The 114409-nt window shown below is 40.5% G+C and overlaps 10 protein-coding genes and 1 long non-coding RNA gene across 19 annotated transcripts; 2 read left to right on the forward strand and 9 right to left on the reverse strand.

Moving 5' to 3' along the window:
- Positions 1 to 6925: 6925 nt before the first annotated feature.
- LOC148347304 (uncharacterized) lies at positions 6926 to 10020 on the reverse strand. Of its 2 annotated transcripts, XM_088323352.1 has the most exons (3): positions 9247 to 10020; positions 7621 to 8657; positions 6926 to 7536 (listed from the first exon to the last, which is right to left on the reverse strand). In XM_088323352.1, the coding sequence occupies exons 1-2, from the start codon at positions 9341 to 9343 to the stop codon at positions 7627 to 7629; spliced, it is 1128 nt and encodes a 375-aa protein (XP_088179478.1). In that variant the 5' UTR covers positions 9344 to 10020; the 3' UTR covers positions 6926 to 7536; positions 7621 to 7626. The 2 variants fall into 2 exon arrangements, with proteins under 2 accessions (XP_088179478.1, XP_088179477.1); XM_088323351.1 differs by having other exon boundaries at positions 6926 to 8657.
- A 4227-nt stretch (positions 10021 to 14247) lies between these two features.
- On the reverse strand, positions 14248 to 23350 carry LOC148347305 (uncharacterized). Of its 6 annotated transcripts, none has more exons than XM_088323335.1 (3): positions 23069 to 23350; positions 19015 to 19440; positions 14248 to 15564 (listed from the first exon to the last, which is right to left on the reverse strand). In XM_088323335.1, the coding sequence occupies exons 1-3, from the start codon at positions 23187 to 23189 to the stop codon at positions 15146 to 15148; spliced, it is 966 nt and encodes a 321-aa protein (XP_088179461.1). In that variant the 5' UTR covers positions 23190 to 23350; the 3' UTR covers positions 14248 to 15145. The 6 variants fall into 6 exon arrangements, with proteins under 6 accessions (XP_088179461.1, XP_088179460.1, XP_088179459.1 ...); XM_088323334.1 differs by having other exon boundaries at positions 18574 to 19440; XM_088323333.1 differs by having other exon boundaries at positions 18490 to 19440.
- Positions 23351 to 24106: 756 nt separating this feature from the next.
- LOC148347306 (uncharacterized) lies at positions 24107 to 27769 on the reverse strand. Its single transcript, XM_088323347.1, has 2 exons — positions 27371 to 27769; positions 24107 to 25602 (listed from the first exon to the last, which is right to left on the reverse strand). The coding sequence occupies exons 1-2, from the start codon at positions 27468 to 27470 to the stop codon at positions 24476 to 24478; spliced, it is 1227 nt and encodes a 408-aa protein (XP_088179473.1). The 5' UTR covers positions 27471 to 27769; the 3' UTR covers positions 24107 to 24475.
- Positions 27770 to 30044: 2275 nt separating this feature from the next.
- LOC148347307 (uncharacterized) lies at positions 30045 to 33573 on the reverse strand. The gene is made up of 2 exons (XM_088323345.1): positions 33148 to 33573; positions 30045 to 31916 (listed from the first exon to the last, which is right to left on the reverse strand). Exons 1-2 carry the CDS (start codon positions 33176 to 33178, stop codon positions 30628 to 30630), a joined length of 1320 nt encoding a protein of 439 aa, XP_088179471.1. The 5' UTR covers positions 33179 to 33573; the 3' UTR covers positions 30045 to 30627.
- Positions 33574 to 35962: 2389 nt separating this feature from the next.
- LOC148347308 (uncharacterized) lies at positions 35963 to 40462 on the reverse strand. Of its 2 annotated transcripts, none has more exons than XM_088323336.1 (2): positions 39799 to 40462; positions 35963 to 37531 (listed from the first exon to the last, which is right to left on the reverse strand). In XM_088323336.1, the coding sequence occupies exons 1-2, from the start codon at positions 39923 to 39925 to the stop codon at positions 36177 to 36179; spliced, it is 1482 nt and encodes a 493-aa protein (XP_088179462.1). In that variant the 5' UTR covers positions 39926 to 40462; the 3' UTR covers positions 35963 to 36176. The 2 variants fall into 2 exon arrangements, with proteins under 2 accessions (XP_088179462.1, XP_088179463.1); XM_088323337.1 differs by having other exon boundaries at positions 39750 to 39939.
- Positions 40463 to 41354: 892 nt separating this feature from the next.
- Positions 41355 to 45776, reverse strand: LOC148347309 (uncharacterized). Of its 2 annotated transcripts, XM_088323350.1 has the most exons (3): positions 45213 to 45776; positions 44793 to 45008; positions 41355 to 42290 (listed from the first exon to the last, which is right to left on the reverse strand). In XM_088323350.1, exons 1-3 carry the CDS (start codon positions 45337 to 45339, stop codon positions 42238 to 42240), a joined length of 396 nt encoding a protein of 131 aa, XP_088179476.1. In that variant the 5' UTR covers positions 45340 to 45776; the 3' UTR covers positions 41355 to 42237. The 2 variants fall into 2 exon arrangements, with proteins under 2 accessions (XP_088179476.1, XP_088179475.1); XM_088323349.1 differs by lacking the exon at positions 41355 to 42290 and having other exon boundaries at positions 43817 to 45008; positions 45213 to 45773.
- A 1666-nt stretch (positions 45777 to 47442) lies between these two features.
- On the reverse strand, positions 47443 to 51162 carry LOC148347310 (uncharacterized). The gene is made up of 2 exons (XM_088323348.1): positions 50716 to 51162; positions 47443 to 49051 (listed from the first exon to the last, which is right to left on the reverse strand). Exons 1-2 carry the CDS (start codon positions 50840 to 50842, stop codon positions 48003 to 48005), a joined length of 1176 nt encoding a protein of 391 aa, XP_088179474.1. The 5' UTR covers positions 50843 to 51162; the 3' UTR covers positions 47443 to 48002.
- Positions 51163 to 52753: 1591 nt separating this feature from the next.
- LOC148347311 (uncharacterized) lies at positions 52754 to 57060 on the forward strand. The gene is made up of 2 exons (XM_088323353.1): positions 52754 to 52996; positions 55543 to 57060. The coding sequence occupies exons 1-2, from the start codon at positions 52882 to 52884 to the stop codon at positions 56340 to 56342; spliced, it is 915 nt and encodes a 304-aa protein (XP_088179479.1). The 5' UTR covers positions 52754 to 52881; the 3' UTR covers positions 56343 to 57060.
- A 767-nt stretch (positions 57061 to 57827) lies between these two features.
- plekhm1 (pleckstrin homology and RUN domain containing M1) lies at positions 57828 to 70215 on the reverse strand. The gene is made up of 12 exons (XM_088323321.1): positions 70168 to 70215; positions 67755 to 67844; positions 66283 to 66524; positions 63295 to 63912; positions 61555 to 61822; positions 61292 to 61454; positions 59843 to 60778; positions 59124 to 59269; positions 58868 to 59061; positions 58540 to 58603; positions 58302 to 58459; positions 57828 to 58247 (listed from the first exon to the last, which is right to left on the reverse strand). The coding sequence occupies exons 2-12, from the start codon at positions 67806 to 67808 to the stop codon at positions 58139 to 58141; spliced, it is 2952 nt and encodes a 983-aa protein (XP_088179447.1). The 5' UTR covers positions 67809 to 67844; positions 70168 to 70215; the 3' UTR covers positions 57828 to 58138.
- A 1395-nt stretch (positions 70216 to 71610) lies between these two features.
- scn4aa (sodium channel, voltage-gated, type IV, alpha, a) lies at positions 71611 to 104799 on the reverse strand. Its single transcript, XM_088323354.1, has 26 exons — positions 104524 to 104799; positions 103135 to 103253; positions 102978 to 103067; positions 102154 to 102282; positions 101992 to 102083; positions 99066 to 99341; positions 97632 to 97695; positions 97426 to 97567; positions 97158 to 97355; positions 96372 to 96518; positions 94606 to 94705; positions 93218 to 93456; positions 92967 to 93140; positions 89755 to 90111; positions 85033 to 85374; positions 83869 to 83910; positions 83654 to 83789; positions 80804 to 80958; positions 78197 to 78400; positions 78043 to 78165; positions 75288 to 75569; positions 75161 to 75214; positions 74952 to 75089; positions 74775 to 74879; positions 73289 to 73559; positions 71611 to 73230 (listed from the first exon to the last, which is right to left on the reverse strand). Exons 1-26 carry the CDS (start codon positions 104797 to 104799, stop codon positions 72023 to 72025), a joined length of 5463 nt encoding a protein of 1820 aa, XP_088179480.1. The 3' UTR covers positions 71611 to 72022.
- LOC148347314 (uncharacterized) lies at positions 81963 to 82728 on the forward strand. Its single transcript, XR_015847940.1, has 2 exons — positions 81963 to 82518; positions 82630 to 82728. It is a non-coding gene; the product is annotated as an uncharacterized LOC148347314 (long non-coding RNA).
- Positions 104800 to 114409: the final 9610 nt, after the last annotated feature.

A 114409-nucleotide genomic window follows, 5' to 3' on the forward strand; every position in this document is an offset into this window, starting at 1 on the left:
TTAGGAACTGCCCATGCAAGGAACTGGCACTCACTTACAGATCAAAAACCATCGAAAAGTGGTCAGCATGTGAGGTACTAGAGGTGCTGAATGAATACCACGCTGAGAAGAGCTACAAAGCAGATTCCCTACAACAATCTGCGAATAGAGCGGAAATTGCCGTACACAAAGCTGAGGTGAACCATGGTCCAACCCTCATGCACGAGCCACCTCAGACTTCGAGCCCACAGTATGTCTCTCTAACGGACGTTATTAGTATGTTGGAGAAGGTTCTGATACGTGTTACCTCAAACCAGTTTCAAGGGAGAAGGCGAGCTCCAACCAGGCGACCTGGAGACAGAATTAATGGTTTCACTGACAAGCCATGTATCATTTGCAAAGAAGTCGAACACAGTGCTCTCTCTCATTGCCGAGACAAAAACCTTTGCTTTCACTGCCATGCCCCAGGGCATTCTCGACGTGATTGTCCAGTGACGAAAGTTGTCCCACTGCCTCAGGGAAACTAACTGATCTGCGCTTAGGGGAGAACAGTGCAGATCAACTGAGTATACCTCCCACCACTAATGTGAAGCCTGACATGCAAGACAATAAATCAATTTATGAGTTGTATAGCAACAAGATACCTCCATCGAAGAAGCTGATCTTTCAGGGGTTTCAGAGAATAGCGGAGACTGACGAACTGTTTTACACACCTGTACTTGTGCAAGAAGGCCCCACTTTCAGAGCGCTATTGGACAGCGGGTCGATGGCTTGTACAGTAAGTGAGGACACGGCTAAGTCCCTCCTGCAGCAATTCCCTGATATGATGAGTTACACGGCCGATGATTATGTCATTGTAGGCTGCGGTGGACACCAAGTTTCTCCCAGAGATATGTACGACATTCACGTCACAGTTTACGGGTGCCAAATGATAATACCAGTAATGGTGGTGCCAGGCCAGACAGAACAGATGATCCTTGGCAGCAATGCCATCAAATATATTTTGACTCAATTGAAAAGTACTGATGGCTATTGGAGATTAGTTTCCACTCCTGACAACGGTCTGTCCGATAACCACAGTCAATTCCTGTCAATGCTTTCCAACACAGAGAGATGGAGAGGTGATTGCATTCCAGACAAGGTAGGGACAGTAAAGATCAAAAGTTGCGTGACGCTGAATCCACGGACCGAGTACGTTATTTGGGGCAAGTTACCTGAGTTGGCCGGGGCATCAGCGGGCAGCACAGTTGTCGTTGAGCCAACCCAATCTAAGGCTGCGCCCAGACAAGTCCTTGTCGGACGAGTTGTTACTCCACTCTGGGGAGATGGATGGGTGCCTGTTAAAGTCTTTAATCCCACGGACAGAGTTGTGGTGCTGAGAAGAAACAGGAAAATTGCAGATGTGTCTCCTTGTATCGCAGCGGAAGACCTGCCCAATGCAGAGGAGGTCAAGTGCAACGTGCAGAGTGTACAGAGCAAAGAGGTCCGACCCAGGTCAGAAGAGGACATGATGCGTGCATTGGAAGCTCTGGGACTGCAAGACATTGACCTGAAGTCATGTGAGGTTTCGCTGCAGTGTAAAGACAAGCTCCTTCATATCATCGAACAATTCGAGTCAATCTTTTCTCGCCATAAGATGGACTGTGGAGAGGCCAAAGAGTTTGTACATCGTATCCACCTTGTTGATGATAAGCCGTTCCGTCTACCCTACAGACGTATACCACCAAGTCAGTATGAAAAATTGAGGACGACTCTGAACGAGATGGAAGAGAAAGGAATTATTCAGAAGTCGACTAGCGACTATGCATCTGCGCTTGTTCTCATATGGAAGCGGAATGGAGAACTAAGGGTATGCACTGATTTCAGAAGGCTTAATGCAAGAACAATAAAGGATGCCTACCCACTACCGCATCAAGCTGATGCTTTGGCCGCACTTGGGGGAAATGCCTTTTTCTCCACAATGGATCTGACGTCAGGCTACTACAATGTCCCCTTGCACCCTGACGACAAAAAGTACACGGCATTCTCCTCACCATTCGGCCTTCACGAGTACAACCGGCTCCCTCAGGGACTTTGCAACAGCCCAGCAACATTTATGAGGATGATGATGTCAATATTTGGTGATCAGAATTTCATGAGCCTATTATGTTACCTCGACGATCTGATGGTGTTTGCCCCCACAGAGGAAGTTGCACTCCAACGCCTGCAGATGGTGTTTACTCGCCTTAAGGAACACAACCTCAAGCTCGCACCCAAAAAGTGTTTTTTCCTCAGACGGACTGTGAAATTTCTTGGGCATGTCATCAGTGAGGATGGAATTCGGACTGACCCCGAGAAAGTGAGAGCGATAAATGACGTACAAGTCGCTGATCTAATGGAGTCGGATGGCAAGACGCCATGCCCTAGTAAAATCAGATCTTTTCTAGGCATGGTGATGTATTTCCAAAGCTTCATTGAAGCATGTTCTGCGAAGGCAAAACCTCTGTTCAGGCTCACATCTGAATCTGGTGACAAGCATAAGCGCAAGAGAGCCCGCAAGAAAGGTCAAGTGAAGCTGACGCCTGCAGATTGGTCCGATGCATGCCAGAACGCCTTTGAAACACTGAAGCACGACCTCGTGACAGGTGTCACTCTGGCCCACCCAGATTTTGATGCGCCGTTTATTCTGGCTGTCGACGCATCCTTTGATGGGATTGGAGCAGTCCTGTCACAGCTGCCACCTGGTGGAAAAGTAGCCAGACCAGTCGCCTTTGCAAGTAAGACGCTCTCTCGCTCCCAGCTCAACTACCCTGCACACAGGCTCGAATTTCTTGCCTTGAAATGGGCGGTATGTGATAAATTCAGCCATTGGTTGAAAGGAAGACACTTTACCACGTGGACCGACAATAACCCACTGACATACATTTTGACCAAACCAAGACTTGATGCGTGTGAACAGCGGTGGGTAGCGAAGCTAGCTGCATACAATTTTGACCTGAAGTACATTCCCGGCCCAAAGAACATCGTAGCCGACGCTCTGAGCCGTGAGCCATTTGTACGGTCATGTGTGGGTCATCGCCTTGTTACCGAGCCCTATACTTCGCTCTTGGACCAAGTCAACAGGGTGAACAACAGTACTGTGCAAGAGGTGTTCAGAGTATCCAACAATTGTCACGCTGTTGTAGACGAGAGTGCTGGGACATCAGACGAGTCAGTAAAAAGGGCAATTCCATCAGGCTCCAATGGTTCTGTGACATCAGAAGAAGTTGCTGCTGTCTTCAGTGCTCAGTCCACTGGTGGTGTGGGTCAAGTGATGGGAACAGATGCTAACTTCAATCTTCTGCAGAAGGGAGATCAGTCAACGGCACTCCCACAGAGTCAGCTTGTTGGTTTACAAGAACAGGACAACACAATAAGCAGAACCATGTACTTTGTGCATAGACACAAGAGACCTACCAGGCGTGAGAGAGCTGTCGAGTCGACTAGTGTGATGAAACTACTGAAGCATTGGAGCAGACTCACCATACAGAATGGCATGCTCTACAAAATAAGGAAAGATCCTCACATGGCCAAGAAAATCTTCCAGTTTGTGGTGCCTGATTCATTGAAACAGAAAGTCCTTCAAGGTTTACATGACTCAGCAGGTCATCAAGGCCAGAACCGTACTTTGTCTCTGGTGAGGCAACGATTCTTCTGGAATGGCATGGAACGTGATGTTGTGAATTATGTCAAATCCTGTCAGCGCTGTGTAGTAGGGAAAACACCGGAACCACACAACCGTGCACCACTCAAGAACATAGTCACCTCTGAGCCTATGGAGTTGGTCTGTATAGACTTTTGGACTGCTGAGCAAGAGAACAAGTCTGTAGATGTCCTGGTCGTAACTGATCATTTCTCCAAGATGGCGCACGCCTTCCCTTGCAGAAATCAAACCGCCAAACAAGTTGCTCGCCGTCTGTGGCAGGATTTCTTCCTTGTCTATGGTTTCCCACGGCGTATCCACTCTGATCAGGGAGCTAATTTTGAGAGCAAACTGATCAAAGAGCTTCTAGAGATGGCAGGGGTGCAGAAATCCCATACCACTCCGTACCATCCCATGGGAAATGGCATCGCAGAACGATTCAACCGAACATTGGGAGATATGATCAGAACCCTTCCCCCTCAGCCCAAAGCAAAGTGGCCACAAATGCTGCAGCAGCTCACATTCTGCTATAACTGCACAGAGCATGAGACAACAGGGTTTGCACCGTTTTACCTAGTGTTTGGTAGGATCCCTCGTCTCCCTGTCGATGTCATGTTTCAACATGCTAATACCAATGATGCTGTTGTCAGCTACTCTGACTTTGTACGCCATCTGAAGAAAGATCTACATGAAGCTGCTCAAATTGTACAGAGGAATACTCTCAGAGAACAGACTCGTCATGCCAAGCTGTACAACCGTAGGGCCAAAGGATCACCTCTCGTCGTGGGAGACCGGGTGTTGATCGCCAACAGAGGTGTCCCGGGGAAACGCAAAGTTGCAGATAAGTGGGAGTCAACCCCGTATGAAGTCATATCAGTCAAGCCTGATCTCAATGTCTACAGAGTCAAGGATTGTCTGACGGGCAAAGAGAAGGTAGTTCACAGGAATTTGCTGCTCTCTGTTAGCTTCTTGCCCTGTGAGGATGATCTGGCCAGCGAATCTGAACACTCAGAGTCTGACGCTGCTATGCATGGAAGTGATGTATGCCCTGATTTACCTGACGCGGTTGAAGACAGTGATGTCCGTACAGTAAACTGGGTGATACAGGCAGGTGAAGAGCAAGTTCATCCAGAGGTAGAGGATAACTCACTAGACAGCAGATCTGATGCCCAGTCCGACTCTTGCAGTGTTGATACATCCAGTCGAGGAAGTCAGCACATCCCCGAACAAGATGTTGACCATACTTCAAGTGACAATACGGAAAGCCCATCACAGTGCTCTGAAAGCATGATCTCTTTGGGTATGGGTCTCCCAGATGAGACCCCATTGAACACTGACCATCCGGACGCAGACTCCCCTGATACTGACTGTTTAGACTTGACCGTCCCAGACCTTCAAGCTCAGGTTAATTGTGCTCAACCTGACCGTTATGGTCTTAGGGTCCGCCAGTCCATCAGGCCTCCTAGTCGTCTAATTTGTCAGATGAATGACCAGTTGGTAGGTGACAATCCTCTGTCCGCAATATCTGCTAGTTCCTAGTTTAAGTTCAGTAGAGATGCACTTTCAGTTTGAGTAACAAAGCTTGAGTAAGAAACAAGAATTGTGCCTATGTGAGCACTTACAACTACAGGAACAATGTTTGATATTTCAGAGATGTAACAGGCATCTTTGAGTCTGTGCTTAGTTAGGAGTTTCATCGCCTCCTTTCTTTTCACACTCCTTTTTGGGAGAGTTTTAGAACTGACATGCACTTCAGTTTGTTCCTTGTAATACTGTACCAGTTTTCGTGTCCTCTTTTTCATCAGTATTTGCCTTTTTGGCATGTGATTTTTTTTCTGTTTAGTGTAGCACTCCCATATTTAGCAGAATTTCAGGGGGGTGTATGTAACGGGTGTAATAATAACTTTTATTTTATTGAAATTCCTGCTAAAATATGTGTATAGTTTTTGGTAAATGTCCTGCAATGCTGAGTCCAACAGTGCCATCTGCTGGTATGGGGTGGGGTTTGGTTTTGGCTTCTAACATGTGACCAGGAGGCGGGGTTTTGTCAGTTTAACCAGAGTACTACAAAGGTAAGACATATCTTTTGGTGCTCCACAAAATAAGTTAATTTTAAACTTTATAACCCCAGCTGACAAATCTCTCACCATGCATAGTAATGTGATTGATATTGTCAAGCTGTTTAGGTTTATTTTCGTTTTGTTTCTGTTTTACTAAATCTTAATTCCCCTTGTAGAGATCAAAGAGATCAGACCCAGCAGAAAAAGCTAATGTTGTGACTCATCCATTTGCAGGTAAATTGTACCCATTTTTATACTCATTATTGTTTTTATTCCTATTTTTCATATACATTAAAAAAAGGATGATGTTGGTTAAAATTCAGAGTAAAGAAAAACATGTTGAATTCATTGTAAACGTTAAAAATCCACTATACGATCTCTTGTTAAAAGTATCTTGTTAAAATGCAAAGATTTATAAATGTATTGTGATATTCTAAAATGTATTTTCTGTAAAGTGAAAAGACAGCTCTTTGATATGCTTTGTTGTCAGTTTAACCAGAGTACTACAAAGAGATCAAAGAGATCAGACCCAGCAGAAAAAGCTAATGTTGTGACTCATCCATTTGCAGAAACTGTAATAATAAAAACCTCATCATCCAGTCCAGCGTGAATGTGGATCTTTGGTGGGACACGTACACCGCGGTTACACTTAGGAATTTTGGTTTTGAATAATTTAATACCTTTGTTTTAAATGGCACAATCCGTTCCTTGGATGAATTTGAGAACGGGACATTTATTCTTGATTTGGGTTGCAGCTTGTCATTAGGGTGGAATGGTGGGTCCTCAAGTCATACTAGTTGAAAACCAGTGCTTTAAAGTATCTGATTTTTTTTTTTTTAACATTGCATCATTACAAAAAATTTAGCATTACACAGTCAAACACTAAAGAGTTAACACGGGAAGAAATACAGAGGAAAACAATTAAAATAAATAATAAATTATATCAAGTAAAAACAAATTAATATCTGAGTACTTATTTTGCTCTATCTATCTTGTGTGGAAGAATACACACAATATACAAATAAGGTGTAGTTTTCATACCAAAAAACATTTTCAACGACATAAGCGAAAAACGTCAAGCAATATTTTATCTTTTTTCAATAGACAAAAAAAAAACCTACCCATTTGAGCATTCGCACAAATTTAAGTGAATCATGTCGGCATGCACGTTGTACTCCGTAGGATCTGATCCCTTTTAAAGAAAACGATTTAAATAAAGCAAGTCTTTAGACAAGAGGAAAACATTATTTTATTAACATAACACAAGCTTGTTTCTGCGATAAAAATTGCTTTACCAAGTGGGGTAAAATTATTACTATTACCAATTATGTGAATAGAGTGGAAAAATACAGCATTTCATATGATTGACAGTTTTTCAATATATTTGCAGGTCTTGAAGTCAATAACAATTGTTCTTGTTGCAAATTCAATATTTTTCAATTTATCAAGTACACATCAATGAATCTTTGACACCCTTCCTTGGCAAAACGGCAAATATAAAAAGGACGACCTGATTTAACTTCTAATTTTTAAGCTCATCTGGGATTTGAGGACCTATCCCGTAAGAGCTTTGCAATATCATCAAACGACTGATTTTGATGTTAACATCACATTTGTGTATTTAGGCACAAAGACAATGAGAAAACATTTCGTCACAGAGCAAGAAAAGGGTTTCTCTTTAGTAAGGATTCTTGTGTGTACTTTTAAGACAACTTTTGGATAGAAACTTTGGTCACATAATGAGAAGGAAAAAGGTTTTTCACTAGTGTGGATTTGAGTGTTTCTAATTAATTATTTCTGCCCTGAGAAACTTTAGCCACAAGACGAGCAGGAAAAGGTTTCTTAACAGTGTGGATTTGTGTGTTTCTAATCAAACATTTCTGCCCTGAGAAACTTTAGTCACGAGATTAGCAGGAAAATGGTTTCTTACCAGTGTAGTGTTCCACTGTGTATTTTCAAATCTCTCTTCCGAGTGAATCTTTGGCCACAAAGTGTGCAGCAAAAGGGTTTCTCACCAGTGTGTATTCTTGTATGTATTTTCAAGTATCCTTTCTGGGAGAATTGTTTGCTGCAAACTGCGCAGGAAAAAGGTTTCTCCCCAGTGTGGGTTAGTGTGTGCCTTTTTAAGTGTTCCTTTTGAGAAAACATTTTACTACAAACTGAGCAGGAAAATAATTTCTCACCTGTATGGATTTTTGAGTGTTTTTTTAATCCTCCCTTATCAAAGAATCTTTGGCCACAAACCGAGCAGGAAAAGGGTTTCTCACCAGTGTGTATTTTAATGTGTGCTTTCAAGTGTTCCTTTTGAGAGAGACTCTGACCGCAAAGTGAGCAGGAAAAAGGTTTCGCACCAGTGTGGGTTTGTTTGTGTCTTTTTAAGTGTTCTTTCTGAGAGAATGTTTTGCTACAAACTGAGCAGGAAAAGGGTTTCTCACCAGTGTGGATTCTTGTGTGCGTTTTTAAATTGCTCTTACTCGCAAAAGTTTTCCCACAATCAGAACATTTCCAGGTTTTGTTGTAGATGTGAGATGTCTTATCACCTACAGTTTCATCATTGTTGCCGTCAGTGCATGGTGACATGCTGTCATCATCTGATATCGGAGCTAAGAGGCCGTCGACTTGTGATCCTCCGCAGTGGTCTCCATCATTTCCTATTAGGAGTTGACAATTGTTGCGACTGGCAAGCTCCGCCCCACTGCTCAGCCCACTTTGATCTTCGTCTGATAAAATGACAACATTGAATGGAAAATCGCAAACATCCTCCTCGATTTTCATGAGGGGAAATCCTTCTTTCTCCTTTTTAATGCAAAAATCATCTGGCTCCTCCTCTTTCTTCATGTCACAAGGCTCCTGCTCTGCTTCCTCTGTAACATGAGTAATCTCTTTATCTTCCTTTTCATCTTTAATGTGACAGCACTCTGGCTTCTCTTCTTTGGGACAAACAGCTTCAGTATTTACTGCAAAACATAAAAAGACAAAAAGAGTTCTTTCTTGTTTTGATATTGTAACCCGGACAAGCTTCCAAGTAGGAGAGGATGAATAAAATGACGCTTTCGGCTTTTTCGTTGCTATGGTGACTTGATATATCAACAATTTAGTTTCCTATTTCAGAGCAGATTGAGTCAGTGTAAAAATGCTTAGCACCCTGAAGCTTAAAACCTAATTAGCTGAAAAATAACATTAAAACCAAAGCTTACGATATTTTATTTTTTATGCACGCCTTGAAAGCTCCACATTTTACTAATTGTAATTTTTAAAATGATCAAATTTGTCCATATTAAAAAAAAAAATCGTCAGCCCGTTTAAATCAGGTGGTCAACCCGGTCCTCGAGGGCATTATGTCCTGCATGTTTTTGGAGTTATCGGTTCTTCCCCTCAAGTGATACCGATCAACAGGTCGTTTGCAAGCTGGCAGAAGCTTCTTGACGATCCTGGTCATTTGAATCACCTAATTTGGAGGAGAGAAACTCCAAAATCATGTAGGACACTCTGCCCCGATCGGGTTTGCACACCCCTTGTTTAAATAAAGTCAAAAAGTGGGCCAACCTTCTTTGCGAAGACAACCTCGTCGGCGTTGTTGCTCGTCGTGGTTTGTTGTTATGCAATGCTCGTCCTGGTAGTCCAAACTATTTTTGAAGGACATTTTCCACGTCGATCAACACTTAAAAGTTGATTTCTGTTGAGGAATGTGTCGAACTGTGTCACCCTGTTAGCGGCTAACAAGTTAAGCTAGGCTAAGCAAAACTAAGCCGAGGAGCTTCGACGTATACTATGACGACTTAGCTCAGCAAGCATACAACAAAAACATATATTCCAATCCCCTGAAATAGATATTTTTGATGTCTGGTGTTAAGGTTCTGCGCGGTGGCTAAAATAAAATAAAATATTCGGTGAATTGGGTCAGGACACTCCGTCCCAGCTTGGTTTTCTGTGTTGCGCATGCGCAAGGCATACAAACGCGATCAAGTTGAAAACAAATTTACTACACACTGCCCCGGTTGCGTATTCTAAAAATGTTAAAAGTCGTATGCATTTCACAAAATTACAAAAACAGAACTTTAAAAAGTAGTTACCAGCTTGTCAAGCAATTACAGCGCTTGGTTCTGGTGGGATTACAGGAGCCCTTTCTATTTAAAAAGAAATCTGGCAGGAAATACGGTCATTTATGCACCAGGTATTTTCAGAAATATTTAAAACTTTTACTCTTCCCCCCTACAATGATACATGGGGTTATTCTATAAATTCCCAATCAACAGTCTATCCCTCAAATTGTCATCCTTCTGAGCTCTAAACTCGCAGTGCTCCGCCAGCTCTTAGAATTGTCTCATGAAAGCCTCCACTCTTTCACCAAGATATAGTGCTCTTGCGTGAAACTCCGCCTGCCACAAAATGACGTTGCATTTGGGAATAAAATGTGTCAAATTTAGCTAGCACTGGATCATATTTATCAGCATCTGCTATGTCTTAGAATGTGAATGATTGGAATATGTGCTTGCCTCAGCTCCCATTGAGTATATTGAGCTGCTGAGCTATATTTCCTCTATGCACTCAGCTTTGTTGCAATCCTGTACCGGGAAAAACCTTTGCTTCCAAGGTTGCTGGTCTGGTGAAGTAGAAACTTTGCCATGGCGATGCACTTGACTCTTCAAAAAAGATCCAGAATAACCTATCGTCTCGCTTCCAACCAACAGGTATGGCAATTTCTGACACCATGTGATCAATTCGTAAATACTGGAAAAGTTTTGAAGGTATGGATAAACACACTTGACGAACTTTTTGTGATTGCAATTCTGTGTGTTTACTCCGATTTACCACACTCAACGTACACGTCCGGTGCGCGGATGCGCAGATCAAACAAGCACAATAAAACATCACTTTCCATGACATACAGTATACCAAAATATAAACAGCTGTGTGTCCCACCTCAAGGTACAGCTCCAAGCCTTAAGATCAATTTTGGTATACTACAAGACTACCCCAAATCACCAAACATATTTATTAGTTGCAGAGACGCTGGCCATCTACATTAAAAAACTTAATACTTAAAGCACAGATAATAAGAACCCGATTGGCTGATGACACAACTCTTTACCTGAGGGATGGCCATCAAGTCAAAATTCCCATATGAAAAAATATAAAAAATATCTTTGGTGTCCAGTCTAATATTGAATTTAAAAACATGTAAACTTAAAAAAAAACCTCAAGCAATATATTGCAACATTTTATCTCTATTTAACTGACCAAAAATACTAGTTATTTGAGCATTCAAGAAAACTTTTTCCTGCGTGTAATTGTACACATGCGCGTTGTAGAGATCTGAGCCCTGTAGTGTTCCGCAGGGTTCAGTGCTTGGCCCCCTTCTTTTCAGCATTTACATGCTTCCATTAGGTGATATTATTCTCAAGTATAATATCAGTTTCCATTGCTACGCAGATGACACTCAACTATATCTCCCGATGGAGGAATCTGCCACACTAAAATGTGGAAATTTGGAGGCCTGCCTTACTGAGATAAGAGTGGATGTCACTCAATTTCTTGCGTCTTAACTCTGAAAAGACCGAAATGTTAGTTATTGGTCCATCTAAATGCCGCGACTTATTCTCTAAAACTGCTGTGAACATTGACAAATGTCACATCACACAGAGTGACTCACTTAAAAATTTAGGTGTCACATTTGACCCCTGTCCTTTAAAACACATGTGAAGAAATTGACTAGAACCGCTTTCTTCCATCTTTGTAACATTGCTAAAATTCGTCCTATACTGTCTCAGTCTGATGCGGAGATTATAATTCACGTGTTTGTTACCTCCCGTCTTGATTACTGTAATGCACTACTCTCCGGTCTTCCGTTGACCAGACTCAAGAGTCTTCAGCTGGTACAAAATGCCGCAGCGAGGCTTTTAACTAGGACAAAAAAGTCCGATCACATCACCCCAATTTTGGCTAACCTGCATTGGCTCCCTGTTAGCCCAAGATGTGATTTCAAAGTTCTCTTATTATTATACAAAATCATACATGGACTTTCCCCCTCATATCTTTCAGATCTGATTTCCCCCTATGTCCCGGCCCGAAGCCTTCGTTCTGAAAGCGCCGGTCTTCTGGTGATCCCAAGAGCCAAGAAGTGTTCCGCAGGTTCGAGAGCGTTCTCCATCCGGGCTCCGGTGTTGTGGAATGCTCTTCCCCCTGAGATCCGATCTGCAACCTCAGTGGAAATGTTTAAATCTAAGCTTAAAACTCACTTCTACTCTATAGCATATGAATAACCTAAACTGCTTATGTGTAATAACCTGTGAAGCCCTTTGAGACTCTTTGTGATTAAGGGCTATACAAACAAAAATGACTTGACTTGACTAGACTCGGTAGGATGTGTTCCCATTTTTTAAATACTTAAACAAAGCAAGCCCACAGACAAAAGAAGCAAACTTTTTATTTACATTCATTAATACCTTGGCCAACTTACACAAGTTTGTTTCTGTAATTAATATTGCTTTACCAAGTGTCGTAAAATAATTGATATTAATACTCATATGGATAATGTGAGAAATAAAGCATTTCATATATGATCAACATCTCATCTCATCTCATTAGCTGCATCGCTTATCCTCAGTAGGGTCGCGGAGGTGCTGGAGCCCATCCCAGCAATCATCGGGCAGTGGGCAGGGGACATCCTGAACTGGTTGCCAGCCAATCGCAGGGCACACGGGGACAGACAACTCACTCGCTCATTCACACCTAGGGACAATTTGGACCGGCCAATTCACCTGAAATGCATATTTTTGGAGAGTGGGAGGAAACTTACACAAGCACGGGGAGAACATACAAACTCCCCACAGGAAGTCTGGAGCTGGATTTGAACCCACGCAGGAGGTTCCCATGACATGAACTGTGCCGCCGTGCTGCCCATATGATCAACATAGTTTTTCAATATATTTGGAGGTTTTGAAGTCAATAACAACAGTTTGTGTAGCAACATCAATATTTATGGATCAAATACGCAGACCATTTGACAAGAACACATCAATGAAAGTTCCACTTCCCCGACAAGATGGCAAACCTGAAACACAGCCTGGCGAAATTTCTATTTTTTAGGCTCATGATGTAGGATTCGTGGACACATCTTATAAGAACTTTGCATTCTCATTAAGCATCTGTATGTGATCTTAACCAGCACATTTGTGTATTTTGGCACGACGACACTGAAAAAACATTTTGCCACAAATAGAACAAGAAAAAGGTTTCTCACCAGTGTGGTTTCTTGTGTGTGTTTTTAAGACAACACTTTGAGAGACTCTTTGGCCACAAAATAAGCAGGAAAATGGCTTCTCACCTGTGTGGATTATTGTGTGTCTTCTTAGAACTCCCTTCTGAGAGAATCTACGGTCACAAACTAAGCAGGAAAATGGTTTCTCACCAGCGTGGCTGTGTGTGTGAATGTTTAAGTGCTGCTTACGGGAGATCCATCCATCCATTATCTGCATCTCTTATCCTCAGTAGGGTCACGGGGTGCTGGAGCCAATCCCAGCTATCTTCGGACAATGGGTAGGGGATACTCTGAACTAGTTGCCAGCCAATTGCAAGGCACACGGAGACATACAACTCACTCGTTCATTCACACCTAGGGATAATTTGGGTCAGCCAATTAACCTGAGATGCACATTTTTGGACTGTTGGAGTAAACTGGAGTCCCCGGAGAAAACCCACGCAGGCACGGGGAGAACATGCAAACTATACACAGGAAGGCTGGTTTAGCGGTTTTGGACCTATGACCTCACAACTGTGCCGCGGACATGCTAACCACTCTGCTGCCGTGCCGCCCATATTATATTATACTATAAGGTGGCACAGCAGCTGAATGGTTAGCGGGTTGAAATACAGCTACCATCCTTCCTGCGCAGTTTGCAGGTTCTCCCCGTGCTTGCATGGGTTTCCTATGGCACTCAAGTTTCTTCCCACATTCAAAAAAAGAATGCATGTCAGGTTAATTGGCTGGTCCAAATTGTCCCTAGGGGAGAATGAGCGGGTGAGTTGTCTGACTCTGTGCCCTGCGACTGGCTGGCAACCAGTTCAGGGTGTCCCCTGCCCACTGCCTAAAAATAGTTGGGATGGGTTCCAGCACCTCCGCAACCCTAGCGAGGACAAGCGGTGCAGATAATGGATGGCTAGTATATTATATTGCATTAATTATATTATATATGATTTACTTTTCACTATCAGGATTCTGGAAAGGAAGATTAATTCATAATAACATAAGGAGGGTAACAGACATATTGGGAAGTTATTGAAGATCATGGCTATCTTCTATTCTCTGACTTTTACAAAGCTTTTGATTCAGTGGAGCATGGTTATATCCTATCTGAGCTCGATCAATTTGGCTTTGATGTATAGTTCAAGAAAATGATTGCAGGTTTTATACCAAAATAGCGGTGTGTACTTACATTTCAAGGTACAACTCCAAACTTTAAGAGCAATGTCTGGATATAACAACGATGCCTAATATCACCCTTCTTATTTATACAATCCCCAGCAATGGAATCATCAGTCTCGGACAAGTACTCACTCCAACATTTTATTCTGTAGAACAAACTCAGATAAAAAGTATGGAAAAATAATACAGTTTTTCAAAAGTGAAACTCCTTGGCATTCAGAAATGAATAAACAAAATATTGAGGTGGTCAGTAAATGCTTCTTTTATAGACCAAGCATGGGAAAAAATATGGGATCACTCCATTCTGAGCAAAAAAATATGAAATCATGAAAAACAGACAAAGAAATTACAATCAAAACATATCACTAGTATTTAGTTGCATCACCTTCGGCTTTTATGACAGCTTGCAGTCTCTGAGGCATGGACTTGAGTGGCAAACAGTGTTCGTCATCAATCTGGTGCCAACTCTCTTTGGCAGTTGCTAAATCATCTTTGCAGGCGCGAACCTTGCTGTGGACATTTTTTTTCAATTTTCAACACAGATTTTCAATTGGGTTGAGATCTGGGCTATTTGCAGGCCATGGCATTGACTGGATGTGTCTTTCCCCAAGGAATGCTTTCACAGTTTTTGCTCTGTGGCATGATGCATTGTCATTTTGGAAAACGAGTTCATCATCCTTAAACATTTTTTCAATTGACGGAATAAGAAAGCTTTCCAAAACGTAAACGTCAACTTGCGCATTTATTGCAGATTTGACCACAGCCATCTCCCCAGAGCCTTTGCCTGACATGCAGCCCCTTGTCATTAAGGACTGTGGAAATTTGGAATTTTTTTCTTTAGGCAGTCCTCTTTGTAAATCTCTCATGAACGGCACCAAACAAAAGTTCCATCACCTTGTCCAATGCAGATTCGTAACTCATCACTGAAGATAACCTTCATCCAGTCATCCACAGTCCATGATTGCCTCTCTTTATCCCATTGCAGTCTTGTTCTTTTGTGTTTAAGACTCAACGATGGTTTCATTTTAGCATATATGAAAATCCCATTTCCTTTAGGCGATTTTTCATAGTTCTGTCACATACATTGACTCCAACTTCCTCCCATTTCCTCTTCATTTGTCTTACTGTGCTTTTTCTGTTTTCAAGACATATAGCCTGCAGTTGTTTGTCTTGACGCGTACATGTCTTCCTTGGCCTACCACTACGCTTGACTTTAACAACCTTCCCATGCTGTTTGTACTTGGTCCAAATCTTCGATACAGCTGACTGTGAGCATCCCACTTCTTTGGCAACCATACGAGTAGAGTTACCTTTTTCAAGAAGTTTGACGATCCTGTCTTTGGTCTCAAGAGACATCTCTCTTGTGGGAGCTTTGATTCTTGCCAATCCACTTAGTCCAGGAGCCCTCCAAGGTGTGATAACTGCACAGTTTTTAACTGCTAAAAAAGAAAAGAAAAAAAAGACAACATTGAAAAAAGAAACAAAAGAAGGAAACAATAAAATAAGAAGCGGAAAGAGGAGATTAAAAACAATAAGAAAATTAAAAATCTAGGGGAAAAAAATCAGAAAGGAAAAAGCAGGGAAAAGGACAAAAAGGAGGAAAAGACAAGAAATAAAAAAATAAAATTGAAGAAAATAAAGAGAAAAAAATAAAGGGAGATATAATTAACAAAAGAAGGAAAGAAGTGGGAAAAGAAGTAAAAATCTTGGGAAAGGAAAAAAGAAACATAAAAACAGCAGGAAAATGAAGAAAAAAAACAAGAAGAAAAACGAAAACGGACAGGCTTTTAGGGGTCCTTTGATCAGTAGATTACCAATAATAATGTAATGTTTTACACAAAATGAATTTATATCTCTTTTTAATCTATAATTTCACTAAATTATAATAGCAATAACTCATTTAAACGTTGAACCTTTCTGTACTGAGCAACTAGCAATCCCTGCGTGACACAACAAAATGTCAATTTCAAATATTGACTTTTCATTGCAACAAATATACTATGAAATACAAGAACAAACCACAGTAAACTTTTTTGTTCCTCCCCAAAAAAGTAAATCGTGGAACACATCTCTGAAAAAAAATACAAATCTAATGTTTTTTTAAAATAAAATACAAAACTATTTTAACCTTTTATATATATTTAACAAATGTAAAAGTCAGCAACAGAGAATCAGAGGAAAATAATGCTTATTGAACAATCATGAGGAAAAAAAGGATATTGACTGTCTATTGTTTTAAAGAATGAATCCTGATGTACAATGTTGTGTAGGTGCTGTTGGTTATGTTTAATGTGCGTTCGTGGTGGGATTATTATAGTTGTGCTCCCCCGTGCATTTAATATGCCCCCCGGGTCTCGTGCCTGGTGAAGCCATTGCACTACAGGATTCTTTTTTAACCTTTAGCTGTAAAGCAGTACCACCACCAAAATTGTTTTTTTCATACATTACTGTGAAATAACTCAAACTTGTTCCTGATACTATAATTGATCCTTGTTTGACATTATCAATGGGATGTCATAGATGACGCGATTGTACTCTGAATTGTAGATGGTGTCAATAGAGTAAATGAGTCATTGTGAAGCTTTATTCTACCGTTTCTAGTCATCCGTCTATTTTCTGTGCCGCTTATCCACAGTAGGGTCATGGGGGTGCTGGAGCCCATACCAATTATTTTTGAGCAGTAGACAGGGGACACCCTGAACTGGTTGCTAGCTAGTCGCTGGGCACACAGAGACAGACAATGCACTAGCTAATTCACACGTAGAAACAATTTGGACTTTTTGATTTTTTGGAATGTGGGAGGAAACCGAGTGCCCAGAGGAAACTAACGCAAACATGTGGAGAACAGGAAAACTCCGCACTGGGATGCTGCGGTAGCTAGAATCGAACCCTGGACATTTGTACCGTGGGGCTACAAGCTAACCACCCATCCGCCATGCCCCCCGGGATCCAGCCAACAAACGTTAAATAACACAACCTGTTGTAATTACTATTTTAAATAAAAAATTGCAACTAATAATAACTACAAAAGAAAGCTAATGCCACCTTTTTATTCAATTCCATTCACAGAAAATGACCATATGAGCATTTGAGTCCTAATATCATGTTAAACACTCAATGACAAGATGCTTCAATCAAAACTGAAAATGATACATGAAAAGGGACAATAAATCAAATAAATCGCAAAAAAACCCGCTGCTCAGACCAACTTTAAAATAACAGACATCTTCATTCACTTGATTAACCCTCACGTAGGGAGGGTCCTCTGGGCACTTCTACCAGTACAAACTTAATTCCTTGATCACATTTATATACTAAAAAAGAGAGTTAACCAACCACAAATAATTATTTACATTGAGTCTGAGGTAACAGTGACTTATCAATGACAGCTGTACACATTGATTACACGCTGTTGGCCGCAAGATGCATTTGAATGCACTTGGACATTTCATCTTTCTTGGGGTTTAGGTTGGTGTTTGGACTCTACTTGAAGCAGGCCTTTATTACTTTCACCATTTTCATGGTACAACAAATAGAAAGAAAAAACCCCAGCAGGGACAAGCATGACCTCAGTCTCCATCACCCCGCTCACCTACTGATCCTCTTAATGTGTTCCACCCCAACTGCTTTGCTAAAGGTAAGATAAAAGCATATAGGTGCACTTGAAAATAAAGTGGAAGGGCTCTTTGAACCCAGTTGATAAATTGTTAACGCATACCCGATGGAGAAATTATTTAGCTTTCAACTTTTTTTTGAAGAAACCTCGACAGCGCACTCCACCATCAGGCTCATGCTATATTTGGTTTTCGTGGATGCAACTCACAAGAGATCTGCAAAATTATCAGGTGACTGATTGCGATTTTCACCAGCACATTCGTGTTTTTTGGTCTGATGATACTGAGAGAACATTTCGCCGCAAACCGAACAAGAAAAAGGTTTCTCGCCAGTGTGGATTCTTGTGTGCAATCGTAAGTCACTGTTGGTAAAGAACCTTTTGCTGCAAACTGAACAGGAAAAGGGTTTCTCACCAGTGTGGATTCTTGTGTGTGTTTTCAGGTGTTCTTTCCGCGAGAAACTATGGCCACAAACTGAGCAGGAAAAGGGTTTCTCACCAGTGTGGGTTTGTGTGTGTCTTTTTAAGTGACCCTTCCAAAAAAATCTCTGTCCGCAAACAGAGCAGGAAAAGGGCTGCTCACCAGTGTGGATTTTAGCGTGGATTTTTAAGGGACCCTTCCACGAGAATCTTTGGCCACAAACTGAGCAGGGAAAGGGTTTCTCACCTGTATGAATTTTTGAGTGTCTTTTTAATCTTCCCTTATCAATGAATCTTTTCCCACAAATGGAACAGGAAAAGGATTTCTCACCAGCGTGAATTAGTTCGTGGGTTCTTAGATTTCCCATGCAGGAGAATGTTTTGGAACAGACTGTGCAGGAAAAGGGTTTCTCACCAGTATGGATTCTTGTATGTTTTTTCAAGTTTCCCTTCTGAGAGAAACTTTGACCACAAACTGAGCAGGAAAAGGGTTTTGTACCCGTGTGAATTCTTGTGTGTGTATGTAATCGTCCTTTATCAGAGAATCCTTTGCCACAAATTGAACAGGTAAAGCGTTTTTCACCAGTGTGGATTCTTGTGTGTGTTTTCAAGTTTTCCTTCTGAGAGAAGATCTGCCCGCAAACCGGGCAAGAAAAAGGTTTCTCTCCTGTGTGGATTTTGGAGTGTTTTTGTAATCTTCTCTCATCACAGAATCTTTTGCCACAAACTGAGCAGGAAAAGGGTTTTTCACCGGTGTGGATTCTTATGTGCATTTTCAAATTCCTTTTACTCGCCAACATTTTACCACAATGAGAACATTTCCAGCCTCTCTTGTCAACCTGAGATGTTCCATCACCTTCAGGGTCATCAGCGTTGCCATCATTGTGAGACGTACAGGGTGACATGCTGTCATCATCTGATATCGGAGCCAAGAGGCCGTCCACTTGTGATCCTCCGTAGTGGTCCCCATCATTTCCTGTTAAGAGTTGACGATTGTTGCTGAAGGGAAGCTCTGCCCCTCTGCTCAACTCACTTTGATCTTTATCCGTCATAATGACAACATCGAATGGCAATTCGCAGATATCCGGCTCCTCTTTTTTAACAAAAGGAGGATCTTCACTTTCCTCTTTCATGCAAGGATGATGAAGCTCCTCTTTGGGATTGTGAGGAGACTCCTGCTTGGCTTCCTCTTGAATATCGGTGATCTCTTTATCCTCTTCTTCGTCTTTAATGTGAGGGAACTCTGGCTTCTCTTCCTCGGATGAGACAGCTTCAGTGTAGCCTGCAATACACAAAAAGACAAATACATGTTTGGATATTTCTTGATATGGTCAGGGATCCATACTACAGAGGACCAAGAGTGCCATAATTCCTGGAATAAAACAAACATTCAATAATAAAAACAGAATTAAAACAAACATTTAATTGAGAAAAACATCATTTTAATATAGAAAACCTTTAGCAAAATAATTCAATCAACATTTTAACAGATTGTATTTTCACATAATTACCATGGTTCTATTAAAAGTAAATTAATTTTGTAACAAAGTACATTTTTATTTCAAAACGTCATTTTGCCCATTGCCCAATTGTATTTCTGACTGCTGTTTTGCCGAATGACAACTTTCCGAATGACTTGTGGACAATCAAACCACGAGAGTGGCATGTTTGACTGGGGGACCTTTTTTTTACTGTCCTAGAATAAAGTGAAATTGTACCTCCACTACACTAGGGGGCCGTGGCGGTCTCATTAGCAGAGTGTTTTGTTTACATTTAGCACGTGCGCCCTGATCATAGCGCAGAGTATGAGGATAGTATGTGGACACAAAGTGTGGCAGGCCATCACTGTAACCCAATTAAACAAAATTGAACAAGATGAAGAGACAGGGATAAAGAGGAAAACGAAGGTTTCCTGAAAGCTAAGACGAGGGGGTTTGTCAAAACGTTTGTAAAGCGTGGCTTCAACAGCGACCACAAAGGAGGAGGACGAGGAGAGAATGGTGTGCTTACTATGTTAAATATGTTGGCAGTGGACAGCTTGAAGCCGAATAAATTGAGGTGTCACTTAAATGTAATCCGACATTCTAAAACATGCAAAATGGTTGGAGAGAGTACATGGTCTGGCGTAAAATCTCTCTCTCCCTATATATATATATATATATATATATATATATATATATAATAGGGCTGCTCGAGTTACCGAAATCTAATAGGCACTGCGATGTGACATAGTGCGATTGTCCAATCGTCTAACACCGCCTTTTTTTCCAAGGATTTATAGACAGCAAACCTTAACTTAGCTCCCTAGAAGAGGGCACTGTTTACCTAAATTTCACCTCTTAATATTTCTGTAAAATCTACAGAAAATCTCAATTCAAGACGTAACCTAAGTCAATTAAATACTGTTGCTGAACCATTTGGAGAGTATGGACAGTTTTGGTCTCTTTTGAAAGGCAACATTCTGACGTTTAAATATGATTCCATTGGTTGTTATACTTCAAAATATTTAAAAATAAAAAAGTTGTAATACCGTCATAATCCCCATAAAGCATGTGTATGACAAAATGCCTTTCGTATTTTTATTTTTTCCCTCAATAATTATTTACCCCACTGTACTGGTAGGTCATGCACCCGAGGGTTAAGTACTCACAAAAAAAACCCTAAAATCAGCACAGAAAATGCACTTTCCTCTAAGAAATCGAAAATCGCATCGAAATTGTAATTAATGGTCTGAAAAATTGACAATCTGTAAATTCAAATTATTTTCTGAGATAATGAAATTTGAAAACAGCCTGTCTCGTCTTTGACTTCCTGTGACGTCCTCGAAGAAATACCAGCACCCTAGAAAGCCAGAGGCTATATTGTTTTAGATGTCAATTAGTAGAAGAGCTTATGAGTGTTTTAAGCCAAGTTCTAGTAGTTTTGTAGAGAATGCTTAAGCGTTTTGATCAATGGATCAAAGCAGCGCATAAGGGATTTAATCACGTTCTCTGATGAAGTACTGACATATAATATATTGGCTGTTACTTTCCCCATTTCACGCTTGAGTTCTGGTTTGTTATGATTTTGTTTCCATCCAATATTAACCCCAAACTTACTGGCTGTTACTTTCCCCATTTCACGCTTGAGTTCTGATTTGTTATGATTTTGTTTCCATCCAATATTAACCCCAAACTTACATCCTTTGCCTAATATTGTCAACAATCCTCCTCGATTTTGTAACCAGCGAGGGTTGTTGGTATCTTAGAATTGAGCACTGAGAGTTTTCTGTGTCCTGCTTCTCAAAGCTGTGTATGCAAAATATGCTCATCTCATCAGCCGTACCGCTTATCCTCATCAGGGTCGCGGGGGAGCTGGAGCCCATCCCAGCCATCTCCAGGCAGTGGGCAGGGGACACCCTGAACTGGTTGCCAGCCAATCGCAGGGCACACAGGGACAGACAACTCATTCGCTCATTCACACCAAGGGACAATTTGGACCGGCCAATTCACCTGAAATGCATGTTTTTGGAATGTGGGAGGAAACCGGAGTGCCCGGAGGAAACCCACGCAAGCACGGGGAGAACATACAAACTCCGCACAGGAAGTCTGGAGCTGGATTTGAACCCACGACAGGTTCCCATGACATGAACTGTGCCGCACAAGCGCTAACCACTGCGCCGCCGTGCTGCCCTAATATGCTCATTGTAGTTATTATTCCAGATATAAGCTTTGATTTAAAAAAAAACAGGACACATTATTTTATGTGTTTTGTTTAGCAGTTTGCAATTTTTTTTTTATTTATTTGCTGCCCATTTTAATGCATAATTATTTATTGGTTTTATGTTAGTGTTTATGTCTGTATCATTCCATTTGACATGGTCAGTCAAAAATGTTCATAGTTTATGGGTTTTGTAATGTCAGATGAACTTAAAATATTACAGCTATATTTCTGGGTAAGTTGGTCCATATTAGAGGGAGGATCTTACGCCAGAGCCCGACCCAAACGGAAATTTGCGTTGGTTTTTTTGTGTGGAGGATTTGCGTGGTGGATTCTGTCCCCCTTTTGGACAACGCATCCCGCATCCGACGCTTGGCTAGGCTGGGTTGCGTTAAGGGGGGATGGAATCCATTGCACAAATCTTAAACTAATAACAATTAAGAGTGGATCATTTAAAAAAAATTCTGCAAGAGAAAAACCCTCCTCACATATAAACATGAAAATTGTGCCTGCCTCGGGCTCGGTCCCTCAAATCAAGGTAATTTGTCCAGCTCGTCCTGGTTCAGGCTTCAGTACCCTGGATTTTTTTAGGCTCGACCTCACCTCTAGTCCCTATTTATTTACTTTTATTCTTTTATGGGTTAACATACCTGTCAACCCGTATGTTTTTGCCATACAAAGTACGTTTAATATGCATTTTAAGACGTGTACGACGTACAAGAAAATCTGTACGGAAAAACGCAAATTTGTCAATTATTGGTACCATCCGGTATACACAAACTATCACGAAACGGCAAATCAATCAAGACAAACGAGTTTGCCGCGGTAGCCTCTATCTAAGTATCGCTTTTTTTTCGTTGCAAACAAAGCGAGCGGTTTGATGCTACTTTGCGCATGCGTCTGCCGCCTGGGGATTTCCCATCATGCATCATTCTGAGAAAAAAAAATATGGTGTATTATTTCGTATTTTGTACAGGAAAATACGACAGTTTGTACGGGCATGGAGCCGTGGAGGTTGACAGGTATGTATTCTTATATGCGTTAATAATGTTAATATGAGTTTTGCAGAGGTGTACTTACAACACATTTATAGACAAATTATACTATTTGGTGTCACAGGACGGTGCAATGGGTTTTCTTCTTCCTAGCAGGGAAATCACTGAAAACAATCGAGAAGCACTGGTTTAAATAAACTCAAAAAACAATCCAACCTTCTCTGCGAAGACAATAACGTGGCTGTATCCTGCAAAATGCGGCCTGGCATCGGCGTTGTTGCTCGTTTTCCTCTTTCGCTGCACAAAGTTCGTCTTCAGCACCGATTCTTGAAGACATTTTCACACGTTACCCAACAATTTAGCTTGATCTCTGCTGAAGAATGTGTCGATCTGTGTCACTCAGTTAGCGGCTAGCAAGCTAAGCTACAGTAAAGCTAAACTGGGCCGAGGAGCTTCGACGCGTGCAAATATATTTTAGCAGGAAAGGCATTGAAAAAAATGTATTCTAGGACGCTGAAATGAATTTTGACGTCTTGCCTTGAGTTTGTAGCACGGTGGCTATAAATTTAAAAACACTCGGTGAATCGGGTCACTACACTCCAGTACATCTATTCTCTGAGTGGTGCGCATGCGCATAAATTACCGGGTTGTTAAATGTACAGGTTTACGTTCTCTAAAACAAAAAAGGAAATCAACTTTGTAATTTTCTAAAAATTATCTGTAATACATTAAAAAAGTCTGCGACTCTTTTAAGAAGAGCATAAGCGGTGCAGCTAATAAGATGAGATAATACAAAGTAGAGCCACCGAGCGCGTGCGCAGAATTGACCAGTTGCGACGTAGGTTTCCTCAGTGCTTCTCAAATATCCGACAAATGTTAAATAATTATAATAATCCAAAGCTGACGAAGATACACTGCAAGGAAGACAAATTTTTTCAAAATAAACGTTGTGTTTCTAACCAACCAAATTCGGTCGTCTTGTGTCTACATACCTGAGAAGTTGATTACTTATTTCCCTGCATCTTGTAGAAATCTACTTTTTTTCAAACCGAAAAATATTTTCAACGAAACAAAAAAAACCTCAAGCAATATGTTGCAACAATTGACTAAAATATACTAGTAATTTAAGCATTCTCACAAATTTAGTTAATTATGTCCTCATGCCGAGCTTCCAGCGTCATTGTAAGAATGCACATTGTGGCTCTCGGTAGGATTTGCTGCATTTTAAATATTTAAACAAACAAGTCTGCAGACGAAAGACACAAACTTTTTTCTTACATACATTAATACCATCACCAAGAAACCTAAGCTTGTTTGTGCAATAAATATTGCTATACCAAGTGTGGTAATTTTTTTATTACAAATTATGTGAATAATGTGAGAAATACAGCATTTCATATATGATCAACAAAGATTCTCGATATATTAGCAAGTGTTGAAGTCAATAGCAAATGTCCGGTTTGCAACATAAATATTTCAATATTACTAACTAGTGTGCAGACCAGTTGACAAGAATACATCAGTGCAAGTTGACTTCCCCAACAAAATAGCCAAATTAAAAGGCAGCCTAACGTACATTCTTATTTTAAAGCTCTTGCAACATCTGTGATTCCTGGACGCAACTCATAAAAGCTCCGCAAAATCATCAACAGACTGATTTTCACCAGCACATTTGTGTATTTTGGCACGACGACACTGAGAAAACATTTCGCCACAAACAGAGCAGGAAAAAGGTTTCTCACCAGTGTGAATTCGTGTGTGTGCTTTTAAGACAACTTTTTGAGAGAATCTTTGGCCACAAAATGAGCAGGAAAATGGTTTCTCACCTGTGTGGATTCTTGTGTGTCTTTTTAAGACTCCCTTCTGAGAGAACCTTCGATCACAGACTAAGCAGGGAAATGGTTTCTCACCTGCATGGCTGTACGAGTGTATGCTTAAGTGTTGCTTACGAGAGAATTTTTGACCACAAACTGAGCAAGAAAAGGGTTTCTCCCCTGAATGGATTTTGGAGTGTTTTCTCAATCTTCCCTTATCAGAGAATCTTTGGCCACAAACCGAGCAGGAAAAGGGTTTCTCACCGGTGTGGATTATTATGTGTGCTTTCAAATTTCCCTTTTGAGAGAATCTCTGACTGCAAACTGAGCAGGAAAAAGGTTTTACTCCAGTGTGGGTTTGTGAGTGTCTTCTTAAGTGTTCCTTCTGAGAGAACCTTTTGCTACAAACTGAGCAGGAAAAGGGTTTGTCACCAGTGTGGATTCTTGTGTGAGTTCTTAAATTTCTCTCACTCGCCAAAGTTTTTCCACAATCAGAACATTTCCAGCTTTTGTTGTCCATGTGAGATGTCCCATCACCAATAGACTCATCATCGTGGCCGTCGTTATGAGATGTACATAGCGACATTCTGTCATGATCAACTTGTGACCCTCTTTGGTGGTCTACATCATCTTCTGTTAAGAGTTGACAGTTGATGTTGCTGGGATGCTCTGCCCCTCTGCTCAGCTCACTTTTAACTTCATCTGTCAAAATGACAACATTAAATGGCAACTCGCATTTATCCTCCACTTTTTTCATGAAGGGAAGGCCTTCTTTCTCCTCTTTAATGCAAATTTGATCTAACACTTCCTCTTTCTCAATAGAAGACTTTTGTTCTGCTTCATCTTTACAATAGGTGATCTCTTCATATTTCTCTTCGTCTTTAATAGGGCTGCGCTCTGGCTTCTCTTCCTCAGGACAAACAGCTTCAGTGATGTCTGCAAAACACAAAGAAATAACAGAGTTAACCATCTTCTTGATATTGTGTTCTAGGAGCCGTACAGGCCTCCCGGTTGGAGAGGATAAATAATAGAATAGAATTTACTTTTATTGTCATTCTTTGTAACCATGCACACAGAACGAAATGTCGATACACCTGACCGTACAGTTAAACTGTAGCGAGCCGATGCAGCCGCAGCCAAACAGGGCGCCGCCATTTTAGACCCAACTGCTGTGTTGGGAGTCATTAGGTGACCAAACCCCCCAATGCCGAGCGCCAAGCAGGGAGGCAATGAGTACCAATGTTGCAAGTCTTAGGTATAGCTCGGCCGAGGCTTGAACCAGCCTCCCAGTCTCGGAGCGGGCGCCCTACCATCTAGGCTACCGAGCTGGTAATATAACGCTTTTGTCTTCCTTGTTGCTATGGTGAACGGATGGATCAACAATTCCGGCTTTCCTATCTCAGAGCAGTGTCAGTTTGAATTTGCTTAATCTGCTTTGAAAACAAAAACATTGGAAAAACGTAATTTGCTGAAAAATCATGTTAACACACACTAGACTAACATTTAAAATATTAATTTACACAAACATGCATTTGAAGCTCTACCTTTGACAAGTTGTGATTTTTGACATGATCGGGTTTTAAAATGACTGTCAGCGTCTGTTTAAATCAGAGGCGGGCAACGTGTTCCCTGAGGGCCGCATGTCATGCATGATTTTGGAAGTTTCTCTTCTCCAATTCAGGTTTTGTTGTTCAGCTTTTGTGCTCGAAGAAGACGCTCAAGACAAGGGGTCGGGCACTCGTAGAAGTATCACATTGTCACAATGTCTCGCTGGACCCAAAGGAACAAGCTAGTGACGTAATTCTCGAAGCAGACGCACGCAGATACTGAGTGCTCGCGCAACAAGGGACTCGATACGGTGTTCCGATCCTGTGTCTCGTTCAGAGGAAAATAAATCTCGTGCCTGCGGATGTGAAGCACTGTGACATCACACATGTATCGGTCATGACTGTAAAATGTGGGATCACTTTGACCTGATTGCACCAAAAAGGGTCAAGAGTCACATCTGTTCAAGAGTTGACATTTACTTAATCCTGCTGAAATGATTTTGTTTTTCAATGAAAATATGTGAAACACTCTCAATTCCATCCCAGTGTCACTAGCATTCTATATACCTATTATCATGGACAGAAGGATTTCTGTATTTCATTAAATGGAACACAACAACTATTTAATTCATTTGATGCATCTGCGGATCGGACCAAATCTATGGTAGGCCAGGAGTCAAACAAACTACTGCCTGTAATTCAGGCATGCTATGTAATTACCATACCAGCCACAAGTTTGGTTACCCTGATGACACTTTTGTGTATTGGTGAAATGTAAATTATATACGGTTGGTCGGATCTCTATTTCCTGTGGTGTGTCTTGAGCAAGTACATCCTGGTGGTGCCTGAATTGTGTCAAATGCCTCAAAGCACTGAAACCATTTCAACACATTTGCTTCAATGGTACAGGAAACATTGGAAAAGCAGCATCTTGACTCACCACACTAGTTCGTGCCAAATGCTTCATAACACTGAACCATTTTGACACATTGCTTCCTATTGGTTCACCTATTCAAAAAGCTTCAGTTTCTCCACCACTGATTAGAGGAGTTTGTGGAGGATTCTAGTGATTTGAATCAAAATTATGCAGGATACGAGGCCCTAGAGGACATGATTTGGCCACTTGTGGTTCAAACGAAGCCAAAAATTGAGCCAACCTTCTCTGCGAGGACAAAAACTTCGTCGCCATCGTTGCTCGTTGTGGTTTGTCGATCCGCAAAGTTCGTCCTCGTAGTCCACAATAATACCTAAAGACATTTTCCACGCAGATCGACACTTTAACTCGATCACTGCAGAGGGAGGTGTCGGTCTGTGTCACTCTGTTAGCGGTTAGCAAGCTAAGCCAGGCTAAGCTAAACTAAGCCGAGGAGATTCAACATATACTCTGACGACTTAGCGCATCAATCATACGCTTTCGACCAATATTTTACTCCCTTGAAATGAATTTCAACGTCTGGCGTTGAGTTTCTGGCACCATGACTTCAAATCGAAAACCATTTGGTGGATCGAATAGTACCCTCTGTTTCAGCTAAGCTATCAGTGTGGCGCATGCGCAAATGTGATCAGGTTGAATAGAAAATTTACGACAGACATGCCCCGTTTACGTATTCTAAAATGTGGCAAGTCAGATTATTTACTTATCATGTTTTTATATTTGAAGCATATTTTAAACACAATATGCCTTATTCTAAGGAGAAAAAATAACACACCTAATTTAGGCATTTTTGCAAACTTAGTGAATCAGTCGTCACACCAAGGGGGTGATAGCGCGCCTGCGCTAATTTGACTTGCCAGAACCTTTAATTTTTCTGAACAAAGCAGATAACAACAAAGAAGAAACATAGTTTTATTTACATGCATCCTTACAATACACCACACGCTTGTTTATTCAAAAAGGTTGCTTTAATGAGTAGTAAATTTACGTTCTATTTCAATAATGTGAAAAAAATACAGCATTTCATATACGAGCAGGTTTTCTAGCCAGTTGCATCAGCTATTGCTGCAATATCAATATCTGTCAATCAAATATGCATACACTATAAAAAATAATAGGAATAAATCGGCAAAAAAACTTTCTCCTCTTCCCTACTGAAATCAAAGTTTTTTCACAAGCTATCCAATCAACCATGCGCTCACTTCATATGGACAGTCCTAAGGTAAACAATATTGAACGTCACCATAACCTGAGATGATTTGATTCCACAATGTGGCAGCCCTCGCTAGTGAAAATATATTTCAGTTCTACATGTGGGAAGAGATTATTTAATTAATAGCATTATGGCTTATTATGACACAAAATTGAGCAGAGAAATGTTTAGAGAAGTGGTATTTGTTGTTTTAAAGGGGATCCAGCCCTGTTTCTGAGAAGATTTAATGGTATCCCGAAATCCTAAAACATTCAAAAAGTTAGGAAATAGTAAAAGTTTTTTCCATGAATATGTATATTTCATCAGTATATTCCAATTATATTCCAAGATAAGGCATTTTGAAGAAAGGCTGTCTCCTCTTACACTTCCTGAGATTAGCGATTAACGAGAGGCCAAGACCAACCAAGGGACACCGGTGCTGATGCCAAGCTACCTAGCCAAACAACACACCCTGTGAAGCCAATGAGTGCCAACCGGGACCAGACAAAACAGGGAGTGTCAGCAGCCCCGATGCTAACAAGGAGCTGGACGGACAAGATTATATTGACTGGGACACACATGGCAAAACACAAAGGAAAAGCCACAATAGCCTACCAAAGAGGAGACACTGTAATGGCAGCAGGTAAACTTACCCGACGCAGCTTTTGAAAGCCGAAGCACATAACATCAAAAGAAACCCTAGCGACAGGGTAAGTAAAGTTCCAATTCCTCCAAGTAGAAATGAGCTGTATGCAATCTCTGTTCACTACAATCGACGTTAGTTTCGGAGTTGCCTCATATATTGCGTTAATGGGATTTACCATTTTGAAAGTGTTGTGTTCTCTGAAGAAAATAGTCGGATTGGTCAACTATGAGACTAAACTTTGAGTCCCCGGGCGCATGGAATAGTTTCCAACATATTTGCATTTAATTTGTCTTTCTTTACAGCAGCGCTGTGGTTAGCACAGTTCTGAGGTCATGAGATCAAACTTTCCTGTGTGTAGTTTGCATGTTCTCCCCGTGCTTGCGTGAGTTTCCTCCGGGCACTCCGGTTTCCCTCCATATTCCAAAAACATGCATGTCAGGTTAATTGGCCAGTCCAAATTGTCCCTAGATGTGAATGAGCGAGTGAATTGTCTGTCTCTGTGTGCCCTGCGACTGGCTGGCAACCAGTTCCGGGTGTCCCCTGCCCACTATCCAAAGATGGCTGGGATGGGCTCCAGCAACCCCGTGACCATACAGAGGATAAGCGGTGCAGATAATGGATGGATGACTTTTTTAACACTATCAAAACGCTGTCGTGGATGCTGAAATTCCACTCTGACCTTGAGATGGCTTCATGGAGTATAGGAGTCATTGTGATGCTTTATTCTGTTTTATTCTGGGCAGCAGTAGCTCAGGAGGTAGAGCGCTCGTCTTGGGATCAAGGGATCCCAGTTCGAATTACATGTCGAAGTGTCCTTGGGTAAGACACTGAACCCCTAATACCCCCAATAAGCAGGTTAGCGTCTTACATGGCTGCAATACAAGGCCGCTATTGGGAAATGTGAAGCACACTGTAAAGCGCTTTGGGAAGTCATTGACTTAAAAAGCGCTATATAAATGCAGATCATTTAATTTGCTATTTATGGCCAAAAATTAAAATTGTCTGAATAAAACAACTAACATTATTTATTTGCTTTCAACTAAATAAAACAAACACAAGAAAGGTATTGCAACATTTTAATTCAATTCCATTGACAGAAAATACAACATATGAGCATTTACGTCCTAAATTGATTTCAAACATTCGAGGACAAGATGCTATGATACAAAAAATACATTAAAATGTTGGGACATTAAATACAACACTCATGTACAAAAACACAATGCTCTCATCAACTGCAAATTAAAAGATGACATCTTCAATCATTTTGTCACTCATTTTTGAAATCCCCATATAGGGAATGTCTGGTGACCTCCAACAACACAACATAATTCCTTTATCACATTTAACTAATAACCAAGATATCTAACTGACCACAAATTAATTATTTATCACGAGTCTCAGGGACTAGCAACTTGACAATGACAAGTGTACACGGAGACAGCACTCTGAGAGCTGCAAGATGCATTTGAGTGAACGCAGACATATCTGAATCAAAGAGTCCATAAATACTCATTTCGTCCTGCGACGCAAAGGACAGTGCAAATAGCCTTCGATTACTTTAGAGCTCATGCAACATCAAGCAAGTTGGGTTGCAACAATCACAAAAACGGCTGTAAAATCGTCAGGGGAGAGATTATATTCATACATTAGCATTTGCACATTTGTGTTTCTTGGCACCATAAGATCGAGAGAAACTTTTACCACAAAAAGAGCAGGAAAAAGGTTTCTCTCCAGTGTGGGTTTGAGTGTGTCTTTTTAAAGTTGTCTGCTCAAAAAAACTTTGGCCGCAAAATGAACAGGAAAATCGTTTCTCGCCAGTGTGGGTTTTTGTGTGTGATCGTAAATTACTCTTGCAAGAGAAACTTTGGCCACAAACCGAGCATGAAAACGGTTTCTCGCCAGTGTGGGTTCTTGTGTGCTGTTTTAAGACTCCTTTCTCAGAGAATCTCTGACCACAAACTAAGCAGGAGAAGGGTTTCTCACCAGTGTGGATTTTTGTATGTTTCATTAAGTGTCCCTTGACAATAAAGGTTTTGCAGCAAACTGAGCAGGAAAAGGGTTTCTCACCATTGTGGGCTTTTGTGTGTGATTTAAGGTATCTTTGGGTTGAGAACCTTTTGCCACAAATAGAGCAGGGAAAAGGTTTCTCAGCAGCGTGGGTTTCTGCATGAATTTTTAAGTGTGCATTTAAGTGTTCCTTCCTAGAGAATGATTTGCCACAAACAGAGCAGGTAAAGGGTTTCTCACCAGTGTGGGTTCTCGTGTGTGTTTTTAAGATTCCATTCAAAGAAAATCTTTTACCGCAAATTGAACAGGAAAAGGGTTTCTCGCCTGTGTGGGATATTGTGTGTTTTTTTAAAGCGCTTTTCTGAGAGAATTTGTGGCCACAAATTGAGCAGGAGAAATCTGTCTCGCCGGTGTGCGTTACCATGTGTTGTTTCAAATTCCTCTTACTTGCCAAAATTCTTCCACATTCAGAACATTTCCAACTTTTGTTGTCAACTTGAGATGTCCCATCACTTACAGACTCATTTTGGTTTTCGTCGTTGTAGGATATGCGTGGTGACATGCTGTCATGTTCCGATAGCGGAGCTAAGAAGCCTTGTGATTCTCTCCAGCGGTATCCATCACTTTTTTCAGAAGTAATGTTACCTGCAAGCTCCGCCCCTTTGCTTATCTCACTTAGATCCTCATCCGTCAAAAGGACAACAGTGAATGGCAACTCACAGATATCCTCTTCTTCTTTGATAAGGAGAGACTCTTTTTTCCCTTCTTCCATGCAAGGACGATTTGGCTCCCGTTTTTTAACGTTAGGAGATTCTGGTTCTGCTTCCTCTTCAAAGTAGCTGATCTCATCAACCTCCTCTTCCTCTTTAATGTGAAGGCGCTCTGGCAGCTCTTCCTCGAGACAAACATCTTCAGTATTGTCTACAAGATGCAAGAAGACAAAGAATTTTGCTGGGTTTTGGGGCAACAATTACACTTAAAAAAACGGAGTAAGTCAAAAAATATGAAAAAATTTGTACTAAAGGTTAACCTTTTTATATTTTGAGATAACTGCTGTCGGAGTTCAATGCAAACTGCACTTAACATTGAATCATCAGGTAACTCAGGCTTTAAATATTGGCCGATTGACCAAGCACAATATTTTTTTCAACATTTCCCCCATTATTAGAATTATCTTTAATGTTACAACATAGCGAAATGTGTTTACAAGATTAGACATGGCACTCCATGATAAACATGTAATAAAGACTTAAAAGATATAAAAAAAGATAAAAAGAATGTCAGGATGAATACACAAAAATATTTACAAGGTAGTGCTTAAAGACCGGCCTAAGATGTGCACACTGAAATTAGTGCAATGACATTTAGAAGCATATTTCCCAAATCAGTTAATAAATAAGACATGAATACCCAAGTCTCTACACACAGGCGAGGTATATATATGTATGTATATATATATTTACATATTATTTTTAATTTTCCCCAGTATTGTGCGCTGGTTTAGGGTAGTGGTGGCCTCGGAGAAGATTAGACCGAAAATATATAATAATTTAAAAAGAAGTCTTTTTTTTCCTTTCTCCTTGTATGAATGTCATGTTGTAACATATCTCGTTTATAATTTGTTTTATAAAACCAATAAAAATAAGGCTAAAAAGGCTTTGATCTTGGACAATTCATCACATCCACTACACAGCATGATCTCCAGACAGAAGAGCAGCTTCAGCGACAAACTGCTCTCACAGTCTTGTACCACGGACAGACTGAGGAGATATTTTCTTACTCATGGCATGAGGCTCTTTAACTCCACCCGGCGGAGTAAAGGCCCACATTAAACCACAGCCCCCACATTGCATATTTCCGTATTTTTATTGCAGTGTGTATTCTGTGTAGCACTATCTAGATACTCTATATAACAGGCTACATTGGGTATTAACACGTCACATTGGCTTTTTGTGAATTGTATTCTTTTTGCTTTATTATTATTTTGTTCTTCAGCGCAGGATGCTGCTGGAAATGCGAATTTCCCTGCAGGGATGAATAAAGTATCTATCCATCTATTTTTTGAATGTTTTCCATATTTATTTGAAGTTTGGGAATTTTGTACATATCAGATGGGGTAAATAAAGAATCAAACCCAATAAAGTGACCGAACCTTTTCTGCGGAGTAAAATGCTTGGCTGCATTCTGTCAATGTTGGCCAGTAGTCTACGTTGTCACTCGGCGTCCTCTTTTGCTCCAAAGTTCGTCCTACACGGTGATTTCTGAAGATATATCCCCCCAGGTCGCTCACGAATCTTCAACTCGATCTTTTTTTAGGGATGTGTCGATTCATGTCTCTTTGTTGGTGGCTAGCAAGCTATGCTAGGTTAAGCTAGGCTAAACAAGTCCGAGGAGCTCCAACGTGTATTAAGACGTTTTAACTCAGAAAATATACAACTAAAAGTTATATTTCAGCCCGTTAAAATGATATTTAACGCGTCGCGATGATGTGTGTGCACAGTGGCTACAAATTTAAGGACATTAGTAGAATCGTGACGGTACTATCCTTTTGAGTTTTATGCTCGGTCGTGACCGTGCACGATCCTTGAGCGCATGCGCAGAAATAATACGTATGCAGTTTCAATCAGGTCGACGGCAAGGGCTTTAGTGATGTACGCATACTTGTCAACCTGTAAATTTTTGCCGTACAAAGTACGTTTATTATGCATTTTAAGACGTGTACGACGTACAAGAAAATCTGTACGGAAAAACGCAAATTTGTCAATTATGGGTACCATCCCGTAAACACCGACTATCACGAAACGGCAAATCAATCAAGTCAAACGAGTTCGCCGCGGAAGCCTCCATCTCGGTATGGGTTTTTTTCCGTTGCAAACGAAGCGAGCAGTTTGATGATTCTGTGCGCATGCTTCTGCCGCCTGGGGATTTCCCCTCATGCATCATTACGAAAAAAAATATATATATATGGTGTAAGATTATTTTGTATTTTGTACGGGCATGGAGCCGTGGAAGTTGACAGGTATGAAAATATAATGTAGATATTATTTTTTCAAAGTCTTTCTTCTACTGAGTTTCTGAACAAAATAAATAACACACTTGTGTCTACAATTAGAATGGCCTTTATTGTCATGGATACGTAGAGAACATTGTTTACAAACAGATTATGCGTAACACTCCGGGATTGACACGTGATAAAGACTTACAAGAGGAAAATAAGATCAAAAAGAAAGTCAGGATACATAGTCAAGTCATAGGCAAATACTTGGAAAATATACAGTACACCAGATCGGTGGGCTGGGTTACATGGTTTGCATTATCTTGTGGTATACTGTAATATATATTTTTCTACTGTAGGTTTTAAAAGAAGGAAAAAGAATCGAGAAATATATTGCTACATTTTTATTACATTATTAAGATTTTAAGTTTATTTTAATTTCACTTTTTGGCATACCCGTCATAACGTTTTGACAGGCCATTCTCAATTACTGTATGCAGTATGTACACCACTACAACACCATGTGAGCATTTGAGTCCCAGTATAACTCTATACACGTGACTAGATGATACAATATAAAACGACTACAACATGTGAAAATGTTAGAACATACTGTAGAACAAAGCTGTCATGTACAAAACTTCAATGCTCCGGCCAACTTAAAAATAAAAGACTTACGACACAATCAATGACTGTTTCTCAGTTTTGAAATCCTCTGGTGATTTCTACTAACACACTGTCATTTTTTAATTACATTTACCGTATTTTCACGACCATACGGCGCAAATACTCTCTGATTTTCTTTAAATTGTGCGCCACACCCTATTGTGCAGTGCACCTTTTCTCTCATACAAAGCGGCGGCCGTAGATCAGGTCGATGGCCTGAGGATTGGGCGCCCAGAGAGTGGGAGGTCATTTTGAAGCCTTGAGGGAGTCAAGACTTACAACATTTCAGGTGAGATCATTCAAAATTCCAACTAAATGCGACTCCCCTGCGTCTCCTGTGACTTTTAGGCGTCTCTCTTTTGATTGCTATTATATCCAGCTTGCGCAGAGGACGCGTGACGTATCACGCAATGCATTGTTAGCGGAAGTGCTCATGGATGCTAACGCCGATGCATATCTAGCAACTTAAAAGTTATTGTGCGTCCGAAAGCGGAACAGACATGTTCCCCCAAATATTCATTAAATCGTGATATCATTCACATTTCCGACTAACTGCGACATGTATAAATCCCCTGTGACTTTTATGCCTTCTGCCGTGTTTCACACACAAGTTTCCCCACAAAAAGAAGAGGACACATGACGTCACAGTCAATGCGTCCACTGTTTGCAGAATTAGCACTCATAGATGCTAACACCGTAGCGTATCTAGCAATTTGAAAGTTATTGTAATGGTCTTAGTGCTTTCGATTTATGAAACTGTTATTTTTCCACCCTGACCAGAAATTAACCGCAAATTAAAATGAAAAGAATGGATTGTTGACGCTTGGGCCGGACTGTTCGAGCTTTCGGAAAGTGACTCTGAACATGATTCTGAAAGTGAAGAACGCAAACCTTTTAATGGAAGCTTAGCAAAGCTGTTTTGGTCAAACAGAGGACAAGGATTTAGATGGTTATGTAATGGATTACCGGTAAAAAAATCTGAGTGTCAAACTGTTTTTGCACCAGCTCTTTTCTTAAAATGTTGTTTTATCCGTGTGTTTTACTCTAATCAATACTTAATACAACAAAGCTCAGTTTTGCTCCCATTGTATTTTAAATTACGCACCCTTGTATGTGTTGTTGTAAGCAGAGGGCTTTCGCGCCCTATGTATGTGTTGAATACAGATATAGAACTAGCTACAGAGACAGCGCCCTTTCACACGGTGCGCCCTATGGTCGTGAAAATATGGTAACTTGCACTAACAAACCACTAATTAATTACCTATCACAAGTTTTCGGTAAAAGCAATAACAAGTGTACACATTAACAGCATTCGGTGAGCCAAGATTCATGAGGGTAGTGAGAAATTTCTGTATTGGACAAAAATAATTAATTCAATAATGAAACTAACTGTATCCTGCATCAAAATTGCAACCCAAACACAAACAATAGCAGCAAGTCTAAATTTTTTAAAGCTCATGCAACATAAATAATTACAGGTCACAACAATCACAAAACGGCCACAAAATTCTCAGGGCAGATTACATTAATTTATTTACACCAGCACATTTGTGTTTCTTGACACCATTAGGCCGAGAGAATCTTTTGCCACAAACTGAGCAGGGGAAAGATCGTTCACCTGTGTGTGTTTTTGTGTGTCGAATCAAAGTTGTCTGCACGGAGAAACTTTGGCCACAAACCGAGCACGTAAAGGGTTTTTCGCCCGTGTGGGTTCGTGTGTGTGCTTTCAAATGTGCCTTCTGAGAGAATCTTTGGCTGCAAACTGGACAGGAAAAAGGTTTCTCACCAGTGTGGATTCGTGAGTGCTTTTGTAAGTGAGTCTTATTAGAGAACCTTTGGGGACAAACAGGGCAGCAAAAGGGTTTCTCACCTGTGTGGGTTCGTGTATGTAATTCTAAATGTACCTTTTGAGAAAATGCTTTGTCACAAATTGAGCAGGAAAAGGGTTTCATACCGGTGTGGATTTTGGAGTGTTTTTGTAAACTTCCCTTATCAGAGAACAATTGAGCACAAACGGAACAGCAAAAGGGTTTCTCACCGGTGTGGATTCTAGTGTGTGACTTCAAATGTTCCTTGCTAGCGAATGTTTTGCCACAAACCGAGCAGGGAAACGGTTTCTCACCAGTGTGGCTTCGTGTGTGTGCGTTTAAGTGTCCCTTCTGAGAGAATCTTTGACCGCAAACTGAACAAGAAAAGGGTCTCTCGCCTGTGTGGGTTCTTGTGTGCTGTTTTAAGCCTCCTTTCTGAGAGAAACTTTGGCCACAAACTGAACAGGAAAAGGGTTTTTCAAGAAGGTGGATTCGTGTGTGGACTTTAAGGCTAGCCTCACGAGAAAATCGTTGGCCACAAATAGAGCAGGAGAAAGGACTCTCGCCAGTATGAATAGTCATGTGTTCCTCTAAATTCCTCTTACGAGCCAACATTTTTCCACAGTAAGAACATTTCCATCTTTTGTTTTCATTGCAATATGTCGCATCATCAACTGACTCGTCATAATCCTCATCATCGTGAGGCGTGTGCGGTGACATGCTGTCATTATCCGATAATGGAGCCAAGAGGCCGTCGACTTGTGATTCTGTGCAGTGGTCTCCATCGTCTTCGGTTATGAATTGACAAATGTTGCTGCCGGTTATCTCACATTGATCTTCATCCGTCAAAACGACAACAGTGAATGGCAACTCGCATATATCCTCCTCCTCTTTGATGAAGGGAGGATCTTCATTCTCCTCGTCCATGAATGGATGATCCGGCTCCTCCTCTTTGGTCATGTAAGAAGTCTCCTGCTCCATGACCCGTTGGTATTGGGAGATCTCTTCTATCTCTTCTTCCTCTTTAATGAGAAGGCACGTTGGCATCTCATTTTCAGGAGGAACATCTTCACAGGAACAAAATAATAAAACACGAAGGGTTATTGATTATTAGAACTACAGTTACAAACGTGTCAACTCATACGTTTTACCCATATTCTAAAGGTTTTTTTTTATCATTTCAAATTGTGCACGCCATTTAAAAATGTCTTTATAATTATTTTTTGAATCCATCTCATCTTCCCCATTTCAGATCAAATCTAGATTGTCTTGGTCATTGGCGGCAGAAGGAGGGCTCTCAGGATTAGGAATGTCTGGAGATGATTGTCACACAAACAATCACCATGATAATATGAGCTTAATATTACATTTACTGTACACCTAAACAAAGTAGAACAATTTAATGGACAAGAAATAATCAAGAGAACATTATCAACTTAACATTCGGTTCCTTTTTTAAAACAACTGCAACAATGTAGGATTTCAGCCTGTTAGGTTAAAACCTTTTAGGTTTATTCTTGTCTAATCCCCAGTAAACTAAAACCGCCTTCAGCGACTGCAATGACTTCTGTATTGGGGTTTTCCACAGTGCATTTTGTCTCCAAACGCCTGGATATAATCTCCCACTTAGCTTTGAGGTAGTGGACTGTTACTATCATGTCTGGGGTTGTATTTAAGCTTGACCACATGTCTGTGGTGAGTGAGAAGAAATCTGCTTTGCTAAACTCCTTGAGAAAGTAATCCTTAACTTTGTCCTACAAGTTCAGGATTGCTGTCTGCGAGATGTATGCTTTGCCTGGTGGGTCGTACAGTTTATAAAACTTGTACAGCGTGTCCCTGAACACTGGTTTCTCAACCATATTGAACATGCAGCATTTCAGTAGCAGTGTACTGTGTAATACTATCTGTTAGCGTATGCCATTTTGCACTACCTTGTTTGTATGTTGTGATTTGTGTGTAAACTTCACATATATCTTATTGACATGCTGAAACTCCTGGATTGTTTGCCCTTATTCCTTTGACCATTAGCTTGGCGAATGGTACCGGGTGCCTGGACTCCAAATGCTGCTTGAGATTGGTTGTGTTTGCTACTTTCACAGGTACCTTCTTGAGGCAAAGTTTACAGACCTCTTCTTTGGTATTTAGGGGCTTACGGCTGTCGCTCAGTGTAAACCCAAAATCTGTCCAAAATACTGAAGTGGTTTTGAAACTAAAAGTTGACCTGCCATGATGACCACACACCGAGTGCCGGTGTTCACTGCTTCTGCTTGTGCGTCACTGCATGTTGATGTCTATTCATTGCAGTCAAGGGTGGTCACAAAGGGGTGAAAAGAATAAAGACCTGAATCGCGAAAGTGAAAAATATTCTCAAATATAAAAAAATATTTGGGATTATACAAATACATCATATTCACGACAGCCCGGAAACAATGTCACAGTAGATTGCTAATATTGTCGCGGTAAACTAGAAAATGTTATCCTCGATCAAGAATTTACTGGAGAAAGAACTAAGAAAGATGCTGAAGGACTGGTTTGTGATATTTGATAAATAAAACTTGTTTCCATAAATGGGCAGCATGGCGGCACAGTGGTTGGCGCGTGTGCGGCACAGTACTGAAATCATGAGATCGAACCTCCTGTGCTTGCGTGGGTTTCCTTCCACATTCCAAAAACATGCATGTTAGGTTAATTGGCCAGTTTGAAATGTCCCTAGGTGTGAATGAGCAAGCGAATTGTCTGTTCCAGTGTGCCATGCGTCTGGCTGGCAACCAGTTCAGGGTGTCCCCTTGCCACTGCCCGAAGATGGCTGGGATGGGCTCCGGCAACCCATGCGACCATACTGAGGATAAGCGGTGCAGATAATGGGTGGATGTGTGATGCCAATTTTGTTTGTAATGATGCAATGTTAAAAAAAAGATTAAAATTAAGATACTTTAAAGCACTGGTTCTCAACTAGTCTGACTTGAGGACCCACCATTCCACCCTAATGACAAGCTGAGGATAAGCGGTGCACATAATGGATGGATGTTTCCAAAAAGTATCTTTTACTTTGCATAGTCTTCCTTGCTGTGAGTAAATAGGTAACACGTTGTGTTTTAAAGGTTTAATAACACAAGGGATTGCTATCATTAGTAAGGGGAGGAATTCGGTGAGGTTGACAGGTATGCAATTATATTAACAAATGCGCGCTGGTGGGATCAAATTTAATTTTCCGAAGCAACTAATTCCAATACGTTTTTAATTAACTAAAACACTTCAGAAAAAGGGAAAGGAAAAAATAACTACCAGAAATTGTTTCAGCATCTGTTCAAACGAACACAATACGTGATCCAACCTTTTCTGAGAGGAATATGTATCGGCTGCATCCTGGATTTAGTGGAAAGTTGACGATGTTGTCCAACGTTGTAGTCCTCTGCTCCACTAAGTTCTCCCTCGTACTCAGTGGTGATTCTTGCAGACATTGCAACTCTCTGTGTTAACACTTAATGACAGCTGAGCCAAGTTTGGTAAAAAAAAATAATAATAATTTTTAAAAAAATCGACGATCAGTGTCACTTTGTTAGCGACAAGCAAACTAAGCTAAACTAGGCCGATAAGCTTCTCCGTGTACTAAGACGACTTTGCACACACAAAATAAATCGAAAAGTTATATTATTCTCATTTTAAGCTATATTTAAAGTTTTGCGTCAAAGTTTGAGCACGAAAAATTAAAAGATCGAAGAATCAGGTCGGTACACTATCCTTTCCGACTGCATTGGTAGTAGGCGCATGCGCAGATTCGATCAATTCACACTGCGACATTATCTACTAATTTACGACGTATGTCAACGTAGACATAAAAAGATGATTTGAAATGATTGTGCCACGGGGAATTTGTGTTGAAAATAAAATTACTTTTTGGTTCTGCTGTGTCAAAATAAAATAATTTGTGTTTAATTACTGCCCTGGATAGACGCGCTTTGATTTCACGACACTCAAATTTACGACACATGTCCGTATTTACGTCTTCTAAAATTTTAAAGGAAACGTGCGTAATAGTAAGGGACTCCCAGTGGTACACAACTTTCATTCAGTATTAAAAAGAAAACGTTGAGTTGAATATCAGGCAAAAATAAATTAACTATCATCCATCTATCCATCAGTAGGGTCACAGGGGTGCTGGAGCCCATCCCATCTGTCCTCGGGCTGTGGGCAGGGGACACCCTAAACCGGTTGCCAGTCAGTCGCAGGGCACTCAGGGACAAACAACTCACTCGCTCATTCACATTCAGGGACAATTATGGCCAATTAACGTGAAATGCATGTTTTGGGAATGTGGGAGAAAACCGAAATGCCTGGAGAAAACCCACACAAGCAAAGGGAGAACATTCAAACCCTGCACTGGAAGGCTGGTAGCTGGACTTGAACCCATGACCTCGGAACTGTGCCTCGGACGTGCAGACCACTTAACTGCCATGCCACCCCGATAACTATCATATTAATTTTAATTTGTATTTTAAAAAATCATAGGTAGAGACATTTGTATTTCTTTTACACAGTGAAATCCACATGTAGAGGTTGCTGACATGTTTGTCTGGTGTCTTGCGAACGAAAACCAGTGCCACTGAGCACAGCGTAGCAGCATTTGACAACATTGCCTATAGGTACAGTCGCCCCCGGAATACAAAATGAATCATTTCTGAGGTGGGGATCGCAAAGTGTAACTGCTGTGTAGCAGGTGCAGGAAACCCATTTTAATTTTCGCTGTCACTTGGTTAGCGCAGATAAAAACATTGCAAATATATATATATATATATATATATATATATATATATATATATATACATATATATATACATAGTGTTTACTACTGTTTGATATTAATTTATATTATTGAAGGGGGCGGCAGTAGATCAGGAGGTAGAGCGCTCGTCTTGGGATCAAGGGATCCCAGTTCGAGTCCCGGCTCGTCAGTGTTACATGTCGAAGTGTCCTTGGGTACGACCCCGAACCCCTAATACCCCCAATAAGCAGGTTAGCGCCTACATGGCTGCAAGGCCGCTATTGGGAAATGTAGAGCACACTGTAAAGCACTTCGGGAAGTCATTGACTTGAAAAGCGCTATAGAAATGCAGATCATTTCATTTCAAGACAATTATGAATATATGTGTTAAGAAAAAAATGAAATTTGATCAACAGTAGTTTGGTATGAAGTCATCTGAGCTGAAGTGCCTTAGTGGCGCGTGCGCCCATACCTGACCTCACTTGAGCTGGTTGAGTGGAGTAGCTGGTAGATGCAAAGGGGTGAGGAGATGGCAGCTTGAAACATTTCCTTGTTTTAATCACCTTTAGTTATTTGTAACAGTTTGTTATGACAATGCAACTTAGCAAGGGGAACAAACTGTGTGCCCATTTTACAATTCTTGATTACACGCTTTCTTTCCATGGTATTCATGTTTTTGCTTCTCCCTTTAGCATCACTACAAGCCTTAGAACCCATACCAAATAAATCCAAGAAGGAAAAGGACAATATCGAAGACCCACACCAGATTCTGAAGTTAACAGAGACAGAAAGGCATTGTGCGAGATACTTCAGCCAATAGCATATCAGTATTTTCTACGATACATTTTGTAAGAGCCAACCAAGAGAATACAGGCATCATCATTCGCATGAACACCACATAGTTTAAATTTTATACACTTTTGGAGACTTAAAATATTTTGTTGGTTTTTCCATGTTTCCTGGCTGGGGCGACAAAGCTGTGGCTTTCAGCCTTCTTGGTATCCATTGTCGTCAAGCGGCCAAGTTCGGTGAGGCCTTTCCCCCCCTCTGAGCACATTTGTAAGCTGCAAGAAAAATATAAGGTAATTTGGAGCTTTGCTTTTCCTTTTAAAGGTCTGGGAAGTCCCGGTCAAAAGGTGCAGTCCTAGTCACCAGTGAGTTCCTGCATTCCAAAATAAAGTTCTCTAACTGGTTGATTATAGTTATTATAATACTTATGATTGTTAATAGGCAAAATTTCACTTTTGCACGCGGTGGCATGAATATAACACACGGATCATTAATCTTTTGATTACATATGAACACTTTGGGGTTTCAAACCTTTATTATACCACTAGAGTCTGGTCACTTCCTGTGCACAGCCATTTGTAGTTGGTGGAGTCTCGGTGTATGGTCTCTACATTTATTATATGAAGAGTTGCGATTGGCTGGCAACCAGTTCAGGGTGTCCCCTGCCCACTCCCCGAAGAGAGCTGGGATGGGCTCCAGCACCCCCGCGACCCTACTGAGGATAAGCGGTGCAGATAATGGATGGATGGATGGAGTCGCTAAATCTGACACTACAAAGGTTCAGGGACAATGTATAATGCAATTCATTGCGCTATAAATTTCAAGCACTCTCCAGTTTCGGAGAAGTATTTGTCCTTGTTTGTTCCATTTCACTGATCACATAAAATATATATGACAATCAATGCATGTATTGTTGTTCCCGATTGCATGTTTTCACCTTGCAAAAATTGAAAATGATTAATTAGACATCTCAGTAATCATGATATCACCAAAACACTGAGAACTGAAGATTCATTTACGACGCCCTCTTGAGGCCAGCGAACTTTCATGTGTAGGGGAAGAGCAGACACCCTCCTGCGCTGGTAGAAGGGCCTTGGCGGCTGCCCACAGTCCCTGGCTGATGGTTGCTAAGCTATTTAAGCATGACCAGGTTCTAAAAGTAGTTGCACAGAGCAGAGTGCGGGCAATCAGCAAGAGCAAACAGCATCAAGCCACGAGCAAGGCAGAGCTTTTTTTTATCAAGGCTGGACACAAAAGACAGCAAAAGGACTCCACACTTATAAACCTCAGCCAAGAAGCTCTGCTTTTTGATTGCAATTCCCCTATTAAAGCCATAATAAACTTTTTTTTGAAATGCAGCACCTATTCACTTACAGCAAGACAATCTTTGTAGAATAAGAAGGTCATTCGATCAGCTACTATTGCTGCCAAGAAAGCCACTAGGTGGCCCTGGCTCAAAAATGCAGATCCGTGGGCTGCTACTGGGACACACGCAAAGGCATGATCGACCCCGGCTGGTTCACCTGGGCAAGAGAGTCTGATGTTGCAAGACCCGAAATGCTCAATGAATCCAGGCTATGTATGCAACTTTAAAATATCTGTATCACTATCTTACTTGCTGACGCCATCTTCTGGCTGAAATCAGCATTGCAACTCCTTTCGTTGCACGTGCAATTATGTATAATTCTGAGACGTGGTTGAATTAACTTTTCTTTTTTATCTGTCAGACTGTATTTGGAACAGTACTTTTCTTACTGTAAATATTTTCATCCTGAAATAAATTAAAAACCACGACCACGCGCATGAGACCACTCTTAAATTTATTCTCCCTCGACAATGCAAGGATAATTTCAACCGGAAAATGGCGTCAGCAAGTAAGATTATGAACTTGTACACGCTACCTTTAATATGCATACCATTTGCACCCAGGAAATGTTTCTGCTCAATTCTAACACACCGTCATTATCTCATATGAGCTGAATCTTATTTTTCGCCAGTGTGGGTTTTTATGTGATTATTTAGAGAGAATTTAAATGAAAAGCTTTTGTCACAAACTGAGCAAGAAAATGGTTTCTCACCGGTGTGGGTTACCATGTGATTTTTTAAGTTGGTTTTGGTGGAGAACTGTTGGCCACACACTAAGCAAGAAAACGGTTTCTCGCCAGTGTGGATTCTCATGTGTGGTTGCAAGGCTCCCTTCTGAGAGAATCTTTTTCCGCAAACTAAGCAAGAAAAGGGTTTCTCACCCGTGTGGGTTCTTGCGTGTGGTTTTAAATCTCCCTTCTGAGAAAATCTCATGCCACAAACTGAACAGGAAAAAGGTTTTGCACCAGTGTGGGTTTGTGTGTGTCTTTGTAAGTTTCCCTTCCGAGAAAACCTTTTGCTACAAACTGAGCAGGAAAAGGGTTTGTCATCCACGTGTGTTCTTGTGTGTAAATTCAAGCTGGACTTCCATGAGAAACCTTTGCCACAAACGGAGCAGGCAAAAGGTCTCTCACCAGCATGAATTGCCATGTGTTGTTTTAAATTTTGCTTACAAGCCAATGTTTTCCCACATTGAGAACATTTCCAGCTATTGCTGTCAATGTGAAATGTCTCGTCACCAATCGACTCATCATAATTATCATTGTGAGGCGTGGATGGGGACATGCTGTCAGTATCCGATAGTGGAGCAAGGAAGTCGTTTTCTAGCGATTCTTTACAATGGCCCCCATCACCTTCTGTTAAGTGTTGACAAGTGTCTCTGCTGGGAAGTTCTGTACCTCTGTCCAACTCACTTTTATCCATCAAAATGACACCAATTGATGGTAACTTGCATATATCCTCCTCTTTTATGATGGGATACTCTTCTCTTTCCTCTTTCGTGCAAGGATGCTCTGGCTCCTCTATTTTAATGTGAGAAGACTCCTGCTCTGTTCCCAGTTTTAAGTGGGCACTCTCTTCATCTTCCTCTTCCTCTTTAATGTGAGGGCACTCTTCCTCAAGAGAAAAATCTTTATGTGACAAAAGAAGACAATAACGCAGTTACTTTTTTTTTTAGAAATACCATTGCTTTAATTACATGTGCCTTCATAGAAGACAAACTTTCCCAAGAAACTTATATCGATTGTGTTTCTTTAATGACATAAAACACATAAAATTAAAAAAAAAGCAACAAGTGCCAACAATTGTTTCAGCGTCTGTTTAAATAAACTTACTTGCTCTGCCAAGCACAATTTGTGGCTGAATCCTGCAAACTGGGGACAGTTGCCGACGTTGTAGATCGTTGTCCTCTTTTGCTTCATTCGGTTCTTCTATGTACTTGGTGGTTCTTCTTGAAGACATTTTATTACGTCACTCAACGCTTTCACTGGATTTCTGTAGAGGAATGTGACTACCCTTGGCACTTTGTTAGCAGCTAAAAAGCTAAGCTAGGCTAAGCTAGACTAGGCCGAAAAGCTTCGACGTCTCACAAGACAAGCCAGGACGGGAAGCATAAAATAACATGTTATTATATTTTAGTCCCTTTAATTATATTTGAAATCTTTCGATCACAACGTCCACAAATGTAAAACAATCAGAGAATAAGGTAGGTACACGGGTAAACAAACCGGCCAATGCGTCCGTAGTAAGCGGCTAAGCGCATGCGTACGTTCGATCAGTTCGATACCGCGACATTATTTACTAATTTACGACATATGTCAACAAATTTAATAACGTCAAAAACAAGCAAATATACAGTCGTATGCAAAAGTTTGGCCACCCCAGATCATTTTCAAGATTTTCCTTTAGAAATCATTGGTTGTTTGGATCAGCAATTTCAGTTAAATATATCAAATGGCAGACAAACACAGTGACATCTGAGAAGTAAAATAAAGTTCATAGGATTTACAGAAAATGTGCAACAATAGCTTTAAAAAAATAGGCAGGTACAGGCACCCCAACAGAAAAATGACATCAATATTTAGTAGATCCTCCTTTTGCAGAAATAACAGCCTCTAAACGCTTCCTATAGCTTCCAATGAGGGTCTTGATTCTGGTTGAAGTTATTTTTGAACATTCTTCTTTACAAAACATCTTCGCTTCAGTCAGATTTGATGGTTTCAGAGCATGGACAGCCCGCTTTAAATCACACCAAAGATTTTCAATAATATTCAGGTCTGGGGACTGAGATAGCCATTCCAAAACATTGCAATTGTTCCTCTGCGTGAATGCTATAGTAGAATTTGAGCAGTGTTTGGGGTTGTTGTCTTGTTGAAGTATCCAGGCCTGACGCAACTTCAGCTTTGTCACTGATTCTAGAACATTCTTTGCAAGAATCTGCTAATACTGACTGGAATTAATGAGACCTTTAACTTTTATCGAGATTGCCAGTACCTGCACTGGCCACACAGCCCCACAGCATGATGGAACCACCACCAAATTTGACTGTGGGTAGCAAGTGTTTGTCTTGGAATGCTGTGTTCTTCTTCCACCATGCATAACGCTCCTTGCTATGTCCAAATAACTCAATTTTAGTTTCATCAGTCCAAAGCACCTTATTCCAAAATGAAGCTGGCTTGTCCAAATGTGCTTTAGCATACCTCAAGCGACTCCTCTGTGGCATGTGCGCAGAAGAGGCTCTTGCCGCAATACTCTCCCATACAGCATCTCCTTGTGCAAAGGGGGCTGAATAGTTGAACGATCATGTTGTAGGTCTTCCGAGCTGGTCTGTGAGTTGAGTTTGACTGTTTTCACCATCCTTCGCCTCTGCTTGTCTGCGATTTTTCTTGGCCTGACCCTCCAGGCCTTAACTAGAACTGTGCCTGTGTACTTCCATTTACTCACTATGTGGAAATTGACAGCTGAAATCTCTGAGGTAGCTTTTTGTATCCTTCCCCTAAAACATGATATTGAACAATCTTTGTTTTCAGGTCATTTGACAATTGTTCTGAGGCTCCCGTGTTGCCATCTTCAGGGAAGATGCAAAGAGGAGAACAACTTGCAACTGGCCGCCTTAACTACCCTTTTTCATGATTGGCTTCACATGTGTATGTAGGTCAGGGGTCAATGAGCTTACCAAACAAATTTTATGTTACAATAATTAGTGCTAAAGGACTTCAAATCAATAATATAACAAGGGTTCCCAGATTTATGCACCTGCCTACTTTTGTTTAAGTAATTATTGCACACTTTCTGTAAATCCTATGAACTTCATTTCACTCAGATATCACTGTGTTTGTCTGCTATATGATATATTTAACTGTAATTGCTGATCCGAACAACCAATGATTTATAAAGGAAAATCTTGAAAATGATCAGGGGTGCCCAAACCTTTGCATACGACTGTATACATACCTTTTCCCAATTAAGGCTTTTAGCATATTGCATTACCCACTTACAATTTTAATATTTTTGTAAAACAATTTTCAGTTTGAGAACCATCAAAAAAGAAAAACACAAAACATATTCAATAGTGGCAAATCTGTATTGTTTCACGATAATGGAAAAAAATCAAGTAAGACACAGCAAGATTTTTAGTCTTGTTCCATTGGGCGGAAAAGCAATCAGAATTTGAATTTAATTAATCATTACATTTCACTTTTTCGTATGAGTCCTGCAGTGTAGACATCACCTTAACACTAAGCACCCCTACAAATACTTGATGAGTGGATACTAAAACATTAAATTACTACAATACAAAATCAAACTACAAAATACAGCTTGGCAAAAGACAGCCACCCATAGCAATTTTATCCCTCAGAAAATTTGCAACACAAACGCAAATTCCATTTCATTTTGTAGAGCATTTAAAATCAGAATCTTAGTTTGCATTGATCTCAGATAAGGATGGAAAATTCTCAAGGGACGGATTATATTCATTTGTTTACATCTGCACATTTGAGATTCTTGACATCTTTTGACTGAATACAAATGTTTTACCACGAACTGAGCAAGAAACGGTCTTCCTACCAGTGTGGCTAATTGTGGGTTTTACATTTTTCTTTTCAGAGATTATATGACACAAACTAATCAGAAATGGCGCCTTTACCAACATGGGTTTTTATGTGAGTTTTTAAGTCTCTCTTCTGAGAAAAACTCTGACCGCAAACTGAGCAGGTAAAAGGTTTCTCACCAGTGTGGTTTCTTGTGTGTGATTTCAGGTCCCTGTTGCTTGAGAACTTTTTGCCACAAAATGAGCAAGAAAAGGGCTTCTCCCCAGTGTGGGTTTTTGTGTGTCTTTTTAAATACGTCTGTCTAGAGAAACTTTTACCACAAAGAGAGCAGGAAAATGGCTTCTCATCAGTATGGATTTTTGTGTGTGTTTTTAAATTTCCCTTCCGGGAGAATGTATGACCGCAAACTGAGCAGGAAAAAGGTTTTTCACCAGTGTGGGTTCTGGTATGTCTTTCTAAATCTGTTTTCACAAAGAATCTACAACTGCAAACTGAACAGGAAAAGGGCCTCTCATCAGTGTGGATTTTTTCATGCGTTTTTAAATTTTCCTTTCGAGAGAATCTCTTACCGCAGACTGAGCAGGAAAAGGGTTTTTCTCCAGTGTGGGTTCTTGAGTGTCTCTGTAAATCTGTTTTCTGAAAGAATCTATGACCGCAAACCGAACAGGAAAAGGGCTTCTCTTCAGTGTGGGTTCTTGTGTGTGTCACTAGATTTCCTTTCCAAGAAAAACTGCGGCCACAATCGGAGCAGGAAAAGGGCTTCTCATCAGGGTCGGTTTTAGTGTGTCTTTCTAAATCTGTCTGATGAGAAAATCTATGACCGCAATTTTCTCCATCACCTTGTGTTAGGTGTTGACAAGAGTTGCTGCTGGGTAGTTCCTCGCCTCTGTTCATCTCACTTTTAAATTCACCAATTAAAAGGACACCAATCAATGGCAACTTGCAGACATCCTCATTTTCTATAAAAGCAGGCTTTTCTCTTTCCTCTTTAATTGAAGGATGCTCTGGCTCTTCCTTTTTAATGTAAATAAACTCCTGCTCTGCTTCTTCTTTAAAGTGGGGGATCTCTTCCTCCTCCTCTTCCTTTTTAATTTGGAGACGCTCTTCTTCAGGAGAAACATCTTCACAAGACAAAAGAAGACAGTAAGACACACCATTATGAATTTCTGGAACTACTAATGTATATATTGAGAAAATAAATATGCTCAGATATAAAAAGACCAGGGTTCGTACGCCTTTTTCATGGCCAGATTCAAGCACTTTTAAAGGATTTTCAAAGCAAACTTTATAATTTTCCTGTACCATTAAAAGAAATCTGTTGTGAATCATGTATTTTGCAGATATATACATATATCAGTGATTTACATATGGATTTTTTTAATCTTGTGTGTGCGATATCAAGACATTATATTAACATCTCGAGTAAATCGCGACTACATTTGTGGATCTGAACAATATGTGTGTACATAATTCTGAGACAAATTTCTTCCCATATAGGTGATGGGTAAAAATTATGGTAATGTATAGTTTACATTTTCGGTTGTAGGAAGTTCTTCCAATTACAAATTATATATTTATTTATATACCACAGCCATATCCCCCTAGTGGGAGGTGGCTAGAGTCATTTCTGACTCTTTTTGGGAGATTGATTCAGAGGAGGGGATTCCCAGCCCCCTCGCTCAACCCAACTGAGGTGTTGGGAGTCATTAGGTGACCAAACCCCCCAATTCCAACCCCAAATGCTGAACACCAAGCAGGGAGGCAATGGGTACCAATGTTTAAGTCTTAGGTATGACTCGGCCGAGGCTTGAACCAGCGACCTCCCAGTCTCGGAGCGGGCGTCCTATCATCTAGGCTACCGAGCTGGTTCCAATTACAATTTACCACTCGGAAATGCTACCTTCATTTTTTTTTTTGCATACCCCATAATAAAATGTTCATAATTGATACGTGATCTTTGCACTAATACACGTTTCACAGTGCCTTGTTTAGGTGTAGCAAGCACCTGTCCTCTTGGGCTAGACCCATAGGGAGGAATGAGTGACGTTTCATGAGACTGGCATAAAAACAAATAAAAGCTGCCGTTGATCACAAGGGAAGAAATGCGATGGAAAAGCAAAGCCACCAGAGAGCCGTGTCAGCGTAATTTTTAAGCAGACTTGTTGAGAAACATGGTGACAACTATAAGCATTGACAGGCACGTTGCCCAAAATTCCGTCACTTTTCGAACTTAGAATACAACATTAAAATCCAAGCATTTTCGAGGATTTCAAGCAAGTCAAGTCAAGTCATTTTTATTTGTATAGCCCTTAATCACACTGTAAGACATATTTTTTCCAAGAAACTTACTCCATTTATGCATCAATTATCAGCACCGCTTATCCTCAGTAGGGTCGCGGGGGTGCTGGAGCCCATCCCAGCTATCTTCGGGCAGTGGGCAGGGGACACCCTGAACCGGTTGCAAGCCAGTTGGAGGGCACACAAAGACAAAACACTTGCGCGCTCATTCACTCCTAGGGACAATTTGGACCGGCCAATTAACCTTACATGCATGTTTTTGGAATCTGGGAGGAAACCGGTGTGCCCGGAGGAAACCCACGCAAGCACAGGGAGAACATGCAAACTACACACAGGAGGTTCGATCTCATGACCTCATAACTGTGCCGCACATGCATTAACCACTGCTCTGCCGTGCTGGAACTTATTACAATTGTGTTTATTTCATAAACTAAAACACAACATCTGTTCCAGGGTATGTTCGGATAAAATAAAAAAGCGAGACAACCTGGACTGTAGACCACATTTGCTGGCTGCAATCTGCAAATGGAGTCAGGTAGTCGCCGTTGTAGATCGGTGTCCTCTTTAGCGCCACAAAATTCTTCGTCGTACTCAATGGTGATATTTGAAGTCATCACAACACTTTATGCTCACATTTGATGATAGCTGGAGAATTTTCGTCAAAAAAATGACAACCTGTGTCACTTTGTTAGCGGCCTGCAGGCTAAACTAGGCTAAGCTAAACTAGGCCGAGAAGCTTCACCGTGTACGGAAGACACACGAAGCATACATCAGCGAGTTATAGTTAAGTCATGTGAAACTTTAATTGACCCCTTGCGTTGAGGTGTAAGCACAAATGCTACAAATGTAAAACAAACAGAAAATCGAGTCGGTCCACTATGCGTTCCGCCAGAGACATCGGTAGAACGCATGCGCCATTTGATCAACGCACACCGCGACAGTATTTACTCTTTTACGACATATGTCAACTAAATAAAATTTCGAATATGGTGCGACTGTACAGTTAGGGCGACATGTTCAAAACAACTCTGAAATTGTTTAATTGATGTTGAAAATGTCAGGAAAAAATGTTAAAACGTCATATCGTCACGTCATATTGTCAAATATAAAAAAATTGTGAATATGCTTGATGGCTGTGTTTTGCTGCTGTTGGTGTCGGTGGATTTGTTCAGACCGAGGACAATCGACTTTGGCCTGGACGGATCTATTGACACTAACAAAGATGTTATATAATGAAATTGTGAATATGTTTGATTTTCGAGAAGGTTTGTTCAAACCTCACTTTGTGTTTGCTGTTAAAAACGTAATATTGGAATATAATATTGTGAATGTGCTTAATTGCTGTTGAGATTGTCATGATTGTTTTCTGTTTTTAGTGTCAATAAATTTGTTCAAACCAAAAAAAAAAAAAAACTTCTGTCTATTCACCATTCATTGTAATCTTGCGGTATTTTTTTATTTTGACATGTTTCTATAATGTGAAAAAAAATACAGCGTAGATTATTACATCAATATAGGATTCAAATATATGTGCAGGTATTGTAGCCAATTACACCAGCCATTCTAGTTTGTAATTAATTTCCCCTACAATAAAAAAAGAGAATCCACCATAAAAACACCACCCAGAAACACTCAATACAAGAGCAATAAAATGTGAGTTTCCCCAAAATAAAAACAACTTAAGCAAGATATTGAAACCTCTTTATCATTCTATATATTTCTAAAACTATTTTAAACTTATTATCAACAAGAAAGCGATAAAACCACCAATCACCATAATAAAACCGCATAAAACCCCAAATAGTAGCCAAGTACTGTGAACAGCGTTCAAAAAAGATACCTAATACTGTTTGGCGTTGCGGTATTAAGACGCCATTGGCCGTTTTTGTCCTGGTGATCTTCATTTTGTCAGCTTTTTTTTTTTTTTTTTGGTTAGAACAAATTTATCGTCACTAATAAGAGAAAACAATCATGACAATCTCAACAGCAATTAAGCACATTCACAATATTATATTTCAATATGACTACGTCAACAAATTACATCTAATTATTAGTTTATTTTACTTTGCGTGTCTAGACACACTTATTTTCCTGTCGTATTTACGAGTTGTACTAACTATTCATTGCCTTTGTAGCGTATTATGATTTGACCGATAATGGATAATTGATAAAGAATATAGAACAATAAACCTTACAACCCCCCCCCCCCTGCCTAAAATAAGTCACTATACATAAAAAGTTTTAATATACATATTTAACTTAGGCATTTGTTACTTTGGTATAAAGTAATTATAAAAATGTATCATTTCTGTTAGTTGACATATTTTTGTGTTAAAGACCACGCAAGGTTCAACAAGTCATTCATTCCCCCCAAGGGAAAAAAAACAATTCCGGAATTAAGACGCGTGGAAGGGCGATTGCATTTACCAGATTCTCTCAGAATTTGAAACCAACGAATTGCTATTTCGATTCGTGACGTTATTTATCCCTTATCCGGACAAAAAATAATTTCTGCAGATCCTAAAGTTGTTTCAGTGCGCGTGGAAACGTCTCAAACTAGCTTACTTTAGCTAGCTAGCTGCTGACAACGAGACACAAAATCGCTCATCTGAGATGAATTAGGAATATAAAATGTTCTGGTCGGAGTGGGAAAATGTCTACAAGAATCATCAAAAAGTCCGAAGAGGAACTTTGTGATGCTAAAAAGCTATTTCTACGGCTGGGCGACGAAGGCAGGCCGGTGCTAAGGATATTTCCTCTCGGAGCAGGTTAGTTCAAGTCAAATTTATTTATATAGCCCTTAATCACAAAAATGTCTCAAAGGACTGCACAGGATTACAATGACACAATTTTTTTTTGGTTTGGTTTGAACAAATTTATTGACACTAATAACAAAAAAAAAACAATCATGACAATCACAACAGCAATCAAGCACATTCACAATATTATGTTCCAATATGATGTTATTACTAGCAAACACATAGTGAGGATTTGAACAACCCTTCTCGAAAATCCTATTAGCAATCAAGCATATTCACAATTTCATTATATGACATCTTTTTTAGTGTCAATAGATCTGTCCAGGCCAAAGTTGATTGGCCTGAACAAATCCCCCGACACCAACAACAGAAAACAATTATGACCAACACAACAGCAATCAAGCATATTCACAATATTATATTCCAATATGACGATTTTAACAGCAAACACAATGTGGTTTGAACAACCCTTCTCGAAAATCTCAATAGCAATCAAGCATATTCACAATTTCATTATATAACATCTTTGTTAGTGTCGATAGATCCGTCCAGGCCAAAGTTGATTGTCCTTGGTCTGAATAAATCCACCGACACCAACAGCAGCAAAAACAAAAACGACAATCATCAATTAAACAATTTCAGAGTTATTTTCTTCTAACAGTAGTTAACCAGCGTGTAAAAAGGCAATACTATTGTGCAAGGGCGTAGCTCTGCCATCCCACCCTCCCAAGCAGCATTCTTACAGTCCTCTGTGTGGGTCTTCTCCCTTCTGTGTGGGTCCTCTCAGGCCGTTGCTGCCGGGACTCCCACAGTGTAGCTCCCGTTGCTGCCGGGACTCCCACAGTGGGTCCTCTCAGGCCGTTGCTGCCGGGACTCCCACAGTGTAGCTTGCTGCCGGGACTCCCACAGTGTAGTTCCGGTTCCCCCCTCTGGGTGTGTGCAGACGAGTCTTCTTTATTGCTGCGTCCTAGCCCCGCCGCTCGCAGATTGTATGGTATCCGCAGCCATTTGTAGCACAGCCACGGGGGGGGATCTGCCTGCACCTCCATACCAACAGGTTTCTGGAGGTCCAGATGGCGTCCTTGATGGCTGCGAGAGTGAGCCAGTCCCTGGCAAAGTCGTTCTGAGACCTCATCGACCGACTCACCCCGTAAAGCACGTACTGTGCATCAGGAACCTCCCCTGTTGGCAAGTCCGGGAACTTTCCTAGTTGGTCGGCCATTGTCCACAAGACCTCGGCAGCGCTGCACTCACAAAAAAGGTGCCTCACCGATTCCTGGGCGCCACAGCCAGGACGAGGGCACGTCGAAGTCGCCGACATACCTCGGTGGTGCATTACGGCTCTGACTGGGAGAACTTCATGAGCCACCATCCATGACAAGTCTCTTAGTCTGTTTGGGAGGGCAGGATGATTCACGTTGCTCCAAACCGTTGTAGGTTCGCCAAACGCAAGCCCCCGCACAGGGCTTACTGTTGCTCGCTCTTGCACAATAGCAATAAGGGCCCTGTGGTTTTGTAAAGTGTGACATTCTTGATTTTCCAAATCAAACTTCTTTAAAAAATCCCTAATAAAGAGATGTGTTGGTGGCAAGTTAAATGAAACTGGAATCAAACGATTGTTTGGTACAAGCTTTAGCTTCCGCAAATATGAGCCCATCCAAAACCGGGTCATTGCTTGACTTTTCGGGTTGTTGGGTGGGCCCACAGCGTTTTGGAAGTGGAGAGAGACATATTTGCTTCCCAGGAAAAGCTGGGGGTCAGGCACTCCTTTTCCCCCTTTTTCAACATAAAGTTACATTTAAGATACAATTTTAGGTTTGTTTACACTATGTATTGAATATAACCCCGCGTGTAGTTACGTGCGTGTATCAAAGTGTTCGTGTCAGTAAACGTATGATTGCCTCATTGTTTTTATATCATTTTTCCGCATTTTCTTTCTCTCTCAACGATATTTGTTCCCACCAATAGCGGTTCATCACATAGAAAAAAAAACAAATAAGACAAAATGTTGATCAAAAGTAAAAAAGGCGAAAGGTAAGACTTAATGCCAATTATCCAAACTTGTACACAGTAAGTAGACCATTGGATGGTTCTGAAAATAGCTCACCAGTTAAGGGTCATGCGAGGAAATGTGATTACTCACTGGCATGAAGTTTTAGTGGCTGACTTAGCCCATGCTATTCATAATTCTAATAATTACTACCTGGTGATTACACAGTAATCAAACAATAACAACATAGGGTATTTTAGAAAATAGGAAGCCCTTTGTGTCAATAAGTAACAATAATGTGAAACAATAAACTCTGGCTTGAAAAATGCTGGTGACCCTGATCTAAAAAGAGCATGTATTGCGAAAAAAAAAAGTATTTAAGGGCCTTTTATTTTCTTACAATAGTAATGAGAGTAGCCATCAGGATTATGCAAAACAAAATTGGGAACCAGCAACCACAATACAAGTAATTCTTTCTTAGTTTTAATGATCTTTTTTCATTTAATTTGAAAATGTTTGCAGTGTGAATAGCCATTTGTGAAGATGTGTGGTTTAACTTTTTCAGACATGAGTGAAGAACATTTTCCAGTCATTAAAAAGGAAGATCCCCAATATAAGGAAGAAGAGGAGCAGCAGTTCATTCGTGTTAAAAAAGAGGTAGAGGATCAGGATATCTGCAAGTTGCCATCAGGTGATAAGAACCATTCTGAAGGAACACCACCAGACTGCCTCTTTGCTCCACTATCGGATAGCGATGAAATGTCATCACACGCTCCTCATCCTGCTGCTAAAAATGATGAAGAATCTGAAAGTCGTGAGAAAAAGGACACTACAAAAAATATTTTTCCCTGCTCAGTTTGTGGTCAACGATTCACTCGTAAGGCCAACCTTGAAAGACACATGCGAACTCACACCGGTGAGAGACCTTTTGCCTGCTCTATCTGTAGTCAAACATTCTCTCAGAGGACTCACTTAAACACGCACCAAAAAACCCACTCTGGCGAGAAACCTTACAGATGCTCATATTGTGGCAAAAATTTCACTCTAAAAGGAGATTTAAAAAGACACACAAGAACCCATACTGGCGAAAAACCCTTTTCTTGCTTGTTTTGTGGCCGAAGGTTCTGTTTTAGCCAAAGTCTTAAATTGCACACAATGACCCACACTGGTAAGAAACCTTTTTCCTGCTCGATTTGCGGACAGATATTTGCTCAGAAGAGTCACTTAAAAACACATGTAATGACCCACACTGGGGAGAAACCTTTTGCCTGCTCAGTTTGCAGCCAACAATTCGCACAGAAGGCACACTTCAAAACACATCAAAGAACGCACACGGTGGAGAAACAATTTTCATGTTTAATGTGAACATTAACAAATATTGGAAGAAGCTCGAAATGAAAATGAATTGTTTTTATTTTGTCTGGTTAGCTTTATATTGGTGGGTGGCCATAATTGTGACTTTGTTAAATGATAGAATGTGGAAAAACTTGCAATAAGATTGCATTCAGTGTGCATGTTGTGTTAAGATTGATGTAAAAGTGTATGTCTATATTTAAATGCGACCTGCTTATGCATTGCCATTGAATAAACGAACATTTAAGTGACAACGTAATAATTCCCCACCAGAGGTATCTGAAAAGAGGTGTGACATGTGCAAAAAAAAGTGAGCGATATACCGTAAAATTCGGACTGTAAGCTGCAATTTCCCCAAGCTTTTAACCCTGCGGCTTATGCAATGATGCGGCTAATTAATGCATTTTATTTGAGACACGTGCAATAAGATGCAAGCTTATTGTAACTTTGGGCTTTGCGCATAAATAAAACTAGCATGGACAGACCATCATGGAATAAGTGTCACTTGAAAGGTGAGCGCTAACTACCATATTCAGACTAATTTTACAAGTTTGTTTATTTATAAACGTAAATAATGTGGCAAAACAAACAGATTACAAGAAGCAATGTCCAACTCATCAGAAATGTTTCAGGCGGATTCCTATTTATCTGTTGGCATTACCATGTGTTTTGGAGTAAATATTTTAGACTGTTAGATTCTATGGATTGCCCTTGATATGACAAAGCCAATTTCGCAGACATTCAAAAAAAGTGAATTCGGCTAGAGGACGCAATGGTTACGCTGGCTTCACAGTTTTCGGGTATCTTGTTTCAGACTTATGGTGATGTTACCCTTAAGAGTATATTTTGAAATTAATCTTGAATTATATCTTGAATCCCAAAAGTTTAAGCTTTCCAATGATATGTTGCATTAAATATTTCAGTGAAATTGTACAGACACGTGTTTGCTTATCAAAATTCGGCAGTCCACCGGTGGGTTGGAACGTTAAGGGGTTAAGGTACTAAATATTATTACATTCTGTGTACTTTCCTCCTTTGTAAATATCTCGTGTTTTAATGTAGGCACATGTGGCTTATAGTCAGGTGTGACTTATGTATGTACAAAACATTATTTCCTTTAAAAAGGTACTGGGTACTTATTTTATTCCGCTTCATTTATTCTGCTCTCTCACATTTCAAGGCAAAGGCATATGTTTGGTCTTGGCATTGGTGGGGGACATAGCGCATTTTTTAAGTGATCGTGTTATATTGGAGGGGACAAAACAATTGCTTGCCATTTGTGGTGATATAGAATATTTTTCAAAACTGATCACATAACATTGGTCAGGACAAAACATAGATTACTTGATATTAGTAGGGAAACGTCTTCTTTGTCCTTGCCAAAACTACGCTTGTCCCAAAACATACAAAACACATTTTAAGGTCTGCATCTAAACTTACGATTCTGTTGATTTTGTGCAAGCTATTAAACCACACGAACAGTGATTAATACAACAATTTGAGCTCAACAGAAATGTTTATTTCTCTTTGTCAATGAATCAAAACCGAATGACTGTGTTACTTACTATTTAGGATCAAAGACTTTCCAGTTAACAGTCAAAGCACAGTGCAAATGTGTGAAAAAAAAATATGGCCGACTGCTTTGCTATATGAAAAAAGTCAGAAAACCAGCAGGCTCGAGTGAAGTCCCATTGGTGTAAAAAACAAGAAAAAAAAAAAAAAGATAAGGCACATTGTGACCTGTCACTCTTCCCCATAATAATTGCACTTTAGGTTGCCTGATTGTTGGCTGCTCATAACCGCCTGCATCAGTCCTGCAAGTTCCTCTCCTGGTATTTCTTCATCCGCTCGCAACGAGGACAGCACTGACCTGGCACCATGCAGGTCCGATGAAATACCGCTTTGCAGTCTTGGCACCTGCGCGGGCATCAGAAAGTTAATTTGATTCCATGTCAAAATCTCACGTCCTACCTGTCTGTGCTGTCTAACTGGAAAGGGAAAATAATGTTGTCGCTGTGGCACATCTGGCATATGAAGCCCCGCTGCGTGCATAGGTTACAGTTGAAGATGTGACTGCTGGCCAAGTGGCACAGCGATGCCAGGTAGTGGGTGTATTGGTTGTCAGCAATCTAAAGGGCATGATCATTACCTTTACTAAAGCATGCTTTAGAAGAGTTTTTTCTTTTCTTTCATGGCAATCTTTTCATACCTCCCGCAGGTCCCTCACACTGTACAAGCTGGTGGACTCCAGCAAGTAAGTTCGCTGCTCCATCCTAATGGGAAGGCAAAGAAAATAATTTCCTTCTTAAGACCCCCGAGAAAATTGTTAATTCTCATCTCATTGATCACAACAAATTAGGGATTGCTCAGATAAAAGTGTATTATTGTCGAATATTTGAGCAATATGCCAAAGATCGTCAGAGTAACGCATTCATTAATATTGTCAGCTTCAATTGGCAAGGTGCTTCGAATTTTTTTTTTTTTCCTTGCGTAGAAAAGGGTGGTGAAAGCAGAATCAAAATCAATGCAACACACACCTGGCTTGGAGCACTTTGCAAGCGCCGCTGCGGCACGTGAGCAGGTAGTCGCCCAGGAGCCGTAGCCTCTGCCTCAAGTTATGCACAAGACCCATGGACTCCGAATGTGCCAGCAAGTCGGGATTTAGCTGGTCCAGGTTGAGCAGAGGCTCCTGCTCCACCTGTGCAAGAAGCCACAGCACCTTCCTCGACACCTGGGCACACCAACACGAGGAGTGGAATGCAAAGGGTGATGCTGACAGATTCGCTAACCCACCTCGCGTTTTCCCAAGTCCCAGTTGTGCAGAACGCGTGAAGGGATGATGCTGGTGTCGCCGCAGTGACAGGACTCGCAGTAGTATTGGCCGGAAAACTCACACAGTCGGGCTCGTCCCAGCGACGGGCCAATCTGCTGTGAGCAGCCTAGACATAAATTTTGACTAAGTATGGGTGAGAGTATTAAAGCCAGACCCAGCCAGAGCCCGACAAATTAACTTGTTTTGAGGGACCTAGCCCCAAGCAAACCCAATTTTTATATTTCATTTGTGAGGAGCAGGCAGGAGGAAGAAAGTGTGATTTTGGCAGACTTCACCCCCAGCTACTCTTGTCCGACAGTGCCAGCAAGCACACATGCTGACAAGCAAACGCAACGACGGTCATTAATGTTGCTTTGCGCGAATTCACGACAAAGAAAAGACCACACAGAACAAATGTTGGGTGGATAATTAAAAAAGTCAGTGAGACAGAAGACCGGCCCAGGGCCAAACAAATGATTGGGATTTTAGGCCCAACCTGAAATTCAGGCCAGGTTCGTGCCCCACCCTAACATCTTATCGCAAATTGAATGATTAATGGTGTTTAGGACACAGTTGCTTCTAATGCAAACATGGCTAGGATGAAAAGAAAAAGCTAATAATTACCGAGTTATTGTTCGACAAGGCGCGAATAAACAATGTTAGCAGTTAGCTGCTGCACGGAGCGCAGAGGGGAGCATACCTGCACATTTGAAGCTCTGCGTGTCCAGTCCCTTAAGCGTGGGCACAGTGCACAAATGTACCAGCAGGGTTCCTTCTTCCTTGAGTCTGTGCTGCACCAATCTGCGGAGGTTTCCGGTCCCGCTCTGGCCCCCCTTCCCCACCTCATCGCCGCTCTCCAAATATGAGTCAAGAGCCCCTCTGATCAGAGCCCTCCAGATACCTGCCTCCTCGGGGCTCTCCGCTCGCAGTCGGAACATTTCCCTGAGAGTCAGGAGTTTAAAAAAGTGGGCTCCACCAAGTGCCACGTCAGGCACCACGTCCCGCACTTCCTGGATAGGGACAGTCATCCGCAGCAACTTAGTTCCTTCCTGCAAGCGGAAGCCTTTCAGAGCCTCCAGGGACAACGAGAAGACAAAAGGTGTCCAGGAGTGACTGTCCAAGTCCGAGCAGCAGTACAGTACCGATTCCTTTATGGCGTCCCTTTCCAAATTGGCAGAGTAGGTCCAGTTGAATTCCTGAAGCGATGGCGGAGAGACACATCGTTCTGGGCTACACGACGCTGAGCATGGGAAGGAACCGCCGCAGTTGTTGGGGCGGGTCTCACCAGGGACCTCCAGGATCTCCCACTGCTCCTCGGCGCGAGGGGCGGGACGACACTTGTTGACCGCCTCCACCACGCGGTCCACCCAATCCTCGGCTTCATCCCGATTGGCGGCACGCAGGCACAGGCGCTTCCCAGGGAAGGATAGCTCGAAGCGGCCGTCAGGCGAGGTCAGCCGGGCGTCTTCGCAACGCAGCAGAGAGCAGTTGTCGCAGCATGCACGCTCCTCGGCGTTGAGGTAGAGGCGGAACTCCAAGGGCGACAGCTCGCAATAGTGGTCCCGCCACATGCCCATGGCGCCCCGGCGCTCCAGATGGCCTAGCTTCAGCAATCCACGGAAAGGGTTGGACAGGCCTGTAGGAGAGACACTTTTTGTGGCTCATGTAACAATAGAGCAAAAATGTTTTTTTAAACATATATAAGCTACCTAAGATGACGTAAACACCTAGCAGAGGATATAGGTAGTTTTTGTATAAAAGACAGAGTTAGCTTTCCACAGGAAAGAGGACAACACTAGTAGTTCATATATAAGGAGCTAATTAGAAACGAGAAAAATAGCATGAACGCTCCTTGCTCAAAAGAAAAAAGCTAGTTTTCAATCTAGAAGCAACTTGCTCTCTCCATTAAACATTAAAAATACTTTCAGGTAGTGCTAAATAGAGGCAATACTAGTTTTCTGCATGAAAAAGGGCAATTCAAGGCAAATTAAACAACAATAGCTTGCATAAAAGCACAATACTATTTTCTTTTGCATGAAAGACAACATTGGTAGCTTGCTGTGCTGAACAGGATAATAGTTTAGTGAATGAAAAAATATTTTTGGGACAAGCTTGTGTAGCTAAATACTCAACACAGCGGATGACTCACCAATTTGACGGCGATGCACTACACTCGGTGGCGACTGCAAGTCTTCAGGAGGAGAAGCGACGGAAGAGATGTGAGGATGCAACGCCGATGCATCCTCTGGTTTTGACTCCACAGCCAATCGGGGCTTGTAGATGTCCTCGTCAGAGATCCAGGATCGAGAATTCTAAAATGCCACGCAGTGATGTCATCACACATTTGTTTAAGACTCCCTGTGCTAAGAATTGGTAAATCACATGATCACATGTAACATGAGAGAGGAATACCAAGAGGGATTCTGACGACAGCTCCCCACTCTCCACTTGGTTCTTTCCAAGATCCAGCATGACCTTTTCTGTGTGCGAAGGGAGGGGATCAAGGCACGGCAACGCCGGGTCAATGAGCGTTGGAGGAGGCGGTTCGGTGTCCGACATGGCAGAACTGGGCGGCTGGTCGCTGTCTGAGAAAGGATCAGCGCCAGAGTTGGAGATGAAGGAGTCCTCACGCATGGAATCCTGACTGGAGTTGCCGTTTGGTTGGAGTTTCAGAGGCAAACTTTGGAAGGGAGGAAATAAGAACACATTTGATTACTTTTCATGCTAATGGTGTTTGTAATTTTCATTTTTTTAGCTTCGTTCAGTTTCTAAATGAATTTTTGTTTACATTCACAACAGTTTAATATCCATCTAAAATATATTCTTTAATTTCAAGGATATAATATAAACTTAACTGGTCAAATGATTTAAGTAACATTTGTTAAATTAAACTTTATTAGAATTCTAAATTCTAAATATGAAACATTTTAACTGTCCAAACATGTACTATTATGAAACTTCTGTGTCGAGTACATTTTAGGGAAAATAGCAAAAAAAATTAAAAAAAATAAAAATTTAAAAATATCTAAAACTCTATCACCATAATATAAATGGTAAGAAAAACCAAGGACTTTTTCTCAAATTGATATATCAGAATAAGAAACAGTTGTACCTAAAAATGTGAGTAATTCTAATTTGTCAACAATTATACTCTGGTAAAGTGTGAATTTTAAGAAAATAGCGCCAAAAAAACCTACCGAAATATAGCAAATAAGTTTATAGCCAGATATAGTTAAATAAGTATATAGCAGAGATCACAGCAACCAAAGTGGCCAATTTGAGCTTTTTCATTAAAATTTTATAATAGAAAATGATGGAGCAGGGAAATCAATTATTGTAATGCTTTTCTGTATAAAACAAACATTACAAAACATTAACATTTTCCAATGCTTTAAGAAATATTTGGAATAAATATGAAATATTAAATGCATTTATGTATAAATCCACCTTTTGTTGTAATTTGAAAGACTTCATTTTTTATGGCTACAGGCATACATGTTTTTATAATTTTTTGGTCTGTTATGTCTTTTTCAACATCTTAAGTTGTTGACCGTTGGGGGTATCATGTGTCAAGAAAATTAAACCTTAAAACTCACCAAATTAAAGTGTGTTGGCATTGTAGTTCTCCATATATGGATTCTATAAACTGCAATGATCGAGCTAACCATCCTTTGTGTTTGTTTCCTTTTAAGTTATGTATCATGATCTATGGGCTGCAATTGACCATTCTCTCCCCTGAATGGTTAGAGACGCAGAAATGTGGGTTGATTTATACTTTTCTGTATCTTCCATGGCCGGTGAGCCTCACTTTCAAGGCAACAGTTGCACGGCCCAACAGGCAACTAGTCACAACCCCACAGGGGTAAACTACACTCGTTTTAATCCAACACACCGCCTCAAATGCCTGCTACACTTTCTGCGAAAACTCACGATATCCACCCCCTCCTTCAAAAATATTTTTTCATCAGATCTACACAATTCATGTACTTGACCCTTTTTGAAAGGCGAGATATTTTTATGCCTGAATTAAGATTTTTTTTTTTAATGTAATGGTTTAATGCATCAATATCATATTGAATTGTTTTAAACCTAGTCATATATTCTTTTCAATACACCTCTGGCCTCAATTTTAGGATTTGATGACAGCCTTACATTTTCTGGAGTGCTTTGGTGCCTCCGCCAACATCACAAGTGGACCACTGCTCGCCGGCAGGGCTTTGGAGGTCCTGCCCCTGAAGGAGGCTGTCCGAGCTCAAGCTGGACGACAGCTGGGAGGAGTCTGTTGTGTCAAGGCTCAGAGTGGACGAGTTGAGAGCCACAGCAGCACTACGGGCTTTGCGGGTCGCCCTCCCGATGGGCGGCCCGGCATCGGACGACCCCGATGACCCCGTGTCCCACGAGTCTTTAAACACGGGCCGGTCCGACGCCCCATTTACAGGCGCTTCTGCAGACCCGTCAGGGCACGGGGGGCAAAGTCCGGCCAGGCTGAGCGGCGTGGTGGTCCATTGATTGAGCACGGCAGACTTGTAGGAGAGGTTGAAGGTAAGCGAGGCTAGGCCTTGGAGGTAACTGAGCAGAACCTCACGCTCCTCACTGTTGAGCAGCAGGGCAGTGGGTTGGTAATGCGCCCGAAGTTTCGAGCTCTCCCGGAAAAGCGACACCAGATAACACTCCATCAGGCCGTGGTTGAGGGCCAAACGCAGCCATGCGCGACACCGGCCCACATCTGTGCCCACGAAGTTGATCTTCTCCAGCTCTGTGATCACATCCCTGCAGGTTCCATAGACACGTCTTTAATGGTAATACTTTATAAAGTTTAGCAAAAGAAATAATTTAAGAAATATCCTTATCTTTTCAAGTTAAAATGTATTTTTACAATAGAACAAAAACGTATGTTGACCAAAATCAGCCCTCAACCGGCTCTTTTTTAAGGGGTAATGAGTAATTGAATAGTGACGAACAGAAAAAACATTGATACATTTTTGCCAACATGTATAATTTGAAAAAATATATATTTGATTTATAAAAGATTTTCTAAAGACATTTTACTTCCAAAATTATCACCATCTATGTAGCAGATGTATAAACAATCTTAAAAACGTTTTTCAAATACATAAACCATTATCTTTATTAGGAAAAATATGACAGCTGGACGAACACGGTCCGTTTCAAGCCCGATTTACCCCTGCTCAGACCGGCGCAACTAAGGTCTTACTTCAACGCCGTGATGCCATTCTGGCCATCAGCTTTGCCGAACAGACCACCATGCTTAAACGCCTTGGAGAAGCTGTAAGCTGGCCTCTATAAGTTGAATGACAAATTCTAGGTCCTTAACGTCAAAAAGGAAACTACTGACTGACAGACCAACTAGAACAATTTCATTGGATCAAGATTGACTTTTGGCTCTTGTAAAAACAAAAAAAATACAAAATTTTAAAAACTAACGAAAAAAAAGATAAAAAAACGAGGAGATGTCAGACATGAAATCGACATATTATGCAAAAGGTGATTATGCTGATCTAGATTTTACATAAATTATTATTTCCCAAGTGTAATGATGAGATGTGATTTATGATACTCAAAATGCCTTGTTATAAAAACCTGATTACATGACAAGAAAAATGTGAAGTGTTTTGGTTGACAAGGGGACAGCTCTGGCTTTTTCTTTCCTGCTTTTTAATTCTGTTTTGTCAATTGTAATCAAAGCTGTAGATTTTTAACTTATTTTAACCTTGTATATGATGACTAGTGGAAATAAATTTTAAATCAATCATTCAGCAGCATCCGCATGGGGATATTGGCATTGACGCCTTTGACTGATTCAGTTTCAACTTGCGCTATTTTCAGCTCTGCTCCAAGTTGTTTACGTCATGTTTTTCCTGATCATGTGTTTATTTTAAATACCAACTACCACCGAGTCAAATATAATTATGAAGAAGATCACATGGGTGGTGATTTGAATGTTATATTTAACTCCAATAGATTGTGGTGTTGCTTTAAGAGCAACTTTTGTTTTAATATTGACACTCGGTCAAAAAGTAATATTTTAACAACAAAAATCGATTTTTTTCTTTCTTTCATATTTTATTGTGAATACAATGATGTGGAAAATATTTAATGTTAAAAAATGTAAAACAAAAGGGTTTGCCGTCTTTGTAAATATATATATATATTCAAACACATTTACCTTGAAAAGGCAAATGTATACATTTTCAACCCAAGAAATAGTTTGTTTAACCTTGTAAAATATTACTTTTTCTCAAAAGAATTATACTCAAAATACACAAAAATATTAAAAGTGATACAACTAATCATCGTCTATAATGACAAATCACCTTAATAGAGGACTCTGTATCTGTATCTAGAGCTTGGTTCACACTCCAGAGCTTAAAGCTCAATTCCCATTTCTTGGAGAAATCTAATGTTTTTGTGTGATCATTCACATTTCCAACTAAATGCGACTTGTATGTGATCATGAATGCTTGTGTAAATGCCACAAGAGTCCTGCATGCGCAGAGTACTCGTGACGTCACATGCAATGCACTCAGTGTTTGCAGAAGTACTCATGGATGTTAACGCACACATACATACACATACATATACATACACACACATATATACATATATATATATGTATATATACATATATGTATATATATATATATTTATATATATATATATATATATACACACATACACACACACTATAGCATATGTAGCAGTTTTGAGGTTTTTGTGCTACCTCAGGTGCAGCGCTTGTACAATTTAATCAAATTAAAAACCATTGAATGTTCTCGGTGTTTCCGTCTGCCATGGTTGTTGATTTCTCCACTTCCTGCCTGCTTGTTTAAAGCAGAACAGTGACGTGCAGGTTACATGAATGTGTCTTGATCGTACCACAGCAGTCGCATTCCAAAAGATCAGATATGTATCGAATTTAGGACTACATGTGCAAGTGGCCTGGGTCTGATTTGGGAGAAAAAAAAAAAAATCTGTTATGTGCCACTCGGATTTTTAAAAAAATCGGATACAGGCAAAAATATCAGATTTCCCTGCAGTATGAAAGTAGCCTCAAAAGAACATTACATCTTCTTTTATAATCTTTAAAAAACCTTGCAAAATGGTGACGGTGGTACTCACCGATGCGTGATGGTCTTAAGGAGGCCCCAAAAGAAAGGCTGTGGCAGAGGGCCCCGATGTCCTTTCCTGCCTCTGCTGCTGGCCTCCCAGCGCACAAACTTGCTCTTGATGCCATGGACAAAGATGGCCTCCAGCGCGCTGCACAGTAGGTTGGCGTCTCCGTCCTCACTGGTGACCACCGCATCTGATGTCACATAGCGCCGCTGCAGAGCTTTGAGCGACTGCACCAGCGACTCTTTGATCTGTAAACAGGAAGGAACTTTGCAACCTCTTGTTCCTACTTGCAAGCTAATGAGTAACTTTGTCATGCTAAAAATGTTACTTAAAACCACTAAAGACAAGCTGGAAAGGGATCAATGCTGCTTACTATGCAGCATTGCGGCAACGGTCACATGATGACCCGGAAGGAGAACATCAGCACGTGATCAATCCTAAGCGGTTAAAGATTACTGTAGCTTTCAGTCTTTAAAGAAAAGACAGCAGGAGTATATCCAAACATCCATCTGACATTACCGTAGGAAAATCATCTTGTAAAAAAATTTGGGGAGAATAACAAGGCATGATTTTTCTCCATCTAAACTAAAAATTTGATGAAAACAAAGTGCAGTATTTAGGGGAATAAACTAGCTATTTTTCCATTTTTCAATATATTACTCATTTTGAAAGGGTTCGATTTTGGTCATCTGACCTTCCCACCTGAATCACAAAGTATAAAAAAAAGTCTAGGAAGAACAAAAATCTTTTTCTCACATCTACTGAATCTAGCCTAATGTTTCGAGGAAATAAAATGTGAAATATTAGGAGAACAAAGTTGTTTTTAATTTGTCAAAATATAGTACTTGGACGGATGATTTTATGCTTTAAATAAACAGAATGCCATATAGTGAAAATACAGTTCCGTTTTCATAACGGACTCTGGTAAAATGTCCCTGTTGGGAGCAACTATTTTCCCCCAAAAAATGAAATAAAACACTTACATAAATCGTGCGCTTAAGTGAGGTTATTACTAGAATTTTCTTTAGTATCCGGATGTTTCCAGTTGTTTTAGAGAAAAATAACAACCCTAAAAACATTATTTAAAGCAATCTTTATTCTCAATTATTCAGACAAAAACTCATTTTTAAAATTACATTTCTTTAAAGTAAGTCACTATATTTGAATTTTTGCCACAAAATAAACATAAAATGTGGTCACCAGCAAAATGTACACATTGTCATGTTTTAAAAAGGCAAAACAAGCAAATTAGTTTGATTCCTCCCTATGTTTACAATTAATAATCAAAGTGATATTTTTGTCCTAGCCACATCTTAATGCTAAAGCCTTCCTAATGGGGCATCTATTCCTGCCTCTTTAAACACAGATTACCCGTTAATCTAATCCCACGCCTATAATAAAACAGAAAACAAAGCAAGCGATCCAGATATTTCTTTTCATATTCATTTTTGCAACAAAAAACGAAAAAAAAATCATACCTGTTGGACATGTTTAGCTTCTTGCAGGGCGTCTGGCGTGTGCGTGGCTAACATGGCACCTCCTCCAGGGTACTATACTCACATGGCATTCTGCAAATGGGGAAACAGAGAGCAAGAGATAAGTCAAAGACGGAAAAACACACGCTTAGCATGTGACAGACAGTTAGTTTCTCCTTCCTCACTGGTGCTGTGCTAGTTCGTGTTACGTTTTCCGTCATAAGTCATTTTGGGGAATTTCTTTGTACAGTTAAGTCAAAGTTCTAGATGATTGGGGGGAGGGATGAGCAAAAAGATCCCAGCTGTTAATATGTGTTATTTTGATTTGAGTAAAAATGCTCATTTGCTTGGCTTTAAATTTTTTTTGTTGATTTCGCCAGATGCGTTTGAAGATACTTTTGAGGGCTTTAATTGTTCCATTTATTTGTATTATAATTTGATCTTGATTTTTTATGTCTCTTATTAGTAAAATAAACAAAACTAGCAAAACAATGTCATATGGAAGCTAAATTTGCTTATTTTTTATATTTAGGAGAAAATAATTGTATTATTGTAATAGGAGGAACCCTTTGACTAAATTGTAAGATAAGAAATGTAATATTTGAAATTAAGAAATACATCTACCATAAGGTTTAAGGGATTTTTTTCCTTTTTCGCAAAAAAATTAAAAAAAGGAAAAAAATAAGTAAAACTATTACTATTTATAGTAACGTTAAAAATTAAAAATCAGGTAAAATAATTTTTAATATAAGTCTTATTAATGTTTTTGCTCCAGGAATCAGAAAAAAATATATACCCAAAATAAACAATGTTATATCATATTTAAGACAGATATGCTTGTTATTTTTTATTGTACAAAAAATACAGGGTGTTCATGAAGTCTCCTTACCTAATCAAAAATGTATTAAAAAGGTAATTCATAAGATATTGTATTCAGATTTCCTCTATTGTATTCAATGTTGATTCAAGTTTTTTTTATCACCCCGCATTTGTGTTTCGAGGATCCTGTTTGTAAAAGATGTGATGAAACTCTACAAAATAAAAATACAAAATTGTTACAGTGTTAATGTTACTGTTTACCTGACTTGTTAACCTGACTGCCCATTTTGCACATCTGGTTAGCTACTCCTCTTGCACTATCGGCACTATGGTAAAATACTATACGTAGCCATAATACAATACAACTTTTACTTATATCTGTACATTCAAGGAAACTGGGCGGGTCAGATGTATCGACATTTCGTTCTGTATACACGTGTACTAGAATGACAATAAAGTAGATCTGAAATCTGAAATAAATACACCTCAAGAGAAGGTGCAAAGTGTCTTATGGTTTATTAAAACAAAATCGCATTGTCAGATTCCGCGACTAAATATAGAAGAGATCCCCCATTACGTCCAACAATTTGTGCATGGCCCAAGGAATTTATCGACAAAGGTACTATGTAGGACCTTCTGCACTGTTGAACGTGATAGCTGTATCTGTGTGGAATCAGTACAGATGCACTTTTTGGCAGAGAGAGAAAAGGACTGTCTTACGCTATCGATGTTTTTATTAGATTATCTTGGTCGCCCACTTCTTCCTTTATCTAACATTGCTCCTGTCTCCATAAATGTCTAGTGCCAAGAAGAGTTTGGCAGACAAGACGTTAGATCGCTTCCATACGTAGTTCTACAGTTTTGCTGAGTCCGCCTATCCAATTTTGTTTCAGGAAACCATAAAACACTTTGCGCTTTCTTAAGGGGTATCCATTTTGTAGGGGTTCATTTAATATCACTTGTTTCACAAAGAGGATCCCTAGAACACACTTTGGTACTAAATTGTTTTCATACCGCAAGTAAAACACTTTTTTTGTTTGTTTTATTTTTTCAGAAGGTGTTTATTCTGATTTTGCATTATCAAAGCAACAATACAAAACTAAGAGCTATTTGACCTAGAAATTGACACGAAGAAATTAACACGAAGGTCACGTGACACTGAATAAAGTCCTTTTGACGTGATCCAATCTAGATAAAACTACAATGATGGTTGCCGTAAAAAACAACATTAGAGTTTAATGCTCTTTTTAACAACCAAACAAGCTGTAGTACTTCACTTTCTCCTAACCTTGAGAAATTATTCCCCGATTTTACATTCGACAACAAGCACTTCAAAACATAGAGAAAAAAAAGAAACATACTTAAAAAAGAACTCACTAACGTAAACGCCTAATTAGCTTAGCACTAGCTATACAGCAAAACTAGCTTAGCGTCATCACCGGACTTGACTTATATTTAAGTTCAGGACAGCCTGTAAAAATGTAAACCAGGAATGACAACAGAGATTTTAAAAAGTCTGTAAAAAATTAGCGCATTTCTCCATGGCCTAAAATATTTTATAAAAAACAAAGAGAACAGGTAGTCGATGTTTGTTTACCTCAGGCAGGAACGAAGTGTACAGACGAGTAGAGAGAGGTGCATCGTGGGAAAAAGAGTATGTGGCGTTCATGTACATCGGATAACCAGGATGTAACCCACACGTCTGACAAAATGCTTCTCGTTTTGTGTGCAAATTATGTAAGATAAGTATATAAATTGATTAAAAGTTGGCATCTTGAAAAGAAAAAGTTATTATTTGCGTTTGACAGTTGATTTATTTTGTATTAAAAAGTACGAGTGTTCGCAAAGGCAGCGCTCGCTCCGCAGAAAGTGAAGACGATTCAGGTACCAATACAGATGTTTTCTATAACCCTGTACAATAGTATCACTCCTTGAAATTCCGGTAAAGTTTGAAAAATTATTGAAAATTAAATATGGCTTTTTTGTTTGGTACTAATTTGGTGTTATAGACATTTCAAGAAGTTCCGGCAACTTTTTTTTCCAAGTACAGTATTTTATTTCTTCGTGTGTATTATAATAATGCGCTGAAAATTATAATAGTAAAACATGTGGGCAATTGCTGTCAGGGGTAAGGCACTGCCAGCATTTGCCAGAAACTAGATTTCTAACAATCTTCAAAAACACACACACACATAAAATTAAATAATTGGTATTACTGAATGCTATAAATAACTTCCCTTTACCTCCAAAATGTCCAAAAAGTGAAGCCAGTCCCTGGAATAACGCAAATACCGAAATAAAAGGTATATTACCTGATATAATAAGCAGCTTTGGAGCGCAAGATCCACTCCCAAAAATGAATCACGTAATGAGCAAGTGAAAAAGAAACCAGCCAAAAATGATATATTCAAATAGTGACCATATCTATGTGGAAAAAAAATGATAGGTGTGTGTTTAACTTGTTTAAAATTAAGTGCAACTTGTCACATAGGCACACACACAAAAGTCAAATGGGTACATTTATGTCCTGTAAATGTTTCAATTTCAAATAATTGGCACAATCTGCCAAAGGGTCTTGTTTGCACGGATTTTACAACGTTCAAGAAAATAGGAGATATCCAGGAATTACTGCCGCTCATTTTTTCCTTTTTTGGCTCGTGGATGTTTTCACCATAAATGTCCTACATTGATTTTTTTAAAGGCTGGGGTATATTTTTTAAGTGAGAACAATACTTAAAAAGAAAACTGGAGAACATTGTCACAAAGTACGTTGAGTAGTGTTGCAATTTGACAAGCTGCAACTAGAACGTTTCAGTACGGGAAGGTACATACTTACTTCTCTAATGCCTCCCGAGTGTAAACAAAGTCAATCATGAAAAGAAGGTAGTCAAAGTTGTAATTTCTTCCCTTTAATAGAAACAAAACAAATTCCGAACAACAGAAAAAAAACAGCAAACATGTACCTATCATCCAGAGTAAGACGTTTTCAATTAAGACAAAAAAGTGAAACGACTTTAAAAAAAAAAAAATCACAGCATCATGGACGCAAGGCCCAAAGAGATTCCAAGAGCCAAATATTTTGGACATGTAAACATGAACACTGCCTTTTCCGGGCCTCCTGGCAAAGTGACGGGAAGTTCCCTTTCGGACGCTGCAACTGGACCTGGACGGCCCCAAAATAAATGTAGTGCAATACTCTGGCAGCTATCCCTAAACATTAGCTGCTGCTAGCATTTCGTGAACCGGATTTGTGTAAGTCCGGTTTTGTTAGAAGTGCGATAGCGTTGAAGTGGTATCAGGGTTTTAAGTCAATCACCAACCCAGCATGTTTAAAATATACTGTTGACGTCTATAGTCGTCCATGGCAGAGACAAATCCAGTGCCAAAGGCAGCTATTGATGTCAAAAATCTATTTTGAATAAGGTAGCTGTGGATGGGTTTAAGTGTTTTGGTTATACGGGTGACTCTTGGACTTTTTCCTGAAGGTGACCGAGAACCTGTTCTGGATCAGGGGTAGAACGCAGAACCACTTTGTTAGTCATTTCCACACTTGGTCCAGGACCTTGAAGGATCTCATAGGGTTTTTCCTGGGTGAGTACCAAGCAGTAGAGGGCTGCCATCTTGCACGCAATCAGTCCTTCTCTCTCTGGAGGGTCTCGGTCCTGAGCGGCCCCACTCTGGGAGCGTTGCAGGAAGGCGGCGTGCCGGATACCCCGCAGAAGTAAGTGGCTCCGATAAGCCCGCTGGATGATGGTGGCGGCCCACGATTCCTCCTTGTGGCGGACAGTGGTGGTGATGGGTGCGAACGAGTCTGAGGTTGGATTGCTCAAGACGAACTTGGTCTTGATGCTTTCCCGCATGGCCGCCATTTCCAGCGTGTCGCCCAGGACCATCTCGGTGACGGCCATCAGGACGTCCAGGCAGTGGATACGGTCGCCAATGACCAGCGGTAGGTCCATATGGATAAGGCGGAGTCGGTTGGGTTTGGCCACCCTCAAGGGTTCCTGGAGTGCATCACAAAAGTCTGAAAGGCGGGCGTACTCAAGGAACATGGTCCCCTCAGTGTCAAACTTCTCCCAGGTCTCATTGAACATCTCGAAATCATCCTCACAAAGGGCTTCGCTGCTCTCTTCCTGCGCCACGTTAAAGTTCTCCAGGATAATGGCGATGTACATGTTGACCACCACTAGGAAGGAGATAATGATGTAGCTGCTAAAGAATATCATGCCCATGCCGGGGCTGCCGCAGTTGCCCCGGACATCCGTGCCAGGGTTCTCAAAGTCAGGGTCGCAGTCGGGGGGTTCCCGGTTGAGCATGGGGAGCAGGAGCCCGTCCCAGCCTGCTGAAGTAGTGATCTGAAAAAGGCAGATAATGCTCCCACCGAATGTCTCGAAATTGAAGATGTCATCCACGCCGGCTTCCTTTTTGACGTAGGCGAAGTTGGACATGCCGAAAATGGAGAAGATGAACATGATGAGGAAGAGCAGCAGGCCGATGTTGAAGAGGGCAGGGAGCGACATCATCAGGGCGAAGAGGAGTGTCCGGATACCTTTGGCGCCTTTGATGAGACGTAGGATGCGACCGATGCGGGCCAGGCGGATCACGCGGAAGAGCGTCGGTGAAACAAAGTACTTCTCGATCAGGTCCGAAAGCATCGTCCCTGCAGGAGAACCAATTTCAGGATATCACAGAACATGGCATGGATTACAATCACCCACCGGCGATGGAGAGGATGACCACGATGAAGTCAAAGATGTTCCAGCCGTTGGTGAAGAAGTACTGGCGAAGTGCGAAAAGCTTCAGCACACACTCTGTGGTGAAGATGGCGATGAAGGCCAGGTTAACTTTGAATAGGAAGTCTTCCTTCTGGGCGCTCTGGTTGTCCGTCTCTACCATCATGGTCACCATGTTGAGGCAGATCAGCACCATGATGAAGATGTCAAAGAACTGCTGACTGATGAGGTCAAACACCAGGCCCTGGAGGAAGTTCTGCAGAGAGAGAAATTAAATTTGAATCCAGGAAAGTTGATTTTTAGCAATTAGAGCGGAGGCATTCATTGGGGCGCACATGCCAAGCTGAGGTCTTTAACAATGTTATTTGAAAAAAGGTCTGAATGCCTTCATAAAATACAGTAGGTCTACTGTATACGACATTGATCCGTTCTGAGGTGGGGATCACAAAGTAAAACCGCTTTATGGCCGGGGATAGAAACCTATACTAATTAGCTAATGCCTTTTGAACACCTAGAACTGCAGATAAAATATTGAAATACTGAACTTGTATACAGCAAGGAGCACTGTACTTATAAAATATGTGCTTATGATTAACAAAAACTGAAATGAATATCGGCGTAAAGTGGCGGCACGGCAGGTGAGTGATTAGCATGTCCGCGGCACAATTCTGAGGTCAAATCCAATTACCAGCCTTCCTGTGCGAAGTTTGCATGTTCACCTAATGCTTGCTAGGTTTCCTTTGGGTACTCCTGTTCCCTCCCACATACCAAAAACATGCATGTCAGGTTAAATGGCTTGTCCAAATTGTCCCTAGATGTGAATGAGCGAAAGAGTTGTCTGTTTCTGTGTGCCTTGCGACTGGCTGGCAACCAGTTAAGGGTGTCCTCTGCCCACTGACGGAAGATAGCTGGGATAGGCTGCAGTGCCCCCGCGACCCCATTGAGGATATGCGGTGCAGATAACGCATGGATATGCGTAAAGGAAAAAATAAATTGTATTTGCCTGTGGTATGACGTGACCTGATCTGGTCGAGTGGAGTAAACGGGATGCAGACAGGGAAGGAGATGGTGGATTAATATGAAATTGATTTTAAAACTTTAACTTGAAAATATTGTCATACTCTTAGGAAATATAGGATGTTGCTTTAATCACATGAGATTCTGAACTGAATAAATAGAAAGGCATTGTGGGAAGTATTTAGCTGATAGCATATTGGCATTTTAAGAAGTGGTGACACATACCAATAGCAAATCAGCATTTCATATGACATCGATCAATAGCAGATAGGCATCCTAGACACGTAACTCGTCATACACAGGCACTGAATTGTTGACGTCGTGGTAGGGGAAAGGCTGTAAAGAGCAGCCTGAAATACATTCCACACCGAGAAGTGAAACATCATAAGGTGGGGATTCCTTATCCCCAGGGTCTATCGTATATCAGTCAAAGGCACAAGCAAAGATAAGATACCGTGGGACGTGGAACAGACTTCTGCGGCTTCTTGGAACCGAGTTTCTTCATAGCTTCGTAGTACTTCTTCTGCTCCTCTGTCATGAAGATGTCTTTATCTCCCAAGTGCTTCACAAACATCCACCGTTAAAATAATATTATCACCGTCATAATAACAATGAAAAGTCAAGCACTCATCTTTTTCTTCTGCTGATTGAAGTTATCGATGATGACGCCGATGAAAAGGTTGAGGGTGAAGAAGGAGCCAAAGATGATAAAGATGACGAAATAGATGTACATGTACAGGTTGATCTCGTACGAAGGCTGCTCCTCCACCTGAGGAACCCAAATTTGGATTTTATTTTTGCTCAAGAACTTAGAGTACCTAGTGAATGTTATTCACTTACTTCTCTTGAGTCAACAGCAGCATACATAATGTCCATCCAGCCTTTAAAAGTTGCCTTCAAATATACCAGAACACTTTTATTGGATTTTTTTCCCAACATATAACCGTCATTCACGAGCGTTACAAACCACTTGAAGCAGTGACAGATATCCTTGCGCCACATTGTCGTAGTTGACTTTGATGTTGACCCAGCGGGCCTCCCCGGTGGCCTCCTGCAGGGCCAGGCACTCGCTTCGGTTGTTGACCTCCCAGACGGTAAATAGCTCGTTCGATGTAGTGTTAATGCAGCGGTAAAATTTCCCGGCGAACATGGTCACCCCCATGATGCTGAAGATGAGCCAGAAGATCAGGCACACGAGCAGAACGTTAAAGATGGACGGGATGGCACCCACCAGAGCGTTTACCACCACCTGGTGGGGAAAGGAGCCTGGCTTAGAACCATACCACAAGGCTAAGCGTAAAAAACATTTGGAACACTTACCAGACTGTTCTTTCTTTCAGGGTAAAGCATGCAGGCTTGGAGATAACGTCACGTGTTAAAACAGCCAGTAAACATGCACTCTACATGTACTAAATAAGGGGGAAATAAGCCAAATTGGGTCAAAAATTAAGCTTTATATCAGTGTCTGAAACTCATGACAAAAAGTTAGCGAACATCAGGGCAGACAACTCTGAAAAGTTGCCTGCGCAGCCATAAAGTTGCCTGCCCCATTTTTCATAACTTGAAACACAATAAGACGACTAATCGCAAAAAAAACATTGTTGCAAAGTACTAAGGATTGATAATCAGAAAATATAACAGAACAACACTTTAAAATTAAGTTTATTGTAAATCTACTTATAACATTTATTGCATGGATATGACATCGCTGTTTTCCATCTGCCATCAGTATTGTACCTGTATTAACTCATCTTCATTCATGCAATGCTTGCGTTGCGTCGTCTGCTACAAGCCACGTGAACTCCTCTTTCAACGATGCTCTTAATGTACGTTTACGTTTTGTAGCGTCATAAATTTTGCTTCTTTTGAATATTTCTTCTGGGGCTGAGGTTTTGGCTTGATTCCTAACCATTTATCCATTTTTCTTGTGTTCTCTGTGCGTTTACTTTGGAAAATGATATGCAAATGCACAACCTTAAGACGCTCGGGAGAGTCCGGAAGCACAAAGTTATTCGATGCAGGCTTCTGATCGGCTGCCGAGTATGCAAATTGCCAAACAAACCGAAATTCCGAAATTTCCAAACGAAAGAATATTTCGAATTTGGAATAAAGCAAACGTTTAATTTGATTTTTTGTTTCAAATTTGTAATAAAAACGTTTTTTTGTTTTTTTTCTTGAAAAAGTTGTCGGCCACCCGGGCAGAAATGTTGTGTGATTAGTATGCCCGACGTAAAAGATGCACGCCACGGGCATCCGGGCAGACGTTATTTCGGACACTGTTTATATAGTATGTACTTTTATCTATCCAGCTATCTGTCAAAACGCTCATTAAATCTGTACTGTAAAAGTACTGGCAAGCGCCCTCTTCTATGCAGCAGTGTGTTGGGGAGGCAGCGCTAAGAAGAAGGATGCCTCTCGTCTTAATAAACTGGTGAGGAAGGCGGGCTCTTTTGTGGGCACAGAGCTGGACAGCCTGACAACTGTAGCTTAGAGACGGGCACTGAACAAGCTGCGGTCAATCATGGACAATTCATTACATCCACTTCACAGCATCATCTCCAAACAGAAGAGCAGCTTTATCTATCTATCTATCTATCTATCTATCTATCTATCTATCTATCTATCTATCTATCTATCTATCTATCTATCTACTGGAGATGTGGAAAATAATCCAAATTGGGTCAAAATTTACATACAATGTATGCATTTTTTCATCTATCATCTACCATTAAAATTGGTGGGTAAAATGTACTCCAAAAGTATTAAAGTCGGCAGAGCTAACCATTTTTGGTCAAAAAACATGGACTTCAAAAGTACTAAGGAGCTGGAAAATAACCTAAACTGTTTAATGATGATTTGTTTAATGTACTGTAATGTAAGTTTAATCTTTCTTTTTCTGAAAAAAAAAACAAAAACAAAAAACTAATATTGTGGGGTTGAAAATTTGGGGATTGTTTTTCTTTTGTATTAAAACTAAGATGTACAAACTGACAAATTTTGAGTGTTTAATGAAGAAAATAACTCAATACTGTTTGTGCACAAAAAGACAAATTGAAAGCTGAGTCAAGTTCCCCCAGGTTTTGGGCTGGTCCAACATTGACACACTTAATTTGTATTTTTTTAACCCCTATATATTTTGTTTTTAACAAAAACATCTACAAAATAATATATATTAAAACAACATTTTTAAGTTATACAAAAATCTCTCAATTTTGCAACAGTTTAAACACAATCACCCAAAAAATTTTTTGGGCACCATGGTTTTTATGGAGATTTTTTTGTTAATTAATAAATCTTAGTTTGTTTTTTTTAAATAGTTGATAACGACAATTTTTAAAAAAACTGATTTTCGTGAGTTTGAAAGAGAATTACACAATGTTTGAGGGGTGTCCAAACGTACAACCCAATTTTGTGGGGTTAAAAAAATCAGTTAATTGTTTATATTTTATAAAGACAACTTTGCAAAATGGCCCATTTCATGTGTTTAGTCTGGAAAATTACCCAATACTTGTGATTATTTGTGCACGGAAAAAAAAATCAGAAGCTGAATCAAGTCCCGCCTAGTTTTGGTCCGGTCTACTATTGACCCGATTTGGGTTATTTGCGAACTCCATATTTTTTTGGTTGTAGTTCTTTGTTCCATACTGACAATTAATGGTTCAATTTGAGTCGTTAGAGCAACAGTACAATCCAACAAATCTGGAGCTTGGTTGCTTTCTTACCCGCATTCCTTCAAATCTGGAGAGGGCACGCAAAGGCCTCAGCGCCCTCAGCGTCCGCAGAGATTTGATAGCCCCCAGCTCCGAGAAACCCAACCAGTTGGCTCCCAAACTAACCAGGGAAATCTGTAGCAAGAGAGGGCGCTTTATGAGCCACCAAACCTGGGCGGAACCTTTTAGGACTCACATCCACGATGAAAAAGTCCAGCCAGCACCAAGCGTTGGTGAAGTAAGTCTTGAAGCCGTACGCCGTCCATTTTAGTAACATCTCTATGACGAAGACGAAGGTGAAGACTTTATCAGCGTACTCCAGAATGATTTTGATCATCCGACGTCGTTCCAGGTAGATGTCTTCGAAAGCCTGGAGGGTAAAACCATATGATTAAGTCCACTGTGTAATGTGTCATTGTATAACTTTTGTGTTTTGTTCAGTTAGAGCGGGTTAATATTCCAACATCATGGTTCATGGTCTCTTGGCTCTCTCGTTATTTGTCAATCCAAATATGAGTACAGATCCTGTGTCATATCCTTTCATGTTTTGTACAGTTACAGCTAGAGAGTGTTTAAATATATACTGCATTCTCTCTTTTTTTAGGTTTGGTTCAGTTAGAGCTAGTTAGTCTTCCAGCGTTGTATTTTATGGTCACATATTCATGGACCTCTACTTGTGTGTTTGTCCACGTATAGGATTATTTCTTGAGTTGTTTTCCTTTCATGTTTTGCTCAGTTAGTTTAGTATTCCAACATTATCCTCGTCACTAGCGTTGCATTACGAGCGTTGCATTACGAGCGTTGCTTCAGCTATGCATGCACCAAACTTGTAAGCTTGTCAGAATTGGAATGCTATAGAGGTAATTTGCAGCAATGAATGGGCGTCATGTCAGCTGAGGGATTGGCGCGCAACCCCATAGTGCGGAAGTCCAGGGTTTTACTCCAGCTACCACAGCCTCCCGTGTGGCGTTTGCATGTTATCCCCATGCTTGCGTGGGTTTCCTCCGGGCACTTCGGTTTTCTCCCACATTCCAAATACATGCATGTCAGTTAATTTTCCCGAGGTGTGAATGAGCGAGTGAGTTGTCTGTCTTCGTGTACCCTGTGACTGGCTGTCAACCAGTTCAGAGTGTCCTCTCCCAACTGCCCAAAGTCGGCTGGGATGGGCTCCACCACGCCCGCGACCCTACTGAGGATAAGCGGTGCAGATAATGGATTGGTCTTGTCACATTGGCTCTCTCGTTAATGTATATTTCTATCCATGCATATGTAAAGGCAGCACGGTAGCGCAGTGGTTAGCGCGTGCGCGGCACAGTTCTGAAGTCATGAGATCAAACCTTCCTGTGTGGAGTTTGCATGTTTGCATGTTCTCCCCGTGCTTGTGTGCCCGGTTTCCTCCCACATTCCAAAAACATGCATGTCAGGTTAACTGGCCGGTCCAAATTTTCCCTAAGTGTGAATGAGCGAGTGAGTTGTCTGTCTCAGTGTGCCCTGCGACTGGCTGGGAACCAGTTCAGGGTGTCCCCTGTCCACTGCCCGAAGATAGCTGGAATGGGCTCCGGCACCCCTGCGACCCTACTGAGGATAAGCGGTGCAGATAATGGATGGATTGATGGATTGGTGGATGGATGGATGAATACATAAATAAATAGCCTGCGCCATCCTTTATGTTTCATTCAATTAAAGCTGGTTAGTGTTCTAACATATTCTGCATCGTCTTACTTTCATGTTTTGTTCAGTTGCTGCTAGTTGGTTTTCCAACATATACTGCGTTGTCTTCCATTTACGTTTTGTTCTGTGAGAGCCAGTTGCTGTAGGAACATTGTGTAGTGGTTCTATCCATGGTTGGTTGAGTATGTTCCCTGCCTCCCCATTCTTTTGTCCAGTTAGAACCATTTGGTATTTAAGCCTATCCTGCATGTTTTCTTTTATTACTTGTTTTTTTAGACCTAGTAGTTTTTCAATATTGTCAGGGCCAGAACAAATAGTAGACCCAAACGCGTAACGTTTCACTCAAATGTTTATTGGGATATTGAGGAAACAAACGCCAGCAATCCGGTGCTCGCTGGACGAGGGAAGAAAGCCACTCACGGGATTGGAGCGTGATCGGAATGTGGAAGTGGATTTCCCGGGGCGGGAGATCGGAGCGTGGTCAGATGGGCAAAAAGGGTCAATAGCCAGAGCAGGGGATCAGAGTGGTCGGTGGTCAAAAACAGGTTGTTAGCCTTAGCGGGAGATCAAAGCGTGGTCGGTGGTCAAAAACGGGTCGTTAGCCAGAGCGGGAGATCAGAGCGTGGTCAAAAGGACAAAACGGGTCGATAGCCGGAGAAAAACGGGGAATCAGGAACAGACGAGTGGTATACGGATGAAAACGGGACTGACGGGAGCCAGAGTCAAAGTGCTTGCCCTGCATAAGCAGAGGTTCGCTGACAGACTGACAAGGAGTGACTGGCGTACTGGGTATAAATAGAAGGGGAATCCATCAGGCAACAAGCAGCAGCTGGCGCCAAACGAGGGGGCACATGTGAGGGCAATGAGCAATCATGGCAAATATTATAGGGCAGAGAACATAGTCCAGCCTGTGTTAGAATAGCTGCACTGTCTTTGAATTGTGAGGCTCCTTGTAAACTTCCATTTTCTGTTCCTTCACACTTCCCAATTAAATCCTTTTTCTGTAAATGAATTATTTTCTAAAATCTTAAGTTGAGTCTACATTTATGGGATTCACTTCTTCAGCCACGCCGGATCATAACACAGGGTTGTGATTGTGTACCAGAGCACCGCTGCTCAGCAAAATCATGAAGATGATGAAGGTCTCGAACCAGTCGTGCTCCACGATGGCAAAGCAGGTCCTTCGCAACTTCCACCAGCGCTTGCCTTTGACCGTGTCAATGTCCACAGTCAGACAAGGCCAGCGCTGCACGCAGTCTGGGGAAGAGAAACACAAAATTCAGACATAGTAGATTGTTAGAGGATTAAAATTGAAAATACAGTGCATCTATTTGTGATTCTTCCGAATACCACTAGAGGAAGCCTTAGAGCAGGGGTCGGGAACCTATGGCTCGGGAGCCATATATGGCTCTTTTGATGACGGCATCTGGCTCTCTGAAAATTTCTGAACGAAACAAATCAATTAATAATTTTGCTAATAATGTTACTTTAGCAAAATAAATAATAATAATAATAAAGTCAGAAAAAAACATGTCCAAAAAAAATAAATAAATACACACATTTTAATTTATATATATTTTCACCTGCAACTTTTCGTTCAGGCACGCAGCTAAGAGCCAATCTGTTCTCCGGTGAGCGGGAGGGTCCGCTACCCGGAAAGTCTACTTTTAATGGATAATTTACAACAATCTGCACAAGTCATTTTGAAGCAAAGAAGTAATATTTCCTCGTTTTTGGTTAGCTTTTTTATGCAGAGTAAACCCTTCTAATCAAGAAGATGACGAAAAGAAAAAAAGATGAAGATTACCGTACGTTTCAGCAGGAATGGACAGAGCAATTTGCCTTTATTGAGAGAGCAGGTTGTGCAGTGTGTCCTATATGCAATGATAAAATTTCCTCGATGAAACGGTCAAATATAAAGAGACACTTCGACACACGCCATGCCACATTTTCAGCGAAATATCCAGTGGGAGACAACAGAAAGAAGGCCTGTCAAGAACTACTTTCCACAGTCCAGGCTAGTCAGCAGCAGCTCCGTGTATGGGCCAAACAAGGTGATTTTAACTCTGCTAGCTTTGCTGGTTCTTTAGCAATTGTGAGGAGCGGGAAGCCGTTTACAGGTGGCGATTATGCCAAATCATTCATGCTTTATGTGGCCAACGAGCTTTTTGACGACGTTAAGGATAAAGATAAAATAATCAAACGGATAAAAGATATGCCTCTTTCAGCAAGAACTGTGCTGTGATGTCTAATCAAGTGGAGATAAAAACAAGTGAATGACATAAATGCAGCGGAGTTTTTTTCCCTCGCTTTGGATGAATCAACAGATGTCAGTCATTTATCCCGGTTCAGTATTATTGCACGCTATGTTGACGGTGACTCGCTGCGTGAGGAAAGTCTTGCCGTTTTGCCACTAAAAGGGACAACGAGAGGAGAGAATTTATTCAAGTCTTTCATGGAGTTTGCAAATGAAAAGAATCTACCAATGGATAAACTTATTTCTGTGTGTACCGGTGGTGCTCCGTGCATGGTGGGGAAAAACAGAGGATTTGTAGCGCTGCTTCGTGAGCAGGAGAACAGACCCATCCTCAGCTTCCACTGTATTCTACATCAGGAGGCACTTGCTGTATTGATCATGTTTGGATCTACGTATGCATGCGAACAGTCGTTCTCACACCTAAAACACATCAAAACCAACCTGCGATCACGTTTAAAAGATGGAAGCCTAAACACCTGCATGAAGCTGAACCTCACCACCTATCAACCGGACTACAAAGCCATCAGCAAAACCATGCAACACCAAAAGTCGCATTAATAGTAAGTCAGAAGTACTTTTCTTATTAATAAATACCTTTAATTTTATTTTGAACAACATGTTATAACAGAGTCTTATTATAATATATATATTGTTGGTCTTCTTCGATTTAGATAAGAAATTGCTGACCTGAGGGCCTCAGACAGCGGTGAACAAGCAGAGCGGGCAAGTAAACATGGACAGATATGAATAAAACCTCAGCCTGCAGACCAGTTGATTGTTATAATTATAAATAATTGTTAGTTTTTGTTATTAACTTACAATGTTGTTCAAAATAAATTCCGTCTTATTATACTATAAACTCGTTGATTTTCCTCTTCCATTTAGCTGTTTTTGGTATTAAAATATACATATGGCTCTCCTAGGATTAGATTTTGAAATTTGGGTTTTTTTCAGCTCTTTCAGCAAAAAAGGTTCCCGACCCCTGCCTTAGAGGGTGGAAATAATCTATTCATCTCTATAAACAACAAGGACATCCCTCAAGTCAAATTATATGTTCATAGACGAGGGGTCTCCAACGTAGCACCTGTGGGCACCAGGGTGTCCCCTAAAGAGAGATTTGTGTACTGTTACCTAATGCTAAATCTTTTGCACCCGAGTCATCCTGGAAGGGGGATTACCACTTGTGAGGCCCCTTCTTAAGGTTTCTTTTTTCCTCATGCTGAGGTTTTGAGTTTTTCCTTGCTCGCATGTTGGTTTAAGACCAGGCGATGGCGTGATTGGAAATCCTTTGCAGTCCATGAGACATCTTGTGATTAAGGGCTATACAAATAAATGTGTCTTGATTTGACTTGACTGAAGTGCCCACAGACCTGTTCTGAAAATAGCTCACCAGTGCTGATTGTGATTATTTAGCAAAAATTAATGTGTTGACTGAGTCTATGTAACCCTACTTTCAATAATAAGCCAAAAACAACATAGGTACAACATAGTAATAGCATGATAAGTTGTTATTTTATAGATACATATCAAACTGGGTGCCCTTTATGCTAATTAGTAACCAAAAGTAGCTCTCATCTTGAAAAAGGAGGGAGACCCCTGCCCTAGACTAAAGGAATAAATGTATACTTATTTTATTACAATGTTCTTACTGTACATTTTTGCAATGCACAATTTGCAATGATCCAGAATTCCTACTGTCAGTAAAGCAGGCTTCCGGCTCCACAGGTTCTGGTTCTTCTTCTTCTTCTTCCTCCGTTTCTGGCTTAGGGGGTTGGTAGTCTGCTGTGCTGCAAAGCGACACGTCGGCGTCTTCGGTGGCCACGCCCATCAGCTTCATGGGCACAGAACAAACATGCTATCAAAAAGGTGACGTTTTAAAAAAGTGTTATGTTGTTAAGAGACATACTCACTTTGACATCTTTTATATGACCTAGCTCATCTTCTAGGCTTTTCTAAAAAAAAAACATGAAAATGAACAAGTTCAGTGCCATTGACTGCCAAGGATGGGGTTTGTTGTTTAAGGTGACCTTACAAAAAAAAAGATAATTTTTTTCTCTATTAACTATGTGTTAACAATGCCATCTCTGTTTAAAATGCCCCTACTCTTTAAAGTTCCATTGCGCTTATCTGTTTTCAACTTGTGTTTGGGGCGGAACACATTAGGTTAGAGGAATAGGTGTGGGATGAGTGCAGAAGAGTTTTTGTTGTTGTTTCTATTGGTGAGAATAGTAGAAAATGGCAAAAGTAAGAAAAGGCCTGCTTAAAGTAAATGCCTACTCTAACCCCAAAATGTCATGATTGCTGATGTGACCCAGCTGTGCCCGCTCATTTGGCGCCAACTGCCACGGGTTCTGATTGGCTCTCTGTCAGTATTCGAACCCAGTTCTGTCTGTCCCCTGTTGTCAGTCCGTCTGTGAACCTCAGTGAACACTAGGCATACCTTTTTCGACCCTGACTCCCACCTGGCCCTGCCTGTTATATATATAATTTTATTTTATTTGGTTTTTTTTTTAAGAAAGAAAGAAAACAACTTTCGTACAATAAGGATATTTCTCTGCCAGTAGATATATATTTTTAACTTAAAGGAGCTGTACGGAACTTGGAATTTTGTTTCTCTCTGCCACCATCTCCTGGCTTAAAGTCATGATCGCAGCCTCAGTTAGCTGACTCATTATGAGCGTGCCAGTACGTGCATTTCTTAGACCCGCTCGAGTAAACTCTTCTTTTTTCTTCTTTCCTGGGGTTTGGGTTGGCGTTTGAAGTGTACTTTAAGAAGGCCTCTTATTCTTTTCACCATTTTAACACTGCACTAACAAATAATAAAAAAAAGAAAATCAGCGGGGACGAGCATGACATTACTCTCCAGCACTGCCCCAGCCCCTATTCCTTGAGCCTAATGTGTTTTGCCCCAAACAGCTTTGAGAAAAGTACAATAAAAGCAGATAGGCGCAGTGGAAGGTCAGGCATAAGGGCTCTTTAAACTCAGCTGGACATTGTTAACACATACTTAATAGAGAAAATATATATATATTTTTAATGAACACCTCAAACGATGCACCTTTAAATATTCTTACACTATCATGAAGGCTATCTCCACAAGTGGAGAGATTAGAGTCATAGTCGTCATCGTCGTCCAGATTTTCAAAGTCCGACTCTGCCTGAGCGATGGGCACACGAAGGGTGAGCTCTCCGTCCAAACTGTTGGCCGGTTTGACGTCCAAGTCGTTCATCTCCACCGTTACATCTTTTTTAATCCTGCGAGGAAATGTGGAGACGGCCGCTTTGAGCCATTCGATGCCCCGCGTGATCCTGGCCATTGCAATCTGGAGGTTGTTTAGCTCGCCGTCATCATCGGCCGTGGACAAGTTGTCCCCACTAAAGGAGCTGAGCAGCAGCGCCAGGAAGAGATTCAGAACCTGAGTGGAGGAACCGGCCCACAGGGCAATATTGTTGCAATTGTTGTCATAGGATAGATTAAAAGAACATTCTATGCTAATGTAGAATCAAAAACATTAATAACAAATACTACCATATAATATTATAATATTAACAGAAATATTTAAATCAAATAGAAAAGTATCATGGATTAATAATATTAATATTTAGAAAATTATATAAATTTCAGGCTTTTTTTTAAATCTAATGGCAGAGGATTTGGATTATTCGGATTATATTTTTTTCTTTTCATTATTAAATTTAAAATTATGTGCATTGTAGTAAATATTAATAAACAATATAATTAGATATTGTTAAAAGATCCATCCATTATCTGCACCGCTTATCCTCAGTAGGGTTACGGGGGTGCTGGACCCCATCCCAGCTATATTCGGGCAGTGGGCAGGGGACACACTGAACTGGTTGCCAACCAGTCGCAGGGCACACAGGGACAGACAATTCACACGCTCATTCACACCTAGGGACAATTTAGACCGCCCAATTAATCTGACATGCATGTTTTTGGAAAGTTGGAGGAAACCGGAGTGCCCGGAGCAAGCCCACGCAGGCACGGGGAGAACATGCAAACTCCGCACAAGAAGGCTGGTAGCTGGATTTGATTCCATGACCTCAGAACTGTGCCGCAGACGCTAACCACTGTGCCACCGCCCCCTCAGATATAATAAGTATTTTATTATAATAATAGTTATTCTAAAAAATGATAAAAAATGTATATTTAAGTTAAAAAGATCCACTGACTTATTGTTCATAGTTTTCAAAATCATCTTAAAATTAATTTTATTATTTTAGTATATTGCTTAACTGAACCTTTTACAGTGTGGGGATGCTGGCATATTTTGCTAATTTCTAAAATAATTTCTTATATTTTACGACATTGAAAAAAATGTTTGAAAAGGTTAAAATTATACATGCTATTTCTATTATAATATCTGCCATGTTTTACATATAACAAGAAAATGTTATCATCATTTTAATATATTTTAAAAACCTTCAGTACAAAATGTTTTGTATATAGATATGTGGATATTTAATACATCATAAAACAATATTATGAACAGTAAAAATATTATTTCGAACGAGAAAATAAACCATTAGTAACATACAGTAGAAAATTCGCTTGGGAAGAATATATGTAAATATATATATATATATATATATATATATATATATATATATATATATATATATATATATATATATATATATATATACTTTGCATTAGATAAAGTAGAAATACAATAAAGTAGAATACAATATGTACTACTTCATCTAATGCAAAGCAGTTTTTTGCCAATTTTCTCTTATTTTTTTGTTACTTATGTTTCAACTTTTGTTTAAAAATACAGGAAAAAGATGGTATAAGTAATAGTATATTTAATTGCTAAAACAATGACAGTACTCAGATTTTTTTTCATTATACTGTATTGAGAAAATATATTATTCCCCCCCAAAAATATTTTGACCCATTTTGGGTTGTTTTTGACCTACAAGGTAAAATATCTACACACAGTAAGAACATTTTAATTGCAACAATCATTATTTTACTAAATTTACTATATTTTTCTTAATCAATTAATATGATTTTTTTGTAGTAAAATATATGGCTAGGTAGCTACTTCACTTGATGGTATCGTCCATGCTAACAAAAATTCTGGGTTAAGCAATATGATTGCCTTTGATTCCCCCTCGCCACACATACTAAGCAGCTGTTTGTTGGTAGTCCTGGCAGCGCGCCCACCTTTGCGGGGTCTTGACACACTCTCAGGGTCAAAAACGAGCTGATACGGGGGCTTGAGATCATCTGGAGAATTTTGGCACTTAGATCTGCTGCTGATGAGCCATTTCCTTTTTATTTCTATGAATAATCTACCAGGAAGTGGCCCACAGAAATAGAGAGCCCTCTCATCTTGCTTAGCTCACAAGTGTCAAACTCATAGTCCGCGTGTCAGAAAAGCACAAGAGAAAAATTTGTTGCATCATGCAAATAATGACTTGCAGATTTAATTTTTTTGTCTGGGGCCTTGCTGCTACGCTGTGCTCTGTGGCACTGGTTTTTGTCCGTATTGGACAATAGTGCTATCTGGTCATCAAATATTACACACTGGGGCTTAAAAATAATAGTCATGGGTGTGCTGTTTAAGGCAATAAGAAAAATACCAAAGTAAAAAAATAGCACCTGGTTTTCTTCACAGAAGTTTAAAAAAGCTTTTCTTTCTTTCTAGATATTCGTTAAAATCAAATGTATTTGTTAGGCACTTTTCAGGGGAAAAAATGCCACTCCATAAAAGCATTCAGTATAAAACAAGACAATAAAATCCCTGCTTCCCTCCCCACCCGACAACCCAAAACACATCATTCACAGACACACGCAATGGTTAAAAATACAATTAAAAACAAAAGATATAGTAAAAGAGATAAAATATGATTATGACAAGGCACAGATCAACCATGTGAGGAAAGACATCTGAGGGAGGCTGATAGGAATGTCAGCAGATGGCCTCAGGATTTAGATTTGAAATTTTACAGTGAAGTTCCCATATACAGGTAAACATTTTAATTAAAAGAACAAAACAGTAAGACTTTTGAATCATTAAATCAATCATTTAAATTTGTGTTGATGTGCTATTCTTGCCACTTTTCAGTCTGCATGAGTTTCACTGATTAAAATAGATAATAATTCAACTGTTGTTTTGCTTTTTTCTCCTTACAAATTCACAGTTGATAAACACTACAAGAGATTAAAACTTAGTCAAGGAAGATAAAAAAAAACCTCAATAATTGTTCTATAATCAAATCTGACATAACAGAATCACAATTTAGTCATGTGCCTCAGAAAAGACCCCCAGCCTTCCAGCCAAGGCACACATTTCATACCATTCGTTTACTAGTCCATCCTTTCTAAATGAGTTTGACACCCCTGCTTTATGGCAGTGGCTCAGGAGGTAGAGCGCTCGCAGTTCGAATCCCGGCTCCTCCATGTTACATGTCGAAGTGTCCTTGGGTATGACACTGAACCCCCAATGCCCCCAATAAGCAGGTTAGCGCCTTACATGGCTGCAAGGCCGTTATTGGGAAATGTGAAGCACACTGTAAAGCGCTTTGGGAAGTCTTGACTCGAAAAGCGCTATATAAATGCAGATCATTTCATTTCATTTAGCTGAAGTACGTATACCATCGGTGTCAAACTCACAGGCCACATTCGGCCTGGCGTACAACTACATCCGGCCTGTGAAATAATTTTATATACATCTACTATAATGGCCCGACTCTATGAAAGGCTAACAACTCTCAAACTACAGATGCGAAAATGCAGCGCTTCTGCTCCCGCCACAAGACTTCCCGGAAATTTTCCAGCACCAATCGAGTTAGCTGTAGCCTGACGAGCGCAGCTATTTTTAAAACTATCTACTGACAAACAACACGTCAGCCAGTTGAAAAACAAGACATCTGCATTATTAGTAAGTCTTTGGTGTCAATAAGTGGAGACGTAACACCTGGGGACGACCTATCTATCACAATGTAACGGAAGGCTAAACGGAGAAAAGCAGGGTGACATTTCTGTTGCTGTGGATTACACGGATGCTAAACCCTCACAATGGCCGAATAAAAAGTTGGTTCGGAAAACTGAGCCTTTCAAAACTGAGGAGAGGCTGAATATCTGTGAACTGACATTGTGGAGCTATTGTGGCCCTGATTAAGGAATTTAATGTAAAACGGCACTACAAGACAAAACATCAGAGTAACCTGAAAAATCTGAATACAAAGCATAAGATACAGAAAGTGAAGAGTTAAAGAAGAATATGATGACCCAGCATGTTTTATGGCGGGTTTTTTACGTTATTTAATGTTTGAGTTTGATTATGGAATAATATTCCTGTTTCTTTTAATTTAATCAATCCATCCATTATATGCACCGCTTATCCTCAGTAGGGTCGCGGGGGTGCTGGAGCCCATCCCAGCCTTCGGGCAGTGGGCAGGGGGACACCCTGAACTGGTTGCCAGCCAGTCGCAGGGCACACAGGGACAGACAATTCGCTAGCTCATTCACACCTAGGGACAATTTGGACCGGCCAATTAACCTGACATGCATGTTTTTTTGGAATGTGGGAGGAAACCGGAGTGCCCGGAGGAAATCCACGCAAGCACGGGGAGAACATGCAAACTCCACACAGGAAGGTTGGTAGCTGGATTTGAACCCATGACCTCGGAACTGTGCCGCACACGCGCTAACCACCACGCCGCCATGCTGCCCTGTTTTAATTTAATATTCATGTTTTTTTTTTTTTTTAAAAAGTCAAGTATTAGTGTAGTCAATAAATATTTATCAAATACAAACTCACCACCAGATTCCCAATGACCATGACCATCATGAATACGATGAGGCACATGGCGGCACCCGACACCTCCATGCAGTCCCACATGGTTTCGATCCACTCGCCACAAAGGATGCGGAACACAATGAGGAAGGAGTGGAAGAAGTCGTTCATGTGCCAGCGCGGAAGTTGGCAGTCTTCGGCGATCTTGCAAACGCAGTCCTTGTAGTTCTTGCCGAAGAGTTGCATGCCCACCACGGCAAAGATGAAGACGATGATGGCCAGCACCAGCGTCAGGTTGCCCAGGGCGCCCACCGAGTTGCCGATGATCTTGATCAGCATGTTGAGCGTGGGCCATGACTTGGCCAGCTTGAAGACACGGAGCTAAAAATTCATTAAAAAATATGATTTAGATGAAAGCACTTTATACAGTAATCCCTCGCTTTATCACGGTTTACTTTTTACGGTTATCATTGTGCAATGTGTCCTGCAGCAGACATCGCACAGCAAATGCTGACACGGGGCCGTATGTGTGTGTTGGGCGGTCGTGACTGTCGGTGAGCGCGACTGTAATAAGCTGGTGTACGGTGTCGGTCAAAAAGCGGGGCAGGCAGACAAGTCAATGTGTCCACCCAAAACAAAGTGTGAAGCACAGTGACAGCTAGTATTTCAGCGTCTTGTTTTATTAGAAGGAAATTCATCAATTAAATCGGGCTCTGAGGAAAGTCAGGAGAGAGCAAAAAAAATGCTGATCACCACTGGATGCGCTGTGGATTGTTTTCGGGTCCGGGAAGAGACGGAAGCGGCGTCAGGAGAGGAAGCAAAATCATGGCCAAAAGTCCAACCCTACTGCTGCGGCTACGTAACGCCCACAAGCAACCCCGCCGCCATTTTTCATAGAAGACGGGCCTTATTTCTTCCCTGTCTAAATTTAGAAAGTATGCAAAACAATTTGTAGTTGCCTATAATAATTTAACCCTTGGAAGCCTCTATACCAGGGGAGACCTGGCTCAATCCGAGGATCCCCGTACAGCTAGCCGGCTGCTCCTTACAGCAATTCCTTCCACTGAAAAGAAAATCCCTCCAATTTTGTTGTACTATTGTATAATGACAATAAAGACCATTCATTCATTCATTTATTCATTCATTCAAATGTATTCTCTGTACTGTGTTTTTATTTGTTGTTTTATAGTGGTTATGTTTTTACATTTGCATATACTGTATGTTATTGATATATAATAAATACATAAATGTTTCTACTTTGCAAGTTTTGACTGGCACGGGACGTTTTTGGGACACAACGACCTTGAAAAACAAGGAATCACTGTAGGTCAAAAAATAACGAAAAAGGGTCAGAATTTTGATCCAACCTGATGACAACAAGCTATGCTAAGAAAGAAAAACACACAAAACAATATGCTTAGAAAACCTATTAGTAAACATAAGTGGAACCCTAAATGAGCCAAAATCTTGATTAAAAGTCGAGTTTAGAAGCAATTTCCAGAAAGATAAAAAACATGATAACGTCCTTAAAAACCCATAGGAATACAAAAAGCTCGAATGGTTCAATTTTTTTATTCAATTTGATAGCATGCAGGTTTTGCAATAGAAAAAAACACATATATATATATATATATATATATATATATGTGAATTGGCCGGTCCAAATTGTCCCTAGGTGTGAATGAGCGAATGAGTTGTCTGTCCCTGTGTGCCCTGCGATTGGCTGGCAACCAGTTCAGGGTGTCCCCTGCCCACTGCCCGGAGATGGCTGGGATGGGCTCCAGCCCCCCCGCGACCCTAATGAGGATAAGCGGTACGGCTGATGAGATGAGATATATATATATATATATATATATATATATATATATACATATATATATATATATGTATATACTTGAAATCACACAAATCCTTAAATCTGCAAACAATTTTCTTTCAACATAGAGATGCAAAACTATTTACTAAAACAAACAGAAAACCAACACAAACATATATTTTTAAAGAAACACATATTTCAAAAAATACCCTAAAATGTGTCAAATATTTGATTGGACCTGAAGACATATTCTAAAAAGAAAACACCAGGGTCAAAAAAACAAACCAAAAAGTGTCCAGTATTTGATTAGACTTGAAGTCATGAAGTTATTGACATCTTATAAACACCAAAGTAAGGGGAGAAACCCCCAAATGGGTCAGAAATGTGATTTAATTCGAAGATGCAAAGTTAATGTATGAAAAAAACTGACACTCAGGTGAAAAAACAGTCCAAAATAAATTTCATTCAACTTGACTCGGGTCTCAAAAGCAAAAAGTCAAAAGAAACAAAATCACCAATGGCTTAAAAAAATCACCTTAGAGGTCAAAACCAATTATGAATAGGCTAAACAAACAAAATCAATGATTTTGTCATGGTTGCCATGGCGTCCAATTGGCCACGCCTGTGTGGCGCCAGCTGCGGCTCATTGACAGGTTGGCTTTCTCTCTATTTGAGCTCAGTCCTCTCATTTTTCCTTTGTCGGTCCGTCTACGAACTCTGCCCCGCAAAACGTGGGTTTTGATTCGGTCCTGTTTCCTGTTGGTTTCCCTGTCCAGTATTGTTCCCGTAAATTTTTGTCCTGTTTAATATCGGTTTCCAGTTTCGTTCCCGTCTATTTTTGTCCTGTTTATTATTCTCTCCAGTTTCCGTTCCCGTCTAGTTTGCCCTGTTTATTTTCGATATCCTGTTTCATTATCAATCCTGTCCGTCCTTCCTGTCCGGTATCAGCCCCATCTGTCCTATATCAACTCGGTCAATTGGTATCGATCACGTCGGCCTCTGGCTTCTTATCATTTCACGCCAGACTGCTGCCTAACGTGCATGACTCCCCATTTCCCATAAAATAAAAGGCTTGTGTGAGAACGTCACTCGTTTGGGTCCTGTTCTGGTTCTTGACAGATCTTGGTAGTTTTGTGTGAAACTACCCATTTCAATTGGTCCGAACAAAATGACTCTTTTTTGTTGGTTATTTTGTATACTACAGCCCATTTTAAAACAGTTCGAACTAAGGTTTGAGGGCCATCTTCGGCCCACTTACCATTATTCAGCGGCCCGCAACACATATTCAAAATAAAATGATAATAATTCAAATTACAGACTGTACAGTGAGTGAGTGAGTGAGTGAGTGAGTGAGTGAGTGAGTGAGTGAGTGAGTGAGTGAGTGAGTGAGTGAGTGAGTGAGTGAGTGAGTGAATCTCACCAATCGGAAGGAGCGCAGGACGGAGAGTCCCTGGACATTGGCCAAGCCCAACTCAGCAAGGCTTAGCGTGACAATGATGCTGTCAAAAATATTCCAGCCCACTTGAAAGTAGTAGTAGGGATCCATGGCGATGAGTTTTAATACCATCTCTGTGGTGAAGATCCCGGTAAAAACCTAACAACAGGATTAACAAGATGTCTTGCTCGACAAGTTTGAAAATTCCCCAGTTTCAGTGAATGTGTCACCCTCACCAGGTTGCCCACAGAGAGCATGTGGTCGAAATCCTGGGTCATGGGGTAGTGCTCCATGGCCATGAAGAGCGTGTTGAGCACGATGCAGACGGTGATGGCCAAATCGAAGAAGGGGTCCATCACGATGACATACAAGAACTTTTTGAAGACCACCCACGGAAGGCAGCAATTCCACTTGAGGAAGATGTCGGCAAACTTATACCAGCCCGGCGGGCATGGCCTGTGGGCGTCCTCCAACTCTGGACACACGGGTGGACGGCCTTGACAAACTGGTCCAGGTTACATTTTCTTGTTCCATGATAAGTAATTCTACTTATTTTATGTTGTTTTTATTATCATTCATTCATTCATTTATTATCACACACAATAACAATAAATAATGGAAAATCAAACGCATTTCATGCAGTGATTACAGTAATACAATGTATTAATTATTCATTTATCCATTGAATTATTACACATACTAATCACAATAGATTACAACTCAATTTATGTATCTATTATAATAATATATTTATCTAATCATTTATTCACTCATTTGTTTCATTTTTTATTTTAGATAATTACAGATATTTCATTTAATTTAATCTTGTTACTATGTGCATTTATATATTTAATTGTTTATCCACTCATTCATTCATTCGTTTAATATTTTAGTGGATAATAACAGACAACAGATAATTCAACTCATTTAACATTGTTATTAATATCATTTATTCATTGATTTGTTTATTACAAAAATATATTAAGAACATATTACAGATAATCCAACTCATTTTATTTGTTAGTATTATCATGAATTCATTTATTTGTTTGTTCACTCTTTAATAAAATTTCTTATTACTTATATGTTAATTTATGATGTTTTATTTATATCCTGTATATTGAAAGATAATTAAGAGTCAATTGCAACAATCAGATCATTTTGTTTGTTTGGAATATTTTGTTCAGTTCCTCACTTACCTATCTCTAAAATATATATATATCAATTAGCAAACTGTAACAGATATATCCATCCATCCTTTTTTATTTTGAGAAATATGTCAAAAAAATAAAGCAAAGACATAGTACCTAAAGTTACAGAAACAATCAAGAAAATAATATCTAAGATTATCCAAACGATCGAAATGAGTAGTTTTTAAAACATATGATATAAGATAACAAATATCATAGGCTAATGCTACTAAAGCTAATCCGAATCACATCCAAAGGAAAGACCTAGCTAATGCTACTTAAACTAATCTTCCTTCTATAATTGTCACTGAGGTGTCAACAAGAGGTGGAAACCTCCAGCCTTAAATTATATCAGGTGGCCTAATTTTTGAACCCATGTTTATTTCTTCACACCCGCAAACGAGCTTAACACCCATAAGGGAACGTAATCGTACCTTCCATAGCGCTAGCCGACCTCTGATTTTGGTTCTGCTCATCCACCGGATCCAGCATACCCGGAGACTTCTCCTGGAAATCTTTGTCGTCAGGAGAAAACTGCAAAAAAAAGGTACAGTGAACTTTGTACTACAAGTCGGTACATTGTTTCTACATTTTGAACACTGTAAAATGTATGGCGATTAAGACATTCGTTTGCAGACTGTGACCCAGCTAACAATTTTAAGCAACAAGCGCAACAGTCAATATTAACGTATTCAATGCCATAACACATTAATACGTTTTTAGAAGCATTGTTCCTGAGTGCCAAAACGTAAAAATAACCTTGTCTTGTTTTATTTCAAACAACTATTATAAAAGGTTTGGCGCTGCTCTTTAGTAAGTATCAAGCTTCTGGGAACCATTATATGGCAGAAGTATCTTTGATCAGGTCTTTGTCCACACATTGAGGAAGCCCAACTTCCTAGTGTTCCTTTCTTTTTCCGGCAAATGAACGTGTTTAGGGGGCCTCATATGGCAAGTACACGTAGTGAAGCAGGCTGTTGAGTGTCATGAGATATTGACGAATAGTAATAGGCAGTTAACTCCTCAACAGAGCCTATTCCTTATAAAAAAAGATGACAAAGTCCCATCAACATTGTCTGGTCGGGGAGGGATGACGTTTCGTGCACGTCACAGGAACGCAATCGCCATAGTGACTGAAATCATGTAAAATCGGAAACATCGGAGGCTAAAAAGTTCCTGCAAAGGTCATTCATAAGTTCAATGTTTTTGCTGAGAACGTGCCCCTGCGTTTATGGAAAGTATTGTTTAGAAATAAAATCCAAAAAAGAAAAGCACAAAAGTGAAAATTCTGCGTTTGAAATTCTTCCTTTAACAAGACGCTATTTTTCACAGTTTTCTTGGACATGAGTAATGTTCAACTGTTGTTTACTAAACAATCGTAGAAGTTAGAAACCATTTTTCGAATGAAAGATGAGGTTTCAAGATGTATTTATTATTTGTCCTATGCTTAAATAACTAACTAACACAACCTTTTGTGGGGCTTCTAAAATGAGTCAGAATGGCAAAAATTGGCCTGCACCAGATTTCCCAATTTGAGAAAAACTTCTGGCATTGAATAAGTTAGTTGAATGTACATAGGCAAAAGTGGGACAACATTCTCATTACAAAACCCAATGTACAATCACAGCAATTTGTACGCGCTGAGCAATGCGACTAATCTTAAGCTCTCCCATCCCTGCACACATAACAGCGTAATAGATAGGAATCAAAGTATTGTTCCTGCGACATAAAAAATCATTACACACAAATGCTTGTAATCTTTCTATCAAGTAGTGTCAGATGATTTAATATTTTAGTTTGGCCGCAGGTGACTTATTATCAGAAATATTTTTCCTATTGGGCCAAAAACTGACGTCATATTAGGCTGTGTGTAGTCTGATAACTGTCAGGTCAATACTTACTGTGTACCCCTCCTTTTTTAGTAACTAGTGTCAGCATGTATTATGTGCCTGAAATTTGCCGCAATGTGTTACTTTTCTCTTCTAGACATTTCCCCGCTGATTTGGTTTTAAACATAATAGATGGATGTGAATTAGTTCATTTTTATGGCTGTTAAACCCTGGGGCTTAGAATCCGGAGCAGATGTTCAAAAACAAATGAGTTTCTTCCCTAAATTTACGTATTCAGATTTTATTTTGGTTCACTCTGTAGTTCGAAATTTACAACAGTTTATTCTCAAGCATGACCTTGGGACACTGACCTTGTCCACGGTGGGAGAGCGAACCACCAGGCGTGGGACCATCTTGCCGTTGCAGTCTTTGACCGCTTCCTTGCACTGAAAGTTCGGCTCGGAAGATGAGTAGGACTTGCCGCTGCCTAAAGTCTCCACGCTTCGGGAGTGGTGAGCCTGCCGCGAGCAAAAAATTGAAAAATGATCAAATAAAAGAATAAAGATATTCCAATAAATATGGCACGACTCTTAAAGGAGCTGTACGGAATTCAGCACTTTTTTACTCGCAGCCGCCATCTCCTGGCTTGTGTCATCACTGCAGCCTCAGTCAGCTCGTTCATGCTGCGCGTGCAAGTACATGCATTTCTTAGACACACTCGAATAAACTGTTCTTTTTTCGAATTTTTGGGGGGTTTTTGGTGCCGTTTGAATTATACTCGAAGCGGGCCTTTTCTTTCACCAATTTCATGCTACACTAACAAATACAGACAAACAAAAAAACACCGGGAAAAGTATGACATCACTCTTCAGCATTCCCCCACCCCACATTCATCTTACCTAATGTTCCCACCTCAAACAGCTTCGCTTGGAGTAAGAAAAAAGCAGATGTAGACTGGAGACTATTACAAATTTGGACTGTTCATACCCCCATTACAAGATTTGAGTTCTCAACTGGACTCAGTCTTACTCTTTGGTTTTTTTTGTCTTGTTCCAATGACCCTACCACAAAGGGAAATGCCACCCAAAAAATAGTTTCGCGTCTCGACGAGAGTAATGCTATGTAAACATCTCAACCTGGATTTTGAGGTTTCAGACCTGCTCCTGGTTTTTCAGCTGCTCCAGGACGCGCTGAAACTCCTCCTCCTTCTCTCGGGCCTCCTTCAGCGTGGCCTGGTTCTGCTCGTCGTAGGCCATGGCTACCACGGCCAGGATGAGGTTGATGAGGTAAAAGGAGCCCAAGAAGATCACCACCACGAAAAACAGCATGTAGGTTTTCCCCGCCGCCCGCAGGATCTGCGTTGGCCACAAACGAGAAACTACGACAAATAAGGAAGCCTCCTTGGGACAAAAAGGGAATTCCAACCATCTGGAAGAGGTTCTCCCAGTAATCTTGCGTCATGAGGCGGAAGAGCGCCAGGAAGGCCCAACCGAAGGAGTCAAAGCTGGTGTAGCCGTAGTCGGGGTTCCCTCCGGCCTTCATGCACGTGAAGCCTTCTGGGCAGACTCTGGAAGCAGACAGAGACCTCAGCTCGGCGAGACAAGCGTAAAAATAGAAAAATTGCCTCCTACCCGGCATCAGAACTGTTCCCGCATACAAGAGGACCCTTGCTGCCGTCCAAAAAGTAGTAATTTTCTGCACACCAACAACACAAAACTTTACTTTTAAATGCACCTGTAATCCATCAAAATAAAATATTCTTGGACACACATTGAATAAAGAAGAATTTACTCGACCGCTGTATTTTTGGCCAATTCTAGGTGAACTTAGTGCTTTTGTATTAAAACTTTAACCCACGTTAAAGTTGTTTTTTCTTAAAACTTTGGACTTTGACTTGGCATTAGTTAGTTAAAAAATTTTGTAAATAACTTGAGTGAAAGTTTGTCAAATATCCTAATATTTGGATCTTTTTTTTCAATTTTGACAACAATTAAAATTGATAACTCAAGTTGACTTTACATGACTGAAAAAACATGAGTTCAAACTAAAGCTGCTTTGATTCGACTTAAAATACTTACTTACCGCCGGCAAATTAAAGCAACTTTGACTTAAGGCTTTAACTTAAACAGCACTATTTTGAAAAGCTTTAACTTTGATGACATCATTTTTTGTTGGGGGAAAAATTAGGCTTATTTTATTAATCTTACATTAATTAAAATTTCTCTTTACCTCAAGTTAACTCAAAATAACCTGAGTGAATACTTTTTAACTCAACAAAACTCAAGACCACTTGAGATAAAACTTGAAAGCTGCTTTGATTTGACTTAAGCTATTCACATACCGTTTGCAAGTTAAAGTGAATTTAGGTTCACTTTAGTTAAATCTTTAACTCTGGACCAACTGTTTTTGATACAAAAATGTTAAAAAAGGTTCAAATTTGAGCCCTATTTGGTTAATTTGACAAAAACTTCTTTTTGACTCAAGTTAACTCATGATTACTTTAAAGCTGCTTTGATTGGTCTTTAGTCATTGAATTGCTATTAGCAAATTGAAGCTTTACAGGCGGTTTGAGTTAACTTGAGATAAATCTTGAACTTTGAAAATGCTAAATATTCGAGCACCAACTTTAACCTTATTTTAATTTAGGGTTCTCTTTAACTCAATCTAACTCAAGATAGCTTGAGTAAATACTTTAAAGCTGCTCTGACGTTATCCCTTGACATTGATCAATTAAAGTGGCTAAGTGTGAACTGGAGGTAACTCTGACAGCACTGTTTTCGATAGAGAAATACAGAAAACAACTCAAATTTGGGTGTTATTTTGTTAATTTGACATCAATCAAAAATGTTTTAACTCAAGTTAACTCAAGTTAAGTGAGCAAGATAACTTTTAGGCTGCTTTGAATTTAGACATCGACTCCACATTGGCAAATTGAATCTTTAGTGTGGTTTGAGCTTGTAACTTAAAAGTGGTAAGTTTTAAGCTTTAACTCCAGTTAAAGCTTTAACTTTGAAATTTGATGACGGTGGTTAGAATACTCAGAAAGCAGTTGTGATTCAACATACCCGGGTTCTCTATGTAGGCTGAGAAATCAAAGGTGAAGTTGGAATAATCGCTGAGGTTGACGGTTCGGGCGTAAATGTCAGCCGGGCCGGTGCCGTTGAACCACTCGACGGTGGCGTTGCCATCGACGGGCCAGCGAACGCACTTGTGCCGAAGGTTTCCCATGAACAGCTGTAGCCCAACCAAGGCGAAAACAGCCAGGGCGAAGACAGTCAGGACCATCACGTCCCCCATTTTCTTCACAGACTGAATCAAGGCGCCTACGATTGTTTTAAGACCTGCCGGGAGAGAAAAAAAAGTTTAAAGACTGAAATGGAATGGAAAATGATGGAAGTGGATCGGTTAAATACAGACATAAAATGGAATAAGTATCGAATAAGGTACAGAAAGAGAATAATGAAGTTATCAAAATATTCACAATCTTTAAAAAATCAAAGCTAATCTAACACAGGCTCGACTATGCATCCCTGCAACATAACGTACAATAACTAGAGTTAAATGAACAAAACAAGAAAATCAGAAAACCTAGGATCGAGTGAAATACCAATCAGTTCAAGCTAAACAAAACAATACATGAAAGAACAAGGACACAAGGAACATGCATATGCGAGGATAGAACAATCAATCTCATAATGTTCCAACCCCAACCAGCTCTAACAGAACATAAACATGAAAGGAAGACAATGTAGGATATGTTGGAACACTAATTTTAACCAAACAAAAACATGAAAGTAAGAGAACTCTGAACATGTTTTGGACACTAAAAAGACCAAAATATAAGAAACAAAAGAAAAAAATGCAATAGCACAATGTCATGACTACTGATGCGGGGCACCTGTGGCTGCCCCGTTGGCGCCAACAGCCACGGACCCCAATTGGCAGTTGGACTGTTTTTAAACTCCCACCTTCCGAAAAGAACTCGTAAAATCGTCTGCGAACCTATGCTCCCAGCTAGGCAAGCTTTTGTACTCTCCGACTATATCCTGCCCTGTTTCCTGTCTGATACCTGTTGCCGACCTCTTTTCTGGACCCGTTTATGTTTTTGCTCCTACCGCCCCGGCCACCGACCTGTTTTCTCGCTGTCAACGACTGCCTGCACCCGACACGGAAGTTCCACTTCCACGGTCCTGCTATCTGCTACCCGTGACCAGGGTTGGGTAGGGTTACTTTAACTGGATTACTTTCAATTACTTTTGGATTACTCCAATACCAAATATGCTAATAAAAGACAAAAGAAACTAAATATGAATAAAATTATGACTCACAACACGTGGTAAGCCTTCTCTCCTGGCTTTGATATCTTTGATCTCCGGCAAAACTAACATAAAATGCGACAGAAACAAAATGAAAATAAATCCAAACAGCTTGCCAACATCATTTTTGCCATTCCATGTATTCCGTTACTTCCCAAGCCTGCAGAAAATTTAGTAATCTTATTCATATTTAGTTTCTTTTGTCTTTTATTAGCATATTTGGTATTGGAGTAATCAAAAAGTTATTGAAAGTAATCAAGTTAAAGTAACCCTACCCAACCCTGCCCGTGACCGACAAGCATCAGTTCGTGGATGCAAGTCCTCTTTTCTTTTCCAAATAAAACTGAGAAAACGAACACAATTGGGTCCCGTCTCCATTCCTGGTCTGTGACACACAAGGTAAAGGACTCAGGAACTATTATTATTTTTAAATCTAAAAAAAAGTATTTTAACCTTTTTTATGCTTAGAAAATTTAAAGTCAACGATACAGAATCCCCCAAAATGCATACCGAACAGTCACAAGAGAAAAAAAGGCTTCTCGAAGGCAAACAGCTGTTGATTGGCTCCCTTCATTTACTTCCAAGAGCTTGTTCACAGAGACATTTCGTTCTCAAACTACACAAGTTAAATGCTGTCAAATGTAGGGGTCACATTCTTTGCGACTCAGCCCTCATTTCCCTTTTTTTCTTAGTATGTTAGTAAATACTATATTCGAAATAGCTATCTAACTATATGGTAGTTACGATTTTAAATGGTGATATGATCCCAAGAGACGTGACATAAACAACTGAGAGGAGAGGGGAAAACTGGTGGTACGGCACCGTTGGCGTTCTGCAGCCAAAGTAACGCACCGCTTTTGACCATTAGTAACTGAAACAGCGTTGTTACGGCGGAATAGATAATTAGCAAGATTACATCGTTACAAAAAAGATAAAACAAATTTATAGCAGCGTTATTCCCAACACTTAAAATAACTGAATAAAAACAAGTAAAGAAAACAATGTAGGATATGTTGGAACTCATACTGTAACTGAACAAAACATATATGAAATGTGTTGGCAGAATAACTAGATCTAAATGAACAAAACATGAAAGGCAAGAACACAGTATATATTGGAACAATAACTGAACAAATTCACGAAAGTAACACAACATAGAATATGTTTTGGATACTGATTAAATCTCAACGTACAAAACATAGAAGGTAGAAGTCACCAGGTATGTTGGGATACAAACTGGTTTTACATGAACACAATCATAAAAGAAAAGGGACACAGGGCACATACTCACTTGTCGATAATACAACTATTGTTTCAAAATCAAAAAGCACAAACAGAACAAAACCTGAAAGGGAGAAAGAAATAGTCCCACATGTGGACAGCACGACAAGTGTACCATGACACATAGACCTTAAAATGTAACGCAGGCAAACTAACTAGCTGCAACTGTTGGAAAACATACAGACAACACGGGGCATGTTTGGAACTCTAAGCTGTTCTACCTAAACGAAAGGCAAAAGAAAGACAACTCGGGACCTAAACCTGAACGTTGATGGAACAATTACTGGAGTGTGACATTATATCTTTAAGATATATAAGAGTAGAATCCCGCTAGAAGCACCTAAACACAGATGATGACAGTAGAAAGCATGAGAGAAATAAATGTAGAGCGCACCTGGAATCACAGTGATAGTTTTGAGGGCTCTGAGAACTCGGAAGGTCCTTAGGGCTGACACGTTCCCGAGGTCAACAAACTCGGTGATGTACCTGTGTGGAATTTGGAGCTTTTGAGCTGAGCTGAGCATTGCTAACTAAGCCACTTGCTAGTGTCGCTTACGCCATGCTAATGACCATGAAATCCAGCCAGTTCCATGGGTCTCGAAGGAATGTGAACGAGCCGATGCAGAAGCCTCTGGACAAGATTTTGACTGTGGCCTCGAAGGTGTAGATCCCGGTAAAAGCGTACCTTGGAGAAATCCGATAAAGCTTTAACTCGAGTTAACTAGAGCAACAGTGAAGCTTCATTAGAAATTCAACAATCATAGCCTAACTAAATTTGACCTGAGCTTGGTTAAGTTTTAAGATGAGTGATGGCTTTAGCCAGGTAAATTGGGGTGAAGCTTCTACTTCGTCAGCATTGGGTGAGTTAAGGATGAGGTCAACACCTAAATACAATCATTATAATGATCCTTGAACAAAAGAGTTAAAATTAACTTTAATTAACAAAAAACTTCATATAGAAGTGCTTTCAAAGGTAAATCTTTAACTTGATTTAATTTAAGCAACAGTAAAGCTTGGGGTGAAATTCAAGAAGACGCCCAACTTAAGGTAATTTAAAATCCTTAAAGTTTCAAGTTGAGTTAAAGCTTTAATGCTACTCAATTAATATCAGTTAATGCTTTAACTTCAAAAGCAGGTAAAATGAGATCATAAAATATGGAAAAAAATAACAAAAATAATCCCATAATTGATAGAAAATACTCCTTGATCATTCATGACACACGGATCCCTTAACCTCCAGGGTTGTAGTGGCACCACTTCCTGTGGTGTGTCTTGGGTAAGTATCTTATCATACATTATTAGATGTTTTTTTATTTTACTCAAAATTTGAGAATTACAGAAGAATGATTATAACTTTTTTTCTTTGCAATGAATACTCACTCGACATTTTTACTCCATGCCGGCGGGTTGCTCATGGTCATGAAAACACAATTGGCTAGAATGGTGATCATGATGAACATGCTGAATAATTTACTGCGGTGTTAAGGAAACAAAATCGAAAGAAGTTTCTGGAAATTAACTCGGGCGTTAAGGATATGAATGAATGAGAATTTGAATGGCTCCTCTTCTCACGGCGCTGAAGGGGCTCAGGAGGTAACACGCCGGCTCCGCGTTGAACCTGTAAATTGTGTTGCCTTTGCTGAGGACAATAAAAGTCTGGAAAACACAAAAGCGCTATGAAATAAGTACAGAACAGGACAGTCATCAACACAGCCCGGAAATTATCCGCTGCTCTCTCCACCCAGTCAAGTCATCTGTAATACCTCTAATTTTGGTATAATCAGGACTAAAATCAGCGACATAACACCCCGCCTGTCTGTAAGATGCTCTGTTCGCTCTAACTCACAGCAAAAATTTGACTGGGGATATCGGAGTGCAGCCGCGCGGGTTCTTATCATAGACTTAAAGAAAAAAAAAGATCTGGCATGCAGGACATAAATTTGCCTTCTCTGCCCCAGCTCTGAGCGAAAGTTGACCTGGGATAATGGATAGCAGCCAAAACAGTGCAGTTTAGTTTAGTGGGGCTACAATAGCACGGTTGAGCAGCCCGAACAGGGGGAAAAAATGTGCTCTGCCGGCCCCTGCTTTCAGCAAAAGTCAACTGGAGATAATATATCATGGTAACAACAGTTCATTTTAGGTGGGCTAGAACAGCCCTCTGCCGGTCCCTGCTCGCAGCAATATGGGATTGGAGTTATGGATCATGGTCGCACAAGTGCAGTTGATTCTAGGTAGAAATGAAAGAGCTGCGAGGCGTGACAAAAATGCATCTCATCTCTAGTTGACTGGAGATAACGGATCGCGGTCACCACCATGCATCTTGTTTTAAGTGCCAGAATGGCAATATGGGATTAGGGACAGTGGATCACGGCTAAATGAGTGCAGTTTCATTTGGTTGATAATAACGGCAAAAAAAGAGCCACCAGACCCGACAAAAGTGCACTCTGCCAGTCTCCTCTTACAGGCTGTGTAATTGGGGATAACAAATCGCTGCTACAAGAGGGAAGTTTGTTTAGCGGAAATAACAGCAAAAAAGGAGCCGCCAAATGCGCGCTTTGCATGTCTCCCTTCCTGTTGATATTCTGATAATAATGAATTGCAGCCTCATGGGTACAGTTCACCTTTTGCTGGACAGAACCTTAAAAAAGAGCTGCCAGGCCTGACAAATTTGTGCTCTTCTGGCGACCACTTGCAGTCATATGCAATACGAGATCATGGATCTCAGCCTCATGAGTGCAGTTCACTTTTTGCTTGACAGAATGACAAATAGAGAAGCCGCCAGGCCCGAAGACAAATGTACCCTGAAAATCCTCGCTTGTAGCAATATGGGATAGGGAATAATGGATTGCAGAATATTTTTCAATCCGCGATGCACTGAGGCAGCAAAGTAGCAAGGGATTGTAGTATTCAATTCAATTTTCAGAACCTTCTGGGCCTTGTAGAAAGGGTCCAAATCCTCCAGGGGTGTGTTGATCATCGCCGCTGGAGGGTCTCCGTAAATCCATGGAAGGCTTTTCCCAGCTTCCAGATCAGCGTTGGGGGCTGCCGGCGCCTCCTCCTGGTCCTCCTCCGATTTGGCTTCATCGTGTCCATCTATTCCGGCCGCCTTGTTTCGCTTTTCCGCTTGAAGCCTCTCAATCTCGGCCAGAGATTCCCGGGTGAAGGGGCGGAACGCACCTGGCGGGGGGAGCAGGGGCGCCATCTTGGCATTGCGCCGGGGTCCACCCTAGGAGGAGCTGCAAGGGATAACATTGGAATGTGTTGTGAGCTGTATCCTTGATTAGCTAGGAGCACAGAGGGCAATGAAAATAACACACTGTACCTTTAAAAGGAAGTAAAAAGTTCACTAACGTGGTGGGAAAATTTGGCAAAAAAATGTTGTTCTAGAGCAGGGGTGTCAAACTCATTTGAACTCGGGGGCCACACGATAGAACAAACATTAGTAGATTAAAGAAAAAGAAAAAGAGAGATAAAGGAATAAGAGAAAGAGGGAAGGAAAAGGAGAGAGGGCAGGTCAAAGAAAGAAAAACAGAGAGGAAGAGAGCGTGAGAAACAAAAGAAAAAAAGTTGCGAGACAGGGAGACAAGAAAGGGAGAGGAAGAAAAAAATCCAAAGAGAAATAGAAAGACAGAAGGAGAGAAAAGAAAGCGCAAAGGGTATCAAGAGAGAGAGAGAAAAAGAAAAAAGGAAGTTAGAGCAAAAGAGGTTAAACGTTACAGAGAGAGAAAGAGACAAAGAGCAACAAAGGAAGATAAAAAGAGAGACACTAAGAGTGAAAGAGACAGAGACAGAGTGGGAGAAAAAGGGGTGGAAAAGAAAGAGAGAGAGAGAAAAAGAGAGAGAGAGAGGGAGAGAGAGAGAGAGAGAGAGAGAGAGAGAGAGAGAGAGAGAGAGAGAGAGAGAGAGAGAGAGAGAAAGAAATACAAGTACAGTGTCTTTGTTCGAGGCACCTGGCTTTGGCAACATCAAGTTGGCATGTTGCAACCTGTTGCTTGTTTTTCTCTTGCACTTCTCTGAGCGTGGTCTTGCGGGCCGGATCCAATCCCTTAGCGGGCCTGATCTGGCCCCCGGGCCGCCTGTTTGACACCTGTGTTCTAGAGGCTGATCCTTTTGCCAATTTTTAGTATTATAAATGCTTGTTTAAAATTTGACATTTATTTATCAATTGCCCAAAAATTAAAACACTTTTTTTCTTCTAAAAATTTCAACAATTTTTTTTTGAAATTATATATACAATTAACAAATTTAAAAAAATAAAATTCGTAAAAAATAAAAAATATACAATTTAAAAAAAACAAAAAAATAGAACAATCTGCAACCTCAGTGGAAATGTTTAAATCTAAGCTTAAAACTCACTTCTACTCTATAGCATACAAATAACCTAAACTTCTTATATGTAATAACTTGTGAAGCCCTTTGAGACTATTTGTGATTAAGGGCTATACAAATAAAAATGACTTGACTTGACTAGAACGAATGTATTTGAAATACTAATAAATTTCAGTTTTAACAGTGCGCAAGAACAAACAAGAAAAAAAAGAAAAATATTTAAAATAAGAAAAATGTCAGTCAAGAAAATATACAAAAATACATATTGTTAATTTAAAAAAAGAATTCAATACACATAATTATACACATATGTATATACCAGGCAGCACGGCGGCGCAGTGGTTAGCGCTTGTGCAGCACAGTTCATGTCATGGAAACCTGTCGTGGGTTCAAATCCAGCTCCAGACTTCCTGTGCGGAGTTTGTATGTTCTCCCCGTGCTTGCGTGGGTTTCCTACGGGCACTCCAGTTTCCTCCCACGTTCCAAAAACATGCATTTCAGGTGAATTGGCCGGTCCAAATTGTCCCTATGTGTGAATGAGTTGTCTGTCCCTGTGTGCCCTGCGATTGGCTGGCAACCAGTTCAGGGTGTCCCCTGCCCACTGCCCGGAGATGGCTGGGTTGGGCTCCAGCCCCCCCCCGACCCTAATGAGGATAAGCGGTACGGCTGATGATGATGATGTATATACCATACATAAATGTATAAATAATTGTATTTTTAAATGTTCTAAAATACTTTTCTGACCATTTTTTTCTTGATATTATTTTCCCTACCACAAATTTGCTCTCATTTCGTTTTAGAGATGTGCAAGCACAATTGCATGCCATTGCCGAGCTAGGCAGTGACAGGCTTGGCATTGCCGGACTTGGATTTGCCAAGCATTCTACTTGGGCAAGGTCGCTGGGGCCATGGTTTGTCAAAAAAGCACTATGGGGCGCCAACGAGCGGCATGCAGCTTAAGAGCCCCATGTACACGAAAGCAGATGTTAGTTGGTATTTATGAGGGAAGCCTTGACATGAAACCTAGCTAAGGAAACTTGCAGAAACCTAAAATACAACTGTGTAAATTTCCACAAAAATCAGTTTAGTCGTTTTGGAGCCTATGAGTCACATATAAACACACACACACACACACAAATCGGGATTTAAAGTATACCTTATTGTGTCACGACCAGAACAGAATCAGGACCCAATTGCGTAACGTTTACCACCAGTTTTATTGAAAGAAAGAGGAAGGGTTGAGACCACGATCCGGTGTTCGCTTGGACGCGGGAAGCAAGTTGCTATCGCGGTTGGATTGTGATCCAAATACAGAAGAGGATCTTCCGTAGCGAGCGATGGCGGTGTCAGGGACGGAAAAAAATGTCAGTAGCCCGGACATGGAGAGCAAAAACGTGGTCGGGGTCGGTATGAGTCGTAGCCGGAGACAAACGGGAGCAAAAACGGGACATGCGGGAGTTAGGGTAAAAAAAGACTTGGTTTATACCAACAGAGGTTCGCAGACGGACTGACAACAGGAGCGTGACAGGACTGGGTTTGAATAGGGACAGGGAGCCAATCGGAGCCCGCAGCGATTGGCGCCAAATGAGCGGGAACAGGTGATTCATATCAGTAATCATGACATATCGTCAGATAGATTAGAACAATATTAGATTAAATTTAAAGGGATACATTTAGATTAGATGGATTAGATTTAGAAATGTGATGAAAAAGTTTCCTTTTTTTAATCAACGGCAATAATTTTTCACAATGAGACCATGAAATACGGCAGCTGTCAAAAATTGAAAAGCCGAACGAATGTACAAAATTCTTTCATCACGCCATACATGTGTACATGGGAGAGGAGTGATAACACAGAGGATGATGGATTCCCACGTGTTAGCAAGATTTGATAGCTACACAGCTGCTAGCGGCTGTCAAGACGTAGCGTCGTGTTACAGGGGCCGAATGACTGCGCTCATTCTTGAGTGACGCGTGAAGTCCTTGACCACGTGGCTGCAATAGACTTGATCATTCACCCTCCAGTGCCTCGGCGGATTATTCTCAGCAGAAATGAGTGACTCAGTGAGCTCCAATGCTAGTTGTTTTATTGCAGAGGATAAAAAATCTTGCAGCTATGCTTTTTTTGTGTTAGTAAATCCATCCATCCATCCATTATCTGCACCGCTTATCATCAGTAGGGTCACGGGGGTGCTGGAGCCCATCCCAGCTCTCTTAGGGCAGTGGGCAGGAGACACCCTGAACTGGTTGCCAGCCAATAGCAGGGCACACAGGGACAGACAATTTGCTTGCTCATTCACACGTAGGCACAATTTTGACCGGCCAATTAACCTGACATGCATATTTTTGAAATGTGGGAGGAAACCGGAGCGCCCGGCGGAAACCCACACAAGCACGGGGAGAACATGCAAACTCCACACAGGAAGTTCCATCTCATTACCTCAAAACTGTGCCGCACACACACTAACCACTGCCCCGACATGCTGCCCCCGTGTTTGTAAATCGTCAGGACAAAAAGTATAATGAAATAAATCTTTGGTTAGCAATGTCTTATGCATTGTTTGTTAATTGCAAAAACTAAAATGTCATAAATTGTAATCGATTTATTATTTGTAACTTCTTTTATTACTTTAGTGCGATATCTTTTATTATTTTTCTCATTTTTGTTATTTTATTATTATTTTTATTATTTGTCTTTTTAATGAAAAATCGTGTAAAAATATGGAGTAGAATAAGTAAAAAGGCATCATGGAATTAATTTAGAGAATGTAAACACAAAATATATATGGACAATATTTTTTTTTCAATTCCCAATAACCGCTACCTAAACTAGTTTCCCGGCAGTCATCAGGGAAAAACAAAAAAGAAGAATAATATCTGTAACGGAACAGCATTGTTTATCGTGTGTTAGCACTAAGCCAAAGTTTAGAACGGACAAAGGGGGGAATGTAGAGTATTCAATATTTGGTCAGAATTCTGTTTAGCAATGTCATAAAATGATCAAACAATGTCAAAACCTGTGAGGTGAATACTGTGTTTTAAGTCAATCACATAGATATGTTATCTGACTGATCCTGCTGGGATGTGAGGTTGGGGAGGGGGCGTTGGCTTGCAATGGCCCATCAAATGTTGCCGTGTCAACTCCACCACAGGGGGTCAGCCCCTCCCAGGAGACAGTAACCGAGAGCTGGTACACGTCTCACCTTGCAAGGGCAGTCTGAATTTGGCCAGCAACAGGGCATATCCTAACAAGAAGAACTGGACCAAAATCCTGGACGGTCCTGACCAAGTCTCAGATCAACAAGTAGCCAGAGAACCTTTCCAAGTCAGCAGGCAAGCTTGATCAAGCCAGCGACCTCAGAGAAGCCTCAAGCCACCAGCAGTCAACCTCTGCATCAACTCCCTGCATCCTGTGGTTCTCATCCCAACAGGGTCTCAAGCCTACCAGGATTCCTCATCACTCTACTGCAGAGGACATAAAGACTGGGCCGTCATTTTCATCAAAACAGAATATCTCGTTGTTGCTAGGTATTGGAATTGGTGTGACGTAAAAGGGAAAAATCTATCAAAATACAATAACCCAATAATCAAGCCAACGTGGTTGTCCATCCAAATATTGCCAGTTTAAGTTATCAACTTCTAGGTGTCTTTATTTTCTTTTCTTATTATTGATTTGTGTTCTATTCAAACTTCTTCAGTGGATGATTAGTAAAAGAAAAGTCCATGAATCTAAGAGTGTGTGTGTCTTGATTAAAGTATATTGAACTATTTAAACGGTGAAAAGAATTCGCCTAAAGTGAGTGTACCCACCCTTCAGAAACACTAAACACGTTTTTTCATCTGTTTTCCTGACATAATGATCTAAAAACTTCTGTGGTGCTCCAAAAAGGAGAGACGAGTTTTGAAAAGAATAAACTCGGCTCTCTGATACAATTGGTCAATAAATTGTTTGTTAGAATAATTTATTTACCACCCATTCGCTACATAGGACTAAGCTAAAGTTTAGTAACCCAGAAATTTGAAAGAGCCATAACGCATTAAAAAAGGAAACAATCAATAACAATATTTTTGGAGCCACAAAAAAAATAAAAGCTTCTATTAGCCTTTAAGGAAAGCAACACATGTTGTACAAAATTCTGAGACAAGAAAGTTTGACCACACTAACCTGATTTGGGCTAACCTGCATTGGCTCCCAATTAGCTTAAGATGGGAGTTTAAGTTACTGTTGGTATTATACAAAATAATGCATGGACCTATTCCCCTTATGTTCCGGAGCCTTCGCTTTGAAAATGCTGGTCTACTAGTGATCCCAAGAGCCAAGAAGAGATCCGCAGGTTCGAGAGCATTCTCCTTTCTGGCCCTTGGTCCTGTGGAATGCTCTTCCCCCTGAGATTTGATCTGCAACCTCAGTGGAACTGTTAAAATCTAGTCTTAAAACACACTTATATTCTATAGCTTATGAATGACCTATATTTCAAGTTGACAATATCTGTGTCTTGTTTGTTAATGTAACATCCATTGCAACCTGGCCATCCTTTTGATTTAATTTTAATTTCATATTATACTTTAATTATTTTAAATTGTATTGTTTGCTCATGCAATATCCATTGCAGCTTGGTCATCCTGGTGGGGGGATTGCCTCATGTGCGTTCCCTTCTCAGGGTATCTTCATTTTCCTCATGTTGAGGTTTTTGAGTTTTTCCTTGTCCTCTTGTAGGTTTTAGATCAAGGGATGGTGTAATAATAGTCCGTAGTTTGCAATAGTCGGTGGTCTTTGCAGCCCTTTGTGATTAAGGGCTATACAAAAAAACATGACTTGACTTTACTTGACTTGTAAACATATGTATTGTATATATCTATATTTAACAGAAAATGTCAAGAATGTGAGTCCTCCAGAAACAATATAATTTTCTATTATCAAACATTTCTTAAAAAGCGCCTGGGAGCCACTAAAGAGTGACAAAGAGCCGCATGTTGCCGACTCCTGCGTTAAACTAACTTCTCCTAAAGAAAACCTGGCTAACTGCAAAGCTAAGCTAGTTTTTGACTCACTAGTTTCCAAGGAACAGCAGGGTAACATTAGATTTCTGGACTCTTCCCATGCCAGTATATTTAAGACACAACCACCATCGACATACCAGCAGAAGATCCGATTGTAGAAATGTGGACCCTTCCAGTCACACCGTTTTGCATTTTACACAGAGTCAGGATTTAGTGTTGTGCTACTTTTTTTTAGCCACAAATTTACTCAGTATTTCGTAGCCTAGGAGGAGTCGCTGACCTTATAACCGCACAATCCGACCAATTTCGAGATTTACGCTAACATGTTCGTGATCATGTTTGTTGTCTTGCTGCTACAAAGCAGCTGCTAGCGTGACCGCAACGATGCATACCTCCGGCGAGTTGTAAAGACCAGAGCTAAGCTCTGGAGGCCCTGTGGACATGCAATTGAGAGCCTGGTGATTAATAGACTTTGACAGAAGGGAATACATCAAAGCTGTGTCTCCATTCATTCTTAGCGAAACGCTTTTGAAGTAGAGGGTGCTAATTGGTCAAAAATAATAATCGTGGAATTTCCAAAAAAGTTGTAAGAATATCAATAACATTTTTAGTTGTCCATTCATATTATGTAAGGAACAGGAAGTGTAAATGCCATGCACTTCTGACACATGCTTGCTCAACAAACTCGATGCCTGGTTAGCCTGTCACAGTTAGCCGAAAAAGAACATTATGTTTTCTTGATAACTGACTTACCAACGCACAGAGCGTTAGTGTCGGTAGGTAATGAACATAAACTGGCTTGAGGCAAAGTGGAAAACTACTTTTATTTTGGGTCATGATATGAAGTAAGTCCTACCAGAGACACTTCCTTTAAAAAGACACTAATAATAGATATACTCCAATTTATAAGAGACAACATGCTCACTTCTGACAAGGAAATTGTTTAATGGGTATTTAGCACAACTGGATATGTGCTACCAGAAGGGTTGAAAAAGATGAATGTGCCTGTTTCAAATACAGATTTTCTTCAGGGTATGAATTTGATGTTGCTGATGTCATTAAGTGTGGAAAATACCGTAAAGAGGGGCTGAAAATACATCTAATTACACACCATAAAGTATGATAGTCAAAAGTTCGGAACCAAATAGTTTTTCCCTAATGATTTAGGATCAAGTATCAGTATTGTCACTAAAGCGAAGCTGCCTGTCATTGTCATGGCCCTGCTCATCGCTTATTAGCGGGATGACGCTTCATGCTGAAAAACAATGGCGACCAGATAATGAAGGTGCTGTATCTGAGACAGACCAGGAGGATTCTCCTGCTACTGGCAACCATGGAATCCAGTACTATTCGTTTCATGTGTGGAAGCAAACCCTACTCAAAAAAACCTGCCTGGTTAAGGGATTTGTGTACCGTGATGCTCTTGATAGTTGGAACACATGGCATGGTCTGTGCCTGGCACCCCTGGACATCAAAGACGTGGGGAATGTTTATCTTTCGGTTTGGGAAAGTTACTTTTGATTGCGATGGCTGAAAAAAAATCTTGGATGCTCTACCCAGAATCGTGCCTTGGAGGTTCTGGTCCAATGCAAAAACGCTAACTTGGCTAATCGTCTCGCGGAACAGACGACCGCGATCAATCAATGACATCAACATCTTGATTGACGCCTTTAAAGACACAACGCCCAACAATACCTACCCAGACCACATTACCCAGTATCACTTGAAGCGAAAATCTCAGAACCCAAACAGACCGTGGACCCAAACGCTGAGCTGTTGTCATTGCTGGAACAGCAGTAGAAGGGAGGTGACGTCACCTGACAGTCGCAGGACCTCGCCCTCAGTCCGGTGCAACTGCTGCAGGGTGGAGGGAGCTTCCAGCTCTACCCAATCTGCGCTTGTGTGAGCGTTCGCTGGGTCCATTTCTGGGCAGTCCGTACGGTCAGAACCCAAAGAGACGGTGGACCCAAACGCATAACGTTTTCACACCAAGCTTTATCTTACGGAAACGGGGCAGTCATTCGCAGGAACACAAACGCCAGCGATTCAGCGATCGCTGGGTAGAAGAAGTGAGACAGAGAAGTCAGACGCGGGAAAACAGGAAGCCAGGGGCAGAAGAGATCAAAACTGGACAGGACAGACAGGATCGATACCATATACAGGATACACGAGCAGATAGCAGACAGGACGGGACAAACAGGATTGATGCCTGATACAGGATGCACGAGCAAGATACCGGAGAGGACGGGACAGACGGTATCGATACCGGATACTGAAGGCAGGAGCAGGATACCAGACAGAGTCAAAATGCATGTCTTGCAAGTGCGGAGGTTCGTTGACGGACTGACAAGGAGTGAATGAGAGCACTGAGTTTAAATAGGAGGGGAGCCAATCAGGCAACGAGCAACAGCTAGCGCCAAACGAGTGGGCCCAGGTTAGGACAATGGGCAATCGTGACAGGAATGGACTTTTTGGGTTCTGGTTGCTAAGGAACGAAGAAGAGAATTTCAAATACTGTATATTGTGAATTGTGAATAGTGGATTTTTTTTTTTTAATTATTCTAACTTTGTCTTGGGGATGAAAGATAGAAAAAGTCCAGAATTTTCAAAAGACTTTAACTGTCCCTTACCTAATTGATTGAAGAAGTGTAAATGAACTAAGAGGAAAATTAGATCAAAATCTAGAACACCAGTTTTACTTTTACCTCACTTCAACTCATCAGTTCCCAGGAAAAAGGCATAACGGATATGTGACCACACTTGAAAGAAATCCAAAACCAAGACCTCTGCCTTTCAAGAGTCTATAAAAATGTGCCAGCATATATTGAATTGAATGGTCTTCATGTTTCATACAAACATTGTATGAAACGAGATTAGACATGGCACTCCAGAAGTAAACATGTAACGTAGGCTTTCAAGGGGAAAAAAAAAGACAGTCAGGATAAATAGGCAAAAATGTTTACAACATAGTGCAGTAAATATGGTGCAATGAAAAAAAATGCATTCTAACAATAGCGCAATGAAAAAAGAGCAATAATATTTAGCAGCATCAAAAAAGGACATTTTCGTTGTCCAACCATCATCATCTTCCTTTAGGATCTTCAACTCCCCTCATTAAAAACATGACTACAAGGTTACTTTCAAGAGTCTTAAACTGCAGCAAAAATTTGTAAATGCATTTCGAGAAAAAAGGGGGCATTTTCATTAGATAACATCATCATCTTCCATTTAAAAAAGTCTTTAAGAATCCTTAAGTCGCCACCACAGCCGACATTCCAAACATGACCCTGAGCTCAATTACAGGTTGGTGTTTATTAATAGAGCAAATGTGCACTAACTATAACTTTAATTCAAGTTTGATAACTGCTAATGTGGTCCAAAACAAACAAAACTTTCCTAGGTCAAATTGTGATATACGAGGGTTTTTTTTAAAAAACATTTAATATCGTTTTTTATGCAATCATTCCACCAAACATATCAAC

The sequence above is a fragment of the Urocampus carinirostris genome, chromosome 19 (assembly GCF_059441175.1).
Source record: "Urocampus carinirostris isolate Australia breed hairy pipefish chromosome 19, RoL_Ucar_1.0, whole genome shotgun sequence".
Lineage (NCBI taxonomy): Eukaryota > Metazoa > Chordata > Actinopteri > Syngnathiformes > Syngnathidae > Urocampus > Urocampus carinirostris.

Excerpts from the sequence above, each read along its gene's own strand:
- LOC148347304 (XM_088323352.1), bottom strand. The coding sequence starts at position 9,343 with ATGTCCTTCAAAAATAGTTTGGACTACCAGGACGAGCATTGCATAACA. Across the intron at positions 8,658-9,246 it reads AGGTTGTCTTCGCAAAGAAG|TAAATACTGAAGCTGTTTGT; the intron begins GTTGGCCCACTT and ends TATGTTTTGCAG.
- LOC148347305 (XM_088323330.1), bottom strand. The coding sequence starts at position 23,189 with ATGTCTTCAAGAATCGGTGCTGAAGACGAACTTTGTGCAGCGAAAGAG. Across the intron at positions 19,441-23,068 it reads TTATTGTCTTCGCAGAGAAG|GCTACACTGAAGCTGTCTCA; the intron begins GTTGGATTGTTT and ends TGTGTATTGCAG.
- LOC148347306 (XM_088323347.1), bottom strand. The coding sequence starts at position 27,470 with ATGTCTTTAGGTATTATTGTGGACTACGAGGACGAACTTTGCGGATCG. Across the intron at positions 25,603-27,370 it reads TTTTTGTCCTCGCAGAGAAG|ACATCACTGAAGCTGTTTGT; the intron begins GTTGGCTCAATT and ends TGTGTTTTGCAG.
- LOC148347307 (XM_088323345.1), bottom strand. The coding sequence starts at position 33,178 with ATGCAGCCAAGCATTTTACTCCGCAGAAAAG. Across the intron at positions 31,917-33,147 it reads CATTTTACTCCGCAGAAAAG|ACAATACTGAAGATGTTTGT; the intron begins GTTCGGTCACTT and ends TGCATCTTGTAG.
- LOC148347308 (XM_088323336.1), bottom strand. The coding sequence starts at position 39,925 with ATGTCTGCAAGAATCACCACTGAGTACGAGGGAGAACTTAGTGGAGCA. Across the intron at positions 37,532-39,798 it reads ACATATTCCTCTCAGAAAAG|ATGTTCCTCCTGAAAATGAG; the intron begins GTTGGATCACGT and ends GTTCCTGTGAAG.
- LOC148347309 (XM_088323349.1), bottom strand. The coding sequence starts at position 45,339 with ATGTCTTCAAGAAGAACCACCAAGTACATAGAAGAACCGAATGAAGCA. Across the intron at positions 45,009-45,212 it reads AATTGTGCTTGGCAGAGCAA|ATTTTTCTCTTGAGGAAGAG; the intron begins GTAAGTTTATTT and ends TGTCACATAAAG.
- LOC148347310 (XM_088323348.1), bottom strand. The coding sequence starts at position 50,842 with ATGACTTCAAATATCACCATTGAGTACGACGAAGAATTTTGTGGCGCT. Across the intron at positions 49,052-50,715 it reads AAATGTGGTCTACAGTCCAG|ATGTTTCTCCTGAAGAAGAG; the intron begins GTTGTCTCGCTT and ends TGTCTTGTGAAG.
- LOC148347311 (XM_088323353.1), top strand. The coding sequence starts at position 52,882 with ATGTCTACAAGAATCATCAAAAAGTCCGAAGAGGAACTTTGTGATGCT. Across the intron at positions 52,997-55,542 it reads GATATTTCCTCTCGGAGCAG|ACATGAGTGAAGAACATTTT; the intron begins GTTAGTTCAAGT and ends TAACTTTTTCAG.
- plekhm1 (XM_088323321.1), bottom strand. The coding sequence starts at position 67,808 with ATGTTAGCCACGCACACGCCAGACGCCCTGCAAGAAGCTAAACATGTC. Across the intron at positions 63,913-66,282 it reads CTTAAGACCATCACGCATCG|GGATGTGATCACAGAGCTGG; the intron begins GTGAGTACCACC and ends TGGAACCTGCAG. Across the intron at positions 59,062-59,123 it reads GGGACTTGGGAAAACGCGAG|GTGTCGAGGAAGGTGCTGTG; the intron begins GTGGGTTAGCGA and ends TGGTGTGCCCAG.
- scn4aa (XM_088323354.1), bottom strand. The coding sequence starts at position 104,799 with ATGGCGCCCCTGCTCCCCCCGCCAGGTGCGTTCCGCCCCTTCACCCGG. Across the intron at positions 83,790-83,868 it reads GTCATATAAAAGATGTCAAA|CTGATGGGCGTGGCCACCGA; the intron begins GTGAGTATGTCT and ends GTGCCCATGAAG. Across the intron at positions 73,231-73,288 it reads GGTCATCCTCTCCATCGCCG|GGACGATGCTTTCGGACCTG; the intron begins GTGGGTGATTGT and ends GTTCTCCTGCAG.